The 133572-nt window shown below is 36.0% G+C and overlaps 11 protein-coding genes across 17 annotated transcripts; 6 read left to right on the top strand and 5 right to left on the bottom strand.

Moving 5' to 3' along the window:
- Positions 1 to 2913: 2913 nt before the first annotated feature.
- Positions 2914 to 17060, bottom strand: MAD1 (mitotic checkpoint family protein). 2 transcript variants are annotated; one of them, XM_011089320.3, is made up of 16 exons: positions 16696 to 17060; positions 14867 to 14966; positions 12876 to 13036; positions 11188 to 11385; positions 11012 to 11104; positions 10263 to 10376; positions 9477 to 9724; positions 8967 to 9138; positions 8466 to 8576; positions 8179 to 8382; positions 7347 to 7509; positions 6600 to 6690; positions 6448 to 6517; positions 4648 to 4776; positions 3807 to 3845; positions 2914 to 3218 (listed from the first exon to the last, which is right to left on the bottom strand). In XM_011089320.3, the coding sequence occupies exons 1-16, from the start codon at positions 16897 to 16899 to the stop codon at positions 3129 to 3131; spliced, it is 2187 nt and encodes a 728-aa protein (XP_011087622.1). In that variant the 5' UTR covers positions 16900 to 17060; the 3' UTR covers positions 2914 to 3128. The 2 variants fall into 2 exon arrangements, with proteins under 2 accessions (XP_011087622.1, XP_088740169.1); XM_088884043.1 differs by lacking the exons at positions 2914 to 3218; positions 3807 to 3845 and adding an exon at positions 3852 to 4086.
- Positions 17061 to 20236: 3176 nt separating this feature from the next.
- Positions 20237 to 28473, top strand: LOC105169057 (auxin response factor 1). Its single transcript, XM_011089324.3, has 15 exons — positions 20237 to 20648; positions 21533 to 21663; positions 22325 to 22440; positions 22858 to 22953; positions 23078 to 23134; positions 23679 to 23831; positions 23920 to 24004; positions 24889 to 24979; positions 25065 to 25229; positions 25633 to 25752; positions 25856 to 25931; positions 26190 to 26355; positions 26436 to 26902; positions 27159 to 27349; positions 27881 to 28473. Exons 2-15 carry the CDS (start codon positions 21618 to 21620, stop codon positions 28047 to 28049), a joined length of 1998 nt encoding a protein of 665 aa, XP_011087626.1. The 5' UTR covers positions 20237 to 20648; positions 21533 to 21617; the 3' UTR covers positions 28050 to 28473.
- A 1111-nt stretch (positions 28474 to 29584) lies between these two features.
- Positions 29585 to 42847, top strand: LOC105169058 (uncharacterized). Of its 2 annotated transcripts, none has more exons than XM_088883282.1 (12): positions 29585 to 30181; positions 30303 to 30399; positions 30512 to 30587; positions 31505 to 31601; positions 32151 to 32253; positions 33250 to 33383; positions 34712 to 34889; positions 36194 to 36348; positions 37224 to 37433; positions 37631 to 37978; positions 38084 to 38210; positions 42777 to 42847. In XM_088883282.1, exons 1-12 carry the CDS (start codon positions 30026 to 30028, stop codon positions 42830 to 42832), a joined length of 1737 nt encoding a protein of 578 aa, XP_088739408.1. In that variant the 5' UTR covers positions 29585 to 30025; the 3' UTR covers positions 42833 to 42847. The 2 variants fall into 2 exon arrangements, with proteins under 2 accessions (XP_088739408.1, XP_011087627.2); XM_011089325.3 differs by lacking the exon at positions 42777 to 42847 and adding an exon at positions 38527 to 38942 and having other exon boundaries at positions 29588 to 30181.
- Positions 39763 to 51986, bottom strand: LOC105169059 (Zinc finger C-x8-C-x5-C-x3-H type family protein). The gene is made up of 9 exons (XM_011089326.3): positions 51476 to 51986; positions 50163 to 50312; positions 49943 to 50080; positions 49243 to 49401; positions 46367 to 46459; positions 45834 to 45950; positions 43245 to 43319; positions 42877 to 43100; positions 39763 to 41305 (listed from the first exon to the last, which is right to left on the bottom strand). Exons 1-9 carry the CDS (start codon positions 51896 to 51898, stop codon positions 40273 to 40275), a joined length of 2412 nt encoding a protein of 803 aa, XP_011087628.1. The 5' UTR covers positions 51899 to 51986; the 3' UTR covers positions 39763 to 40272.
- Positions 51987 to 53492: 1506 nt separating this feature from the next.
- On the top strand, positions 53493 to 57481 carry LOC105169060 (NAD(P)-binding Rossmann-fold superfamily protein). Of its 2 annotated transcripts, XM_011089328.3 has the most exons (5): positions 53495 to 53838; positions 53938 to 54007; positions 55144 to 55337; positions 55780 to 55952; positions 57088 to 57481. In XM_011089328.3, the coding sequence occupies exons 1-5, from the start codon at positions 53593 to 53595 to the stop codon at positions 57155 to 57157; spliced, it is 753 nt and encodes a 250-aa protein (XP_011087630.1). In that variant the 5' UTR covers positions 53495 to 53592; the 3' UTR covers positions 57158 to 57481. The 2 variants fall into 2 exon arrangements, with proteins under 2 accessions (XP_088739136.1, XP_011087630.1); XM_088883010.1 differs by lacking the exons at positions 55780 to 55952; positions 57088 to 57481 and adding an exon at positions 55502 to 55773 and having other exon boundaries at positions 53493 to 53838.
- A 953-nt stretch (positions 57482 to 58434) lies between these two features.
- Positions 58435 to 65884, top strand: LOC105169061 (acyl-CoA). Its single transcript, XM_011089329.3, has 12 exons — positions 58435 to 58594; positions 59968 to 60114; positions 60207 to 60389; positions 62217 to 62299; positions 62493 to 62691; positions 63352 to 63473; positions 63587 to 63653; positions 64138 to 64188; positions 64281 to 64333; positions 64466 to 64676; positions 64995 to 65165; positions 65513 to 65884. The coding sequence occupies exons 1-12, from the start codon at positions 58535 to 58537 to the stop codon at positions 65570 to 65572; spliced, it is 1407 nt and encodes a 468-aa protein (XP_011087631.1). The 5' UTR covers positions 58435 to 58534; the 3' UTR covers positions 65573 to 65884.
- A 298-nt stretch (positions 65885 to 66182) lies between these two features.
- CLC-C (chloride channel C) lies at positions 66183 to 73338 on the bottom strand. Of its 2 annotated transcripts, XR_848378.3 has the most exons (8): positions 72797 to 73338; positions 71531 to 71731; positions 70396 to 70573; positions 69379 to 69641; positions 68450 to 68719; positions 66804 to 67932; positions 66413 to 66668; positions 66183 to 66312 (listed from the first exon to the last, which is right to left on the bottom strand). XR_848378.3 is itself a non-coding variant. In XM_088883348.1 (7 exons), the coding sequence occupies exons 1-7, from the start codon at positions 73024 to 73026 to the stop codon at positions 66570 to 66572; spliced, it is 2370 nt and encodes a 789-aa protein (XP_088739474.1). In that variant the 5' UTR covers positions 73027 to 73338; the 3' UTR covers positions 66183 to 66569. The 2 variants fall into 2 exon arrangements, 1 of the variants encoding a protein (XP_088739474.1); XM_088883348.1 differs by having other exon boundaries at positions 66183 to 66668.
- A 6895-nt stretch (positions 73339 to 80233) lies between these two features.
- On the bottom strand, positions 80234 to 85594 carry LOC105169064 (uncharacterized). Its single transcript, XM_011089331.3, has 16 exons — positions 85212 to 85594; positions 84421 to 84540; positions 84021 to 84080; positions 83773 to 83838; positions 83578 to 83679; positions 83301 to 83384; positions 83098 to 83216; positions 82897 to 82998; positions 82619 to 82735; positions 82403 to 82474; positions 82142 to 82208; positions 81870 to 81923; positions 81696 to 81788; positions 81488 to 81550; positions 81362 to 81400; positions 80234 to 80742 (listed from the first exon to the last, which is right to left on the bottom strand). The coding sequence occupies exons 1-16, from the start codon at positions 85227 to 85229 to the stop codon at positions 80620 to 80622; spliced, it is 1299 nt and encodes a 432-aa protein (XP_011087633.1). The 5' UTR covers positions 85230 to 85594; the 3' UTR covers positions 80234 to 80619.
- Positions 85595 to 90198: 4604 nt separating this feature from the next.
- FRS11 (FAR1-related sequence 11) lies at positions 90199 to 94355 on the top strand. The gene is made up of 4 exons (XM_011089332.3): positions 90199 to 90406; positions 91350 to 92380; positions 92685 to 93128; positions 93536 to 94355. The coding sequence occupies exons 2-4, from the start codon at positions 91403 to 91405 to the stop codon at positions 94154 to 94156; spliced, it is 2043 nt and encodes a 680-aa protein (XP_011087634.1). The 5' UTR covers positions 90199 to 90406; positions 91350 to 91402; the 3' UTR covers positions 94157 to 94355.
- A 577-nt stretch (positions 94356 to 94932) lies between these two features.
- LOC105169066 (Cytochrome c oxidase biogenesis protein Cmc1-like protein) lies at positions 94933 to 97658 on the top strand. 3 transcript variants are annotated; one of them, XM_011089334.2, is made up of 5 exons: positions 94933 to 95092; positions 95838 to 95973; positions 96138 to 96219; positions 96915 to 97019; positions 97101 to 97658. In XM_011089334.2, the coding sequence occupies exons 3-5, from the start codon at positions 96175 to 96177 to the stop codon at positions 97215 to 97217; spliced, it is 267 nt and encodes an 88-aa protein (XP_011087636.1). In that variant the 5' UTR covers positions 94933 to 95092; positions 95838 to 95973; positions 96138 to 96174; the 3' UTR covers positions 97218 to 97658. The 3 variants fall into 3 exon arrangements, with proteins under 3 accessions (XP_011087636.1, XP_011087637.1, XP_011087638.1); XM_011089335.3 differs by having other exon boundaries at positions 95838 to 95967; XM_011089336.3 differs by lacking the exon at positions 95838 to 95973 and having other exon boundaries at positions 94935 to 95092.
- A 2652-nt stretch (positions 97659 to 100310) lies between these two features.
- Positions 100311 to 110043, bottom strand: LOC105169067 (zinc ion binding / DNA binding protein). Its single transcript, XM_088884303.1, has 10 exons — positions 109409 to 110043; positions 108177 to 108256; positions 106724 to 106911; positions 104405 to 105284; positions 103775 to 103884; positions 103620 to 103679; positions 103235 to 103285; positions 102519 to 102590; positions 101773 to 101992; positions 100311 to 101119 (listed from the first exon to the last, which is right to left on the bottom strand). Exons 1-10 carry the CDS (start codon positions 109513 to 109515, stop codon positions 100545 to 100547), a joined length of 2343 nt encoding a protein of 780 aa, XP_088740429.1. The 5' UTR covers positions 109516 to 110043; the 3' UTR covers positions 100311 to 100544.
- Between the last annotated feature and the right edge of the window lie 23529 nt (positions 110044 to 133572).

A 133572-nucleotide genomic window follows, 5' to 3' on the forward strand; every position in this document is an offset into this window, starting at 1 on the left:
TATATACTCTTGGAATTTTCTTATATGTATTAGTATAAAATGAATAAAGACAAATTCTGATATCTAAATACTTAATTTATACAACAAAAAGATTCATAAATCGTCAAATTGGAAAAAGAAAAAGCAATTTTTTAATTGTGCACTAGCAATTAGCAATGCTTTAGGACTTAGTCTTGTGTTCCTCATCATCATCATATAGGTCAGAATTTTAAATGTTATATTAAAAAAGGGGGGTGGGGGTGTTACATTACATGTGTGCATATTTGATTCCAAGTCATTTTCACTTTTGTTGTGCACTTATATGCTATATATGCATATGTATGTGTAGTAGTTGCTCACTTTTGCCGACAGCTTCAATTGCCGCCAAGCAACCCCTTTATTTTTATCTTCTTTTTTTGTTTTTGGGTTTATGATGTGGTCGAGGTTTTTTTGCTAAAGGATAAAATCGGGATTTTTACCACGACGCAATTGCACACCAGGTGAAATGCAATTTCCGAAAAGTGGGTGTTGTTTTCAAAAGAATCAATGAATAGTCACTTCCCTTAAAAAATTAGTATTTTGGTATTTATAACAGTGTTGGAAATTATATGGTGTGGTGGGTTGTATATGTTTAGTGTATGCCTCATACATATCAAATTACTTACTTATCCTTACAAATTAATATTTTTTATTAATGCCGTCAGTTTAACTAATAAATACATTGCTAAGGTACATATGTACTATGTTGTAGCATATTTATTACAAGAATTATAATTTTTTTTGTTTGTGTTTGTGGTCAATAAGGTTCTTAAAGTTGGTATTTCTATACATATTATATTTATATTGGAATTTGGGCACAAAAGCTTTTTGCTTTTTGATCAAAAATAATTTCCATTTCCCTAATTGTGAAGCTTCTTGGAAACGCATGCAATCTCCATATGTATAAATGCTCAATCTCAATCCCTCACTTCATCCCTTCTTTCCTCCACCTTTAATAAATAAATCACATTAATTTCACACTTCAAATCCAACAAAATCTATCTATACATAGTGCTGCGCTCAATTTCAAAATTTGATTATTTTTATGGTTGGTCGGCGAGAAAATTGTGTCGCATCTAATTGTATATTATGATTCAGGAATCATATAACATGAATCTTAGAAAATGGCAAAAAATGAGATTAAAATACTCTTAAGATATCAAATTTGATTTATTTTAAAAATAAACTTTTTAAGTATTTGAATAAAATAATAAGAAATGAATAGTTAATATGATCAAAACCCGGAGAGCTTATTAAGAACTTGAATATGAAGTTATCATAAAAGTTCATAAGCCCCAAATAGTTTATTTCTTCCTCTTTCTTTATTAAAAAACTTATCAAACATTTTAACAATCAGAGATCGCAACAGAATCGGCATTATAAGCTAATATTCATCTGGCGTAGAAGATGGAAGGGCTCCCTCCATCATGCTGCGTACGCTTTTTCTCTTTTAATTGTTGGAAAAACATTAATGTTTGTGTATATATACTTACTTCAATTGTCAATATTTGGGGAGGAAGTTGTAGGGAGCCCCAAAACTTGTTATATATATGGTAATGGTGTGAAGGACGTGGTCTCTTAACATCCCCTTCTTTAATATGAGATGAGATAATTTCATATCAACTTAAGCAATGATGTGTGGAGAGTTGATGATAATGATGTAACATTCCCTTCCCCACTTGAAGAACCTGCATTTGCACCAAACTCCAACAATACTATTTTGAATCAACATCATTATCAACTACAAAGTCTCATTTTTTGAGAATGTATACTAGATTCTATCAAATCGTCAAATAGTTTTTTGTCTCGGGAAAAAAGCCCAAATTGTCGGGTATTGTGAATAGCAATTGCACTAAAAAGGCGCCTCCTTTTCTGCCTCATTGCCTTTTCATTTTCTTTCTTTTTGGTGGTTGTTTATGGGGGGTTGGAGGTAGATAGCCAAGTACAGTGTATATAGGTATTGGAGAAGTAGGCGATGTCAAGTTCAGTCAATTGTATCTATCAAATGAAGAAGAATTCACCATCAAAAATCATTCCCATCTCTACCCACTTATGGTGCTTTAAACGCAATATCTATACCTCTCTGTCGCCAAAGAGATCTAGTTCAAAAAAGTCAGAGATTTCTCATTTTCTTGAGGTCCAATCCCTTTTAACACAAATTGATATTTTGATATAAGTAACCTTGAATGGATGGAGCATATGATCATATGAAATAATTTATGACTATACTTGATAGTTTCATATGTAATAATTACATTGTTGGAGGGTTTTGAATACTTAGTTACCTGTGTGAAAAGAGAAGCATTTCTTTGTGAGCTGAACATTAGAGGTATCCAATGTTCTGGAAACGAGCCCACATACCGTGAATCGCAATGTGCGCAGACATAGGACCTTCTCTAATGGCTTTATGTTTCCACTTCTTCTATGCTTTTGAATTCCCTGTTTACAGTTTAAACCTCAGGCACAAGATTCGTCCTGATAATGCATACAACTTGTGGTCTGCATGAGGCTGATTTGTGCTGAAGCAATGCCGAAAAATGTGGCCTTAGGTCATTATCATTTACCTGTGCCAAACAATACATGTCTCCACTGTACCTCAGCAATGCCCATTATCATCAATTCTTACATTAACCGCACAGCACATAGACGTGCATTGCACGCTCGGGTCATATTCAGCAACTCACAGCACAATCTAAACAGCAAGATGCTTCTGAAATTGATTACAGCTTAATCTCTGAGAACATGCAAAACTTTACGCAACCAAAAACTACTTAAAACTACCATAAGGATCAAAGACTGGCGCAGAAATTGGTGGATTTGGTCCTGACTGAGAAATCCAAGACTAATCTCTGAATTAATCAGAAGAGTAAAAACCAGATTTCCATCATTATCAGATTGGTTTAGAAGTAACACTGCTTATACAAAATTGTGATTATTTTGACGAAAATGTCAAAGAAGCAGCCAAATCAGAAACACTTTTGAGTTCGTACACAAGCATTTATAATACAAGAAAATGTTGAGCGAAAATGAGAAGTAGAAACAAAAGTTTCAACTAATGAATATAATACAAGGTAATAGCTTGAGATGTGATACTGTATGGGTGCTGCACTTCAGGAGAGAGTACGCTTATTGAAAGACTCCACTGTCAGATTCGCAGTGAAGGCAGGAATTGAATTCATCTTCCGGATAAATATATCAACCTGCCAAACAGAACACTTGAGGAAAACTAAAAACTGGACATGCAACCGACAAGCGTGCAATTAACACAAGAAACCAAGAGCATTCTCATCTGATTCAAGGTAGTTTGTGCTGTTCACTTTAGAACTGCCTAGGTTAACATTGGAAATATTTGAAGAAACAATTTTTGTGGAATCTAGGTTAAGTCCGAAACCTCTTTTCTCCTTTTCTTACCCATCGCAGATGACACAAAGTTTCAAGTCTAATCTAAGAATACAATCATACAATACTATAATAGGGTGTTAAATTACAATCTTGATCTATCAATATCTTGGTATCTTTTCTACTTTAACACTCCAATAAGAGAAGGAAAAGCAGAACAAGTGAATATTCTTGCAATCCAGTTCAAAGAGCTATCCATAGAATGACACGAACCCCACTTGTAATATTATTTCTTCTTAATCCAGCATAAGTGCGTGATTAGTAAGTTATATAGTTCTGACTAGTTTGACAAAGAAGTCAGTCCAATAATTTGGAGCAAATGGCAGGCATAGGATTTGAAAAGGAGAAACAACAAAAGCAACAACTACAAAAAGATGCTTAGTTCACACCTGTCGAGATATCTCAGGCTGCAAAGTGTAGTCATTCACCTGGCATTTTGAAGAGAAACAGAAAATGCGATGTAGTTCAAGTTAAATACAAAATAAATATGCATGCAAGTGTGGAGCTCAAATTAGAGGTCTTCAAATTTCATGCATACACTTTTCAGATCATATTAAGGAAATTGCTGCACTTAATGAATATACTTATTTTGAGAGGCATAACTTCAAAGGATATATCTTCACCAGTTTGCGTCAATTCACTTCTCACTAGTTTCTGATATGGACCTCCCTTATAAAAACAAAATCGTACATCAGTTACAGGTACATCCGTCTTCCTACCAATCTTTCAAATACACTCTTAACACGCAAGCTGCCACGATGGTGCCATTGAAATACAACTCGATTTTTTCCCTGAAAGAAGTGTTTGTATTTCCACTTCCCCACAACAGTTGACACATGACAAAGGATCAAAGTGCCATATAAATTGGAACCAGATCTTAAAACTCTCCACTGAGAGAACAAACAATGACACGCTGATACAATCCCTAAACCAGGGCCCAGGTTATTGCCAAAACAGGCATACTTTCCCTGACTCCCAGACCTCCAATCAAGAGTTCAGTGTAATTACAGAAACTGGAAGGGGTTTGGTTAAGATGTGTCCATCTAAAGGGGACATCAGTTTTATTGGCCTGAAAATCAAATGATTAAATGCATGTAGAAGGAGTAGGAAAAATCTGGTACTGATATAAATCTTCCCATTTATTCTGGACCCTCAGACCAACTACCACCCCATCACCCTCAACTACCCAAAAAAAAAAAAAAGAAAAAAGAACTACTCGTGCCAGCTTACCACAATATTCGTATTCCCAGACTCATATTCAAATTGAAGCTTCTCATCATCACTTAAGGCATAAATCGAGTGGAGAGTAAACCGCGTGACAGGTATTCCATCTGGTCGCTGGTGGTCATCCATTACAATCTGAAGCATATTGACAAGATAAAAAAGAATATGGATATCAGAATATTACTGGAAGGATACTATTGCATTGTCTCTTCATGCTAAGCATGTGAATGAAACACATCATAAAGAAAAGATTGCTAAACTTTAACCAGCTGTGGGACTTTTTGAACCCTGTAATTCAAGTACTCATTGTTCTGGAGAAGCATAATAGTATTCTATTTCATTCAAACTAATCAGGAAAAACCATTTCTTCTGTAACTAAAGTCTTTTCTGCCATCTGTAATATATGATGCAATGTTGAACAAGATTTTCGGTTCCTGTGTGATTAACCAAATATGTAGAAATCACACCAACAAAATATTGTACTAGTGGTCAAATTGTAGGAGAATCCACAAATTAAAATTTCAAAGCTTAAATTGCAATGTCTCTCTCAAGCTGGAATAAGAGTGTTATATTCAGTCCCGAAAAGTGGATAGCATTGGCATGATTCACAAGGGTGAACTTGTGAGTGCAGCCAAAGTTTTGAAAATCACATTGTAACTTTTCCTTCAAAACTCGAGCAAAATTTGAATTCTCTTTTTCACGATGTCTTGTGCGTTTAAGTGGTGGAAAGGATGGGAAATGTCCAGTATTCACAACCACCTTATTAGTTCAAACGCATAGCCAAAGCCAAAAGTCTTAAATCTCATGTAAGCTCTAAACTTTACTGGTGAAGAACTTTTACCATCTTCTGATTTTGCTAGTAAGAGGGATGAAGGAAATCAAACAGTGAAAACTTGAATATAGCCAATTCTACACCATTTTGCATCTACAAATGGTAGGATTGTCAACTAAAACAGGACAGGCTTCAGAAAGATAAGCTCACCTGTAGTGAATCTATACATTGTACATAGTGACTGAAGTAGGATGCCAATCAAGTCGATTGAAACATGACTACTTAGGCTCATGCTTGGTTTGATATCATACAAGCTTCTTTTTTCAGGTTTCAATACATTTGAGCTTATTTGCTGAAAGAACAGATGTTTTAAAAATCAATATGACCTTCAAGCCGAGCCCAAAGCAGCCCATATTGTGTGTGCTATTTTTAATTTTGACAATTAATAATGCACATTTATTTAACTAATAAAAAATTAACAATCATAAATTTTTCAAAATAATCGAAATCAAATATTATCTGTACTAAAATGATAAATCATTGGACTTAAATTTACTGAGTCAAAATACCAATATATCCCTAATAAATAAAATAAAACCTAATACATGCCAACTTATAAGCATTCCAACTCTCTTTCCTGATTGATTTGAGGACTTCTTTTTTTAATTTCTACTCTCTGTCTTCCCTGAAATTTGGGAAATCTTAAATAATATAAAGCTCATTTTGAAAAATCTCAAATCAAGCTTGTAAGACTAATTGGACTCATTGACAGTCTTAGACAGGCAGGAAAGCGCAACAGTGCAAACAAGAAATGCTTTTCACAAAAAGAAAAAGAATAAATATACACAAGTATAATAAAATAAGAGACAGTTGAAAAAGATTATTCACATCCTAATTGGGGGATACTTTTATGTAGGGTCCATTGTACGATGTCTTTATTTCCCTTTAGAAGGTACAACGAAGTAAGAAGCTAAGACATAAAATATAATCAATTGAAACTTTAGAACTAAAAGAAAATTCTGGTAGGCAAATACCTTGTAACCAAAAAGTTCACAGCATGCCCTTCGGAAAACAGAGATTCTTTCTGCAAAAACTGTCTTGTATCTGCTTTATGACATCTTCCTTAGTTTCAAGCTAAAACAATGGAAATGCTATAGAAATACTGCAAAAATTATTGCCCACTCACCTCTCCTCACGTTTTTCAAGTGTTGCAATTTGCTCTTTTAACTGCTTAATTTTCCCAGCAATATAGGAGTCAACATGTGTGCCAGCATCGGCTACAAAGAATGACAATAACAACAAGAGCATATCAAGAAAAACATGAGAGAGAAGAAATATAGTGTTCATAATATATACAAAGGAATTTGACCAGATTGTAGAGCAATATTCACAAGACAAGACATGAGACTGTGGATTTCAGTGTACAAGGAACATTAAGAGAAGGAAAAGTGTCGGGCCAATCATCATACATAGATGACCAATTGCTATGCTCAGAATTTAGGCCACTTACGGACAGGAAGGTTATTTTTTCCTAAATTTTTCATGAGAGGGAGGGAGTAGCGAGGGAAGTAGGAGGAAAATGGCTCTGGCATTTCACAATCCATGTGGTCTGGAATACAATATACATTACTTTCTAAGTTGAATTTAGAACAAATAAGTTCAAACATTTTGAGCGCATCAATTGTCATCAAATTTACCACTATTTATTCAAACGACAGTACATTACTGTTTCACCTCTTAGCTCTTGTTAGTTTAACCTGCATCATCACTTGAGGTTCAAGATGCCTTTAAATACTGCTACTGCTTCCAAGGCCACTCTCAATTTCCAATTAATTTCAGAGGTGTTCAAACTATCTGCGTACTCACAAGAACTGTAAAGCAAGAAAACAAATTGTACAGGTTCGAGTCTTTGACAATTATCCATCTTACTTACATGACTGTTTTTTAAGTTCTTCAACAGCCTGCAACTTTTCCTTTGTCTTCTGCAGCTCATTTTGCAGGGCCTCTATTGTCTGTTTTGCCTCATTGTCAACTGCTAGGGTGTTAACCATCCGCAGAACTTTTGTATTAGTCGACGAAAAATCACCATGTCCCAGCTACAAAAGAAGTATAAAACTCTTTTATCAAAACGGAGATAGAAGATGAGTGCAAAATGGAATGACCACATACAATCACTTTGTATAGGAGAAAGAATTGCTTATTCTGTCACATGCCTTGCCTCAGAAATCAACTAATGAGTGAATTGCTTCTTGATGTTACCCATAGCAGAATCATACCTACTCTGAATTGTGAGTTCAGCATTACTACTCGCCCACATCATAGTGCTTAAGGGGAAAACATACTATGAAAGGAATTATGGGTGAAACCACGCCAGAAACATAAGTGGTAAGGATTAGCAGTCCAATGATGTGAAAGCTATAATCTCTTAAATTCATGTAATTAAGGGAATACACACCATGTCTGATGAGCACCAAAATGGTTGTGCAAGCTTTTACTAACTTTTTTCATGGAAAACTTCATTTTGAGTTTTGTGATGCCAGTGCAAGGGTATCAATGAGATCCTATCCTCCCCGTCACCATTTTTTTGTGGATATCTCAATTCAACAGATCTAATTATTTTATTCTACCTCAGCTCATGAATGTTTAAATCCTCATGTCATTTGTAAAAAAGCTCTAAGATAACTGTCATGTTGAACTTGACAACCACAAGTACAGCACCAGAACTTAATTCTAAGGCACAAGTGGATTCGCCTTGGCACACAAACCTTAGACTCCAACAAAGATATCTCAGAACGGAGACGATCACCTTCTCGCTCTAACATCTTTACTCGTCTTGCTTCATTGGCTAACCTTTCGTTGAGCAACATTATCTCATTCTGCTGACGGCTATTAATTTCCTTTTTCTCTAATAAACTGTTTTCTAGTTCTGTGACGTAGTTTTCCTTCTTCGCCAATGATGCTTCAAGCTCCTGTCAACATGAGATATTAATAACCAGAGAAAAGTGAGGAAAGCTTACATGACACCAGATTATAGTTAGAATGGTACTCCAACCTGAACGATAGTTCCACTGACTGATTCAGTTCCACCTTCAAGACTTGTCCGCTCTTTTAATAACTTCAAAACATTTTTTAACCGGTCTCTTTCCTCTGTAATCAAACCGAGCTACAACAGAAAAAAAGCAGCTCAAACAAATTACATATAGGACAACTAAACAAGTTGACTTTTATAGTGTTTTACTTTTGGAGGCTTTAAGCCGAAAGGATAAAAATTAACAGAACAGGCATTTTTGTTTACAATTGTTGCAGGTTCTTACTCAGAATCGGCGATTTTTCCCAAAAATTCTATCACCAGCCAATAAACAGTCTCTTCCAAAGGAACCAATTCAAGATTCAGATTGTGCTTAAGTACTAAACAATGTAAAAAATTTAGATCAAGATTATCTACTGCTTCTAGACTATTATACAGGCGACGGAATAAGTACAACAATAATGGATAAATGATGATACATTCTCCTTGCATCAGAAAACCAAAAATCAGTTTGTTAGTGCTAACCACTGATTCCAGCTGTTTGTTTTCTGCTTTATATGATTCTGCCCTCTCTTTGGCCATTGCAGCCTCAGTTTCAGCATTTTGCTTATCAAGAATTGCTGCATCAAGAGACACTTGAATTTCTTTCATGCATGCCTGGGCATCACTCGCTCTCATCATGCTATCAACCACCTCTCTGCATGAGCTCAACAAAAGAGATCAGGAGCGCCACATAAGGATAGCACAAGTATGACTGGATAGCAATCCAAGACAAGCTACAGATAAGAAGTAAAAGAAAAGATTACAAAACTATTATATACAGTTCTTTGCCAGAAAAAGACGGTTAAAAAAGTGTTACAAACAATTACATTTGTGAGCTTAATAAAATTATATCAGGAAAAATGACTCCATATTCGAAAGGTGCAACGTGATGCAACCTGCTTTCCTTGAAACAATTAAAACAATATCACTATGTTTCTTAGCTATGGAACTCTAGTGACATCATGCTGAAGCAAAATGTGACAAGATACATACTTCTGCAAAGCTGCAAATTTTGGAAGTATATCATCTGCAGATGACACACCAGGAATTTCCCTAACCACTGATTTCCATGTAGACAACTCGCCCTCCAACCTCTTCACGTTTACTTGGAGATCAGATAATTTAAGAAGATCCAACTCTGTCCTCTCCCTCCGGCTTTTTTCTTCATATAATTTTTCTTTCAATAGTTCGATGTCTTCATGAGAAGCTTTTAGTTTTCTTGCTTCACGTACTTCAGACTCCTGGTGACATATTGAGACACGTCCATACGATATGTTATATTATATCAGAAAGATGTATAGAAAATCTCAGTCATGAATCAGAAGTATGCAAGAAAGCAAAGAATGAGATGTTCCTTATAACAGGAGATATATCCCCAATTTGCTAAAGCTCGTCTTTTAGGATATGGATGCCTGACTGAAAAAGTACCTGGTATGCAGAATGATTAATGTATTCAACAAACAATGACAAGCATCACCTCCTAACCTAATACAACCTTCCATTTCATCAATATGAGTTCCTACCTTAAGGCTACAACGAAAAGGCTTATTAACAAACCATGATCAGCTAATAATGCTTGTAAGGTCTTCATAATAACATGAATAATTAAAAGAGGGTGATCAAAGGATTTATTTCCTGTCCCTTTACTAATATCCCCCTTTTTTCTTTTCTTTTTTTTTTTTTAAATTCTCATCTTCATTCTTATACCGGTTGTGTCATTGTCTTTCACAAAGTTGCTCTCCAGATTTTAATATCTAATAATGATCATAAAATGCTTACATAGTTCCGTAATTCTTCCTGCAAATGCTTCAACAACAAATTAGAGTCCTGCGAAGGAACTTCTGGAGATCTGATAGATGACTTTTTCTCCAGTTCATATTTCTCCTGCATGCACTGGTGAAGATAGACAATCGCATTATTCCACCAGAACCAAACAATTAGAGATAATTTATCTGAAGTATATGTGTAGCAAGCAGAATTACGAGTGCATATTTAAATGATAAAAACAATATTCATTAAGTGCAAACTCATGGTTCCACTTCTGTATACTGCAGACACATGATAGACCATTGCCCGTATTTGACATATACACATTTGGTTACAGAAGAAGTAGTGGTTATTTTGAAAAAAAAAAAGAGCAATGCATCTTTCACTTGTACCATAGATTTGTCGCATTAGTGAAGTACTTTCACGAGGAAATGAGGTTTTTCTGAACTTTTTAATGTCATTTTCCAAATTAATACATATTCCGCTTTGATGGAGTATTAGAACATGGACATTGTAAATGAGGAAAACTAAAGGTCTTTGTGCCCAGCTATCCAAAACAAATGAAAGCCTTTGCCATGAGCTCATCGGAGCAACTAGTCCACTGATAATGAAGGTGCATGAACACCCCCTCCACTGATGCAACCTCTGTCACTAGATATAGAAAGTAATCTAAGGCAAAATGTTCACAAATTACTACAATATCATCAACTCGAATATGGCAAATTGACCAAAAAGAATTAAAATTACAAGTAGAATTTCACCTTATCCAATCGCTTTTTAAGTTCTTCCAATTGCTCTCTCAGTAATGCTGACTCTTTTTCTGCATTTGTAGCCTTGCATTCCATTCTCTCAAGCTGAAGAGAAAATTGTTGAAGATTTAGATAACAAAATCACCATGAACACTGTTTTTATTAATTAAAATAATTAACGTACTCACATCAGCACTTATTCTGGATACTGACAGCTTTGATTCACTTCTCATTTGGAGAAGCTCATTTTGAAGACGGTTTTTTTCCCTATCTATGCTTTCTGATAGAGTACTTAGCTTTTCCTCTAAAAGACTTGCTTTTTCTTCAGCTTTAGCTGCTGAAGACTCTGCTTTTTGGCGAAGATCCATCTCCTTCTGAAACTTTACCTACAAGACAAAAGGGGCAAGATTTTGGACACACCTGACAAAACATTGAAGATAACACTACCAGAGAACAAAATAGTCTTTAAAAACTATATCTAAAAAAGTAAATAGAAAAATATAATTGAAACAAGGAGTACTCTAACTGCAGCACAAACTAACTAAGATGGAGAATTCTCACACTGAGTCACTGACAGATACACATGCATAATTTGTTAAGAAGAATGATATTACAGGCAGCAAGCAAATTCCGAACATTATACAAGGGTTGGCCTTAGATCTTCAATTCGCAAAGTTGACTCAAAAATTATCAGACATGTAAGCCATAAAATCATTAAACCACCCATGTGAGATGCAATGGTCGTATGTAGTGCTGCACAGCAAAAAGGCAAGTAAAATATGCATAATGATGCAAATTACTCAATGTATTTCAACTCCCAATGACCAACAAAAAAGCACCAACTCATTAAGAATTCTTCATATGATTTTAACTCCATGAAAGCAGAAGTGCTGACAACACATGCTCAGTCCATGTTTATGCTCCAGATTTCAACAGAACTTCATAGTGATATGTTTCTAATCATCTGGACACATGCAAGAAGGGTTCAGTCAAGGCAATTTGTAAGGTTTGGTAATGGAAATATCAGGTATTAATCTCTTGTACTAAACTGAACTAATAATATCGAAACAACAAAGTGAAATGATTCATTTGGTTTTGTTTTGGGTTCTTCCATTGGCTTTGAGTATTAACTCATGCCCAAAAATGATTTCAGACGTAATTTAAGTTTAAAATCTAGTGTGTGGGCACGGAGTGAACAAAAATTCTGATCCTCCAAATAGAAACCTACTTCAAAAAGTGGATAAAGTGGTTTGCAAAGTTCCAACTTGAACTGAAAGCAAAACTCTGCAGGTTATCCATAGAGCACTTAGATGAAACTAAGAGGTACAACTCCAGTTCTATAAAGAATATGATGGAAGTGAAAGGCGGCAAAAAGGATCACTTTAAACTTGATAAACTGAGAGAATTTGCCACAAAAAATTACTACAACAGAGGAGGGGAGTGGACACAAGAAGGGGAGCCCCCAAGCCCTGATGTACATGTTTTTCACTATTTATGGCCTGGAAACTAGAGTATGAAGCCATGGATATGTTTTTCCAAAAGAATCTCCATCTCATAAACAATGTCCACTAAACTTAAGGTTTCAAGATTGGTTCCTGGTGGTCCATATCTAAAAAACAGATCAATTTTACGAAATTCTATGAGGTTCACTCAAACCCTCCTGACCACCATTTTTTACAATCTTATGATTTATCAAGCATGATTATATCAATTGAATTTCCAAAAAGTTCAAGTTCATGCCCACCCTATCTAGACATGCCATGCATGCCGCGTTAAACAAGCTTCATAACATGAGACCATATGCTACATTACTGTACCCATATCAAATGCCCCAGATAAAGAAAATCCAAATAATAGACGAAGAAAAATTACTGACCTCAAGTTCACTAAAGGAATGTATTTGTTTTCTGAGTTGTTCCTGCGAAAAATCAACCTCCTTTCTTAGTTGCTCTTGCAACATCTGTTCACGTCCTTTAGCCGCAGCCAATTCTTGCTCTGCATTGAAGAATTTTTCTCGAAATTTCTTGCGCTCAGCTTCTGTCGAAGTAACAGTTATGTTATGCTACAGCTTAGTATCAAGTTATAATCTTTGGAAAACTGCAATGTAAGGGTACACACTTCTCTTTGAAATGCAAAGATTAAATAAAGGTGTGGGAAGGGGCAATTTGAGTCCAGAGATTTGTCTATCTATTCATCTGTATTTATCATCTAAGAAGTAGCAACAAATGAGTGATTTTCATGAAAGCACTCCTTAGTCCAGAAAAAAAAATATCATAATAAAAGACAAAAATAAAGTAACTAAAAAAAGTTGACAATTCCTAATGTTTAAAGAAAGTACTGCAGGTACAAAAGCTTGTGAAGGAACAAGGAATTTGCATGGCAGAGGAAAGTGCAACGCCACACTCCTCCAACTATGGAGGATTTGGGACAGGTAAAATTTCGAGCTTTTGTAAGCCCATTGACAAGGAAAACACAAACAAATTGCCTGCACTAATCGGCAGCTTTCCAACAAGAATCTCAAGGAGCACTATCGAGTATCAGGTACTACTTGAAGCATTCTGATCCCCCCCGGCCTTCCCCCCAAAAGAAAAGGATGGACTATATTAATAGAGATCAACATTTGGAAGACACTGGAGAATAGAAGAGCTAAAGACATAAAGAGAGCTGGAGAAGCAAATTCACTGTAGGATATTTGCATAGCTTAGTTATTATTGACATTTGCAATAGCATAGCTCTTTTATAGAAATTCCACGTCATGGAGTTTGGCTAATAAGATCAATTGATTAACTCAAAGCTCAAATGACTATCTCCTCAGCAACCTGAATAATACAAGGCCATGGACTGTAACCATAAGATATGAACTTATTAAATCAGAAGAGTAAGATATTGCCTACCTAAAACCAGAATATACAACGGGTTCCTTTGATCCTTGGTGTCAATATAGTAGAGGTGACAAGATATTCACACCCATAAACTACTACAGAAGCTTTGGCAGAATAAGTCAAGATGCTGCATGAACATTTAGCTTAGCTAGTCACACTATCAGTTCTAGCACACCCAAAATCCTAACAATGGCAGATCATAACTAGACCGTATAAGACAAGCTAAGTATACAAACACCACATTTCTCCCCGCTCTAAGTTAATGGCAACTCAATGCAGAGAGCCAAAGACCAATTGTTGATCATAAACATGACAATGAGGAGCAGAATCTAGAAAGTTGCTCCTCCTTAGAGAAACCTAAGCGACAAACCTACTACAAGTTCTATTTATTTCAAACCGCTCTTGGTTTTGACTTAAGTGTCAAAGCCCCTTTGCAGTTTGCTACTAACTAAAAGGACTCCTGATTAGTAATCATAATTTCTCTTCTTACCTCTGGAAAGGTTACTCTGTTCTTTGTTTTTGATAATGCAGAATGTTGAAAGAAAACCCATGCTCCTCCTTACAGAAACCCAAGCGACAAACCTACTACAACTTCTATTTATTTCAAACCGGCTCTTGGTTTTGACTTAAGTGTCAAAGCCCCTTTGCAGTTTGCTACTAACTAAAAGGATCCCTTATTAGTAATCATAATTTCTCCTGCAGCATAATCCACCTATACTCTTTCTACTACATTCTGCATTATCAAAAACAAAGAACAGAGTAACTTTTCCAAAGGTAAGAAGAAACTAAGTAATGTCTTGATTAAAAGTTACAAGTAACCAACTGAGCCATAAGGTCACAATGACTCTCCTGCAGTTGAATGTCATTGAACAATTAGTAACATAGTTTGTTGGGAAAAAGTAGAGAAAGGTTAATTAAAAACTCGAGTACTCTTATACGTGCTTTGAATGTCTCCATGGCATCATAATCATTAGCAAAATCTTACCAGCATTAGATAAATCTTCATTCAGTGCTCCAAATTTAGATTGGTAATCATGAACTTGCTTTTCTGCACTGCTTAGAGCATCAAAGAACTCTGATTTCACCTACAAAAGCAAGTTTTTTATCAGCCATGGAAATGTTGACCAAAGTTTGGAGATTACAAGCATCAAGAAGAGAACATAGAAGAACCACACTAGGAAATATATGATGATCACTGGAACATATCATACAACTAAAACAACCTCAACGATGAAGTCAATCAATTTGTTTCCATTTTCTAGGGAAAATTGATAGCGGATGTTGAAATTGAGGAAAACTTAAAATTTTCGTAGGATGGATATTACAAAATCAGAAACCATTCTGCAGGACAAACCATAGAAATCTGCCACAACTTGTATCTTTTTCTTTAAGTCACGAACTCAAATAAAAAAAAATTCTCTGGACACAAAGTTGTCTGACACTGACTCACATGCATGTACCCTACTCCATGTGACGAGTTGATAGTAGATTAAATTTGTATCAGAACAGTCGCGCATAGTACCTGAGACCAAATTCTATAAGAGACGACGAACTATTTGGCATATGTTAGATCCCTCGATCAGGGGGGTTAAATCAATAGGCTTTACTTCATATTATAATAGTTCAGCAAAATTATAATTCACAGAATCGTTCCATATATTTGGAATCATCATTGTGATATTCTACTACCAATCCAGAAGTGATTACTCTCTTAAATTGGAGAAATTATAATTCAGAATCATGTCATGCTTCCATTGGATGATAAAACCCCTTCGTGATCACAGTGGATTACTGCTGTATTTAAGCTTATGTAGAACTAATGTCAGGTGTAACATAAGAATGAAACACGTCCAGCAATACTGCATAAAATATAGAAATCTGTAGTTAATGAATTAGTAGACAGCCTGCAGCATTGCCAAACATCCTTATGGCATATACTCAAGCCTTCTTTTACATTTTAGGCATGGTCAATTTGTTAAAAAGTACATGGCCATCAGAAGGTAAGATTTGAAAATATGATTTGAAGCGACAATTAGAAATGTGAACAGCATACTGTAAAGTGCTCTAAGCACTAGAAATGTCAACTAAGATACTTTAAAGTGACTCGGTGGTAGCAAAAGTATGAACTAAGACACTCTAAAGCGGTCAAGTGGCACTACCAATGTCAACTGAGGTGATCTAAAGAGACAGGTATCACTAGAAATGTCAAAGAGGATACTCTGAAGTAGCCAGTTCCCTGCAACTAACTCTCTGCTTTAGAATCGAGTGTAGGTCAGCATGAAGCTGATTAACAGACGAAATCTCAAAACTTGATCTTAAACTAAGCTAATTTTACTAGCCCATGGATGTTCCAAGCTAAACTCATGAAGTATTAGATGGAGCAACCCATTTGGTTATAAACCATGATACATTTATATCTCAACTGATGTGAGAGGAAGCTTCATAACATCAAACAGAAGACAGGGGCAGGGGCAGAAGAGGACCAAAGCGCAACCAACAACAGCTACAAGAGATTAGACTCTAACCAGGACTAGCGTGTTACTTAGCTCTAACATCAGCTAAAGGAAAACATTTTACTTAACCCTTCCAAAACTTTTTAATCACCTTTATAGTATTGATCAAGGTTCATGTTCTAAAGTTCCCTTCCACCTGACTCGCACCATCAATGAGCTCTAAAGCAATTAGTGAATTCATTCCCAGAACAAAAAAGGAACAATAGATTCATCAGCAGACATCCAAAAGACCAGGAAATGAAGAAGTGTTCAATAAATCAAAAAGTGAGCAATTGAAGTGGAAAATGCAACTAAAGCACACCATCTGACGGCATTGGTAAGTGCAGAGCATTTGGTCAGAGGTGATGGGAATTGAATGGTCATGAGAATATTCCGGCACCGGCAGATCCTCGTAAACCAGTAGCTCTCTATTGGAACTTGGGCTCTGCGCATTATTGTTGTTAATATCTTCCGGCGGCTGCGAATCCGCCCTTCTCTTCCTCGGCGGCGGTGTTCGTAGAATCATCTTTACCTTTTCTTCTTAATTTGTCAACCTCTTCCTGTATCTAATTAAGAGAGAGCACATGGAAAAGCTAGGGTTTCAATTTGTTCGGTGGAAGAAAGAGGGATGAAGAAGTTTTTGAAAAGGAACGCGCCAAGAAGTATTTGTCTACCATCTGCCTTCTTCCAATCTTTCCAATATTTTATAATATTTATCGTTAAAAAAATACTTATAATATAATTTCTTTACAAAAACATATAATAAATAATAATAATTATTATTATTATTATTTATTCCCAATAATATAAAACAAAAATCTATTTCTTTTCATATACTAAATTTAGAAATTACTAATCACCAAATTTCTTTTTCTTGTAAACGGTTCTTTTATTTTTTTCAACTTTTCATATTGTGCACATTCCACGTGAATTTTATTTTTCTAACAATACATATATATATAAGTTTAATATTTATTTTAATGATTATTAATTTTTAATTCGCAAAAATGAACAATGGCACATAAAAAATGGACAGTTTATTAGCAAGTAAGAATCTGGTACAAAATGCCAACGATAATTTGATTTGAAAATATACACTACATTAATTTCAATCGTGATGTATATCAATAATTACATAATTGAAATTTTAATATTGTACAAACATAAATTTAAGTACATATGTGCTTGAATTACATTATTTTGAATTTACAGTTTAAAAATAAAAGAAATCCTAACTTTTATTAGTGTTTTTTTTATATATATACTAACAATCGAGACACATTGTACTTATGTGCGTATAATAGATAAAGATAAAATATATAAATCAATACATCATATTTAAATAAAATAAAAAAATAAACTTATAAGAGATATTACCGACAGTAGAAAAATTAGGTATCGCAGTGTCACGAACCACTTTCTATAAATGAAAAATGCGTTTTCTTTTGTATATTAGTATATATAATCATATACACATTCATGAAAAATTATAATCTATACTAATATAAAAAAAAAGGGCTTCATATTCACAAATGAGAGTTAATGACACTGCCGCATCAATTTTTTATAAAGTCAATAATGCCCTTCAACTAATAAAATAACTAAAAATTAGTTTTTTTAATATAATATAATGATTTATATATTTTGCTTTTATTTATTATATATTTTAAAATATAAAAAATTATTTAGTATATGCATGCAAAAACAACTTATCGCGATGATAAATTGAAATAAAAAATAAACTCATGTGATAAAATAAATACCCTATACTATAATTTATGTTTTTTATTTAAATTTTGGAACAACTACTTGAGACTATAATTGACATGTTGAATATCACATCACAAGCAACAATCTGCCCCAAGTTGCACTACTCAAATATAGCTGAAAAAGGGCCAAATCAGGCCAAGCATGTACGCCTCACTTGCTTTTAATTAATATGTATATTTTAATATTCATTATAAGACAATATTTGGAACTCTTAATTACATACATTATATTAAATTTCATTTAAACTAGATTATTTTTTCATGCAATTTAAAAAAAAAAAACAAAAAGTTACAAAACGGGTTAGAAGCGAAAATTTCAAACTACAAGCGACGCATGATTCAACATTAGGACGTCACAAGTTACATAACTGAAAACATAAATCAGATAGATATCAATTTAAATTGATTGATACAAAATTTTTACGACTTTATTTATATTTAAAATATTAATCAGTCAAATTTAAATGTTGTTTTTTTATCTCAACAAGTCTTGAAATCAAATTGATCCTATCAAGGTGGGAAATGTTGTAAATTGATAAATTTTTAATAGTTAACTTGACAGTAATTTGTTTTGATATATCAATGATGCGTACAATGAATAAAGAAAAAATAAATAGCACAAAGGCCAAAGGGGGAAATTGCAATTCCCCAAGCGTTGAAATTAACTAATCGCTTTCCGCGCGTGGACGCTGGACGGCAAACCTGTACCCATTTCAGGGCACGCTTTTCACCCCTGTCCACCCCACACCACCTCATTACTATTTTGTAATTATATTAATATTTTAATAAATTTCACTGAAATACGAAAGATAATAATAAAATAATAAATTGTAATATAAATAAAAATAAATAATCATACATCTGATGTGCCTTAAATATATTATCTCGTCTTTGTTCATAAAATATCAATATTAACATTTAAAATAAGACATCGATATTGGTGTTGGAATTTTTCTGTTACCGTATTTTTCTCACAGTATTTCATTTACAATGGTAAGAAATATATATTAGAAAAGCACAATAAATAATAAAATACAATAATTGCTAGTTACAAAAAATAAATAATTATCATCCTTAATAAACTTTCACAGAAGAATGAAATTGGAATATTTTGAGAATAGGTTTAAATAATAAATGCAAGTATTCATGATTTTCAGATTTATTGCTGTATTATGTTTTCTAAAGTATATTATTTGGGACATGAAAAAATAAATTATTTATTTAAACTAGTCATACTGTTTTACAAACAATATTATAAAAAGTTACATAAAAAATTTACTCAAAAATTTCGTATTGAATCAAATTAAATGAATATATTGATAATCTAAACTAATATAAAAAAATAATATTTTTCATTCATAAACGAGGTTTTGTGATATTGGCCCCCAACTTTTGTGTGTCTGACAATAATACCCCATAATTAATATTTTTTTTTAGATATGAAGTATTGATTTATATACATGTAGGAAGGCTCATGCCACGATGACTGCAGTCACACTATTATAAAATAAAATCTTTTGTTATATTAATTTTTGCATACTCAAATTTATCATTTATTTTATTTTTTCCTTAAACAAATTTGATCAAAATAGTAATTTATATTTTTTAATAATATTATAATTATATTTTTTTTATTTCACACACTATTCCACATTTTTTTTCACCTTACTTATTTTTTCCTCACAAGCTTTCATATTTTTAACAAATTCCATAATTATAATTTATTTTTTATGTCTTTTACATCACTCTATATATATATATATTTTAATGGTCTTTTTATTTATTGTTCCTTTACACCATCATTATTCTTTTAATATATTTTTATTTCACAACTCAATTAATTTTTATAAAATCGTCGAGATCGCGTGCGGCATAACTATTTGAGTGAAAGAAAATATAATAGAAATTTAATATAAATGAAACAGTGTATGTCATTAGCATTATATGATTGTGGGAATCACGAAAAAAAAAAAAGAAATTAAAAATAAATGGGCGTAGGGTGTGCCCATTAGCGGGCACGCTATAAAGGTATGTCTACACAAACACGACCATTAATTCTCCCATACTCACTTGGACTTCATATATTCATTATTCTCTATATTAGACTCCAACATTTCTCCAAAAAGTCCATAAAATCAAATGAATTGGATATATATATAATAATTCTAGAGAGAGAAAATGGGGAACCTCTGTCGGCTTCAACCAGGCATAGAACATCCATCTATCCATCCCCATCTTTTCTCTCTCTCTTCTCCATAGTATTTTCACCTTTTTTTTTTTGTAAATTGTTTTTCGCTTGGAAGGAAAATCAGTGATTTATTTGTAGTAGGGGAAATAGCTGGTAATCCGGAGCTGAGATTTGGGTTTGAGCTGATTGCTGGACAGCAAGTGTAGTGGTGGAGAAGCTTGTGGCTGTGATTGGAGGTTGAGTATGGGAACGCCGGTTTTTTCTAGGGTTTGGATTGTGCGTATCAAAATCGCGGTGGAGAACGCGGTGTTTTGTTTGGTATGTGCTTGGATTCTTTGTTTAGTGTTGGATTTTGGTTTTCTTTGGTTTAATTTTGTCCGTACACTCGGCTCCGTACCGTATACATACTTAAAATAAATGAAGTATCTAAGAGCATGCTTGGAAATGTTCCCGCGGTATAAAATGAGCGTTAAGAGGTCCGTACCGTTTGCAGTACTGCTTTGGATCTCTTTATAGTATGTTTTTTTAGTTTGATCTATGAATTTCTGCGGTGTTAGTCATAATTATTGGACTGATTTTGACCTGCTTAAGTGAAGAGTTTGATGGTTCTTTCTGTTGTCGTAGTGAAGAAGTAGATTTTATCTGTTGTGGTGGAGTACCCATCATGTACCTTTCTTATGTGTTTTTTGTTGAAGCGTTCAGAAAAGAGGTAGTCTATGTACTTTTGCACCTACATCCGCTAATTATTTTGGTGTGGACTTGCATGTGATATCTCTAGATTGATGCATCTGCTGGTTAAGAATTATTCTTCCCCGGTGATTTCATTTGTCTCTAGCATTATTCTTCTTCAGGGTCCAGTATCGCTTACGTTCTACTTGGGTTAATCGTGTGATTAGTTTATGAGGTTAGTTTGGAATCATTAGGAAAAAGTTGGCTGATTTTACTTTAGAAAGCTATCCAGAACTTAGGGGTACAAAAACAAGCTGTGTATAACCCGTTTGAAAGGTTCACTCCTTACATGTGATTTTTGTGTGACAAAGTGTGGCTACAGACAACTTTTTTGCTGTATTCCAGACCAAAAGCATGAGGGTGGTGTTGTACCCAAGAGCTTTGTTATTTGAATTTTGGATTACTTTCTGTTTATAATTTTCAAGAACAGAGATAATGTCAGATTTATTAACTAACATACTCATATCATTCAGCATTAGCGAGTTTAGCATCAGTGAGCGGGAGAAGGCACCGAAAGCTGGACATTGGTGTTGCAGTGGAGTTTGAGTTGGGTTTCTCATGGCACACCTTGCTGCAAATCATTTTGGTGGTGGTCCACCCCCAGGTACCACTAATTGATTTTGAGACTTTCTATTCATTGTGAAATTGACTCATGTAGGTGGTAGTTTTTCTATCCATGTTATGCCACAAAAGAAGGTTCTATTTGCTTTGTTGTATATACAAGCATACAACCACGTCTTTCTGGTTGACTTTATTCTTTTATTTTCAACCTGCTTCTTGGTGTATAAAAGTCCAAACTTGGTGCTGGCTTTTCCTATCAGGAATTGTGGTGAAGCTGATTATTGATTCCTCATAAATCGTTCTTATGCTGAAATCTACATTTTTGTCAGGAAGAGCTTCACTGTTCTTTTATTGCCTGTAAGTGGTATGATGGTCATATCAATTGAGGGTAGTGTAGTTGCTCATAAATATGAACCAAGTGCTGTTCCAGGGACTATGTTTGTGAGGATAGGGGTGGAAGACTTCAAATTGTCTGTAAACTGTAGAAATCTACTAGTGGATATATTATTTTGACTTTGATATATGCTGTTCCCCTATCGATGGAAAGACGTTCTCCTCAAATTTCCTTAGAAAGAAATTTAGCCATAAGAATAAACTCTTTGTTTCTAACAATTTGTTAATGTATCTAAACTTTTTTGCTGTTGCTTATTCTTGATCGTTTGGATCTACCATGGGTGTATTATTTGCCTGGGTTTTTGTCACAGGGGCCTTGAATGATGCTTTGTATAAAGAACTTTGGCATGCTTGTGCTGGGCCCCTTGTTACTGTTCCACGTGAAGGGGAACGAGTTTATTACTTTCCGCAAGGTCACATGGAACAGGTTTGACCATTTCTCTTCATATTTATCACTTTATTCTTTGAATGAAATACTTCAGTTTTCACTATAAATACATAGATGGGGTTCCAAAATATCTCTTCTTTTCCTGATACTTTGGTTTCTTCTCATATTTTACCTTTTCTCCCCCAATTTCTATTTCTTCCTTGCTCAGGGGAATTTTATCAACTGCATAGAAGAGATGATTTTTGAGACACTTTTTATATAAAATATATGTATATATATATATATATTTGTTACTTCATTATTTTCAAGTTCTTAGCGGATTTCATGGATGTTTAGTGCTCTTTCTACATTGGATGTTATTTTTGTAACTTCAAGATCATCTGATCTGTATATTGCGATCTTACTTTTGGTGTAGCCAATTCTAAATTTTAACTTATTATGTTACCTGCCTTCTAGCTCGAAGCATCTACACATCAGGGATTAGATCAGCAACTCCCTTCATTTAACTTACCCAGTAAAATACTTTGCAACGTGATGCATGTTCATCTTCGGGTAAGGTTCCTTTAAACTTTTATCCAAGCAAGTGACTTTGTTTTTTAGGTGGCTTTATCATGCCGGAAACTTCAACATATTCCACATTGTAAATTTTCATTAACTTGGTCATTTTATATTTCAGGCGGAACCAGACACGGATGAGGTGTATGCACAAATAACATTGATTCCTGAACAAGACGTAAATTCCGTTCTCTAATCTACCACCTGTAAACTTGTTAGGTATTCATTTGGTCTGAACAGTGGGCAATCTTGAAGCAAGTTCTGTTGTGTCCTTCTCCCATAATGGTCTTATTGGTGGTATTTTGGCGAGCATATTTCTTGATTTAGTGGGGAATTAGACATATCCGAGTTTGTAACAGTATGTATGGAATAAGTTCTGGGTGTTATCAATTTCAAATTGAGTTCCGCCGAGGCTAGAGGTGGGGCAAATGGATTTTGTTCTGTTTTTCTCTGAAGACAGGACATTTAAATTATTTAGTTATTGTGTTAATCTGCATATTCTCTTTCTCATGAGGGCCATATGAATGTCAGAACCCTTTCGTAATTCAAGTTTGTTGTGATCCAACGAAGATAAACCAGGAGTAATAAACAACTTATTATGTTGTTTGTGATCACGACATGTTAGGTTGGGTTGGTTCCTTCTAGCATGAGCTGTAATCTTAATTGTGAATCCTTGATTATTAACACTGAGGCTCATTATTCTTATCTATTTGTTGGATTAGCAAAGTGAGGTCACAAGTCCGGATCCTCCTCTGCCAGAGCCTGAAAGGTGCACTGTCCATTCATTTTGCAAGACTCTTACTGCTTCTGATACCAGCACCCATGGGGGGTTCTCGGTTTTACGAAGGCATGCTGATGATTGTCTACCTCCATTGGTAAGAGTCTTGGGATCTTTGTGTGCTTTCCTGCCACTTTCCGCTTTCTCTCTACTCATCATGGTTTAACCTTATTGACATGTTGCAGGACATGTCTCAACAACCACCCTGGCAGGAATTGGTAGCGTCTGACCTTCATGGCAATGAATGGCACTTCCGCCACATTTTCCGAGGTTTGGAGTACTGGTCAAGACATGGCCCTGATACTGCAATCACGAAATATAGGATAAATCTGTGCTACTCCTCCCCCCCCCCCCCCCCCCCGGGGCTCCAAAAAAAAAATTAAAATAAATCCCCCAAGATAAAAAAGAAAAAATAAGAAAGACATAGAAAATGGCGATGACATGTCAGCCTCAGGAAAATAACGGTCCTGGTGAGTGAATCATGAATATTCTAGTACAAGGTACACTATGGCCCTTTAACTTAACGGCATTTGCTTGCCCAGTTGCTTCTGATTTGACTTCTTCTTTTGGCGATAGACCATATCCACACCCTTAGGGGAGGAATTCTTCTCCCACTTGTCACCCTTCCTTGTTGTGGGCGGCATTGCGCGAGGGCGTTTGACGCGCTGCACCAGCTTTTCTTTACCCACCCTCTGACCCGTGAATCTCCCCTTCAGATCTTACCACTGAACTCCCTCTTCGAAACCTTTTCCGATTCGACGGAATGGTAGTTTTCAATATCGTTTGAGTAGGTGAGAAGTATCAGGCTTTCACCCGATTTGTTATGGATTGGATGATGGAAAGACCAGCAAGTAGAGTCTTGCCTAGATTGAACATGCAACTTATGCTCCTCTTGCTGATGCTCACATTAACCATTGAAGAGTCTTTGAGCTGCATGTAGATATTTTCTTTAAGTAATCTACGCTTTTATGGCTGAAACATCTTCAGATATGTGCTTCTTTTTGGGATGAATGGTTTTTCAAACGAAAACAGCACTTCCTTCTGGTTACTAAGCTGTTGAATTATAGTGCTGGTCATTATTATGCCTTTATTGCGTTAGATGCCTTTGGCATGAATCCTATTTCACATCGATGCTGATCGACATCATTGTTCAGGCCAACCAAGGCGCCACTTACTGACCACTGGCTGGAGTGTGTTTGTTAGTGCCAAAAAGTTAGTTGCAGGAGATGCTTTTATTTTCCTAAGGTAAGTTTATATGAACCTAATACCCGCCAACTTTTTCATACTTTGTACTGCCCAAAGTCACAATCTTTTTCCTTTGTTTTGGCAGAGGAGAAAATGGGGAACTTCGAGTTGGTGTGCGGAGGCTCATGAGACAACTAAATAATATGCCATCTTCTGTCATTTCGAGTCACAGCATGCATCTGGGGGTCCTGGCTACTGCATCACATGCCATCTCCACTAGGACCCTGTTTTCAGTTTTTTATAAACCACGGTTGTTTGCTCTTACTTCTGTGTATTTTATAACTATTGAATGATTAACACAGCCATTCTTCCTGTTACCATTGGTATAATAAGTACAATCTACTTTTTCTGTTATAAGTCTGACTTGGTGATAGATTGAACCAACTTCTGTGCACGGATAGTGTGTTACTCCATATGCTTTCTATTTCTGGTGGATATTATAGTGTTCAGCCTTATTTTGCCTTATGAGTGGAAGTTTAGAGAAGATTGTATGGTGTGCTTGACAAATGTCCTTTTCCCTTTGCCACCCAGCTTGTCGGCTTTTTACCAATATTTTGCGCCCTGAATCTGGCTTTTCTATTGTATGCTTATACCACTCTTATGGTTGTTGCTTGGCGTAATTAGTTTATTAAACTGCAACCATTTACCCACAGAACTAGTCGATCGGAATTCATTGTAAGTCTGAACAAGTATCTTGAAGCTCAAAATCACAAGCTTTCAGTTGGGATGAGGTTTAAGATGAGATTTGAAGGTGAAGAGGTTCCTGAAAGAAGGTATATGCATTATCAACATTCTTCTTGTATGACGAGAATATTTAGAAGTAATTTCTTTGGAAAGGATTTCAGCAAAAGTAATCATTATTACATGCTAATACAGGTTCAGTGGGACGATTGTTGGTTTTGTGAATAATGCTTCCTCTCGGTGGCCTGATTCTGAATGGAGATCTTTGAAGGTAATTATGCCACGTTCATTGCTTGTTGGTATGTCCATGCTTGATTCTGACCCTTGCAAGCTGAAGATAGCATCTTGTTTGAAGATGATGATCAAATTTTCTTTTCGCTTTACATGTGGAAATACAAATGAAATTTTGTTGGCCACAAAGGAAATTTTGTATGTGGAGAAGCACAAAAATGAACTCATGACGAAGAAGTACTCCATTTGAGTGATCATAATCATCTTAGCTTATCACTCATTCAATGTGTCCTTCCAGGTCCAGTGGGATGAACCTTCCCCAATATTGCGTCCTGATACTGTTTCACCATGGGAAATAGAACCACTAGTTGCAGCAACTCCTCCAAACTCACAGAATCAACAAAGGAATAAGCGGGCACGGCCACCTGCTCTGCCTTCGCCAATGCAGGATCTATCTTCACTTGGTATTGCCCTATTCTCTGATGATGTTCATCAGCTATCCATTTTGCCTAGCTTTTTATAAATATGTACTTGGTCATGCTAGGTATGTGGAAATCACCTGCTGACTCCCCTTCAGCATTCCCCTATCACGATCCATCACGTGTTCGTGACCTATATCAATCACCTAAGCTCAGTTCCGGCACCAGAGTCAGCTCTATGAGTTATAACGAGAATTTGTTGCCTGTTTCAAGCAATTCCGTGTACCAGCCTAATCAAATAGAAACTGCTGCAGAGTCATTTACCCCTGTCAGTGAAAAGAGACAAGCAAATGGCTGCAGGCTGTTTGGAATCGAGTTGCTTGACCACTCAACAGTTGAGGACACCTCACCGGTGGTACACCCCGGCGCAGCTATTGAGGATTCTCATATTCCTCTAGATGCTGAATCTGAACATTCTGAGCCATCGAATCGTAATCCATCTGATGTTCCCTCAGTCAGTTGTGGTCCTGATAAGTCGTGCCTGAGATCCCCCCATGAGCCACACAGCAGGCAAATCCGGAGCTGCACCAAGGTAATTTCAGCATAGTACTGCTTTCGTAAAAAAATTCTAGATGCAAGAACGAAAATGGGATCTAACTTAGAATGCAAATTTAAGTGAGTATTTAATTCAATGCCACCCGTGTGAGAGGTGGTATCAGACTGGGGACTGTTGCGCTTATTGGTATTGTGAATCCCTGCTGGGATCTTTATGAGAGATTCGTTCCACCAAAAACAATTTGTTTGGTTTTGTTTGCTGTTATCCTTATCTGTCAACTTTATTCATTTAGGTTCACATGCAAGGCATTGCTGTTGGGAGAGCAGTAGATCTGACCAGGTTTGATTGCTATGAGGATCTACTCAGGAAGCTGGAAGAGATGTTTGAAATTGTGGGGGAACTCTCTGGGTCAACAAAGAAATGGCAGGTTGTCTACACCGATGATGAGGATGACATGATGATGGTTGGAGATGATCCATGGCAGTTAAGTCGAATCTACTGATTATTGTGTCTTTCTATTAATGTAGCTTTACTTCCTAGATCTGTATTTGTTTTGCATAAGGTATTAATACTCGCTGTGCAATTGCAGTAGGTTATGAAAAGTTCCAGTTGTTAGGATCTTTTTTGCTGTTTTGAGTTACTTTACTCTATTCCTTCACCTCAAAGATTTTTTCTGTGGAAGAAACCATGCTGAATACATACTTGGCCTATTACTTCTCCAGATAGGCTGTGCTTTTAGCATTACTCAGCCTTCTCAGGCTTTTAGAGCTACGCATATCATTTGCTGATATCCATTCTTGTTTAAACTCCAATTGTTGCTCCTTTGTATGACTTAAGTTTAGGAAAAAGTTTGATCTCAATGCATGGGCTCTGACTTTTTGTTACCTCATCTGCTAGTCATTGCTTTTGCTTGGCGTAGATGACAATGATATTTTCTTTTCCTGTGTGAGTGACTATATGGATATGCTTCTAAAATTTTCATATTTGTCATGTGATTTTGATCAATATTTTCAGTGAATTTTGCACCATGGTGAAGAAGATATACATCTATACAGCAGAGGAAGCTAAGATGCTCTCGCCCAAGATAAAGCTTCCTCTGGCAGAAGTCAAATCTGGCAAGCTTCTTTCAGAAGCTGCTGTTGGTACCGAAGAACTATCCTCGACTGTGGGGTCTGGCTACTGATGCAGTCCTGCTTATATATTTAAGCTGCAATATATTCAACGTGCTCCGGGAAAGTCTATGAGGAATGAAGAGGAAGCCAACAATTCGACAATTGACTTCCTATTTTGTTTTTAGCAACCAAGAGATGCCTTGCGTGTGACGTATTGCCCATGCTGGCAACGATATTCTGGCGAGACAAATGGCGGTTTATGTTCACGTGCAACATCTGAGAGCGGTGCCAGAAGGATAAGGATTCCGTTGTAGATGGTGTAGCATTATCCTTACTATTTGTGCTTGTGGGGGGCAATTTATGATGCTTTCTTGTTTGAATGCCAGTTAGGCTGAAGAGAGATGTTATGTTGCGTTTTTGTTTTTGGGTACAAAAGTTTATTAATGTAATGAAGGTTTTTGTATATAAAGTTATATGGCCTTTGTTCCGTGCTCATCATACTTGTAGACTCTCTTTAGTGTGTGGATGATGAGTTCTGATTGATCACTCACTCTGGTGTGCGGGATTTTTCGCTCAACGTATTGGGGTAAAATAGTTTTGCATTATTGAATCAACATAAATTCTGCATAAGGTCATTATTATCTGAAGATATTAAAGGCCCTTTTATTGTGTTGTGTGATGTGTGGTGTGTGTGAAGATATTGAAGGCCCTTTATTATTGTAAGTCCTTCCGTTAGGTAACATTTCTACTCTTATTTATTAAGGATAATTACATTATCCTAACGTGAAGTTCGGTGCAATTATACGTATGTTTCTTATAATTTATTTTCGTCTAATAAATAAATTCTCTGAGTTTATTAATATTATATAAAAAAAATTGAATAAAAATTAATATTTACTTGTGATCGACTTATTAAAAGTCAAATAATTTTTCTGAATTAAATTATTTTTATAACGGTGAAGATATATGTATTTACATGCATTAATACGTAAAGATATATGATGGTAATTTTTATGATAAGTCAGTTGAGGATAAATATAATTTTTTTTAATTTTTTATTATATCATTGAATTGGGTGAATTGTAAGTAATGAATGAATTTGTTTGTTAGATTGGAGTAAATTTTAAGTATGCCAGATGTAATTCTCAAATCATAGGGATTGACGTGTAATTACAGCAAATTTTAGAAGATGGGAGTGTAATTATTTTTATTTATTATTAACTGGGTCTACGAGTTAGACCTCGCCCCGTCCAGGTACAAAACCCGTCGGGGCGGGTCTAACCCGTAGACACAGTTATATTTTTATTTATTATTTGTTGTACAAATGTACAAAAAAGTTCAACATATTATAAATAAATACGATATTATTATTCATCTTCTTCCTCGTTAAGAATTGTTGAACAATTTTTTAATTCTTCAATTATTGAACAAGTATGTAACAATAAACAAACAAAAAATATAATATTTTTATTAATGTTTGTTCTATCAAAATAAAATTAAAAAAATATAATTAAAAATTTATTTATCATTTATCTTATTCTACAACAGATGACAAAAATATACCAATACCTACAAAGTAAAATATATTATATACATGTACGGGTCTAATTGCCACCTCTAGCGTTGATACGCCTCTCATCAGCCCGTGCGGACAGCGGCAACACCTCGGCCGGCGGCTTGCGTCACGGGCCAAACGTACAGAACAATTTGAGGTAGGCAATGGTGCGGGTTTTTGCGGCCGGGCGACTTGGTCCTGGAGGGGAAGGAAGGGAAGAAAAAAATTGGGGAAGGGGATAGTGAGGATAAGAGAGAGAAAAAAAAACGAGGAGAGAGTCATAGAAACATGTAAACAAACACCTAAAAAACAGTGAAGAAAACGTAAGGGTGAGGACTTGAATATACATTATAAAACATTGGAGGGGCAAAGCACAAGTCTTCCACTTTTAACATAAAGATTAAAGCAGCGGTTTAGAGAGTAGACGTAGAAGCCGCACCCGCACCCACCTGTGACCTCACTCAAATAAAGCCAATCTTGGAAACATAAAGAATGCTGGCTTTTGGAGCTGCCGCCGCTTCCACCGCCACCGCTTCCGCTATTGCTGCCTCACTCGCCACCGACCCCCCTTGCTCGACGCACGCCTTCATTCCCTGCACCACCTCCTCTGCTCTTCACCCTGGAACTGTCTCTCTGTTCAACCAATTGGTATTCATTTATATGATTATTTATTCTATTCAAGGTTACAACCAACTTGTTCCTTTTTATTTTTTGCGTCATTTCTGGGCGTTGTTTCATGGGTTTCTTTTCGAAATCGTCTGGTGTTTAGCCGGTGAGGACGTCGTATAACTTAACGGCGTTTCGAGTTAAAGCCATGGCGGAAGCTCTTTCCACTGCGAAGCTCGACTCTAAGTCTAAAGTTTCTGGTATTTATTCTTACTCTTATAAGTTGTTTCTTTGATGGAGTGTTTTGAAGCGTGAAGGTTTTATTTTTCGGGTGCAATGTAGAGTAGATTTAATTTGTTTGTATTTTATTAGGGAAGAGACAAGCGTTGATTTCATTGTCAGATAAGACGGACTTGGCTTTGCTTGGCAATGGGCTGCAGGAATTGGGGTGAGCTTTCTTACGCGCATATGATAGTTTTGCTAGGATGTTCAGGGGCCATGAAGTGCTGGGTTTCTTAGACGACTAATAGTCTAAAGCTGATGTTGAAATCTTTGGGGACTCCTTGTGGAGATTCTGAGCTCATGTATGTTTAAGGAGTCAAATATCACTGTGAAGAAGATGATAATTAAGTTTGGCTCCTCGTACTTTGCAAATTATTTGTCCGCTGGATACTTTTGCCTTCACTTTGTTTGAAAAGATTGGCATTATTGGTATTAATTGATAAACTTGGTTGTTGACGTAATGAGTTTAATGTGCAGTATCTGACATTCTCATGAAATGTGTTGAACTAAGTCATACTGGATGCTGAAGTTGAAGATTAGAGCTTTGCAATTTTTTTTGTTCTCTCTGGGGAGTAACTGATAGAAATCTATAACATATCGACTAGATGATGCTGAAGCATGTTTATGGATGAATTAATTCATGATTTTTGTCAATAGGCTATAAAGGAGTTTTGTCAATCAGATTCTTCCATGGAGTCCTCATGAAAAAGATCAATCAATAATATCTAAGAGATGATGCACTGGAAAGGGTGATTGGTCATATTTCTATTGATATGATTCGAGTTGATTAGTAAATCTTTGTGTTGAGTATTTTTGCATGCATATATGTTCCATGCATACATGTCTCTTAATGATAACTTGTAGACTTCTCTGAGTGATGTTACTAATGTAAAATTGTCTGTAACATTTTGTCATACTGAGTTGAGGAGTTTATAATTGAAGCAAAGTTAGTGTCCTGCAAAGCATGAAGGGTTTATGCTCTGGGGTCATAGTTGGTTTGGCTACTTTGCAATATACTATCTGTATTATATGTAAAAAGTGGGGCCCTGATTCTAACTTTTGACATAATCTCTTATCTTTAAGATTTACAATTGTTTCCACGGGAGGAACAGCATCTGCTTTGGAAAATTCTGGTGTCACTGTCACCAAAGTGGAAGAACTTACCTCTTTCCCTGAAATGGTAAACCTTCTCTCCTGTTCTATGCAAGGGTGATTTTCTTTTGAATATTTCGGTCTTTTCAGGCAATTTGTACAAGCAATGCAGTATTCTCTTACCTGTTCTTTTGAATTGAAAGAAAAAAGAGAATCTGTTGCACCTAAAACGGGAAATAGCCTAATTCTATTCCCTCTCTTTTCTGTCAGGCCAAGATAAATTCGTTATTGTGAATATAATATTTTTGTTGTTTTTTCTCTTACTATGAGTCATTCAGTATGTTGACAGCTAGGGAAGCTGTTATAAGCATCTGATGCGAAACTTGTATTAATGCATTATGTATGTCGTGAAAGTTATGAATTATATGTCCCTTAGATATTTATGCTGTTGTCCAAAGGAGCATTCTGTATCATCATTGAGCTTAAGTCACTTGAGAATTCGTACTTGTCCCTACCAATGAGGTGTTGTTGCAAATGCTTTATTATAGAATATCACCACTTGACTTACTTCATTGTCTGATGTTGAATCAATCTAACTGGAATCATCTCCTACAATTTTTTTTTACATCATTTACAGCTTGATGGTCGTGTAAAAACTTTACATCCTAATATACATGGAGGTATTCTTGCGAGAAGAGATCAGGAGCATCACATGGAAGCCCTCGATAGTCATGGAATTGGTGGGTTAATAATTTTCGTGGCGAAAACTGTTAGTGAAAACTTACACTCTTGCTTTCCTGATCCATGTCTGCTTTCAGTTTTCTTGTGATCTGTATTCAAAGATGATTCATCTGGGTCTATCCCACAGATCCTCTTTCCCATTACTTCTTCAAATACAAAAACATTTTGGAATTCTTCAATTGGATTTACCAATTTCTACTTGTGTTCTATTGCATATTGTTCTGTCTTACATTTATGTATTAATTTTGTTTATTGGTTCTTGCAAAAGCCATTCTATTCAAGAGTCTAAGATCTTTTTAGCCAACTTACACCATTCTCTACCGTATTATTCTAACTTCGGTTAGGAATGAGCCAAAAATGATTCATACATGTATGGCTTTTGACAATTAATCAATTTGTTCCATCATGATGCTCTCTTTGGGTCCTTCAGTTTTATTGAAGAACATTTAAATTTTACTTCGTTTTAGAACTTTTTATTGGTACTTATAACGCTAGTTGAGCTTGCCTAGTTTTTTTGTTAAAAGTCTTCATCTTCAATAGAATTTCTGTTTTTCTTTTGTGTGATTGAAAGATGTTCTCGCTTGGGATTTACAATGGATGAAAATACGTATAAATGAGCTTTGTTAGTATTGGTTGTAGTGGGTGATCAAGTCTAATCATATAAGGTACATTATTTTGCATCAAGAACTGTTGAGTTGAGAAAACTAATGGATTTAATGGTTGTATGAAGGCAATGTTGTTTTACTAAGGATATTATAAGATAAAGAGGATATATAATCGTGCATAATCTAAACAAGAACACTGCTGCGCGATATGTGTTATAGAAGAAATAAATTTCAGGCATTAAGATAATAATTTCATAATTGAGTTACCCTAACAAGTTATATAAGCAACTTGTTAGGAAAAAGAATACATGTTAGTGTTTCAATTATGCGTTGAATTTGTATCTCTTTCTGGTCCTTTTCAGTAAGATATCTGGATTTGTTCCTCTGCAGGTACATTTGATGTAGTAGTGGTGAACTTGTATCCCTTCTACGACAAGGTTTCCTCTTCTAGTGGAATTTCTTTTGAGGATGGAATTGAGAACATAGATATTGGTGGGCCTGCCATGATCAGAGCTGCCGCAAAGGTTGGTAGGCTGGACTGTTGTTTACGTTGTAGTCAATTACACTGATCATTTCCCTCATGGTCAGGAACTGAGGAGGGTATTGTCTTGCCAATTCCTGTAGAGTTAAAAATTGACTGGTTTCTTCACTGAATCACCCTGACAATTAACTTTGCAGATGCAAAGAATGACGTGTCTCTATTTATATCCATAACCAACTGGTGCAACAATAGATACAACATCCATTGATGTGAGAAATGACCTGTCCACAATCAAGCATGCAAACATAGTGCCTTCGGAACATTCTTCTGTCTATAGTCATTACCTCTATAGCTATAGAACAAGATATTATTCTATCTCCCTCCTGCAAAGGCTCTCTCCGGACTGAATTTTAAACATGTCATGCTAGTTTCATTTCCTCTGGCAGTCACAAAATCCTTAATCTTCTTTTAGTACATCTATCTTCCTGATCACCTCCATGGTTGAAACTGGGTAATAAAACCTTTAAAATTTGCATGTCATAAAATAGCATTTAAGGGAACATATGAGTTATGGAAAGCAGTTGTTTGAATATCAATTTAGCTCTGCATATGATGATTTAGAAATGCTATTCAATGTTTCAAGTTGTATAAAGCACATAACTTTTGATGTGTAGAATTGGATAAACATATATGAGGGCAGACAATGTTCTTGATGTTTTTTCCAATATAATGAGACTATATCATATGAAAAATAGTCTAACAATACTCTTGAGGTTCTATTCAATATGATGAGAACTGTGTCATATAAAATTGAAAAAGCTCTATCATTGTATTTGTTACATTTTTAGAGAAGTGTGCAAGAAAACCCCAGTTTTTGAGGGAAAAAAAGTAGTTCCTTTTGTCTCAAAGACCAAACTTTATGGACAACATTAAACATAGTAATTGTTTTCACATGGACACGTATGAGAATAATGAGCTACCATTGGTGAAAATGCAATAATGTGCTATATGATGTAGTCCATTCTAAAACCCATTACTTATGCCATATGCCTGTAGAAGATCCAACCGTGGTGTTCAGTAGCTAAAGCCATCATTGTGAAAATCCTTGAAGGAAGATGATAGATTGAAATAGAGAGACTACACCAAAATTAGACGCATTTATCTAGGAAATATAGAATGACAAGAACATTTGAATAAGTTTGAAAGTTCACTGGAGAATCACCTTGAAGGGAGTCTATGATCAAGACGAGTTCCAGCAAATTTCACTGGCACCATGAGTATCAAGACTGGTTACTAGTGTATAATTGTCTTAGAGTAGTCCTGCTTATCTTTCTCAAATATAGTTCTAACTGAAATTTCTCATTTGGACAGAACCATAAGGATGTTTTGGTTGTAGTTGACTCCAAAGATTATCCAGCACTTATAGACTATCTCAAAGGAGCATCGGATGACCAGCAGTTTCGGAGGAGGCTGGCTTGGAAGGCCTTTCAGCATGTTGCTGCTTATGACTCCGCAGTTTCAGAATGGCTGTGGAAACAAACTGGGGGAGGTACTGTTCTAAGATTTAGTTCTTTCTAGAGCTAGAACAGTCAAACTGACTCTCAGAATTTTATAGATAAGTGAAGAGAGAGACAAAAGACCAACATTTACGTGGTTTGGTCATATGACCTACGTCCATGAGACAATGCCTAAAGCGCTTAATCATATTATTCTCTCTTGGTTTGATGATATAACCTCCACCTGTATAGGTAAATTACATGTGTATAACATATAAAAAAAAAGGAAATATCTCCAAAATCAAAATAATATAGATATCACAAGAATCATTAAGATTTTGTTGTAATTCTCTTGTGATTTTACAATTATTTGGAGATTCAATTCATGATTTTCAACACTCTCCCCTTCAAGTTGGACATGGAGATCTTGATTGTAATGTTCAACTTGGACAACAGAAGTCAGTGTGACGCCGGGGTAGGTCACTGGAGGTCAAGGCATCGTCATGCCATGCATACACATTATAGTAGCATAAATAGAGACATCATGTCAGACAGCCAGTTTTAGGTGCAAAACACCAGTGGAAAGGCAATTAGCCTATAGAAGCAAAGGTCGATCAGACAAGAGAGAGAGAGACTGACAGACAGACAGGTGTAGAACACTATCAGTAGTGAAAGGGACTCAACCCATCAGAAGTAGAAAGGTCGGTTAGAGAATGATACTGACAAGCAAACAGTTTAGGTGTAGAACACCCACAGTAAAGGGTCGGTGGAGCCAGTGTTGCCAACATAGCACAAGCAGTGTTGGCGCAGTAGTTAGGGTTTCAGGCGGCAGCGCGCAGCTAGGGTTTCAGGCTCTGGCCATGTCAGAGTTTTAGATAAGTGAAGAGAGGAATAGAAGACCAACATTTACGTGGTTCGGTAATATGACCTACGTCCATGAGACAAATACCCAAATGGCTAAATAATATTATTCTCTCTTAGTTTGATGATATAACTTCCACATATTTATATAGTTACAATTACATATGCGTATAACATAAAAATAAGGAAATATCTCCAAAACCAAATCATATAGATATCACAAGAATCACTAAGATTTTGTTTCGATTCTCATGTGATTTTACAATTATTTTCATGATTCTCAACACTGATGATTGCCGAAGAACAGTATCAGCTTTCAGAAAACCAAAATAAACATCTATGAAATGTAGAACAAATCTTTTTGAAACTAAAACTAAATTTAGATTAATCATGAAATAGTCCTCACATCACATTTTTTGTCTCGTAAATTAATGGTTCTAAATGTTTCATACAGATCTAACACGTGTGTGTGTTTATTAACTTATTTTCTTTGTAGATAAGTTTCCTGCCGGCCTGACGGTTCCTTTGTCCCTCAAGAGTTCGCTTCGGTATGGTGAAAATCCTCACCAGAAGGCTGCATTTTATGTTGACAAGTCTCTTGCGGAGGTCAATGCGGGTGGAATTGCAACCGCAGTTCAACACCATGGGAAGGTATGAATTTGAAGTGGCTGAGAATTATCATTTCAGTACAAATATCTTTGTGCTTGTATCTTATGTGCGCATATACTCATATCTTAGATGTTTGTAAGTTTTACTGATTGAACTTGTTTAATAGTCTGCTGTGTACTTGTTTATGTTTAACTCTCACATTAAGCATCTACACTTTGACCTGGCAGTTGAATTAAGATGGTTTTAGTGTGTCTTCCCACTATTTTCCAACAATGTATGACATGGGATGTACAGGAGCATGTGTTTGATAATAGTAGTGTGCCTGATCTGATTAAGTTTAGTTGAACAGGAAGTGGATAAAGCAGACTGGAATTGGAACATCTTGGAAAGAAAATTAATGAGACTTCCACTTTTTGCGAATAGATGGTAGATAAATGTCTATTGGTTTTCCCATTTCTTTGGTCAACTTTCTGTCGTTGGGTTGTCATATCCACTTCTGAATTTGTTACAAAGAGATAAGTGGACCGCTGGCTACATGATGGTAACAAACGAAGGCTTTTGCTGAATGCATTGCCATTCTCCGTGGCATTTTCTTGCCATGTCTGTTTAATGCTAAATGGTATATGGATAGAGCGGCAGCAAGATAACTTGAGTATTTGTTCTGGGAGAAATCTTACAGGTTCCTGGATCATTATGAAGTTAGCAAATTAACATGATTTCTTTAAGACCGCCATTTTTGTGGTTACGGCTGAGTCATTCTAAAACTAAATGCAAACTTTCGTCTTTCAAATGCTTTTCAGCTTGTGGAGTTATATCATTTAAAGATTGTTATCATTTCTTTGCATTATTTTACAATGTTCGTCTCATATCGTGTGAAGTAGTTTTCTAAAATAAAAATCGTTACCTCTTTCCTGCAGGAGATGTCCTACAATAATTATTTAGATGCAGATGCAGCTTGGAATTGTGTGTGTGAGTTTAGTAAGCCAACCTGTGTGATTGTGAAGCACACAAATCCTTGTGGGGTAGCATCACGTGATGATATTATTGAAGCATACAGGCTGGCTGTGAATGCGGATCCAGTTAGTGCTTTTGGTGGCATTGTTGCCTTCAATGTTGAAGTTGATGAGGTAAGATCAGTTTTTGGATATAGCATTTTCGCTATTGGAAGGCTAATCTTCTGTGGCTATGAGCTCCAGAGCAGGTCTTTCCAAACTCTTGTGCCTACAAATTATTGCAGATCTGTTGTTATTACCTGTTGTTACTATTCTTTGTTGTGAAGTCTTAGAGAAGCAATAAAAAGCTCTTCTGTTCTATGCGATTATAGGCTCTCGCAAAAGATATTAGAGAGTTTAGAAGCCCAATGGATGGTGAAACTCGTATGTTTTATGAGATTGTTGTCGCTCCCAAGTATTCAAAGAAAGGGCTTGAGGTACTTCGTGGAAAGTCCAAAACTTTGAGAATCCTCGAGGCAAGTAAAAATAATAGAGGAAAACTCTCGTTGAGACAAGTGGGTGGGGGTTGGCTAGCTCAGGAAGCAGATGATCTGACCCCAGAAGATATTCAGTTCAATGTTGTTTCAGAGAAGGCTCCAGAAGAAAATGAGCTTCGTGATGCCCAATTTGCATGGCTTTGTGTGAAGCATGTTAAGAGTAATGCCATTGTTATTGCAAAGGTGACCTACCTTTTTTCTCTCTCTCAGATCATCTGTTACAATCCCATGCTTGGAATTGTTCGATCCCCAAGGGAGTTTAACTGCCATATTATCGATGTTCTGCAGAATAATTGTATGTTAGGTATGGGAAGTGGGCAGCCAAACCGTCTTGAGAGTTTGAGGATAGCAATGAGGAAAGCAGGGGATGAAGTGAAGGGTGCTGCATTGGCTAGTGATGCTTTCTTCCCTTTTGGTAAGTTGCAACATTTGCTTTGATTTCTTTCGTTGGGGTAGAAGTATTAGTAATATTCTGTTGCAACATAGCATTAGATTGTAAATAGGAAAACATTCTAAAGAAAAGAACTATTGATATGATGAAAAACTTAAAAAAAGAGGAAAAAAGGTTCAATAGATTAATGAGTTGAGGACAATGTGAACGCCCAAGGAGAATATATGGGCCCAAAAGAATAGAAAATTGTTTGGATTTATCATAGGGACTTGGGCTATGACTAGAGTGAAAAAGTATTACAGAAGCTACTCAATTTAAACTTGAGTTGTTGGTATGACAGCCTGGAGTGATGCTGTCGAAGAAGCTTGTAAAAGTGGGGTGGGCATTATTGCTGAGCCTGGGGGAAGCATTAGGGATGCTGATGCAATCGACTGCTGTAACACGTATGGAGTTTCGCTTCTATTTACCAATGTGAGGCACTTTAGGCATTGATAGCTTAGGGTAATATTTTCTCGTTTTGTTTCGAGACCTCTTGTTTTTATCAGTTTGTGTTTCTATTTTTTTTCCTTTTTTGGGTTTTGGGGAGAGGGAATGAAGGGTGGCATAAATTTGGGAGTTCTTGACAGTAACAGTGTTGTACTTCATTCACTAATTTGTTCATTATAGGTATTATATGTAGTCGGATAAGCACGCAACATTATCAGATGTGTCGATTCTGGCTTTAATAGTTCTTACTGGTTGGCCACTTGTTTTCAATCATCAAGTACATGAAAATAAACTTTTTTCCTGAAGCCTTCTCCGATGCATAATATCTAATTCTCATTTTACTTAGAATTTGAAAGATGAAAAATAATATAATGATTTGAAGGTCATGCATTCTGTCCTATGAAAAATTTACAGTTGCGGCCATAGTTTCCCTTGAAAACAAACATGAGTTATCAAACTGGACCATCAAATGCTCAAGCATCTTAGCTGCTTCTTTCACCTCTAAAAACCACCCCAAGGGGTGTAGGGAGTTTTTCAGTGTCCTCATCTCTTCTATATTAAATCATCAATATATCTCTTCTATATTAAATCATCAATATATCTAAATGTACAACGGGGAGGACTACCAATCCATAAATTCATCAATTTAAATATGGCCTTAGCATACCTAAAAACCCTCCTTCATCTGTACCGAGATAGTTAAAAACACCCTCAATAAATTTGTCACTATAGATATTTTCAAGGAAAAATGCTTAGACAGCGCAGGCCAATGAAGTTCACTCTCTAGGCAGAAAAAAGCTCCCAAGTTTGTGTAATACAAGTAGGTTAGGAGCCCGAAGGAAGCTGACAGAATATCATCCAACTAATGTGTATTACCTCTATCCCACTCCCAAGTTTGTGTAATACAAGTAGGTTAGGAGCCCGAAGGAAGCTGACAGAATATCATCCAACTAATGTGTATTACCTCTATCCCACTCCCAATAATTTTACACCTCCATTGTTCCTAATTACCAGATCATCATCATAGCATGCGAAAGAGAATATTGAGAATAGAGAAAAATTGCAAAGGATCTGTGTCTCTTCTGTGAGATGATTGATAAAGTGGTTGTTACTTTCGTAAATGAAGAAAATAATAAATGACTTCAAAATAGTACAACTTTCTGCGTTTTTATCCAGAGTACAGAACCCTTTCCCACAGCTTCTGCACATAAGCTATTCAGACGAATTGAGATCAAGCAACCAGAAACATGCATTTTTTGCTGGGGGTTACACACCATTTGACTCCAAAATTTTCACAGCTGCAGTTGCAGGAACAATAGAGGCTGACAAATAGTCCTGCATTCCTCCACACCCAATGGTATCAAGGATTCATCTCCCTGTGTCATGCCTTTTGCCTCAAATTCTTTTAGCTTCTAGACAGAGAACCTTGCCTCAGGAAGAACCAGACTTTATCCCTTGCTCGACTTACGTCTCTTCACCTACAACTATTGTCACAGAATTATAACCATTAGCATACATTATTTATATCATCTAAGATACTAGTGGGGGGGGGGGGGGGGGGGTTCCAGCAGGCCTCTTTGGCAGTAGCTTGATCAAGTTGTTAGTCAAAATCTTGGTGCTCTGCAGAATCAGTTATCCTGGGTTCCCAGCGGCCTCTTTCCATAGTAGCCTCATCAATTCGGTAGTCAGCAGCATGAGATCTTTTTGCCACATGGTGCTGAATTCGATTTTCAGAATCAAATTTCTTATCAGTATCTCTCTTTCTTTTTGATTCACCGTGTTCCAATTCACCAGTATCCATACTAGAGTAGTATTTTGAATTAGAATCAGTAGATCTATAGCTTCGACCACAATCTCTAGGGCTTTCCCTATCCTGCCCATCTTTTCCATCCCCTTTACCCGAGTGGTTCCTGATTCTTGAGTGCTTTAGTTCATGAGCAGTTTGTCTCTTAGACCTTTTATCTTCAAAATCTTCGTTACTGTCAGACACTGGGGATCGATCAGTGTAAATATGTGCAGTATCCCGGTCTTCATCAGACCAATCACCACTGCAGGAACTGCCTCTGACATCCCAGCGATCACCTGGAGATGTAGACACGTACTGTTGTCTCGCACGTGTAGATTTGCCACTCATAGTTTTAACTCCATCCTCGTCTGACAAGTACCATCTTGAACCAGCATGACGACTTCCATCTACAGTCTCATGCCTTTTTTCCTGGTGTCTTGTGTTCGTCCTTGCATGTCCATGGTGATTATCCTCATCTCTGTCACCATCATGCATATTTTCAACATGATCAATTTCATGTATGCTCCCACTGCTTTTGTTACCTTGAGGTTTCAATTTCCTGACCCTCCGAGCTTGAGAGCATTTTCTTGAGCTGTCATAGCTGCTGTCCCTACCTCTGTCTCTGTAATTCCTATCAGAATCACTATTACTGGCTACATACTTATTATGGTGCTTCTTTCTAGAAACTGATGTATCACCACATTCTTTGTCATCAAGAACTTCTGACTGCTTTTTATCAGCAACATCACGCAACCGATGCGCACTTATTCGAGTATCATCCTCAGAGTAATTTCTTGTGCTTCCTGAATAATGGATTTCTCTTGATTGAGATCTGTGACAGTGGTACCTGTCATAGAAAATTTGCACGGAACAAGAAAAATTTAAACTCTCTCAGATAATCAAATAGTGGCCTCACAAAGGCAATTATGGTCCGCCATATGAGAAACACAGCAATCATATAACCTCCACGACCACATAAAAGAACACCACAAGTAGCAATAAATAGATGTTTGCCAACCTCCTTTTAGAAGAATGCAAAAGCTAAGTTGGGGAAGGGAAGATTGTTAATTAAGCATTGGATTCAAGCAGAATCAACTAAGGCTTTATTCCTTTCTTGTAGAATGATCTGCTGTATTTAGCTACATAACACATCTCTCATCAAAGATTATACCTAGACCACCAAGTATTTCAAGTTCTATTAATCAATCAGCATATTAAAATTACATTTCAGAACCATAAATAAAGTAAAAATGAAAATCAAGCACATAATTCCAAGGCTATAGTTTGCCTGGAAGCATCAAAATCAGTGAACTCTATAAAGGATAATAAACTCTGCAAAAGCCCCCTTTCTTAAGGAGATAAAACCTTGCATCTGTGTAAAAATCATAGTAAGGTAAAATTTCAGTCTTCATCATGAGATTTTAATCTGATTCATCCAAGATAAATAAGCAAAAGACAAAAGGCCCCAAAGTAATGCTGCCACAATAAGGCGCAGGCTATAGCACTATGGGTAACGGTGAATAAAATCTGGCTATAGTAACTATTATTGCAACGTAATATCAACTAATAAAAAGAAATGAACTAACTTATAAGCTCAGCTTGCATCACGTCCTCAGACATGGCACTAAAATGATTCATAATATTTGCTTGATAATTGTCACATGGGATAAGTAGCATCATTCAAAGAAACGTTCCGATCTACTTCACCTGGAAAGTACTGTGCAGATTTTCAGGCCTATTGTGGCCCAAGGTCCCTCCAAGAAATGAATAGGCTTGCAATCAGAAATTATTTCTTGTGCTTTGATTTGTTAAAGTTGTAAGTTAGGAAGAAACATGGATGGTAACTTCTTGCACCATCAATACTATAAACAGCAATTGCTGGTCACATCTGGAGAGATGCTCAAAGATAAATGTAGCAACCTCTCTTGCTTTGTCTTTCCACAAGCAGAAATTATATTCATCAACGGAAAAGAATAGCCCCTATTTGCGCATCATGTATGACTTGATCACCCACAACTTGGGTGATCAAAGAAATCTTCTACAAGTCCGCTAGCTAAAAGTTCCCCAAAACATCATCTAATGCCAAACGGCAATGCCATCAATCCAAAAACAACTTTTTGATGTGGAGAATCCACGACTAATTAATTAAAAGCTTGTATGTTTCTTCCCAAAGTATTTGAATTTGTAAGAAATGGTTCCGCCATTAAAACTACGGACCTCAGACTATATCCCTAAAGGTTAAGTTGTTAATTAAAAATCTCTTGCATGTCAGACTACCAGAGAGCAATTACAGATATATCCCTGATTTACTATTGCAGATTCCGGTGCATGGTGGCAGGACACCCATCATTGTCAACGTTTTAAGCGCAGATGATCCATAGTAGCATGGCACAAGTCAATGTCAACATTTAAGTTTACCTGTACGCATCATGTGTCGAAGTTCTGCTGGAATGCCTGAAAGATCTTGGGCTTCCTCGCTCTTCCTGTTTTTCATATCCAGATTCATCAGAATAACCAAACAAAGCGGCCATCTTCTTCAGCCAGTATCTTGGAGGAGGTTTATCCCAATCGGCCCATTCATAGTCTCCTCCAGGATTCCGGAAACAGTGAATGAAGTTGCAGGCAGTTCCACGAGAACATGTCTAGGAAGAAAGACGCATATTATATAAAATCAGGACAATACAAGTGAGATCAGCAAAAACAGGAAAGATAACTGAAGACTTTGCAGGGAAGGACAAATGACAATACAAGAAAAAACAGATTCAAAAATAATGTTGCAACTTTACCTGAAGCTTTGATTTCATAAACTCTCCGCATATAGCAACCTTCCATCTTGTTACCCCGACAAACTCACATTGCACCTGCCAATAGCAACAAGGAAATCATCATCAAAACATGAAGCAGCAATTCAACAACTGATTGTGTATGCTGCAAATAATTTAGAGCACACAGCATATTATAGCAGCCACAACCACTAAGATAGGCAAAACTTCAATATCTCACAAAGTTCACATTAACATGATTTTAGGCATGTGATAACTCAAGAAAAATTGTAGCAAATGATTGGCCAAAAGAATATGTATTGATTACTAAATGCAGTAAGTATTTCAGTAATCAACTTCAATCATAAGATTGTCGCTTGAACAAAATATACAAGTTCTTTTGACCCAAAAATGTGATCAATTGAACATAATATTTTATGAAGTGTATTAATTGCATCAGCCTTGTCAGGACAGGTAACTCAATGACACTATAAAATACTGATTTGCAATAAGACAGCATATATCATGTTACAAACTAAGCATTCTTGGTTAGCCTTAGAAAATATCCTTAGTAAGAAAGAGGTTGTGCATTAAGTTCAGAATTTAAGCATTTTACATAAGACAAATATTAGGGGACTAGGGCTGCAAGATGAGCTCGCGAGCCGGCTCGCATTCGAGCTTGATTCGTTACGTTCGTGAGCTTGCAAGCTGGCTCGCGAGCTCACATCTTTTTTTTTTTAGTTTTTTATTTATAAATATTGTTCAAGTACATGTTCAATATTATATCAAGTTTATATTCAAAAGTCGCTATATATTAAAATTATTTGTCAATATATCTCACATTTTAATTTTATATAATAATAAAATACTGTATTTTTATTTATATTGTTTAAAAACGAGCTTAAGCAACAATTTAGTAAGTTTTGATACTTTTTTTTGTAAATAAATATTTATAATTCAGCATAAATTAGAATTATTAGTTAATATCTCATGTTTTAGTTTTATGTGATACTGAATATGGTATTTTAGTTTGTATTATCTAAAAACAAGCTTAATCAATAATTTAGTACATTTTGATAATTTTTTCATAAATAAGTATTTAATATAATAAATGTGAATTTTTTATCGTTATAATTTCAATATCCACTACAACAAAATGCATTTATTTCAACATTCACCATATATTAGAATTGTTAGTCAATATATCATATTTTAGTTTTAGATTGAATTAAAATATAGTATTTTGGTTTATATTATCTTAAAGCAAGCTTAATCAATAATTTAGTACATTTTGATAATTTTTCTGTAAATAAATATTTAATATAATGCATATGAAATTTATTGTTACACTTACAATATCCATTACAATAAAATGCAATTATTCACTATATATTAGAATTATTAGTCAATATCTCAGGTTTTAGTTTTAGATGATATTAAACTATGGCATTTTAGTTTATATTATCTAAAATCAGTAATTTAGTACATTAATTATTTTGTAAATAAATATTTAAATATAATTTAGTAATAGTTTAGTACTTTTTCCGGCTTGCCAAGCTCCAGCTCGAGCTCAGATTTTTGGCCGAGCTCGGCTTGTTTGCACCTCTAATTAAGAGGGACTTAGATAATGCTTCTACTTTGAAAGATGCATAGTAATAGTTTTATGCTGAACTCATTCATTTCAACTACCAACTCTGCTTCTGCAACATGCCTTTACGGAATTACCGCCAAGAAAACTCGGTTTTCACAAAATTGACCTCAACTCTTTAGACTAATCTCCTCTTCGACACATAACACGGGTTAACTCATGCAACTAATTTTCCATTTACATGATTTTTTCAAGATCGTTCTTCCTCTGGTTGGGAAAAATCATTCACATGGCATTAGCTTTGTGGAACGATCAACACAAAGGATATGAGCTACAAGGATAAACTTCACTACACATTATTGTGTTTTAACTTGCAAAGACAGTGATATACACTGGCCTTCTAGTCCACTGTCGTTTCACAAGAAAGATAATGATCACGTTACAAGGTATTTTAGGCAAAAAATCTAGCACTTGTCAAACTCTTGGCTTAATCAATTACTCATCAAATTTAGTTTCTGGTGACACAAGAGGAGGCAAAAGAATTTGGGATGTTAACCTGTCGTGATCATTACCTGGATTCCTTGATATTGGAGGATTACTTAGTTCACAAAGCTAGTACAGGCCAAATTGATCGCATTTCCTGTGCTTCTTGCCAGCTAAAGTTACGAGGAGTGCCTGATAATTATGTTCAAGTAAATATATAGTCGCTAGTTTTTACATAGATTTGCTGTATGTAGCTAGTTCAATTTGGCTGGTCTTATTTTTTAATTGGATAAAGAGGGCAAATTCTGTACTTCGAGTTTCCCAAGTGTATTTTCCATTGCTCACTACATTCTCCCCAGAACTAACGTTTCAAGACCCTCAGTCTCCGACAGCAGAAAGCAAATATATCATAAAACCCAGATTATTGATATATGATCATCAATGGGAAATGCCAAAAACATATTGAACAGAAACGTGCTATGCATCAAAATAGCAATCCATATACGACAGATTTGATTTGGTTTGCATGAAATGAAGAATACCTGTTTTCCTGCAAAGTAACGACCATTTGCTGATTGATAAGCCAGCACAGCAGAATCCAAAGACTTATAGTGGACATACACATTTCCCCGCAAATGAGATGAACCGTTTCTGCACACCTGAAACATCGTTACTTAATAGTTACCTCTGAAAATGGAGATGAGTAGGGTGGTAGAGGGATCATTCACTTCACTACAATTTCTACTTTCCAAATTATGGTTCTAGACAAAGAGCGTAGGAAAATGACCTCGTGCTCTATATCAGTTTAAGAACAGAGCAGTGAAGTGAAAGGAAAGGAAACAAACAATGTTCTTTAGTTGAGCATTCTATGTTCTCATCTGGAACAGATAATGACGACACCTAAAATAATCACTTGGAACAGTTAATTTATAACATTAACTGGAACTGTATATTGCTAAAATCTAATACCTACCCTCTGTTGTGTATTGCACCTGAAACCCAAAATGATGAGAGTAGGGCCACTGCAGAAAAAATTAACTTACAACCTAAGCCTCTATCAAGGACAAACAGCTACCTTGAAATTTACAATCTCTCCAAATTTCAAGAATTCTGTATGTACGTCCTCGTAGAACTCTTCGTAAGCACGTTCAACCTCTTCATCTGTGTACTGGCATAAGGAAATGAACAGAAAAGGGCTGATTGTAAACATATGTGCATAAAAATGAAGAACGAGCAGAAGCAGGGCCAGATAAAAACGTGTCCACAATGTACAAAACCCCTAAAAATATAATGGACATGCTATAACATTTCTACATCAAAAGGTACCCATATTATCTCATACACATTGCATTCTCCAGCAACAACACAGATGGACATAAATTTCTAAATTTGTGTTCCATGCTAAGAACAAAATCATCAGCAGACAAACTCATTTTCGTGATTCATGATTACAAACTGGGATCATTGATGCAGAAACATAGCAAAATGAATATCTCCAGAATTTCTATGAACATGCAAGTGTGTCTGTGTGTGGGCATGGCATGCATGTATGTGAGAAAGAGAGTTCAATAACATGCAAACTAAATTAGTCTTCTTCTACCATGTAGCAGCATCTATTATTCTTAGGATTATATCCTATCTGTCCACCTCTACCATAAAGGACTAATCTTACATACCTAACAAAATCTACACCATTGAAGAGAAGGTTGTTCATCCATTAAGTAAATATGGGAATAGTATATGTATTGCCCACAATGGCTTAAGACTATATTTCAGATTCAAATGATGGTGTATGGATGGCAGGAGTGCATCTTATTCCTATATTTAGCTTTCATTTGCACAGTTGATAAAGCTAAGAACATGAAATACAGAAGAATTCTTTTATGTACTCAATAATAGACAGGATTCTAATTCTAAGAGCAATAAAAGGCTAATATGCCCTGGACAGAACATCTCCTCTCTCCTTAATTGTCATTCATTGTCCTTTAAATAATCCATTTTGTTTTTAACTTCCTCATCTGCATTATCTGTCAGTCATCATAAGATACTTGCGTAGTATAATAATGACCATGAGCGTGCTAGTTGTCCTAAGAAATATACATATACACTTGTCAAGAGTGACGAAACATGGGACAGCAACTCAAGTAACTCATGCCTACAGGAAATATGGGACACTTGTCCTAAGTACCTCTTTTGTTGCATATAGATGATGTATGCTGTGAGATATAAGTGCATTGGCGATATATGTAGATGTTTAACTACAAAGGAAGGAACCTAAACTTGAGTATACAAGTCTACCATATCCATCCTCCAGAAGAATTTTTTGTAGCATATCCAGGTAAACAACTTCTGCACACCAATGCATAATGGATACAAATAGAGCCAGAACATTAGGGACAAACTCTCTTGAACATCAACCAACATTAAGATCAAGTGCTCTACCCATCTTGTGAATTTGGCGACACAACCAGACAAAAGAAAGAAAAAAGTAGATGCATGGGAGACCAAAAAAATATCAAACAATCATAAACAAACTTCTTAGATAAATAAAAGAACCACCATATTGCATCATTACAACATTGAGCATACAGCTAATGAAAACCAAATGGTTTAAAGGCAAAGGAGGCCCTACATCTATCCAACCTGCCTTTATAGTTAAAACTTATCACAGTGGTTCCTATATAAAATACAACCCAAGCAAAGTTTTGAGCACCATCCCTTTAACCATTGTTTAACATTCTAACTCTTTCAGCAAAAAAGCACACAGGAAGATAGAAGCCATTCACAAACCATGTCATTCGAATACTTGTTAAAAAATTACTTTGGATAGAATACTTGGGTTTTGTTTATAGAGAAAGCCTACATTTAAATATTGATGAGAAACAATTTATTATTATTATAATATACATAAAATGTCCTAGTCGATGTACAAAATGCAACTGTTTTATGTATGCACTTACACTTATTGGCAGGATGATGTAACTCCTCTCTAAGGCATACATATAAGACAAGAACCTGAAGTTTCCAAAATACCAAACCTTAAGAGGTAACATCTATTGGCAGGAGATCTCCAACATCCAGGAAATACAAGCTCCCCATTATACTAGTGGTAGTTAAGGAACTCAACGGGTTAGTGTAAAAAAGCTATGTAATAAGAATCCAAGAGACATCAAAAAATCAACATTGATGAAACATATTCAGAAGCAAATAATGTAGTTTTCTCTTTCAAGTCACGTGGAAGTACGGATGTAAGTTCACATCAGCACAATCCACATATGATAAAATTACAAAAAGCTGAAGTGCACAAGAAGAAAGAAAGGCATAATGTGAGGGGAAAGCTGAAACAAAATAAGAGTATCTACAATGTTTTTGTCCACCAAGCATCAATCATCATTGCAGCATGTTGTGTACAAAACACATCTGTATGCTTTATAGTGAAACTCCACTGAGGCCAGTACCATGCAAATTAGTTTATTGTTCAGAAAGTTATTTTGCTTTAACAAAATAACTAAATTTTCTCTGTCGTACTTGCTGTATGCATTTCCTGGTATCACCATAATTCTACTTGCATAGCTTAGCAGTGTTTCAATACAAATAAACCATTCAGAATCCATGATAGTTAGCTTGAACATCAATTCTTTACCACGAAGACAATAGAACATTGGGACAAGCAAGGAATTGTCTAGGTATTTGTCTCACATTTAAGAACTTCGAATACCTATGAAATCTTCCGTCATGGAGTTAAATGACAAATGAAACTACAAATTCTTTTGTTTTACTTCCAATCAAACAAAAAACTTCATTGAATTTCATTCAAGGATAGGTCAAGAAAGAGGTTCCAACTACTGCTGCAATGTATCAGAAGCACAAAACAACAGAGAGCGTGATTGTGTGCAAAAATAAATGATGTAGAGATCAGGATACTAGAGTCACATGGAGACCTCAACAGACCTCAAGACCTTCATCGTGCTCCCAAACTAGGCCAGGGCCATTGTACATGTTCTTTATAAGCAAAGTGCAGGATTTATCAGGGTAGAAGTGAATTCTGCTACAACGTGAACCAAATCGACAAGCCCCTGTTTTGAGGTGGAAAGGACAATGAGCTTTATCCTGCCAAGCATATAACCAAGAGATAAGATGTAGCTTTCCCAAGGAAGTAGGTGGTGGCGAGGAAGAGATGAAAATTCAATTTTGTTTGGTTCTATTTTTGCTTAAGTTTTGTTCTTTCTCAAAAACAAAAACAAACATATTTTTATTTCAAATCTCTTTCTCCACAAATATTATTAAAAAATTCTAATCATTATTATATAAATACAACTATATATTTCAATTACAGTAGATTTTTATCTATAACTTTACGCATGTTTTAATCATTATATAATAAAAAATATATATTATCGCATCTTTCAATCATCAAAAGTTTGATGTGACACTCCAAACTTTAAAAGATTATTCTTCAGACCAATCTAAAAACAAATCGAAACATACATCCCTTTGTCCAATACACTTTCTGAAAACCTTCATCTTCAAGCTCACTTTTTTAATCTTTCCTAAATCCCTCCAAATACAACCCTACTTTCTCAAGGTACAAGTTATTGTCTTTACATATGTGCTAAATGACTGCCACAAGAGAGAGGATAGCGAGTTCTACCTGCTCAGTCCCAAAGTTTGGAGTCTCTTGAGCAACATTTTCTAGTAGCTGTTGAGCTGAAAGAGTAGACGCATTCTTATAATCGGCAAAAGCTTCTGATTGTGGAGGTAGAGGGTTTGACGTGGGTCTGTTAGGATCCTACATAACTAAAAAAAAATTAAATGCCTGCGGGAATAACTATGATATAAGTTGGACAATGAAGTGCAAACAATAGTAAAACCTCTTCCTTAATCTGTTGCACTGCATCTATTTTCTTCACCCTAATTCTTTTCTTCTTCACAATAATCTCATTGCCCTTCCAAATAATTTCAGGAGGCCCTTCTTCCACATACTCCCAACCATCTTCATCTGCTTCATTTTCACATCCAACCTGTACGAGTGACCAATATAAATATCAAGAAAGTTCGCTTACTAAATTCATAAAAGCAGGCAAACAAATGCATGTAGAACAGATGCCTCAGCAAAGCACTATTAGCAGCTATGAAGCATGATGCTTGCTAAACTGTGTGGCTAGAGCAGCCAGTGAGGATGCAGATCAATAAATCCATGTAAAAAGTACACGAGGTAACAAGAATCATCCTCCAGCAACAGATTATCATGGCATTTTAAGTATGTTATGGTTGACTATTAAACAACAGCTCCACAAGAACAAAGAAAAGGAATAAAATCAAGTTTGTTGGATTGTCGATCCATGTAAAGAAATTAAATACTCCACAGGTACCCACAAACAAAGAGAAAAGAATAAAATCAATGTCTCCAAAACTTTATAATCTCCACCTAAAGATAATCCAATTAAAAAATTTTAGGATCAAAAGCAAAGTTGATGTGGCATACGAGTCATAGCATTCTGTATTAGCATACTTTCATAAATCTATTTACACCAAGTATCAGATAATACTAGATCCCATGGAACCATAGACATTTTAGGATTAATAATAAAAGGTTGTTTCGACAACTAAAAGGTCAGCTCACAAAATCCTATTTCATCATTCTCTGCGCCTCTCTGTAAGCTCTATCAGGCACACATGTAACATCACCTTCCTTTCTTACTGGATTGTATCGCTATCCACCTCATATGTTACTTCATTAGACCCCCTTTCCTGTTTAACCAAACTGGAATCAATCCACCCTCCTAACTGTAACAACAGTTTGTAACACAATAAATTTACTGATACCCACATCTATGGCCCAAAAATCATTCAAAAGAATTAGAACTATCAACTATCAGCCAATCTACCCCTTTCATTAGTTAAATAATTCTTCCTCATTTTTATCCCAAGTAGCAATACTCGTTCTAAATCCTACATATTGCACGGGTATCACTAATAAACCAAAAGGTTCGCATGTCATTATCTCATCTCACGCATGTACTCTTAACAAGAGGAGTAGTCTGGTAAAACCAGAATCATCAAAAGTCGCATCCAACGGAATCTCAATGAGAATCGGAGTCATGCATTTTTTAGTCAGGTTATTTATTTCACCTCAAATATGCTAGTAAAGAGCACATGAACAGACACTGTGTAACATACGTACCCAGTTTTGTTCCGATTGTTCTTCTTCTTCTTGAGCTCGTCTTCTTCTCTCCTCCTCCTCCTCCCTTAGTTCTTGAGCTCTTCTCTTCTCCCATTCTTCCAGAATCTTCCTCTCCCTCTCCTCGAACTCCCTCCTTTCTTTCTCGGCTCTCAACTTTTCCTCCTCCTCCTCGGCTTGAAGCCGCCGCAGCTCCTCAGGATCATTGAGCCTCGCTTCCTCCTCTCGCCGCGCCAACTCAGCCATTTCTTTCCTCTTTTTCTTCCTCTTCTCCTTCTTCGCAGCTTTCCGCCTCTCCTTCCGACTCTGCCCCGCGCACTCCATCACCTCTGTATTCATATTGGTATTATTATTGTTGTTGCTCTCTTCTTCTTCTTCTTCTTCTTCTTCTTCCATCTCATTGATCCCGAATTGCTCTTTAGACATCGTTAGGGTTTTCGAATTTGAGGAATTCTCCTGGGTTTTGCGAATGAGACGAAATATTTACAGCTCAGATCAACATATTGAGCAATTAAATTTATAAAAAAAATTATAAACCTAAGTATCCATTAAGAAACAAGACATTATTTTAAACTATATTCATTGTATTTTTGTATCTAATAATATTTTGGAAGTTATATTAACCGTCATCCCTAATAACATATGACAGTTGGCATATTTTATGAGTATGCATATTATTATAATACTAAATACCTTAATACGTAGTATTTGCGCTCATAATCGAACAGTTACTACACAAATTCTACAACCAATAATAGTATATCATTAAAAATAGATTAAGTGATTAACATGAGTGAAAATGAATGATAGTATTTCTACGATTAAAAGATGTCGTGAATCGTTTAAATAAATAAATAATTATATTGGTACAAATATTTAAGAATTGGGATAGTTATAAGCACTTCTCGTTATTTGAAATACTATAAATACTCATCTCATATGGAAAATAATTATGTAATTCTTAGATGCTGAGATGAAAATTACTCCTTTACCCTTACTTTTTTTTTTATAAATAAGATATTTAAAAATATTTGAGGTTAGGTAAAGTAAATAATCTATTAAGAATATTAGTTCATAAAAATATTTTATAAAATTATAAGAAGTATATAAAAAAATTTAATTCAAAAGGGTATTTTGGGCATTCACTACAAAATTTGGATAAAAACCCATTGAAATTAGCTTATTATTTAGACGGACATTGAAAATAATTGTATATTTCTAAGTTTTCAAACAACGAGAAGGTATTTATAATTATGCCAAAATTTCGAAAAGTTGATTGTAATTTATATGGTTGGTAGTTTAAATCCAGTGGTGCGATATCACAAATAATTAGTAGTGAATGAGAAGTCAGTTTTTCTTAATTTTTGTATACATGAAGTATAGATTACACTTTATTTTCAATCAATCACATTTTTTTTTAAAAAAAAAAATACATTGCAACGAAATTCATCTAATAACATGGAAGGCAAAAAATTAATCATAGTATTTAGTTTCATTTTTGGCCCATCTCGGATATGGGTCAAAACATGGTAAATATTTGTCTTGATTTGTTTTGGAAGTTTTAGTGATGTTTTGAAATATTTTAAAATATTGCTTCATTTGTTTTTTGTCAAAATAAGTTTACATTAATTATATGCCCTACAACTAAAAAAGTTATATACATAGTCATGCATATATATAAATATATATAAAAGAAACATGATTTGATAATAAACAATAGTTTTTGTCTCCCGCTTAACAATATCAACATACTTAATTTATATTATCTCAAAAAATAATCCAAATATACACAATATACCTAACACATATTTATTTATTTTTAGTTTTCTCTCTTTATGTCCACAGAACACACCAAAACAAGTTAAAAATGAAACTAAATATAGTGAATGATTTTTATGGTGCAAAGTGTTATTTTTAATTTGTGAGGGTGGAAGGTGAAAATTGTCTTATTTTTGGGGTGAAAGTACAATTTACTCACATACACTCAGTGCCCCCAAAACCCGATTTGAATAAAACGTTGATAACAACATTTCGGACAAACACTGTTCTTTATCGAGAACACAAATCCCTCGTAAAGCGTAAAAGAGTGTAGAGACGGTGTGTGGAGAAGTGAAGAGGACATGACCGCACCGGCAACACCGACGGCGACGAACACCATGGCAGCCCCTCATCTCAAGACGGTGCTGATAACGGGGATCAGCCGTGGGCTCGGCAAAGCCCTAGCATTGGAGCTGGCCAAGCGCGGCCACACCGTAATCGGCTGCTCCCGCTCGTCGGATAAGATTTCATCTCTTCAGTCGGAGCTCGCTTCAGCCTCCGAGAGCAAGAGCAACGCTAACAAGCACCTGTGCATGACTGTTGACGTGGTAACTCATTGTATAGTGCTCCTCGGTCTCTGGAATTTCTTTTGCCTGATTCTTCTTGTGCTCTGTGATAATGGATTTTTGTTGTTGGTATTAAACTAGAGGTCGGATAGCAGCGTTGCGGAGTTGGCGCGTGCAGTAGTGGAAAAGAAGGCCGTTCCTGATGTTATAGGTTTGTCAACTTATTGATATTTTGGTCTATGCCAATATATTTTGTTCGTTGAGTACTGTCTGATGTTTACTGAACAATGGTTGTGGAGGAGATGGATTCTTTGTTGTTGTCGATCTAGTTGTTTTTTCTGATCTTTTTTCTTAGTTTTAAAACTGGTACGCTTATTTGTGTGATTAGTTTGAAATAATCAACGGTGGTGGTTGTTGCTTAGTGTCTATAGAGCTGGTGCTATCTTTGAGCAGTCTTATCTTAGAATAAAGATGACCTTTGTGAAATGTTAATGACCAAGTGTTGGAGTGGTTGTAGAAATGAAAATGAGATAATTAGTACCTTAGGCATATTGAGGAGAGCAAGTTGTAAGCGCAATCTCAGGTTTAACATTTGAGAGGAGATTAGAACATTGTTAATTATCCAATGGACCATTTGGGCGGTTGGGCCACCAGCCATGTCTGCAAAGCACGCATAGAATACTAGGTGCCAGTTTTTGCAAAATTTTATCATCCCGTTGACCTTGTAAGGATTGACTTCATTTTTGTCTTCGACAAAGTTAATTTTTGAAAATTCTCTCTTGGTCTGCATTATGGGGTTTAGGCATGCTTCGTTGGAAACTATGCTCTAAATGGCAATATGAAACACTTAGGCTGGCGTCAAAATTGTATAGTTCCCAATTATTTAAGCTAGATCTTGGTCCTTGCAACAAATTTCTAGTGTTAGTCAAAGGAGAAAAACATATAAGACAGATGCAAGAACTAATTTTCTTAGTTTTTCTCCATTGTTCTTTCTCTAACTGGGAACCAATTCTTTTATGCTTTTTAACCTAGCACTTGATGTGTTTGAACAATACAATAATTCTCCATTCGCACCTTTCTATTGACTACTTGATAGTATTATTTTGATAGTCTCTGATGATTATTCTGACATTAGAAATTCTGTTCACTTTTGGACAGAATTATATCCGTCTGGGACATGTTTAATTCCTTATGACATCTGTGTTGTATATATGATATGCAATAAGACAACTTTGCTTTACGTGTTTACAAGCACTGGTTTGTACTCAACTTTACTTTAATTATTGCGAGTTATTAATTTTGTGGTCATTTAGCAAATATGTGAAATGATGCATGAAAATTTTCCAGTAAACAATGCTGGGACGATAAATAGGAACAATAACATATGGGAGGTTCCAGTAGATGAATTTGATGCAGTCATTGACACTAATATCAAGGGGATAGCAAATGTATTGCGCCATTTCATTCCAATTATGATAGAGAACAAGCATGGGATAATTGTTAACATGTCATCTGGATGGGGAAGATCTGCTGCTGCACAGGTAAACTTTAGAGTTTTTAGATGTGTATATTTTCCTCATGATCCACTTTTGGGCAATAGTCTATCATCTGATGTAAATATCAATCTGCTATATTATGTTAGTTTCACTATGTTCTAGCCATTCTAGCAGTTAACTGTCATGGCTAACTACATAACTAATTGAAGGATGAATACTGCCGTAATGTTACTCCACCACAATATGGTTATCTTTTACTAGATGAAAGAACTCCATCAACAAAACCAATGGAAGGTAAGTTTTAAAAGATTAGTTCGGTGAATACCTCTCTTGATGTCTTTTATGAACAGTTTATAGTTTTAATATTCAACTTTATCAAGTAACTGTGCCAGACATATGTGACCAAGATTTACATTCTGAAACTCCCCAAGCCTAACTGTTTTGGACTTTGTTATTTATGGCTGAGACTTAATTGCAATAACGATAGGTAGCACCTTATTGTGCTTCCAAATGGGCAGTGGAGGGTATGACAAGGGCAGTTGCAAAGGAGTTGCCTCCTGGATTGGCTGCTGTTGCACTCAGTCCTGGTGTGATTAATACGGAGTTGCTTCAGTCATGTTTTGGAAATTCAGCTGCTTTATATCCAACCCCCGAATCATGGTTCTCTCTCTCTCTCTGCACGTGTGTGTGTTTTAGCCATGTATGGCACATGCCTGTCTATAATTGTCTCTGTAAACGTGCCATGTGAAATTCCTAGAAATGCCTCTATCATAATTAAATTGTTATAGCTCTCTTTTGTGGTAATAACTGAACTTATATGCATGGAGAACAGGTAATCCATTTACTTATGACCTAATATTACAAAGTTTCAGATTGATTAGTTGACGGGATTATGTAACACAAAGATGGTCTCTTAACTATGTAGTTGATGGTGTGAAGTATAATTTTGTTTCGCTGTCATTTCTTTCTACATTCAATTGCTAAATATAAGTGGAGTAGTGAACGGTCACTGTAGTATCCCACAACTGATGATAGTGTTTCTAGCTCGTTCATCTTCCCATTCTAGAAGAGTTCCATGTTCAAAATGCACACACAACTTTCTAAAATACTTCTTATTAGTTTTAACTGCACCATTTAGATAACAAAATCTTCTCGTGGCATAAAGTAATGATAGAACCGACTATTTTCTCTATTTAGGAGAATACTTGACATATGAGCATTTCCTTCTCTTATCATAAGAGATTTTGTAGGCAGCAGCGGACCCCTTAATGAAGACAGTAGAATGTTTTCCTCTAATACTAGACACTTAATTTGATGTCACTGGGTGACCAGTCTCATATTTTGATTCATGCAACTTGTATAGTATCGTTATCCCTGCATGTATACTGGAAGAAACTTTACTCTATATGTAAACAACCTGAGAAGCCTCCATTGCATATCCTGGATCAGAAGTTTGATGAACACCACAACGAGCCATGATGATTTCTGGGAGTAGGCAAGTGAGAAGTTCATCTGTTTAATATTATTAAGGGTCTTTAGTGAAAATACTGTTTGCGCTTTCAGAACATTAACTAATCATTGTTGAACAAAGTTGTCAGTTGGGTGTCAAACTCCATTTTACGTATCATAGTCCTTAAATATTTTGAAATGTGTGTTTATTTCATTTGATTTTTATTTTCTTAACTGGACAACTATAACTCAATGGAGCTGAAGAAAGTTGGGATTTCCCTAAAATTTCCATGTGGTTTTGGATATTTATCTATTCTATTTAGTTGTTCCGTCTTTCTTTTAACAGGGCTCCCAAGGCAGCTACTTTAATTCTTCATTTGTCAGCAGCAGACAATGGTGCATCTCTCAATGTGTGATACTCGTGAATATTCATTACACCAAAGAGCCTTTTGCATCAAACAAGAATTCTTTCCTCTGCCGCCCTTGTGAACGTGGAAAGATGCAATGTTGAATTTCTGCAGCGTCCTAGAACACTTATTTGCGACAGAGTGTTCGAGTACCTCCACTACTTCAGAGAATTACTTGTAGACCTGTAGCGTCTCAAGTCCCTCCTTGTGAAATTTATACTCTTAACAGTGAGGAAGATGAGGTGACTGAAATAGTTACATGCTAAATGTGAAAAATTCATTGTTATTTATTATTTTTGTCCATTAAAATTACACACTTCTTTTTCCCTTGAAGTTTGTTCAGACTACGAAAGGATCTTCATTAAGGTTTGCTTCGTATGTAAAATGTTCTCAAAATTTGGCACTTTGGGTTCATGCCTTCTTTGAGAAATATTTCGCCAGCAAATGGCCAATGCATTTAAAAATTTAAAATAATTTATTTTAAATATTTCAATCCAAATGCAACATAAATTATTTCTCTCACCAATTGAGCAGTGTGTGCAGTATTTGCACATCATTCTACATGATAAGCTAATAGTATATCATAAAATTCAATAAACACAAACCAGTTTATCATACTAACCACTTTATTGCAAAAACAAAATAAATTGTTTCTAAGGGTCCTTGTAAATAAATATTCTGCCAACCAAGCTAGTTACTTTAGCGTCTCATTTTTAATGAATCGTATAGATATAGTATATAAACAAGTCAAATATATACTTATTATTTATAAATCATATAAGTATATAAAAAATAAATCATTGTTTTAGCCCATCTAATGTTTTATATATAACATCACGAATATCCTCTTCATTAAATATGTGGAATATATTTTGATATTACATCATATATTAATATATTATACAAAATGTTGGAAATTGGTAAAATTAAAACAAATGAGGCATAGAAAACTAATTTGCCTCACACTATTTTTGAACGAAATAAAAACCACATTCATAAAAATCTATTTCAAACATAAATTGACATTAAAAAAATAATTAAAAAGATATGGTAGATTATATCACTTGATATCTTCTTGAAAATGTCTTCTTTCATTCTTTTTTTCTCTAATTTGAAATTATATTGAAATGTTCCTTAAAATATAAATTCCAAGGTCTAACTACATTATTTTGTCCTTCATCATTCAATTATTTGAATGTATTAATTATTCCCAAAAAAAAAAAGAAATAAAAAGAGTTGAAAAATGTAAGAACATAGGAAAAAGATAGCCAAGAAAAGCAATAACATGTACATGGCTGTAATTTTTCTCTCCATTTAATGTGGCACTCAGAGAATTAAACAAAATACAGAGGGAAAAGAAGGGAAAAATCTCATCTTGATATTGCGATGGCTGTTGCCGTGGCTGCTCCTCCTTCTCCATTTCTGGGCAACACCTCATTCCACTCTGTAAGCCGCTCCCACTTTCAATTTCACTCGTTCGACCACGTTCATGCTTTCTGTTGTTTGGTTTTCAGTTTGATCATCTAAAGTTAAGAGGGATGTGATTGCGTGGTTTTGGGTCGCGAGAATCTTGTCTTGCATAATCACTTTCTTTGTGTTAGTGATTTTATTACATGGGTTTACTGGCTTGAAATTGTATGTGTGGTTGGTTTCAAATTTGATTATGAGGGGAAAACCTAGAAAAGAATTATTTTTTAATTTGTAGTTGGTTAAAGATGGCTAAGTAACATGCATGGTCTCCTCCATTTTACCAGGTAAATTTTCATGGCTTTAGGATTAGTAATTATGATGAAATCTCTATCTACTAGTTTGGGCTGCATGCGAACTGTCATATTTGCTGTTCCAGTTGAACACATTTGTTTTCCCGTCTCATATTATTTGACATGAATCATATGTTTGTAACAATCGGGACAGAATTTTCTCAATTCTAAAGATTAGGCGTATTATGCCGGTTCTTTTGAGTAATATATCTGGAGATGCCCGTTGATAACCTCTTACCACTATTTCGGATACAACTGGTACATTCCAAAATCACCATTACTCGCACATCTTTCCTCTTGGCAGCAGCATTGAGCAACAGGTTTAAGAAGGTTTTCTTGAATAGGAGTCGCATAGGTTGTGCATGGGTTAATCAGGAAATTGTCCGAAGAATATCCATAGGTCATACTCATCAGAGATTCTGGCTTCATATAAGATTTGATCTATGTTAGATCTCATAACTACAGTACTATTCATTCATTGCATTTCTCCTCTGAAGTTTTACCAATGTGTTCTTTTCAGCTCATTGACACATTTAAGATAAATTATTGTGAAATATCCTTTACGTTCCACCGTGGTTTCTGTGCTCTCTTAGGTGCTTATTGTCATTTCCCTTCTAGAGAACAGAAGAGTGTAAAAGAACTGTCACATGAATGTAACTGAAGTTTTTCCTTGTTGATTTCGGTGTTACTTTCAACGTCTATGAGACATTGAAATATCTGAGGAAAAGCCATATTATTACTTTCAAGTTACAAGAATGCCATCTTGCCATGATCTTAATAAATGATTACATTAGTAATTTTCCGTTGAGGGTTTGACTAGGCATCTATCTGTCATGGTCCAGGGAATATGAGTATGCATTTTTTCTATGCGTTCAATTTCATAGTTTTCAAGATGATGCTTTGGTTAGGTCCCAGGAAACTGTACTATGCCTTACAGTTGGATGTGCTATTCATATACTAGACCTTTTAGCTAATTGTTTCGTCATAAGAGATACAAGCATGTTTAGTATTTCTGGCCTTTCTGCTTAAAATGATGCGTATCCAATTCTCTGATTACAGAGGAAAACAACGTTTAGAAGATACATCCAGAATTCAGATGGGCGGTTTTCCATAAAATCCATATTTTGGGGGCCAAGGAAGGCTGTGGAGCCTGCCAAACTGGAGCTGTCCCTTGGAGACTTCAGTTTGTCGGAGTTAGGTTCTGAGGTGTCTACTTTGCGGTCCTTTAATATTTTTGGTGTTTGGGTTGTCAAAATCTTGATCTGATGTTAACTCGGCGCTATCTTAATCTATAATAGGGAGACAAAACTAATTCTGGTAAACAGAGAAAGCTATCAGTTTCTGTGGTTTCATCTATCTCAGAGGTATCACCGGACGAGTGGGATGCTTGCAGTCTTGATTCTGCAGGTCCAGAGAAATTTAATCCGTTTCTCACCCATGGTTTTCTCTCAAGCCTGGAGGAGTCAGGTTCATCAGTGAAGGTTAGCAATTTCAACTTCTGTGCCATTGTCTCATGTTGTTCTTTTCATTTTTTAGGAGCTAGATGCATGCACATGGCTTGCATCGTGTTTTTCTAGGTCACTTGCATGTGATACCTTGTTATTTATGCTTAACTGTTTATTTTAAGAATGATTTTTATATGCTAGAAATGAGAGCTTTCCGTTTGAATGATGCGACTTATATATACTTATATACTGCAAGTCCACTTTTAACAGTCACAAAGTTGGAATTAGAATAGACAGTAGATGCTCTTGCATTTCTTGGATTAGAAAATGCGGCTAAGGACCCAGGTCTTTTGACGCTAGGAAAGGATGAAAGGTTATAGGAACGGAATCCTGATCCTGACTCTGAGTGGGAGATCTTTTATCCAGATCAGCATGATTTTGGCACCTAGTATGCTTAAGGAAAAGGCATGAAACTAACAGCCAAGGACCCATGGCCCTCACAGATAAAAGTTTCCACGTATATCATGTAATCTGATTGTCATATGGCTTTCACAAACCATTACCTAGGGGTAGGCTTGAAGCCCTTTGGAGACAGAGGCCATGAGATAAAGGGATTTAAGACTGTTGTGTTTTACTTTCTCTTTAGTATTTCCCTCTTGGCTTTTCATAGTAGCAAGTGAACTGATACTCTTTGCTCTGTACTGCATCGAGTTTTCAGTATTACGATACTTGTTTTAGTTTGCATCTGCTCTTTTAGGGACTGTTTGGAACAAATGAATTGACGTTCTCATTAATGCTTTGAGCATGCCTAGTGTCACAAAAAATCTACAAATTTATGTTTTCCTTCTGACCTCCTTAAAAGAAAAGCACTATGATTTATGAGTTCTCTTGACCATAAGAAAATATCCAACCAAGAAGGTCCAAATCCTTCACATCGCCTATTCTCTTGTAAATTAGCTTGACCACTCCCCGTAGGTTTACCATTAATGTTGAATGCGTTGCCGCGGAATATGGAATAGGAAAGAAAGATGTATAATAGTTTACCATGTACTTGTCATTTCTAGAGATGCCTAATATAAATGGAGTCCACATACACATTAAAAGAAAGAAAAAGGAGAAAAGGAAAGCAACCAAGATATCCTTAGTGACTGAATCCTGAAAATCCGATCCTGGTGCTGTTTCACTGTTCATTCACACAGTGCTGTTTCTGGGTAATAATCAAACAGGCATCCGTAGCCTTCCAAAATTGTGCACCTTTTCTGCTAAAACAAAATGATGAAACCTATATCGAGCTACACTTTGTTATGCCTTTGCACAGCTTAGTGGCAATTTGGAAGAAAAGTTTGTTATTAGTGTCAAATGGTTCGAGACCACATGGATAACTAAATTTTAGACAATAAACCGCTTACCGCCTTCCTTCCAGTTTGATATCTTTGTATGCTTTAGATTTTAGAGAAATGCAACATGCGATGACCTGGATTCCCCATCTGATTAAGTGAAGTGGATTAGAGTAGAGTATAATGCCAAGATAAAAAAATCTCAAATAGAAACTGATTTTTTCCATATATGAAAGCAGTTAACTTTCATCCCTAAATTTCATTCTATTCTTTTTTGGTTGGTGATGAGCTGGAGAATGAAACAGGTATAAATTAGTACTACGACTTATATCTATTTAATGCTAAACAGTTGCTATGATTGATAGAATCCACATGCATTGGGTGTGGTAGGATATGCTCATGTCTTGAAAATGGAAAAGAAAATCATGAGGCATTATCTCCTGTATAATCTGCACATCTGCTTCTTTTTGGACGATAAGGTGTTTGCGTGAATCATTGGATAGTAATTATTAATACTCGCTTCCAGGAAACAGGATGGGTTCCACAGCATATCATTGCTAGGGATGACTGCAATAAGGTTCTAGGAGTTATCCCTCTCTACCTGAAAAGGTTTGATTTATTTCCACACATAGTTTTTTGATTAATTGAAAAAAGAAAAAGATAGCAATTCTCTTTTCTTTAGTATTCATATTCACAACTGACGTGCACACTACAAACAGGCTGCACATACCTTGCATATATAACTGGATGATACATTTTCCTTACATGTTTGTGCATGGACATCCTTTATTCAATTTTGCAGCCATTCTTATGGTGAATATGTGTTCGATCATTCATGGGCTGACGCCTACCACACTTATGGATCAAGATATTACCCAAAATTGCAATGTTGTGTACCTTTCACTCCAGTTACCGGCCCAAGGATCTTGGTCCTTAATACCAATTACAGAGATCAGGTCTTTGATATTTTAGTCTCTGCATTGTTGGCGCTGACAATTAAGGTAGTTGTTAAGTCTAATTAATCCTTCTCATTGTAGCCTCTAGTATCATGTTAGATTCTTGTAATGCTCCTAATTGTTTCCCTATCTTTATTTCACCAGCATGCTTCTTTTCTATTACACTATAAAATGGAGGTGCCTTTGCAAATATAAAATTTTGTGACCTTTACACGTACTGAGTTTTGCAGTCCACATATATGTATGGATGCTTTTCTATGAATGAATGTCCTGTTGTCTACCATCCAGTGATTTGAGCTATGACCATCTAAACCTGTTAATACAAGGTACCACTTGTTCCAGATAGAATTTTTACTATCCACAGTTTTTAGGTGAAGAACTCATCACAAATTAATTGTTTAACCTTGAATGATACAACGGCATAACCTTGATGCCAGCTTTAATGAGATATTCCTAGTTTTTCCCTCTGTTCTCATATAATGTTATGATGCTACCACCAGACATATAGCAATCAACATTGACTCTGACAAAATCTGGAAAGGCATAACTCCCTGCAGTTGTCGGACCAAATACTTATAAATTATAACCATATGGACTACTATTAAAATGTCATATTTGTATGTTGTCTTTTTAAATTTTACCGTACATGAAATGATTCTTTTCTGATTTCTAGTCATCTGTAGTAACACACCTGTGTTTTCCCAGTTTCAGGTGTCATCTCTACACATCACCTTCCCTTCTGCAAACGAGTGGGGGAAGTTGAAGGAGAAGGGTTTTCTGCAGAGAATTGGAATGCAGTATCACTGGAAAAATCGTAATTATAGGAGGTAAGTAAGTTTTACTATTTCCTGAATTTCAGAACTATTAAACAACATCACCAGTTCTGTTATTTGATCGCGACAGCACTTTTTCTTTTGTATTATGTTGCTACTGCAAACAGTTTTGATGAGTTCTTGATGGACATGAAGCAAAGTAAGAGGAAAAATATTCGCCAAGAGCGAAAGAAGGTATGCTTTGGGCTTGATTTTTAGTTCTTTTGTTTCATTATTGAAGACAGAGAATCGATGGAGAATGTGTGAGAAATTTCCTTGAATGATGAAATGGCATGAAAGTTGACAGAAGCTTTTGACTAAATCAAGTCTTGGAAGCTCTTCTAAACACACTTTTGTATGTTTCTAGGTCGTCCAATACATTTTTCACTTTTTTTCTTGCTACTTATGTTGAGGCAATATGGTGTTGACATGGGTCATAGACACCGTTACGAATATATTCATTGATGGTGGGAAAAAAGACAAATTTATTCTGATGTTAATAGTTATTGACCTTGAATTTATGTTTCTTGGCTTCTTGTTTTGTCTCTTCTTGAATCCAAAACTCTTAGATGATTTACTGTTTGCATGGCCCTTTGCAAGGTGCAATACAACAAGGTTTAGGATAGCTTGTTTCTTTGCAAACTTTGCTAGTAAAATACGTATTAATTCCTTTTTGCAGATATCTGCTCAGAATTTGACAATGAAACGCCTAAGAGGATATGAAATTAAGGTATGTATATGGGATTATCTGCTAGTCAGAGTTTTCTCAACTAATTTTTTATGTTCTTAATTCTCAACTTTCTTTGTCTATTATATTGGCAGGCTAAGCACTGGGATATATTCTATAAGTTCTACAGAAATACCACCGACAATAAGTTTGTTTGCTGAACCTCTAGTTCCTAGTTGAACTTGTTCAGTCAGCATATCATGTATTATGTTTCCTGACTCTGAAAAATCTAGAATATCCTTGGAATCCTTTGTGAATTATGCCAGTAATACGTCTTCAGGTGGGGTACTGCTTATCTAACAAGAGACTTCTTCCACAATATGGCTTCAAAGATGGGTGATCGAGTACTACTTGTCACTGCAGAAGACGGGGATGAACTTGTGGCTGGAGCCCTTAATCTTATTGGAGGAGATACTTTATATGGACGCTTATGGGGATGCCTCCCTCGTGCATACTATCCAAGCTTACATTTCGAAGCCTGCTATTATCAGGTTTTCCCTATTCTTTTGTTTTACTCGGTTGCCTATACCATTTCGCATCACTTGTGTGATAATAACATTAGATCAATTGGAAATGTTTCATCTTCAAATGTTTCTGTTGGGTAATGTGTTGTGTTGTGTTGTGTTTTTTTTTTTCTTCTGTTTCCGTAAATTTGGTCTAGTACTTGGACAACAAAAATACTTGATCTTGGATCTAAGGTTGCTCCAGAATTCCACTAATTTAGGCAACATCGCTTATAAACTATCCACCCTAAAAGGTTGAAATAAAACTTCTTGATACCCGACTCTTCTTCCTACTTTAATGTGCAGGCTATAGAAGCAGCAATTGAATTTAATCTCGACAAGGTTGAGGCAGGCGCCCAAGGTGAGCACAAAATTCAGAGGGGTTATATGCCCGTGACCACCTACAGCTGCCACTATATTCTGGACGAAGGCTTCCGGGAAGTCATTTCAGATTTCTTGGTACGAGAAAGAGCTCAGGTAATTCATTTACAGTCTAGAATGTCATCGTGGCATGTCATTCCTTGTTGCTAAACATGTTTCTTTTTGCTTTTCCGTAATGCAAAACCATTTTCCGTTTGCTTGCCATGATGTGCAAATAACTGATTCCATGCTGGTGGGCCATGTAATCTTTATTTCAAAATAATAGTTTACATGGTGATTCTTATTCTGAAATGAGAGAGGATAGAATGTGTTTGTTGTCTCTGTCAATCTTTTTCCTACGTAGGCATTTGTATCCTTCTAGCATGGAGTTTCAAACTCTTTCCGAAATTTTAATGTGCTTACTCTTTTCCATGATTAACACTCGTCTGTTGAATTTTTCACAGCTTGAACTTGTTATGAAATTATTACAAGAATCTGGTCCATTTAAGGACAACATCACTTGAAGTGCTAAAGCCGGAATCATCATTGACTGAAGAAACGACAACATTAAAAAGCATTTGTACTCTATTCAGATTGATAACATTGAGAAGTGGATAGCAGCAGGTCAAGTTAGGTCTTATTCATACTGTATTGCCTCCCCCATAATAGAATCAGGTGGATGTGGATGAGCTTTTTGTGTACTGTACATATATTGTAGTAAACCCCATCGCACAAATTTGTAAATAACTCGATATAGACATCACGCATGTATAAACTCAAAACAGTATCTGGACAAGATAATTGGACACTTTCTGCCACTTAGCATGGTACGCAAATATTGGTGAACCTGGGTCAACAAGTCATCCCTCTGTTCTTATGCATTGTGTTCTATTTTCACATTGGAAGTTAAAAATGGTCGAATCAGTCAAGCTGGTGAACCTACAATCTTGAATCATCGAACCAGTGCGTAGGCACGACATGAAGGAGAGCAGGTGAAGTAAGAAATACTTGCTGATGATGCCTGTGATTAATTGTCTTTTTATCAAACTTTATTCTCCTTGAACATTCCATAAACGACAGGCAATAACCAATAACCAGTAAGAGTATGAACTTGCACATGGGACAGAACAAGAATGTGGGAATTTATGCATCTTATAACTGATGACGGTAACAAAGCTTAATTCTCGCAATATTGATAATTGATACAAACGTTAAAATTTTGTAACGTTGATTCCAGTTGACTTTATCCATGGGGCAATGGACCCTGTGAAAGTTCAAACAAAGTCCATATGAATGGACATCCATTATTATGTTGACTCCAATATGAAATGGCTATATTCCGAATAAATTGCAGGTATACATACATGTTGGAACCGGACACTCGAATCTTGCAGGCCAGCCAGGAAGCAATTGTCGACAACCAGTAGAGAAGACAAGAGTGGCTTCGTCTTCAGGCAGTCAGCAGTCTCTTGTACACAATCATTGTAAGCCCCTAATGATTTTGGCATCCAGCCAGTCTGATTAGGCTGGCCCCTTGTGGCGGATGAACTCTGGATAGAGTCCCAATATATGCTCCGGCATAAAGTCGTGTCTTGTCAAGATTCCAACAATGGGAGGCCGCTGCAAATTACAAAATAGAATATATGTTAAGATTCGTAGATCTTAATTTCCATGTATTGGTCGTTGCATCATAATATCATCTTGAGCAGAATCTGAATATATCATAGAAGTAAAGTAATTTGGCTTTTTTCTTACCCCAGGTGTTTTTGGGACGACACACAAGTGTCTGAGGCCAAGTTCTCGAAAAAGGACAGCAGCTTTGGCAAGAGACATGGTCTCCACCACCATGTATGGCGAGGTGTTTGTAATTGGATGGAGATCAACATACATCTCCATTTCCTCTACGCTTAGATCCAAGTCCTCCACCTTAAGCCCCTTTCCTGATCCAGGCTTAGCAAAGTCGAATGCATGAAAAAACCTTAAAAGTTCTGATCCAGACAACACCCTGTTCTTGGTGAATTTTTTCCCCTTGAGCAAAACAAGCAAATGAGACCTCAAAACTAGGCCACACAGTTCTGGTGCCTCTGAGAATGGGGGCTCATCGATTACTGGAAAACCATTATGTCGAGTCATCCGTAAAGCATGTAATATATCTCCCACTTTCTGAACGCCTGAAAATGTAATCAAGGGACCAGAACAAACATCGCCTGCAGTCAGATTTCTCATGTATGCTTTGGCATGGGCTTCCATGTAAGGCAAACCCTTCATCTCCACTATTTGGTCATACACACCTTTATTGAAACTGTCGGCCACAGTTTTTGAAATAAGAAGAACAAGCATCACCAGGGGAAGCATTAATAGGTCATTAGTAAGTTCCAGGAGTATGACACAAAGCGACACTGTCATTCTCATGGTGCCACCAAGAAACGAAGCAGCTCCAAGAAGGGCAAAGAGACCAACATCAAGATTGGAAATAGGGCCAACGAGTCTTCCAACAAGGCGCCCATATGATGATCCAGCAAGTATAACAGGAATGAAGAGCCCAGATGGGATAGCAATTCCATAAGTAATAACACCAAGGAAGTAGGTTCCAACAAAAAAAATTAATAGTGTAGAAATTTGAAATTGTTTTCTGTGTCTAGGACTGAATAGATTGCGAATGGCATCATCATTTGTGTTAAAGAAAAGGGAGGCAAGATCATTGTAGTGACCTGGCTGACATTGGAAGTTTTTGTAGTTGCCAGAGCGACCAATTGTAGGACACTCGTTCTCGAAGCCACTTGGGCATGGTGTGCACTGTACTAACCAAGGAAGGCCAAAGGCACAACAAGATGTAAGAAGGGAAATAGTGATGACAAGCAGGATCTTGAAAGCAGGCCCTCTCCTGCAGGTAATTGTTGAATAAAAATCAGAAGAAGAGGAAAGGGAAGCATACAAGTATATGATACTAAGAAATTGGACTAATTGTGGTATGAATTAGTGAATCCAAGAAATATGTTCTTCATAAACTTAATATGGAGAGAGCCTAACGTAGAATTACAAGTAAATGACTCTATATCAAAATAAAGCATAGCTAGCAGGTAATGCATTAAATTGACTAGTATGAAATTGCAACAATGCAAACGCAATTGTCTTGCAGGGAGAGAACAGCTGTCTATCAGCTAAATAGTGCAGTATAAATAACTAAGCAGGAAGCAAAAATTAAAAAATGAAAATGATTGTTACAAAGCATGTAATTGGCAAAAAGTACAATTTGTTCAATCATATAAGAAGCATCTAGCATGCTCTAGGATATGTGCACATCTTCTCCTGAATTAATATTATGTACCAATCCCTTTAATATTCAAAAGGTTATAAGCAAACCAAACTGTATTAGAACAGGATAAGGGTGTGAAGCATACTCGTTGATGATGCTATATGTTCTCAGGACCTTGTCCACAAGATAATTGTAAAGGCAGCCAAAAAGGCCTCCAAGAACCCCAATCAGTAAAACGGCAAGCAGATCTACAGTGTTATAAGCAGGGATTGCTGAATTCACATCAAACATGATTAGACCTCCTTGTCCGAACAGTCCACAATTACCACTGCGGCAAAATTGAATGAAAGATCTTAATACCACAGCTACAACAGCAGTTGTGAAGAAAGTCCTCCAAAGAAGAGCACTCCGCCACCTGAAATATAAAATATAAATTCCTCAAAGATGACAGGCTTGAAAAAATCAATTTATCAAGTTGACGTGCTATGATTACATTTATGGAGCTCGAGAAAGCATTCGTGCATACAATCAGAGGCTTGAACATGCCCCACTCAACATAGGCAAGAGATTGAGTCCTATTTACACACATTTCCAAAATGAAGACCATAACATAACAATCGAAGTGAAAAATACTGTTACTGTTCTACTACATAAGTGGGGATTCTCCAGAAAAGAAATGCTGAGCTGATTACTTTATATTTTCTTCTTGTATTTGATATAAAATAACTTTCTTGAGCAAATCTCCTTCCATTCAAACCTAAGTGAGCAGGCTGGAGGAGAGACACAAAGTGAAATATTCATATGTTCCGTAAAACCCATCATAACATGAAAAGACTCGGTGCCTGTCACCAAACTTCAATATTCTACATGGATTTTCTTAACTTGAGATAGTCTTAGGTCACCACAGCAAAATATATAAATCACTAATTTCCATACTCTGAAAGATCCGTGTGTGTTATGTATAACAATTCAATAGACTATATTTCTGTGTTAATTTCAAGTATTCTCCCAGAACATAATTGAAGAATAACAACAGGCATGGAGAGAGAGGAAGGAGATAGGAGGGCAAGATACCATGAAGCTGCTTCTTCAAGAGCAAAAAGAACACCCCCAACTGGGGCACGGAAAGCAGCAGCCACACCAGCAGCAGCCCCACAAGTAATCAAATCCCTTCTATCTCGATCATTTTTAAAATATCTGAGCCATTTCCAAGTCAAATGATACTTGCGAGAGCCTCCCTGTCCTAGTAAGTTTGCTATACATGCACCAGTATGCACCATTGGTCCTTCCTTACCAACAACAAATCCAGCAGAAACTCCAAAAATAGAACCAAAAATCTACAGAATTCACATGTGTATTAGTGGATTACTGAAAATATAAAGTTAATAAAAGTAAGGATCATCCAGTTCCTTGAATCATAATTTGTATCAAATGAAATGTAAAAGAACTATTTGAATCATAAGACATTCCAGAAAGACCTTAGTATTGACAAAGACGCCAAAAGCAATTCACCAGATGCTAAAATTCCTCTACAATAAGAGAGAAGAAGGATGAACAATATTAAAGAAATGTGAAATTTAATGTAGTGGTCAATGTCAGCCCATTAAAAAGTGAAACCATCAGATGAAATTGTGAACTTTTCTGATTGTTTAAAAAGCAATTGGAACTGATCTTGATCTCAGCCACTAATAAGAGTAAACAGACTTAGATTAGCTCGGATCAACAAGTCAATAGTCTTAGGAGATGCAACCAATAACTTTGACCAATTGATTCATAGGGGATCGCCTAGACATATAGCTCAAAAACATGAACTCTCTCACAAGGATCTCATGCATACTTCTGATGCTTGCTTACTGACCTGGTGCATTGCTATTCTAAAGTATCTTCAGAAGGCATGCCAGTAAAGTTGCAATGCATCATAAACAACGTTCAGAAGATGGATAAGAATCACATACTATGTGCTAAACAGCAAATGCCTATAAATTGTTCTCAATCGGAAATACACAGTTTTTCTCCTTGCAGTCAGCGACTATTACAACATAGAAATCTGAGAATGTATTAGTGGGGAAATTCCCGCAAAATCCAACGCACCTTGACAAATAAGGTACTCGGGGCCAAAATGGAATGAGCATCTACACCATTAAGATATGCTTTCACCTCAGGTATGCCAGACCCAGCTGCTGCAGGGGCAATAAATGCACATAGTGCTGCAGCAGAAAATGCCAGTATCACATTAATACCAGCATACGCTGCAAATGCCTGAAAGTACCTGCACTGAAATAAATTATTTCATCCTTATTCTGAAAATTAAATGATTAATAAAGCACGAATATTTTTCAATAGATATACATTTGTTGCTAAGTGCAAGGAAATCCTTCCTGCATGGTAATAAAGATGGGAAATTTGTAAGAAGCCTGTCCAGCAATTTTTTTGACAGTTCAAATAAATATTCATCCTTGTTTTGATAGTTAAATGATTAATCAAGCTTAAATATTTTCCAGGAGATATAGGTTTATTCCAAAGCAAGCATCCTTCTGCAGTATCACAAGGATAAATGTATAAAGAAGCCTTCCAGTAGTATTTTTGACAATTCAAAAACAAGCTGAATATTTCTAAAGAACTGCACCAAGTACAACTCAAGTCAGAGATATATATACAATCGGGTAGTCAAATTCCTTTTGTGGCTTCCAAAATTTTATCTCCCTAATTTAGATGGTCCTTTTCCAGTTAAACTGACAAACCGTAGGCATATCTGATTAATAACATTGAAGATTGAGTTCAAGCTCACAACTGCTATTTGCTACCGTTCTCCATGTTAATGTATATTATTACCACAAAGAGCAACCAGCAACACTGGTAGAAAACAAAGAGGTAGTCCATCAAATTCATTGTAAGAGTGATAAGGAATATATTACATGAAACCAGACAAGAGTTGGCAGCAGCCAGGACAGTACAGTAAGGTGGCATATTTTGGTAATAAATCCAACATCCAGGGGTAAACTTTGGAAGTTGTGTAGACGCAATAAAGATGATGTGATAACAACCCTTAAGAACAGTAGAGCTTGGTCAAACCAAGCCATCCTATTCTATTACCAGACATATTGAGAGAAGCTCATCCGAAAAATGTCAATTTTGCCTAAACAAACAAATGCCCTTATGACAACGCATAATATATATTCAGTTATGAACCCAGAATAATTTGTCTGTACTACAAAGTTGCACTTACTTAGCATTAAGCATCAAATTGCTAGTGAGCAGAAGCTTGAAACCAGCAATGTTTTCAACCGCGATGTTATTGAAAAATCCAACAAGACCTGTGAATAATCCAATGCAGAGAGCAAGTGTCCATTTGAGAAAAATGTACTGAAAAATTTCAACCCTTTTCCTAGATCTCCAGTCCTGCTTAATGAGTTCGTTTTCAAAAATCCTGGAAAACAAAACAGCGATGAAGTGAATCAGATTTTGACTACGACATGGTTCTGCATAATAGAAAGAGTGTAACAGAAGGAAATGGGACCACAAGAATAAAGCATTACGAATTGCAGTGCATACATAATTAACCATGCCTTACTGAATGGAAGGTATTAGATGAAATACTAATGCTGCGAAAGAAGAAAAGATAAGTTAGATGCATTTAGATTTTCATGTTCAGTCACTGATAATACCAGATGACTTAGTTGATGAGGGAAAAATATGTTTGGTGTCTCATCAGCAAGAGCCATACCCATACTACTACGGACTACCCAGTTCAAGTCACTGCAAGCCACAAAGACACTATTTATAATTTTTAGTTCACCAAAGTAACTAATCCACAATGACAACCAAATTATCCTAACTCAAATATGATCACTGCAACGAGATTCTCTCTCAACAAACCAACGGAAGTCATAAAACCAGCAGAGGACCAAGAGAAGGAATGAAGAGGACTTCGTATGCGATAATGCATCCGGCATCAGATAGTATCATAATTTAATATTACTGGAAGGAGATGTTACTTGCATCAATACCTATATAATATGTGTAATTTCCTCTAAATACAGGTGAATACTGAAGTCAAAAAGTGATAGAGAATTAATACATTATTATCCTATTGGCATTTTTAACATTTTCTTTTCTTTTCTTTTTCTTTTTTTTTTGAAAAAGTTGTGCATGATCAGCTATGTGCATTCTTTTGTTCCTCTCAACTCCAACAAAGTTCATCATGCCCACAGTCAAACACCAGGAAGGCTAACAAGCAGAAAACATACTTAACCAAGTGAAAAAAATGAAGCCACGACGACAAGCTGAGTCAAACAACATGCAGATAAAAAGTAAAATCAATCCAAAAGCTGAGATCAACTAAATTTTAGGCAATATGAAAGCAAAGTCCTAAAGAATCCCTGATTAAGAAGACTCAAGTAACCAGTAACCACCAAATAAGGCAATCAGGAAAACTGCCACAATTCTAGACTGAAACTAAGTTGCTCGGAGAATATATAGAAAGAATTCATACTCGTAATCTAGGCTTTCGATGGGATAAACCTTGGAGCCAACAATGGCAATCTGAGAAGTGGTGTTGACTCTGCTCTTGAGATGCAACAGCGGCTCTCTCGCAGACTCCGAAAACGAGGACATGCCACTCTCTCTTCTTTCCATGAAACCACCCCTTCCTCTTCCGCCACTCTCTACATCCCCTCCTTCTCCTCCTTGAATGCTATAATCATCATCATCAGAATGATCCATCGATCACCACTGTCACCCAAAAAACTATATAATTTGCTGCAAAATTCTCAGCAAAATACCCAAAAACAGCAGACCACAGTTCAGAACCGGAATTCCTTACGTTGATTTCTTAGTTTCTACACATTGCATACAAAATCATCACACACACACCCCAATATGGAGAGAGAAGCAAATATGAAGTGAATATGGATCGCTTCGTGATGTGTGTGAAAAAGAAAGGAGATAAGGGCTGTGACTAAATAAGGAGAGCAGTGTCTACAGCTCGAAGCTTCTTCAATTGCGACCATGGAAACCGTTGGCCCTCCTGCTTTAATACCCAGAAGAGCTCACTAATACCCCACCCCCCAAAGAAAATATATTTTTTAATTCTTAAACAAAATTAACAAGTTTCTTAAATTAATTTAATTTGGAATCCCAAAAGTTTAAGTATTTATTTTTTTGACTCCTCAATTTCTTAGTTGTACCAAATATTAAATATTTTTATCTATTGGAAAATATAGTTATCCATTATTGGAAAATAATTTATAGAGATAAAGTTATTTTTAAAAAGTTTATAATTTAATCATACTCAATAAACGTAACGCCCTATCTGTTCCAAACTCAATTAACTTTAAGGTCATGGATTCAAAATTCACCAATGTGTGGGATGTTATTCTACTTTAATAGTATGTATTGATTAGATGTAGTTATATGATATTGATAATGATTATTATAGTTGTTAAATGCAAATATTTGATATTAATGACTGTAGTCGATTTATTCAATAAGTAATAGTTCATCGTTTTTATTATTTCAAAAAAAAAAAAAAGTCCAAATGCACCCTAATAGATTTCAGATTATTTTGATACAAAAGCTCTGTTTAGTTTGATGTATAAGTCTGTATAAGAAAATTAGCATAGATTATTGTATGGGCGCTCGGCATCAAATCAAAGCCCTATACTAATTACTGATACAGCCAAATAACTAATACTGTCTTGAGAGGTGGTACAAAATTAGTCCCAATATTGCACCAAATGAAAATGACCATTGTATTCTTGAAATTTGATTTAAATTTTTGTAAATAAAGACTCAAATGTTATTTTTCTAGTAAAAGCACGTGAATACATTAAAGTAAGTATCTGATAGAATATATCCTGTTACTATAATACATATAAGTAAATACTTAACTACTTATACAAGATTTTTTTATTATTTATTTAGTAAAAAATAATTATATCATTTATTTAATACGATCGTCAGAGTAAACGAGGCCAAAAAATCATTTAAAATTCTTTATTTAAATCCGTGAATTCAATTATAATTTAACCTATATCTAAAATTATTTAATTAATATATAATATTATCAATAATCTACTAATATTATAATGGAGCTAATATAATACGATGTTAAAAGTCAAGGGCTGCCAATTATGGGGGGCACAAGCCATATGACCATTCAAGCAACATTATATTCTTGGTCCTATACAATAGGACGTGCTGGACTTATTTATTATTTATTTATTTTTACAATTAAAAGTAAATTATTTATAATTGTATTTACTTATTTTTTAAAAAAAATATAATTATGTCGTGCCTTGACACAATGTACTAACTAATATTGTAGTAATTGTTAATACTTAAATTTATAATATAATTACAATCAATTCACTAAATAAATTTATAGTATAATTAGAAAAAAAACTAATTATCTTATTATTTATGGATAATTATATTTACACCTCCTAACTTATAGTCTATTTGTACAAATCACTCATATTTTTTGCATAATTACAGAAACTACCAATCACGGCCAAAAAAAAATAATAATTTATGTAATGATGTTAATATTTTTATGAATGATTCTTGTAAGTGATAATAATATTTTAATCAGTATATATAATTATTTAAAATTAAATATAATTTATGTAAACAGATTATAAGAATTGTTTGTCAAACTAGTATTGAAAAGACGTGTTAAAAATGATTGAAAATTGGGAGGAATATAGGCCACAGGATTGTCCAGCGTTGTGGGGGATACCTGCCTACACCATATCCAATCAGATCTTCATAATGACTAGCTTTGGTTTGTCAATTCAATCATCACCGTTCATCTTGATCCTGTTTCTCTTTTGGTTATTAGTCGTTTGCATGGTTTGATTGAGTACTATCCATCCAACGCCGCATCTGCGTTTTATGACCTCTTTGTTCTTCAAAAGTCATTTTATCCATCTTTTCAAATAAGCCCTACATTTTTTGTTTTTCTCATATCAAGGCTAACCGGGTAAGGATATGAGGATGCGGGTCGGGTTTTTTCCCCGGATCGTGTATCTGATTAATTAAATAAAATGTTTTGTATTTAATTAATTGACTATGCGTTTAAAGTTACATACTCGAACTTCTTTTTCTTTTTAATTTAAATGTAAAGAAAATGTAGGAGCAACAAAAAAAATGTTTAAAGACCATTTTTTTTTGTTAATTTTGTTCATATAAATTGTAATTTGTATTCATGAGGCGTTATTATTTTTATTTAAAAAATATTATATAATTTTTTTTATAAATATTTAGGTACCAAAACGTCATTTAATGGAAAATTTTGATTACCAAAATATAACTCCAAAAATAATTATTAATGACATCTTGTAAGTTTCATAATTTTATTTTATCAAAATATTTCAATAATTTAATTTTAAAATAATTTAAAAAAATCTCATTTAATGTATGAGTTCATAAAATATTTTAAATAAGTTTAATCAAACGCCCTCTAAATATAATTTCATATTAAAAACTTGCATTTGTCAGAATTGATTTTTTAATAGTAATTGATATTAAATAATTGATTTTCTAAATAGCCCATCATAGTATTCTTTCAATTATTTTTAATTTATCATATTAAATTTAAATAATATTTTTTTAAAACGTGACAAATAATTTTCTCCCTCAAATAACGTCACCATAATTTTTTTTTTTATTATAGTAAGACCGAAATTATTTAAATAGGTATATAGGTCAATATATATATATTTATATATAAAAGTTGAAGTAAAAAAAATTGATGTGAAATGTGCAATAAAATTGCCCATTTTAATAAAATGGCCTGTGGCCGACTGGCCGGTGCCCCTTAAACTTTCTAATTATTATTAATTATAAGAGATAATTTGATTTCTCTTATACGTAAACTCTCTATAATTCAAAAAATTATATATAATACTCATAAGGTTAGCATCGATCTATGAATTGTTGATATTGACAAATATTACTGATTTACTATTGGTCCAACAAATTTTGTCTAACTAAACTATCCTTATAACGGTGAAAATATACCTCGTCACATGCATTAATGTGTGAGGATGCAAAAGGGTAAATTGATCATAAAAAAATTTATTTGACCTGTAATGAATCAATCGAGAATAAATATGAATTTTTATCCCATTTTTTTGTTGATAACAACGAATTCGATGAACTTTGACTAATGGAGGGACTTATTTGTTAGACGAAAACAAACCTCAGGGCTATTAGACATAATTTTTCATGCCACAAGAAATCTATATGTAATTATACCAAACTACGAGAGAGGTGAGTCTGATGATCCCTAATTATAATAACATTTATTATTTCTTTTTTAAACAAATAAGGTCGGTTAGTTTCCAACACAACAAGCAAAAAAAAAAAAAATTAAATCATTAAATTGTTTAATTATAATCACTATTTTTCTTGACATACATATAGAGAAGTTGGGAATTAATAAATGTTAAAGATTAGATAATTTTGTTTAATTAGATAGCATTTAATATGAAGTTGACAATATCTAATTTTATTAAAAAAAAATTGACACTCAATTTCTGATTGATGTGGTCATAAAATTTAATTAGTTACGAATATTTGAGGTCGACTATTAAAAATTTGATTGTTATAATTATTAAGGGTTGAGATTTATAATAAAATGATAATTGATTAAATAAAAAATAATAATCTCTATAGAGGGAAGCTGGCAATTAATTAGTTTTAGTATTTTGGGATCCACAAATATTATAGATGACGTATGTAATATGGCAAGTTCACGTGAGACAACCATTCTTTTCCTTTTGGGGTAGGTAAAATGTGCTTATCAAATTTATATAATAAGGTTGAGTTCCCTTTTATTTTATGTGTTCATATTTATGTATTTTTTCTAATAATTTTTATTTATTTAATATATATATTGATATTTAACTATCAAATTATCTTATATATTATTCTCATTTATATACGACATTATTGTGGTCGTGTTATATCTACACTTCACAACTAGCCACGTGGACCGTACCTATAAATACCCGCATTTTCTATCAGTTTACGATTTTGATTGACTATGTTAAATCAAATGCAAAAACTTAATCGAGAGTAATTTTGATGTGGGAATCATACCTAAGTATATTGAATTTCAAAATTACCCATACTTATGTTCTTTATACATTAAGTCAATGTTTAAACCCAGTCCGGCTCGGATGGTCCGACCGTCCAAACCGCCACCCCGCCCCCAAAATGGGTTGGTTGAAATCAGAAAATCGAAGGAGCCCAAGAACTGTGAAAACCATATTGGTTCAATCGGTGAATCGTGTGACCCGGTATTGGGTTGATTGATTCAGTCGAATCAACAATCAAGTGTAGATACATGATAGAATTTTTAAAATTTTCTTTTAAAATATGTATTATTTTTGTTAAGTACCGTAATTTTATGTTATTCCTGAAAAGATAATAAATTATTTCTAAAAATATGCATTATTTCTGTTATGTTTTTTTAACTATTTTATGTTATTTCTAAATATAAAATTCTGATTTCTACTTAGATTGAAACGTGAGCACTCACCGCCCATATATAAATGAAAAGTTGACTGGAAATTATTAAAATCACGGTGGAGTTAGGTACATATTTTGCATTGCCACGTGGATTAAATTTAATTTTCAAACTTGGGTGCTGGCACCAGACCTATATCCATATTTTTAAATAAAATTAAAATTTATGTATATATGTGACGTAAAGGGCATACACATGAATTGTTTTACAAGATCACTACTACTTCCACTTTTCCACCATTTAATTTATTTTAAATTGATGGTTTAAACTATACTCGACACGTCTATATAATTAAATCATTACTATATTATTAAGAAAATAATGATCGGAATTAATAATAAATGAATTTTAATTGATTATAAATGAGAAATTATTAATAAAATGAATTCATAAAAAGAATATAATTATATTACATATATTACGCAAGTATGTATTTTGGGTGATAATTCAATAATTAAATTAAATGAAAGCCGATACGATGAGAATAATATATAGTTAGGAATAAAGATGAAAAATACAAAATAAAGTAGAGAAAGATAAGAAAGAAAGGCAAGGAAGGAAGGATGAGTGTAAGATTCTAAACATTTTTGGGTTGTCTTTATTGATTCTTTGTCCACTAGCTTTCATGTCATAACACGCAACTATATATATATATATATAGATATATATGAACTATGTACTTCACCCTCATCCACATCCTAAACTATTCTTATTTAATGCTAATCATCAATTCTATAATTTGATTACCACTATAATTCTTGAGTGCTTCGACTCATTCCAGATATATAAAAATTTATCTCATTTTGTATAAATTTACGATAATTTATTTAATTATTCTCAATTTTATAGACAGGTCAACAACATTTTGATGTACTACTCAATTTATTAAAATATTAATATAATTATTTGATTTATATATATATATATATGTGTGTGTGTGTGTGTGTGTGTGTGGGGTGGTGTGTGTCTTGAAAAGAAAACAGTACGAGGTTGCTTGAATTGTGGACTTAAACATAATGGGGTTGATTTATTCAAGTTGTAAAGTCATATGCATAGGTTGGTTTGCTTCTGTAATAGTTATGCAATTAGTATTAAATGTTCTTGTTTTTCTTTTTCTTTTTCTTTTAAATATCAAGTGGTATTTATATTACCTACCAACTTTTTATTAATAAAATGTTATTTATTACACTGTCCAATGCGGTTTAAATATTAAAAATTAATTCAATACATCCATGTTTCAAACCAACAAATACATTCAAATAAAACAAAGAATTTAACAACAAACTACTATTACAGAAGTAGATATGACGTACACACACATTCGTGGGACCCGAACTCACAAATTTATGATTTGTGAGGCATCAACCTTATTAATTGAGCAGAGCTTGATTTGCAGTATTAAATGTTCTACAATAATTTGATTATTTATAGAGTTATATATGATTCATTAATTATTTCTTGGTAATTTTTTAATCGGTTAAGGTTAATTCGTGGAACAGAGAATAATATAAAATTATAGTAAAATATAGAATCAGATCAAATTAAATAAAATCAAGCGGATGATAATGCAGTGAATTCGTTTGTCTGAGAAAGCACATGTTGGCATCTCTCCTTGTCAAGGAATAATAAAATATGGTTCCTAAATTATTGTTATTGAATAAACAAATTACTTGTTGATGCAGAAAAAACCTAATTATGTTCTCAATAATTGATATAGAATATTTAATGAGGCGTAAAATTAAAAGTTTATGTAATTTTTTTGTTGACGTCAATATTTTATATCTAAATTCTAATGGACAGGTACAATTGTAAATGGAAGTTTCGAAAGGGGTGTAAGTGTAATTTTTAAAAAAAAATTGTAACATTGTAGTAATTTTTTAAGGAATTTAAGTGTAATTAACTCTAAATAGTATAGACAGGTAACCTTCCATGCCACGTTTGGTGCTCTTTGAATCTCTTTCTCATTCATAACACAATCCATACATAGGTAACAGTCGGGGATTTCTGGTCTCCACCTTGAATGGAGTAGGTTCGGGTCTAAAAAATGAAGTTATAAGGTGGATTCGAGTCTAAAAATCAAGTAACGGGCACAACTAGTAGGTCTTAACAAATTGGACCAGCCCGGAGCCACCCCTATCCGTACATTTTTTAAATTGAAGTTGGTCAATCACTCCAAATATTATGATAATATATAACGTTAAAAAAAGGAAAACTATGGATCAAACGGGTTACACCCGCTCGGATAAGCTTTGTAGTAGTTGGCGAGACGGGTCTTGAATCTACCCCAACTGACCCGTCTCGTCGCCACCCTTATCATCGACACATCACAATTTTTCACAACACGTAAAAAAACAAGATTATAGTCATCAAAACATACAATATAAGAAAAATAAATAAATTAGAAAAAAATAATTTCATTTCTTTGAGAATTTGGTCACATTTGAGCACCAACGCAGTGCCAAAGGCCCAAAACAGTACTCAACACTATATATTTTTCCAATTTCCTAGGGAGAAAATCAATTTCAAGGATTAAAAAAAAAAATACAAAAGATTGAAATCGCGCAACTCCCCATATTTTGAAAACTACCATCAATGCAGGCCGAGGTAGTTAGCTTGGAGTTGAAGCTCTTGTGCTTTATCACAATGTTGTCTGGAAAAAAAGAATGTACGTATAGACAGTGTATTGTCTTCGTATCTGTGTTTCTATACACGGTATCGTCGATGATCCCATCACTTTCTTGCTTATTCGATGAGGATCTTGAAAAGTCGACAGACGTCTGCTAACGAGTACTCTGCGGTGCTGCAGATTGTTCAAACGGGTCGACCCAACACTGGTCCTCCTTCACCGCCTTGTTCCATCTATTCCTAAACTCCCTCATTTCAGCGTAAGATCGTGTCCGAATCTGCATGCAAATAATATAACGTAAATGTATAAGTAGAAGACTGGGACGCATGGTTAAGACATCGGCCATTAATTCTTGGTATATGGTACATACTTTTATGTGATGACTATATTGACCCTTGTTGAGGTTCGACCCAAGGATACAAACATTCTCTGTTCCTTGAAAAAATTACAGGCATGTACTAAGTATACTGTATTTTAGGAGGTGTTTTTGTAAACTTTTGTACTGATAAGAGATGTAGTTGTAATTACAATTACACAAGCAAGGGGTGTTCTTGTAATTTTGCTAATAAGAGGAAGTGTTTGTTTACCATATTAGTAAGTGACAGTTATATATGTTTTCTTTGAGGTTTGCATGTAATGCGTAAAACCTCATCGATTTTGGAGAACTTCGTTGGAGTTCCCTGCAACCATCTTTTTATGTTACTACATTTCCCTCTGGCCGTTCAGTCTTCCGATGGGAGGGGTTTTTTTCTAATATAGTAAAATCAAGGGGTCTTTTATGCAATCATCTGTCATAACAAGTAACTGAAGGGGGTGCATACAAATTTTAGAATAGCGGGTCGTTTTGTAATATAGTAAAGTCAAGGGGTCTCTTTTTGTAATATGGGGAAACTTACGGCATATCTGCTGTTAGGATTGTGCAACTCTGAACTAGCCTGCAAAATTTGAAACCAGAGTTATTAACACTAACGTTTGTGGGGGGAAGAGGTACCAACGCAACAATATGCTGCTTAAAATCATACCGATGGTCCTGAATCGGACAAGTTCCTTGAACTTGAAGATTGGCTAGACAATTCGGCAGTCGTCTGCATTTAAATGGAATAGATGATGCAATAGGATTTGAAATAGACATTCAAGCGTTGCATGTGTTTTCCTCTTTAACACACGTTTGATTGTGCATTTTTGTTATTTCTCGATGTAAGGAAAGAGAAGGGGGCAACGATCAAGTACCTGATTTTTGTCTGAATGGCCACCAAGGGTAGGAAGACCGAGATGAAGTATATATTCCTCGTCAACGACACCAACCTTAACCGTTCGATCACCCTATGAATAAGGACATGGTTTTCGTTACATATAAAAACACAAAACCAGACCACATAGAATAAAACTCTAGACAAAACATGCCTGTGCACAATAGCCGAGCTGCATGTCGAGGCCCCAAGCATGGATCAAGTCGTTCTGTAGATGGTAGCCGTTAGACAACCGGCTCATTAGATAAACTAATTTGTAAAAAGAACAATCAAAAGTTGTTGAAACTTCATCCCCTGCTACATCCAGACACAAGTTTTATACAGTCTATGTATATGTCAGAGAGGTCAGTTTATTGTGTAAATACGAGGAGCAATTGAGCCTGTTATGAGGTTGTCGACAACTGCAAGAGGGAAAGGATCGAGTACCTGAATCATGTACCAAACACAACGCCACGCTGCTCTTGAGAACACAGGAGCCATCATTTCCACCCAACTGCACCACATTTTGATTCACAATGTCAGCAAATAATCCATTTGTGTTTAACCAAGATTCTTAGTGTGTTCTTACTAAGAATGAGTACACCCCGATGAGACAGAAGTTATACGATTTCAGGCATGATATGTTTTTTAAGGAAATCAAAGTAAGAACAGCGTCAAAGTTTGTTCTTCATTTGGGCTTAGACTTACCCTACACAGGGGGGAGCGGTACTGTTTCCATCACACCTTCCAGATGCACCACCTCTGAGCTTGTAGTACCTCCTAGTTTATGACATAAACAAGAGTTTTAGCATAATGATTGATAACAGAGTTGTCTGAAGCAGTTTTTCGTCTTATCAAAGACTATGACTTTGGAAGTTCCTACATTCTCGTGCTTCCACCTTAACACATGGTTTTCTTACTAACCTGTGCACCCTTGATCTCCGGTTTCGCACAGTGATTTGATGGTGTACCTCTGATTTTCCAGCGTCGAGAGCCGGCTGTGAGATTTCCAGACCTTCTTCCTTGATAATAGACAGATACCTAATAAAAGTTGTACAACGAACATTCTGACTGAGGTTCTCTTACAAACAAATAATCAACTAATCGCCTAACTCATGAAAACCACTCAAATTTATGTTCTTTCGAGAAAGACAGTGTCGTTTACAAATTCTACGAGAAAATAAATTGCAAATAACTCGTACCTTTGTGGATGAAAATTTTCAACTCCGAGGTCTTCATCCCACAGAAAAACATACTCGTATTCAGCAACAATATCAGGATGTAGAAAACGCTTGGCAAACCACCTAGGGAATTCAGAAGACAACGTCCAAGACGAAAGTGAAGATCATACATGCAACGAAAGAAGTAACGATCTTCGTTAAGAGAAACTCTTAGAGACGTACCATTTCGTTTGGTTTGTGGCCGAGACATGAATGACTCTGTCGCTCCATTCAAAATCGTGCCATTCGTCAACGACACCATCGTAATGGAACAGCATCACAATGAAATCGTCGCCTAGAAACTGAAGTGAATGAAAGTCATGGGAAAAGAAGTGAAATTAGAAAGAGTACGTAAGTAAGAATCGAGAAGTAAGACGAATATATACCTTCTTAACAATTTCGTTCGCCAGTTGTTTTTGCTTAATCCCGACTGCTACGGCCAACAAACTCGTTCTGCGTTTTGGATTGTTCTGATACACAGACACTAAACATAGTAAACAAAAGCTGCACAAAATGTCTGAAAAAGAACTTCACAAGAAGGATTGTATAGGTGACTGTTAAGAACTTAAGGGAGAGAACATAAATAAGTCGTTCGTTCAATGAGGTCAAGGTTTTGGAAAGTTAATAAGTTGTTCAACTTCAGACAGCATTACTCAGACATACATCCTCTGAAATACGACCGGACAAATGTTGCATTTCGAGGTTTGAAGTTCTGGAAAGAATCCCTTTTGGCAGAGACTCACTCCCAACAGGCCTGCATTTGTCCTAGAAGGAAAATCAATGTCTTTTAAGTTAGAAACAGTAAGTGTAAAAACATACTCCAGATTACGAACAACGTGTTGTGTAGATATCACTAACATTGCATTTCTCAACTTGTGTATTTTCTCTGACATCATTCACTTCAACGTCCAGCGCTGGCGACTCCTACAGAACGAGGTTCGAGAATTGTGCATAATAAGGTAACAAGACAGAAATGTACTAGCAAAATACTCCAAAATTCATAATTGACCAACTTTTGTAGGGATTTTGACATTGTTTCATAAAGTTTTAATCACAGTTGTCAAAATTTGGGATCGAACAAAACAACATATTGTTACAAAACTTACCTCGCATTTGACAGAGGCTGAATATTGCTCTGTAGTGTTGAGTAAGAGTCCAGGTGATAACTGCAAGATGAATACAGTATCATAAGCTGGAATGAATTTTTTGTTCAAGAATGTTGTTTTGCGAATTTCGAGAATGCAAAAATGAAGTGAAGCAACAAGCAAAAAAGGATTGACTGCCTCATTTACAAAGTCAGAGGATGTAATAGAACTGTTCAACACTTCTCTCTTTAGCATAAGATTGAGCTCGAGGACATGGTGAAGCCATTGTCCTACTTTGGAAAGGTTGTCCTAATAACTATGTTTCAGAACCAAAATCACACGACGTTCTTGCGCACGAGAAATAACTCCAGACGCTCCGAGAATGTAATGTAAACAAGTAAATGTTAGGACAAACATGTACCGTATAAGAATCCTTCCCCAGCCATGCACTGCCGACGAAGTAAGCACCACAAACCAACGACATGGTAACAAAGAGACTGCAGAGACATGAGCTCCTCTTAGGATCTGCTAACAGACAAACCTGAAAATGACAAATGAATACTAGATTTATACACACATATGTTCCCTTACACTGTAGAATAATTTCAAGATATTTCATACAGTGAAGAGATTGTACAACAAAAAAGAAACAGATAATCTCTATAAAAAGAAGCATTTATTTCTGAGGAAAGAACTGCAGACGCGTAATTAACTATCGACAGCGACAAACTTAGCTTCATATATTCAAGAATGTCTCATCCCAGAAAAGGGAATGTCTGTCTTGAGTAACTCTTAACAATAACAATTCAAATATATCAATCAACATTTATCAAATGCATCAAATTATTTCTCTATCAAATTAACTATATAAATATATAAAGAAATTCAAATATTAACAATTTACAACCAAATTCAGTGATTATGAAAAGTCAATCATATAAGGTCTGCACAAATTCTAGCTCTGTTTCTCAGGAAGCAAACAGATTCCACTCCCCCCCCAACCCCCACCCCACCCCGCCCACCTGATTAAATTGAGCCTCAAACACCCAACCTGATAAAATTGACCATAATCCCATATAGAAAGTAAATTCAACCTGAAAACTATACGCAACCAGTAACACCTCTACACACACATGCACATACATATATACATATACATACATATATATATGTATAGAGAGAGAGAGAGAGAGAGAGAGCATAGATACTTACAGAATTGTATGGCTTCATGGTGCATGGAAAAGCTCATCAAAACATCGCAAAAACGAGTCTTGCAGACAAGGCAGAAGAACCAAAAAAGGGCCTTTTTTTTTTCTCTCTCTTTTTGTTGGAACTTTTAACTAATCGCAAGAAAGTCTAATAGTCCATCCAAAAAAGCAAAGAATCCCAACCCAACTCAAATTCTAACTTCTTCCTTCTTCTATAACAACCCCTTCAACGGTTCAAATACACACACATATATATAGAGAGAGAGAGATGTATAGATACAGGAGACATGTATGTATAGTTTTGTACAGTACTAAGAAGACAGGAGTTCTGTTCCAACTCTGTCACAGGAACCCGAAAACATTAGTGCGCAGCCAAGCCAGATTTGCAGCAGCGTGGAATGTATTGGTCAATTGGTCGTGCCGGGACGTGTGCGTCGAAACTCTTGGTACTCGCTTGTGGGTTGGTGCCACGTGGACAGGCGCGGGGCCCTTCGATGGTCGTGGATAGTGATGGATTAATTATTTCATTAATATTATAATCTTGTGTTAGTAAATAAAAAGGTATTAAAATCTTGGAGGTATTATTGTAAATTATTAGTGGGCACACACTATTGTGACATGTCTGCCCAAAGTTGCATTATTGAGAGATATAGACACCTGATTTTGGAAATTGGGATGACAAATTGGAATTTTTTTTGAAATTTGAAATAATTTAATTTCTTTTTTTTGTCGAATTTTATTCCAAAATTCTAATATCATGAAGTCGAAAAAAAAACATAAACGCATTATCATATTTCTTCTTATTCAATTATGATATTTGTTAACAGTCGTCTGAACGTCATATGAGATTCTCGTTTGTTGAATTTCATATGAAATTGATGACTTTTTTCTTTCTTGCAAACATGCACAAAAAGAAATATGTCTTTTTGTGAAAATTAATTATTATAATTAATAATAAAAAAATATTAGCAAATGCTAATTAATCACAATTGGCGCAATGACTATTATCTATTATTTACGCAAGCGATATTAAAATATTAGCCATAACTAAATATTTTGACCACAACTAATTAAGTCCATTGTAAATGTTAATTAAACATAATTAGTACTTAAATTTCTACATTAATTTTATTTAGTCATAATAGAAAATATTGATTTATCATAACTTTTAAGTCGTATAATTTATAATGTAGAAGAATATTGATCGATGGCATTATTTGATTATTGGAATATTCAATATTTTGAAAAAAAAAAGAAAAAAAGAAAAAACTCCAATGATTAGCAATAAGCAAGAAGAGAATAATCCAAGCTTAAGACAACTCAAATATAATAAATAATATTCTTGGGTTAAAATTAAATATATTTTCTGGTTTCTTGTGTGGTAGGCGTGTTTATAAAAAATATCATGGTATTTGCTTTTTTAGTCCTTTGAAAATGATCAAATTCTGAAAATGAAAGTGACAGGACGATTCCAACTCCTCTTCTTCCTTTAAAGTCAAATTACGTATATGAATTCCAACATAATATAATAATGTTTTCATTTAAAAAAAAAAGATGATATGTACGTAACTGTAATTAATTAAATTATATGTGAGTAAAATCAATAATAAAGTAAACTCTAATTTTTTATTTACTTGATCGAAAAATCGGATTATTTTAATATGGGAAACCAAAATATTAGTTATATTTCAAAAAATTATAACGAATATTAAATAATTATGATTAAAAAAAATAAGTAATCACATTAATTTTCTTATCGTCGTTGATAGTATCAGTTTATCATAATTTTTTTTTTAAATTTATGTCGTACTCATAACTTATTTGTAATATAGGGAATGGTTCATTTTTTGTATATATATATATATAATTAAATAAAAGAATAACAAATAAATAGAATTAAAATTTTAGAGTATGTTTGGATGGAATAATTTGGATTTGAGAAATGAATTTCAATGACTTCTTATTACATGAATTTGAAATCCATCATCATATTATAGAATATATTGAAATTCTTTACATTATTGAATTATCCAAACAAATTCTTAGGGTAATTAAATTGAAGGAGTTTTATTACAAAAAGATTACCTAACTATGAGAATAAATGTTGCTTAATCAGATATACTACCATGTTAGGCAAGTTGTATTGATGACCTATTTATTTGCTTATTACAGCTCATATATGATGTAATTAAAGTTCGTTTCAATTCAATTATATCAAGAAATAAATCAAATTCGAACGCAATTTTTGAAGCTAGACAATAATTCAAACAAACTTGAACACGGGCTCGACTTAATCATTTACAACGTTGTTTTCGTGTTGAGCAAGTTGTATTGGCGAGTATGTATCTGGTAAATTGTGAAGACAAAAGATTCCTCTGATCTAATTGAGTTTGATGCAGTTTACCTCCCTGTGATATTACAAATAAGTAAATTACCCATATATGAAAAAATAATAATAATTTTATTCCCCGTATTGCTTTATTTTGAAAAACACAAGAGGACACATTTTTTTTTAAAATACAGATAAGTAAATTATTATTTTTTTTAATAAAAAAATAATTTATTTATTTGCAGTATCACAACGAGGTTGCTTGCGTTTTTCCCAATCTAAAATGGTAAACGCACTCAAACATCAAATGTGCAATGACGTGATACAAAGGAATATTTGTACGATTAAATAACAATAATTAATGATTAAATATCATAATTTATATTAATATATTTTGAGTATGAGCATCATCTCATGATTGATTGCAGTACGACCGCGTTTTATTATATATTTTTATTTAAATATGAATGATGCACATTGTCAACATTCCAGTACATCCCCTTCCTAACCATTACCAAAAGGCTATCCACTTGCACCTCATTAACTTAGAGGAATTTCTGCTATTTCTCCTGAGATTCTCATTTTTTATCTCGTAATTTTAAAAATATAATATTTTTTTATCGCATGACATTTTTTTATTAGATATTTAGCAGTTGAGTTTTTACATTTTTTGTATCATCAGTTATGGAATTCTCACTTTTAATCCATAATTTTAAATAAAAATTCAATTTCATTTCTTGTCCGAGATTCTTAAATTTGATTGATAACATTTTAAGACTTGAGGGGACATAAATGTAATGTGCATAATAAAAATGGAGCTGAATTTATTTAAATATTATTATAAAATTATTGCAATTATCCTTCTCAAAAAAGAAAAAAAAAATTATTGCAATTATCACATAAAAACATTTTTGTTCAACCACTTGTTTTAGTAGGACTGTTCCACGAATCTGAACTATTAGTTATTTGCATAAAAATTAAATCAGAACGTGTTTTCTCAGGTTTGGTATAATTATAAATAGATATAATTATACTTTTTTTAAAATAAAAGTTTGGTATAATTATATTTAGTTTCTCTATGGTTTGAAATGTTGCATCTAGTACTCGTGATATTTGCTTCAATCTGACAATAAGTTCCTTTGTTAGTCAAATTTTTTTGAATTTACTGATAATAAAAAAAAAACCATATAAAAATTCATATTTAGCCCCCAGTTGACTTATTATTAATTTGCATGTTAAATAAATTTTTTTATGATGAGATTACCGTTATACATCTTCACGTGTTAATGCATACGAGTGAGGGTATCTTCACTGTTGTAAATGTACTTTAGTCAAAGAAAATTTGTTTGTCATGCAATAAATCAGTAATAAGTTAATTGGGATGAATATCAATTTTTATTTGTTAATATTGACAAATTTCGTGAGTTTTGATTAACAGAAGTACCTATTCGTTGGACGGATGCAAACTCCAGGGGTACTATATATAATTTTATAAAAGATAGAGGGTCTACATAAAATTACACCAAACCTTAGCGAAGGAGAGTGTAATTAATATCCTCTTGTTATTTTGAAAATTACCAATACTTTCTCGATTTGAATGATCGTTCAACAATTAACCCAATTCATTAGTGTCCGTTAGGTTTTCATCTATTTTTTATATTGAATTGTCAAAATACCTTTATAAACTATAAATTATAATTTTAATTATTTTTTAAAATTTTTTAAATCTTTTTTATATGGACTAAGTGGTCAATTTTTTGTTTCAATTTTAAAATTTTTTCATCCAATTCGTTCAATTTTTTTATACATAATTCTTTTAACTTAAAAAAAAAAAGGATAAAGTTGATAATTCTAACTAGGACTCCATTCAAAGATTATATAATTTCATCAAATCTTAGAAAAGTATTGATAATTTTTTAAATAATAAAAAAATATTTATTATTATGCTAAATTTTAAGAGAACTCGTTGTAATTTTAGAACATTCAGTAATTTTACCTAAAAAAAATCAATCTTATTTAGTTGGAAAAAGTTAAATATTTTTATTTATCTCAATTTTTTCCTCTTTGTAATTGAATTATAAATAATTTAATTTGTTAGCTGCAAAAAGCTCGACCTTTCAATATCTATTTTATTTTATTTTAATGTAAGCGAGTAGAGACGATATTTAAATTAATTTTTTTGTCGATGTATGGTGAGAAAACTCACATTATTCGAGTCACATCGGAATAAATTGATTTATTTAATAATTTAATTTAATTATTTTTATTAAAATTGAAATAACTGCAACGTGGTCGTGGTCGGATCTTAATTTTTTTTTATATTATTTAGCAATTTATTCAAGTATATTTGAAAAAGTATTTAAGTAAATAAGCTTTTCATTTGAAAAAAAAAATAATTTAAGTTCACTAGTTAACTAAATAAAGAAATATTTATTTTGATGGCCCAAATAAATAAAAAATTCAAAAAATAGAAAATAAAAAAATAATTTAAGAAATTAATGCATATTTGGAGTATCCAAAATAGAAAAAGAGGCAAAAAGTGAAAATGAAAATTCAGAACAAAGCTGTTTGGTTACAGAAGTGATCCAATCCTTGAACCTGTTTGGACACGGACAAACTGGTGGCGCCAGATAGCAGCGTGCGCCACCCATATAAATAAGTCTCATTACATTCCTGCGCAATTTAGGGTTCCTCTTCGCTCCAAAGTCCAACCTCCTTCCTTCTTACCAACGGATCAATTCTGTGCTAACGCACAATTCCGGTTCTTATATTTCTATAATCCATTTGGATTTCTACGCGTATATGTGTTCGTATAAATGTACGATTTATCACTTGAAGATCGATTGGTGCCACGATTAATCGAAACAGAGGTGCCTGAATTTTTATTATATTTTTCAGTTTCCTTTAGTATTTCTCTTAAATGCGGCTAGTTTCAGATGTAATCTTGTTCATGGATTTGCTAAGTCTCGTGCGAATTTAGAAATTTGTGTTAATGGTGCCGTTTTTTGGGAGTTTGCGAGAAAAAAGAACTGTTCTTAGAGTGCATTTGTGAGTTCGAATTACATAGGTTGGTTAATGCGTGTTGGATACTGGGATTTGATGTTTTTGTTGTATGATTCGTATTAGCAATATCACTGTGTAAAATCTGCTGTTTCTAAATTTATGCATTTTTTGTATTTGTTGCTATTTCATTCATTTTTATGTTTCCAAGAGAGTGGAAGTTAAGTTTAGAGTGAACTGCTGTGGCCTGGAAACGAGTGCGCAAGTATATGTCACATGTGATGTAGATAAGTGGATTTCTTTAAGTTTAGGGGGATTCTTTAGCTCATTCCAATTGCTACTGTTTCTTTTTTATATGCTTATTGTGGATTTTTAAGGCGTTTATGGTCGATGGAGGGACTCATGGCAGTTCCGAACTATGCCTGTCAATAATGTTTTCACATGTGTGGTTCATGCCATGCAAGTGGTAGATACTTAACTGGAGTCGTTGGATGAGAACCACCATATGTGATCTAACAGTATACCATCCATTAGGTATCTACCGAGTTGGGTGGCATGAGTTGGGCCTATTTGGGCCACTTGAGTTTTCAATTTAACTGGTCGTTATGCTACTCGTGCTCTGTATATCTTCTATTTAATGTAGAAAGTATGATGTTCTTGGGGTCAATGCGATTATAGTTACTGCAGTCAGATGTGTAATTCAATGTGTGATTGTCACACATTCTTTCTAATGTTGACTTTTATATCTATTTCTCTGATGATGTTGCTTACCATTTCGGCTTTTACTTATCATGGACTTCCACGTAACATTAGGTTTAGGAATGGGCCAATAATAGCATTGATGAAAACATCTTGAGAAGGCTACGATGTCAGAAGACGCTGGACAGATGATGCTGGTGTATGATGACCCCTCAGACCAAAGATCCATGTCTATGGATGATACGAGCAGCGCTGAGGAATCACCAGATGGCACCAGACTATCATTGGAGACTACAAATGATGCTATTCCATATATTGGGCAACGATTTGCAACTCATGATGCTGCTTATGAATTCTACAGTGAATTCGCAAAACGTTGTGGGTTTTCAATCAGGCGTCATCGAACAGAGGGTAAAGATGGTGTTGGGAAAGGTCTCACAAGGCGTTACTTTGTCTGCCATCGTGCAGGAAATACTCCTGTGAAAACATCAAATGAAAATAAACCACAGAGAAACAGAAAATCTTCACGGTGTGGATGTCAAGCATACATGCGTATAAGCAAGTCAACTGAATTAGGAGTACCGGAATGGCGAGTTACTGGCTTTGCAAACCACCACAATCATGAACTTCTGGAACCGAATCAAGTGCGTTTTCTCCCTGCATATCGCACCATATCAGAATCTGACAAGAACCGAATCCTCATGTTTGCCAAGACTGGAATTTCGGTGCAACAAATGATGAGGCTACTCGAACTTGAAAAATGTGTGGAGCCTGGATATTTGCCATTCACTGAGAAAGATGTTAGGAATTTGCTTCAGTCTTTCAGGAAAATAGATCCGGAGGATGAGAGCATAGATTTACTTAGAATGTGCAGAAATATTAAGGATAAAGATCCCAATTTTAGATTTGAGTTTACGCTTGATTCTAATGGTAGATTGGAGAATATAGCTTGGTCTTATGCCTCATCTATTCAGTCATATGAGATTTTTGGTGACGCAGTGGTCTTTGATACAACACATCGGTTGACTGCTTTTGACATGCCTCTTGGAATATGGGTAGGAATGAACAATTATGGCATGCCCTGCTTTTTCGGCTGTGTGCTTCTTCGCGAGGAAAACTTGAGGTCATTTTCCTGGGCTTTGAAGGTAAAAACTGATAATAGCATGTTTCTAATACTAAGGGGCAGTCCTTTGTGTTAATGTGTTAGTTTGTACCCCGAGAAATTAATGTATCTGCTGAATTTGTTATCTTTTAATCATCTACCACATTCAAGAAATGAATATGGTGCCTCTTCTTAGAGCCTGACCCTTAAAACACGATAGAGAACTCAATTCCCTTACCCAACATGGAAAAGGAAGAGATTGAGAAGTGTGTGTGCGTGTGTGTGTAAAAACCTACATGCTTATTAATACAACTGTGCTAACTTTGGAGTTCTGTTTGAACTGTAAGGCTTTCTCAGGATTCATGAATGGGAAAGCTCCACAAACAATATTGACTGACCAAAATATGTGTCTCAAAGAAGCAATAGGAATGGAGATGCCAACCACCAAACATGCACTTTGCATATGGCTTATTGTGGCAAAATTCCCCTCATGGTTCAATGCTGTTTTGGGAGAACGCTACAATGAGTGGAAGGCTGAGTTCTATCGGCTCTATAATCTGGAAACAATTGAGGATTTTGAATTGGGTTGGAGAGATATGGTCCATTCTTTTGGTTTGCACACAAACAGGCATATTGCTAGCTTGTATGCACTACGAACTCTTTGGGCGCTGCCATACTTGAGAAGCCATTTTTTTGCAGGGATGACCACTCCTGGCCAGTCAAAATCAATTAATGCTTTTATTCAACGGTTTTTGAGTGCTCAAACCCGGCTTGCGCATTTTGTGGAACAAGTAAGCTCTCTGACTCTTGCTTCTAGTCATATCAAATTCTTTTAGTAAGTTTTCTTTCTCGTCCTCATTTATGATGACTTCTTCAAGAAAGAATTGAGGTGTGAACAATATAATTTCTTGCGGGTAACAGTATTGTGCTGGTTCAGGGAAAGGTTTTCGGGGGTTGCAGTTAGGGTCTGTTATGGGGTCTGGTTTTGTGAAATTCTTTATCATTCGTCTCCCAAACAAGTTTTGATAATGTTGTTATGTGAAGCCATGCAACAGCATCACCAAGTATTTGAAGTCTTGTGTGAAGGCTGACAGATACGATACCCGAAGAACATGTTCCATTCGAGATTGACAATTAATTCTAGTAGTCTCAGATTTCCTCATGGTATCCTTCTTTCTAACCATTGCTTTACGATCAGGTAGCTGTAGCAGTAGATTTCAAGGATCAAGCTGGAGAACAACAAACAATGCAGCAAAATCTCCAAAACATTAGCCTAAAAACAGGGGCTCCAATGGAGTCTCATGCCGCCTCAGTTCTCACACCATTTGCCTTCTCAAAACTCCAAGAACAACTCGTTATGGCGGCCCATTATGCATCATATCAGATGGAAGACGGTTTTCTCGTTAGACACCACACCAAGCTTGAGGGAGGCCGGAAAGTTTACTGGGTTCCACGGGAAGGCATCATCAGCTGCAGCTGCCACCAATTCGAGTTCTCCGGTATACTCTGCAGGCATGCTCTTCGAGTTCTCTCGACTGGAAATTGCTTCCAAATCCCAGAAAGGTATCTGCCTCTGCGGTGGCGCAGAATCAGCACGCCGTCCAACCGACATCTCCACACTCCTCGGAACGACCACATGGAGAGGATTCAGCTGTTGCAGAGCATGGTGTCAACTCTTGTAACAGAATCCGCAAAATCAAAAGAACGGCTAGATTTAGCAACCGAGCAAATCTCCGTTCTTCTCTCCCGAATCAGGGAACAACCCGTTCCAGCACTTGGGTTGAGAGAAATGTCTTCCACACACAGGAATCTTGCCTGATAGAAGAGTGCCGGATCGATATGGAGAGGTACAGAGGTCCAGTACAGGGGAACTTTTGTAGAACACAGGTGAAAATATATTAGCTATACAAGGACTTCTGTCTGTAAAGTGCTTAGAACTGCCATTTAGGCAGATGTTGTCTCATGACATTTTTATAATTGTTCTTTAATTAAAATCATATACGCCCTTCCCTTGTCCATTTTTTATATTATTTGTACATATAAAATTAAAATGTCTATCTTTCAAAGTATTATTTTTAATATTTACAATAAATTATCAAAAGATTATGCCAGCTATATTTTAATTAGTTTCCAGTGTTTTTCAATCATTATCAAAATATGATTTTACATTTGTGCTACTTTTTTTTTAAAAAAAAATAATATCAGACTCCCGTCACATTATTCAATAAGTGTATTCAGACTCTCCAGAATTCAAAAATTATCACAAAGTAATTAAAAAATAACTCGAAAAAATATTAAAAATTCTATACTTATCAACATTACACTTTTATGTAACGTGATAATTTTTTTTATATCAATCAATCTTGTTTCATCTTATTTTTTTCAGACAAAATAAAATAAAATGATATAAATCACGAACAATTACAATCCAATCAATCATTTTTCATACTTTTAGATTCACATAAAAAGTTGTATACCACTCCAAGTAGAGTACAAAAATAGGAGTGAATTAAAGAAAAGAAGAAGGGACACTGGGTTTAATTCAGTTTTTAAATTTTAATTAAGCATATTTAAGCCCTATTTTTGAAGGTGAAAAGGAAGACAAATGGCGGCACGTTTTCTCGTTTTCCACGCGATTACTTGAAAGCGCATCTCCCATTCAACCAAGTCTGTGGTTAAAACATAAGCACGTCTAACACTCCCAGTACTGCTATTTGCGACGGTGCACCGGCGGGCGGGCCGCCTTCTCTCTCTGGTGAGTTTGCTCTTTCCATCAATCTTCAATTTTTCGATTCTGGTGGCTGTGCAGTCATTAACTGTATAGTATCGATCAAATTTAGATTTTAACGTAGTTATGTAGAGGATATTTGCTGAATGTCTCGCTGAAGCTAAATGTGGAGTACGTCTGAAGAAATTAGATAGTTTGGGGTTTCTTTTGTGAACTTTGAATCTTTGTTATGATTTTATCGACTGGATCTTCGTATGTTTTATGTAGAATTTCTGACTCTGTAGCAATTTTCTTTTCCTTCTTATCATTTCTCTTTTATCGAGCTAGCAAGGAAACCGGGAGCGTCTTGGAGTGGATGGATGTATGAATATCTTCTTATTTGTTAATTTTCTCTTCATGGAATCTGTGTAATATATCTTATTTGTTTATTTTCTTTTCATGAAATCTGTGTAACAGTGCGGTAGAATTGCTTGTGATTCTTTTCTTATTTCTACTCAGCTAGTGCTGATTTGACTTTCCCTCAATTTAATTTTCAGCTGTTTTGAATTGTGCTCTTGGGTTTTCTTCTTTGCTGGTGATTGTTAACATTGCAACCAAACATTGGAATTGAGCCAAAATCAAAGAATATAGGAGGGATCAAATCAGACGTTGTGTCTGCACAAATAGTTATTGGCCACAATAATGTAGTGTGTTCACAGCACTTAGAACAGTTGTACTCTGAGTATCGGAAGAGTTTTCTCCCCTTTGACGATATTCTCTTTGATGATGTCAGGGAGAACAGTTTTTGGTTGAAATCTTATGCTGTTCTGCTATATTGTGCTGCTGTGCAACTGATGTTTCAAGCTAAAGGCTTAGCTCAGAGAATTGTAGGGACAGAAAGAAAGAAAACCGACATTTCTAGAGTAAATGTCAGAGACTCATGTTGTTCCCTTTCATTTGTTTTGTCAGTAATGAGGGAGTTAAATATTGCTAGAATTAACGCAAGAATGTCCAACAGTCATAGTACAGGGGCTGACCTGGCATTTATTAATCACTGAAGAACCATGACCAGACGTTTTCTGCATGTTTTTAGGTCTTCTGCAAGCTGTGAATAAAGAACAAGGAACAGAATGCATCCTCCTTTAACAATCCACAGGCACCCAATGTGTGCTGAAGTAAGTTCTTTTGGTCACATATAGGAAGTTACTTCTGTAAATAATGTTGCTTGGATATAGTTTTTTTATACCGAACTATTACTTGAATGAATTTGGTTTTTCTGATATACACAAATTTCTGGTATATAACGCATGAGAATTTTCTGAGTGTTCTATATTAAAAATAGCAGATTCTGAAGACTGTTGAGAAAAAGATTATTTTCTGTTTTCAAACTGTGAAATGATAACCTGTTCCTGGAAAGTGAAAACCCATTGAATTTCTTTGCTAATTGAGTTTATTCCGGAAAATGTGGCTCAAGCCTGTTAAGATGCAAATATAGGAGTTGGCTATTATTTTTACCTGTGTTACTGTGTATGCATATTTCCTCCCTGTGCTGTAACTCCAGTTGTTGAAACTTCGAAATGAAAGAATCATATTGAAAATACAGTCTGTTACCTGTTAGTTGAGTCTCCTTCACGAAACTGGCATAACTAAGTTGTTTTCCTTGTATTGAACTCACCACCTCGTGGCAGCTGGCTGGAGTCTTAAATGACCTTGTTTTGAGTTAAGATTACCATTTCTTGACAATTGACGGATAACTAATTATTTCCCATGTGAATGAGCAAGAATTTAGTGAACCTCTTTTTTGCTTTTCTCAATTGGCTAACTGCAGTAGGTTAGTCTTTGCCACTTGCAACTTATATGATTGGTGCAGATTATCGAAGAATTCCAGAAGTGCCATATAGACCATCCTCTTGGGAAGTTTTTTGGTCAATGCACAGATTTAAAAATTAAGCTTGACAAGTGTTTCCGTCAAGAAGTAAGTTTCCACCATAACATATTTTTAATTGTGACAGTCATTTAATCCTCTAGTGATAATTCACACCTCTTCCTTGTGCAGAAAGCTGTGAAACGGAAGGCGAACTTTGAAGAGAGCAAAAAGTTGAAAGAGCGATTGAGGGCATACAGGAAGGAAAATGCCGAGATGAAAGATGAGAAGAATTTTGCACAAGCTTAATCTAGAACTTTGTTACGATTATCAGAAATACGACTTAAACGCTTGTGCTTGGAAAAGAAGAATCTGGTGATACAGGTGCAAAGGAATTTACACTATACATTCTACAGCTTGGACGGAGACGTATAGTTCCTGCCAAGCTCATGACCTTTCTTTTACTGTTCTCACCATATTTTACTGTGTTTAGCAGCCCAAAGAAATTTTCTTGTCTTCCATTTTCTCTTTATCGTGCTTGTTGCTACAGGCATAGATTTTTATTTAGATATCAATAAAGCACACTAGAAGTCTAGTCGATTCAATTATAACCATTGGATCTCTTCAGTAGGCGGTCCTTTTTGCTACCCTGGATGAAGTTGAAAGCTGCCTTGTTCTAATACTGGGGAAACCTGGTTGTCACCTGAATAACTTTGGAATTGCTTCAATTGCATTTCCTAGTTTCATTTCTGTTGTGCTGGATTCACTGTTCCGGTCTTGTCATTTCTCATTCCAGGCAAAAGGTAAATCACTGTATAACATATAATTGTGTTATTTTTCCATTTCTGAAATCACAATGTATACGTTCAACAGTTCATAGAGTCGGTGTCACATTTCATCAGTCAATTCTGGAGGTGCAAATGAGTCTAGCTTAAAGAATTTAATCTTATTGATGAAGCTTATACTCGAACTCAACTTGATTTTGAATAAGTTGCAGGCCTTGGTCTCAATCGAGTAATTTGATTTATTTTTCAGGCTTAATGACTAAAATTTTTGTTGGATCAAATTGTTTGTTAGTTGGGTTAACAGTCGGTACAAAAGCAATCTCCTAGAGTGCAAAACTTGTCCTTGAAGCGCCTGGGGCAATTGCAATCAGCATCGCTGGTGCAATTACCCACCAGAATCTCACGCCGCATTTCGTCCATGCAAAAGCACTGCCCTGGAGTGCACTTCTTGCTCTTGCACCGCCGTGGACACAGGCAGTCGCTCAACCCCCGGCACTTCCCTACCATCACGTCATCCAGCCGCCGTGGTGGCCCTTGCGCCGTTGCCAACGACCTATCTGTAAATCATACAAATTAAGATTTTGTCATTTTCCAGAACGATATCATTCAAGCAAAATTTCAGAAATATGAAATTTTGAGACATCACAATCTCTAATCTATATGGGATTCACCTGCAGATTCCATGCACGAAGGTGGTGATCATCTCAGCACTTCAGAAGAATTTTCTAATATAAATATTTCCATCAAAATTATTTTAATCCCACCACAATTATTTTTTAATTCCTTCATTCACTGTAAAGAATGAGGTTAGTTTTAAAGTTTAGCTTAAATCTATATTTACATAATCAATTATAATAATATGAACCTAAAATCACATTTGTTCTAAAATTAGTTATTCAAAAATAAAGGCAAAAATGTAATTTTAGTCGTATAACTTATGGGGATGGTAATTTTGGTCCTGCACAAATTGATTTTTTGCAATTTAGTCCTGCAACTTAAGATTTGGCAATTTTCATCCAATTTGGCAGGAGAAAATTGTATGTGACTTATACATAGCTCAATTAAATTGCAATTTTAGTCCTGTAATTTAGAAAGCGTTGGCATATTTAGTCCTATAACTTGAAAGAGTTGGTATTTTTTTGTCCTTTATCAATTTATTTACAGGACTAAAATTGCAAGTAATTGCAACTTCCAGTCAAATTGGTGGAAAAAGGACTAGAATTGCGAAAAATAATTTATACAGGACTAGAAATGCCATCCCCAAATTACAGGACTAAAATTACAATTTTTCGAAAAATAAATTCTTATCATAATCAATTATAAAATCAACGCAAACTGGCCTAAATTAAAGGTTATGTTAGAGAAAGAGTTGGCTATGGGCCTATGAATATGATGAGAAGAGATTGTAGAAGTACAGTACTAACCAACTCCAATTAGCAGAACTGTGACAACAAGAAGCAGCCTTTGCAACGAAACCATCTTCTCTGATTATAATCTAAAAACTAAGTTATTTATTTATTTGGTAAACTTTAGCATTTATACAAAACCAAAAATTTATTAGTTACAGATTAAGCAAATAATTCAAAATATTTGAACTTAATGGAAAGTATTATTGACTGATTGAATTCTATGTTTGATATACTTAATTGAATTTTAGTAAAAGAGTAGTGATAATTAGAGATCTTATTATGTATCTGAAATATGAAACCAAAATACAAAATTTAATATGATATTTTGTGGATACATATCTGTATAATTTGAATATGTTGATTCAATGCATCGATATTTTTAAATTAATAAATATGTTAAAAAAACAACAAAATAAGAAATTTACTATAAAAGTAAACTATATACCTATATTTATGAGACACAGACTCACAACTTTTGGTTGTAAGCCTCAACCATGTTATCCTAAAATATAGGATGAGTCGAACACTATTATTGCGTCTATGTCATGTTCAAGTACTTCATCTAATACGCTAACGTCATCCCATATATATGAAGTAAAAAGGACTTCATTTTCTTTTGTCATCGGCTAATTTTCAGTCAACAATTATGATTTGAGAATAATATTTTATTACAATTACATCCTTTTGATTTTATATATATTATATTTACTCCCTCACAAGTATAAAATTATTACTAGTGGATGTTGAACGAGAGGTACAATTGAAAACCTTAATAGAAGGGGGCCAGTTGTAAGTAGATAATTTTTTGGAATGGGACAATATGTGTAATTTTGTAATTTTGGAGAGAGATTAAGTGTGAAATACCCTAAAACTAAACCTAAACTCTCTTTCATAAAAGGAAGAAGAGATGATAACAATTCAATCAATTCATTTAACTGAGAAGTACTCCCCTTTGTACATTTATTTTGATTTGTTTAATGTACAAGGGACGGAGAACTCGAAAAGCTCTCCTCATCTTCGGGTGGTTCTCTAAAAAAAAAAAAAGAAAACAAAAATTCAATCAATTGATTGTTACCTAAAATGCAACAATTTAGATGTCCAATTGGGCCTTGTATTTTAGATGAAACTATCAATTTTAAAGTTTACCCCATAATCTATTTTTGTTCGTTAGTATTATGACAGATTTTAAATAATTTATTCGTATTACATAGCTTGTCAGCACATTATTATTCTACGAAAGGCAACCTCAGATCATAAGTAACAAACAAAAGGGATATATGTTCTGAAAGCACTGATTCCCCTTCTATACCTTAGCTGCAAAACAGGTTGCTATATACAAAAACTGCACCCAGGCAAAGATACTATGAACACTGCTGTTTCATCCATGATGTTTTTAGGCCTCTAAAACTAAAGGGATGTAGTTCTTTAGGTACAAAAATGCACTAGTTTTCAGCTTCCTGCTTTGCACTGTTTTTCTGGGAACATGACGCGGAGTTAATAGCTTCCGGCAACCAAACTGCGTCCTCTTCACTCTCATCTTCCTTCCAGACTTTGAACTTGGACGCATATGAGCTGGTCTCGCTCCAACGTTTCAGCACTGACAGAGTACACTTGTCCTGTTCGCCACAGGGTCCTTGAATGCACCATTTTTGTCTTTCCGGGTCGTTGGTTTCTTGATTATCTAGAACAGAGGTAACCTTACTGCTGTTGGCATTGTCGTTGTCGCTGAGCAATTCAATCACCTCAGTCTTTGAAGCACCTTGGCCTGTCTTTCTTGTTGCCTTCTCATTGTGCATGTCCTGAGACTTCAGGGAAGACTGTTCAGCTTCTGATTTGTTTGTTTTTTCTTCAGAAGTAAGTTGCACAAGGTCTCGGTGGGTAAGATTGCCATGCTTGAGCTCAGAGTTTGGTGCGCCACCGTGTAGAAGTTGTGTCGAGGCCGATCTTTCAGAAACAGGAAGGGGTTGCTTTCGTTCTGGATGAGATGCATGACCATGATGAGCCTTAGCCTTCTCTTCTGTTTACATGAAATATTAGAGAAGTGATGCATTTTTTAGAATAGTTGAACGGGCAAAGATAAAATACATGACATTGTGGCAACTTATCATGGAGTTTAGAGAAGACGGCAAACTGAGTACTAATCAACATATCACATGCAACATAATTAGTATCTACGTTATTTACTTGCATGACACATGATGGCAATAAACATGTTCCTCTAACAAGGCTCGCCTCTATCTCCAGAAACATTACTGTTCTCCTCGATTAGTTAACAAAAACTAAATCCTTGATGAATGCCTAGCAATGCAAATTCCCATCAAGTATCCATCCACGTCCCTGTTGCCATGGTATATGAATATCAACTTAAGTACACATAATTTCGTTGAAAGTCTTAATAGTTTGGTTAGCCTGCACATTGGCAGGTAAACTTCATCCTACCATGGTCAATTTCCAAGAAACTAGTCCCACAGGTAAGATTTGAAACTCACAGTTTGACTTATCTCATCAGGCGATTCAGCATTGTGGGCATTAGTTAGAGGTATGAACAGCATCATAACACCAGGACTATCACAGTTACTTCTACTCATAATACTAGGAGCAGAAGAACCAATTCAAAATAGGCAAATACAGAAAAGCACAAGCAATTAAATGGAGCCTCATCGCGCACACCTGTTGTTCTGTTGTTCTGCAATCTATCACTCGGAATAGTAGAATTACATTGGAGGATTGATTTAGGAGCGTTTTCATCCGTCTTCATGTCGTTCATAATGTCTTCAGCATTTGAATCAAGCTCAGATAAGTCTGGAATTACTGTAGGAACATTCTCAAGCAACCGTAGTTGTTCTGACGGAGTTTGTAGTTTCTTTTTCTTCTCCAAATACTCAAACAGTGTACGAACAATATAAGTTAAGTCCACAGACCAGAAAGTTCATCTCACGTTCACTAACCAAAAAACTGGTTGCATGTGATTTCTAAGAATGCAGAACCAACTCTTAAGGAGGAAAATATTGAAAAAGTATATTCATTTGGGAATGACTTGTTTACAGTGTAGAAACTGGTAGTCAAAATATCACATATCCATCAGCATTAATATGCAGGTTTTAATTCTATTAACTATAAAAAGAAAACTCTTCAGTCGTAGCGTGAATTCACTTTACTACTATTTGCAGGTAAAAAATCTAGCTTGAGATTTCATGGGGTGTCACTTCATTCAAATTTTGTTCAAATTTATTATCCTCTTTATCTTTTTAAACTAGGAGTCCAGGTCCAGTTTATTAAAACTAGTAACTTACTTCAGCAATATGCACTTTTCAGCAGTAGAGCGGATGTAGTAAATGAATGTGAAAACCTATTGCATGATAGTAATGAAATGAATGTAACCTAGTGTGCCATAATGTAGTTACTCATAAAGGATATTCGCGTCTCCATCCTTTCTCATTGGCTCGATCAATTAGGTTTTGCAACAAGGCCAGCTCTTTCCTGATCCGCTGCATAAGTTCAATTAGATCACATTAAAGAATGAGTAATGAGATGCTTTAATGCAGTTTTGACAAAGTAATAATTCTTTCTATCAATTGAAACTTAAGTATTGGAGAGGACAAGATTATTAACATGATATGGCCTATTCAAATAAGGAAATTTATCTGCTCTGCAGCCGATACCCAGTAATAAATTTTTTAAGCACACATCATTTGAGGCTAGATGTTCCTGTTAACCTGTTGTGATGGAGAAGCTTGGCAGTTAATAACACATGCCGGAGAATCAAGGAAATAAAAACAATGTACCACTGAATCTGCTGCAACCATTGGGTACTTCTTTTTAGAATACGATATATGGCAACTTATGGCATAGATATCCAGAAGTGGAATTACCATTCTAGAAGATAAAATGTGATAGGGAATTACAGAAGTGCAAACTTATTTATTTGAGGCCGAAAATGGATGGGACTAGTTAAATGTTTCAACCGTTATTCAGACATCCAAGCAATTATATCAGTAGAAAACATGGTGAGTTTTACTTTCCCAGATTTTGGGAATACCATACTTATGAAAGTTGAAATCCCATAGTACACACCCAATAAAGCAAGGTAGAATCACAGAACTCAGAAAGCGAGATAAAGGCATAAGCATACATGCATAGTTATATCCTTGTGAAGAATTTTGGCCTTCTGTTCAAGTTCCCCCTGTAAAAGAAGAGAACAAGGTTATTGGTCTCGAAAATTCCCACCTCAACAATAGAGCATCAAATAAAATGCCATATTACGTTTATACATCAACTTTTGTGTTCACTTTGATATAAGGAAGAACTGAAACTTAAAAGAGGCAAAGGGAGAAGCCATGATGTGTTCCCAATAATCTACAGGCAGACTCTTTAGTTGATTGGCCTCGAAGAATTGCACATACTTGAAGATTCTAAAGTGCCTCCTGAGTCTTGCATTTAGAATAATATGATAAAATATCCAACAATCTATAAGTGAAATGGCAGTAGATCTGCGTGCTGAAGTCAGTAGCACTCACCACAGTAGGCCTCTCGAGCAAACCAGCAGCCACTTTTTGTCTCAAATCCGAACATTCATCCTGCAAAAGGCAGATTAGATGTTTCATCCTTTACACTGTCAGCAACTTGCAACAACTGGGGGAAGAAAAGGTTTTTTCCACACCAACTTAATTACCTCAGAGAAATCATCATCTGAAAGCAAATTCATGTGGATTTCTTTAGGCACAGATGAAAATAGAAGGATAATTTCTGTATTGTTTTCACCGTTCTGAACTGTTTTAACACCTGAAAGTACAAATTAACAGCAAAAGTAAAAAAGAGGTCAGTAAATTGTGAAAAGAAGTTGATAACCAAGGATCCACGTGATCCGGTGAAATGATATGGTTGACTCTCAGGGTCATCCACCCATTAAATGTTCCAAGTCCGACAGTGAAACTGGTGTAGCAGAGTGATGGAACACTATCAATTATATTCAGTTCCTTTGCAGATGAAATGCCAAAGAGGAATGAGATCCATACATGCTTCATGAAAGCCTACGGGGTTCAGATTAGAATGGCTTCTAAAAGTTAAGAGTTCTTGCCCGATGTGGGTGAATGTAACCTAATACTCTTCCACACAATTTGAGCAACACAACTTAAGACGTTCAAGCTTATCTCGACAAGAAACCAAACTTCCCTTACTTGAAAGATCCTTAATCTAGGTCTTAAAATCAATAAACTAGAGCCACATGAGCAGGTGTGATGTAGAATAAAGGAGCAATATCTACCAGAGATAATTGATTCATCAAATGTATTTCAAGACTAACCTTTTACTTGCATGAGCTGATATGAGTTTCTTGAAAGATAATCATATGGATCAGATTTGACTCGAACAAAGCATCCAATCACCTTTTCTTCAAATGATTCAGGTTCCTTAAGTAGTTCATGTAGCAAGCTTCTCTTCAAGTAAACAAGTTTGACATTTTCAACTACAACAGATGCAAAACAACTTTTAGGAACATTATTTTCCAGCTCTTGTTTCTTGGACTTTTCCCCCATATCCAGCCTCTTTTGCTTTTTACATTCATTTGGTTTGCCTCCATTACTGTCTTCTGAATCATACTCCGGATCGCTGTCCTCTGATTCATCATGGTTCTCAGCAAAATGGGCCTCCAGAAGGTCATATACTCTATGTTTACTTATTATTTTTCTCTTGAAAAGAGGTTGTAGTCGTGCATCACATGTTATCATCTTCTTTTTCTCGGGATGAAATAATTTATTTTCTTTAACATACTCATTTACAATGCAAGTCACATCACGCTGCGACATTTCCTCACTAGTGCTTTTACCAATTGAAGCAAGAAACTCAATAAGGGGTCTTGATGCCCACCCAATAAAGTAGTTTCTAGTTGACTTTGCAGGGGTTTGCACTACAGACTTCTTTCTCTGGTATCTCTTTCCCTTAGACTTTCTCCTGCATCTCCTCTTATAGTCCAGATCATCAGAATCAGATACCTGCTCTTCTTCTTCTTCTTTTCCATCAAATTCTTCGGAACCAGAACCGGATTGATGTTTCTCTTTCATCTTAACCAAGTCTTGGGCAGCATAGATATCCCGTGACTCAAATCCTCCCTCTCTTTTTATGGTCATATAATATTCCATGAATAAACCCTCATATGTCTCATGATCCGTAAAATCCACCCTTTCCTGGAAAGAACTCAAACATTCAGGTCAGCGCCTCATTTCCTTGACGCAAACAAAAAGCAAAGAGAAGCAGACAACAAGGCGCTGAGGAACAATTTGTCTAATTAAATTGACTAACTTAGCAGAAGTTAAAGAGTAAAAAAACCAAAATGAGGTTTTCACATGGAGTCAAATAAATTTATAAAGAAGACTCAGTTGATGGGAGAGGGGTTAAATTTACTTCTTTATTTGCACAGCTATTGACATTGTATTAAGTCGCATGGAAAGGATTTTTATGTAGTAGGAATACCTGCTTCAGGTGTATAGCAACCATAAAATCTGAATTCCAAGTAACAGAAAGTGAAGCTATAAACATGTAAACAATGGATGTGAATTAATTTAGATGCCTCTACACTATGCTTTCTCAGCCTCATTAATCTTGTAGGAAGCTACAGATATAACCACATTATGTAAATCAATAAGGATAAAGAAATTATAGATTGAAGGAAATTGAGAAATTAGAAACTACAAAATTATATTTGTTAACATTGGCCATTCATTGAGTAGAAGGGCAAATCTTGCTGTTATGTATAGCACATTCTTTATTTTCAGGGTTAGGTGGTTCAAAGAGCCAATCCTAGTCCCTGCATAACTGACAAAAGACAACAAAAATTGACTTGAAGGATAATAGTCTGAAGGGAAGTGTTGTCCATGTTCAGGTTCCATATATCTACTCATTCCTAGCAAGTCATCACGCTATTTTGTACATGTGTATAACTGCAATAAGTTGACATCACAGAAGGTAAGGTTTGGCTCAGTTGAGCTCTTTTTACTGTAACGTTTTAACTTTCAACACATAATGGCGGGTGAGATCTAAACCAGGCTGCATAGAGCCAGAATTGGTGGTCACAAGAAAATCAATCTGTCTAGTCCAGTTTGTCTATGTGGATGAGATTAGAAAACTATTATCATACAAGACCAGATGCCTCAAGTTCTGGTCCAAAACTTTACAGGTAGGAATCTGGAATAGAAGTACCACTACACTTGCCAATCCAATTAAACTGTTGTCCTTAAGACTACAAGACAAGATATTATCCATCCTCTAGGGATCAACTAGTTGGCTTGTCCAATGAAACCGGAGGCTAAAGTTCACGGATTACAGAATACACCTTTATACCTATCTAGAACATCCCCATCACGTTAGTTGGAAAAATGTGGATCTCACCATGCAATTTGTTATTCTATCAAAATTTCCTCCTCTATGATCCACAAAGTACAGTGAAGACACTGAGTTATACACAAATTTGGAAGTGGCTCCAGAAATGGTTTTACACTAAATCCTACCTCGTTGGCTGTCAAGTAAGCTGAACAAAAGACATAAGATCACAGTTTTGGCAAAAGATTACTTTTTCACATTGTGAACAAGAGATTCATTTTCAGTTTACTGCCTATAGTAATCATACCCCATCTGAGTCATGATCCTTGTTTTCTTCGATGAGTAACACAAGCTTTAGGCAGGATTTGCAGAATCCACGTTCACCTTTAACTTGCAAAAAATCAGCAGCAGGAAGGCAGCGACGGCATACAGCATTTTTACAAGTGTAACAATGAAGATAGGAAGATCTACGGCAAAGGAAGCAAGTATGCCAAGCTGAAAAATTTATTTACACACACATTATGTTATGCGTGAGAATATGATTTGTGAAGTGAATGATGTAATAAAATATTTGACCAGTTATGCTACATGAAAGATATAGAGTATAACAAAATTGGCAGCCTGATCTTTTGAAGATTGAGATGGCATAAATGATGTTTGTATCATAGCATATGTGCGTGCACCCATAACACAGATCTGTTATAAAGCACAGACATTTAAAACTTGTGCTGTACCCATGTCCTAGTCCGACAATGAGAGACCCTCATGTCGATCGCAAACAACTCCGTGAATACAAAGATACGTTTGATGTATTAATAGAATATTAAATAGCTGATACACATGTCTGACATTCTCGGAGTATATATTATTATTTGTTGATGATTTATCTAATTCATTTTATTGTTATGCTATATTCACTTTAAAGATATAATTTACCACACATTTGTTACACATCAATTACTTTTTATATGTTTTCTTTCATTAGGATGGTAATAATAAATTGCTGAATTGGACAAGTTCTCAAAATCCTTTTTCTAAAAACAACATACTGTAGTCTAGTTGTGTCCTGTATTTTATGGACATCTTTTGTTCCTATATGAAGTAGTGCACATGTTACTATGTCCATCTCCATGCAACATAGGACATCAGTACTGCATATTTAGAAGCTTAATGGAAAATATATTCAGAAAATAATAAAAGAATATAGTTTTCAGCAAACCAAATTAGATGCAACCAAAGATTCTGAAATTGCTGTTCAGTTGTACATTGTTTAGTAGCTTATTAGTCATTCTCCACAAAATAGGTTATCAAACATGGTTGTTGAGCGACATTGAGGTGTTCGGTGAAAAAAAGTGTTATTTTTAACGACTTATTGGTCAGCAGAATACAGGTCAACTATTTCTATTTTTTGGCTTTGACTACAAAGTGTAAAGGCTCAGTTGAACTACATGAAAGGTTTCACATCTTTTTAGACATAATTTAATATCCAAAATTCCCCAAAGTCTACTCACCTTGATATAGCCAGAAAATAAGAAGAAAGGCATGTGTATCTTGAATGTCACAAATATTTCATGAACTTTAATCCTAGAAAAAAAATAAAAAGTGCTTGATTAGCCCTATGTTTTCTACGTCAAAGGCCAATGGCAAGAATTACTAGATATCATATTCAGACAGATGAGTCATCATGCGTGCATATCACCTTCTGCACTGGGTTCTTTCTGCATGAGGGGTGTGGGTGCAAGTGATGGATGTTGACTTACCACAAGCCCAGTAGTTTTCACTGTTTAAGAATGAGTCGTCCTTCCGCACACAGTGAGGATGATAAGATTTTAGACATTGCCTGGCGAAAAAAATCAGCATTGTTTAGTCATACATCGGTAGCACAAAGAAAATGCCAAAAGAACAATTCTGTTGCCATTTAAAGCACTTCATACAAATGAATGGAGAAATAGATTTCTGGAAACATATTGTCTGTGGACACGAAGACAAACATCTACAAGTACTTTCTTTCATGATATATGCACACAATAATTGACACAACTGTGTTAGACATGTAATGTGCATGTAAATGTAGATGCTCCATAAAATGTTATAGATATGAAGCATCAGCTACACCATCCGGTGACTTTCTAATATTAGTATCAAAATTCTTCTGATCTTCACAGATAGGTAATTCAAACTAAACCATGTTCAGCTCTAGGCCCACATCCCTATTTCCTGCATTTATTACAGGGTTCCAACTATTGAAGCATGTATGAAGTCGCGCAACATAAACTTAGCGTTATCACAACAAGACCCACTTGGGCTATGATTCTAGGTGAACATCACAGGAAACTTTCATGGTACAATGGAGTACACTCATGCCCCAACATCTTGCTGTCATGTGATCAAAATCCCACAGTCAAGCACATTAATTGGCTGTTAAAATCAGCATTCTGAGACTTGGTTCTTCAGTTCAGCCCTTGCATGTTCCATCCTTAATAGGTGTAAAACTCATCAAGCAGTACTAACTTTGTGGTCTTTACTCAAACTATTAACCTTGTAAACTGCCATGCAGTTCACTATTATTCCATTCACGTTCAATTTCTAAAGCTGGAATTGCATCCATAGACCATAGTTAAGTTTGTCAACATCATTAATTCTGTCAAAAGGGCCGGACAGAAGTTGGCTTTCAGAGGCATGGCAGCATTTTCTTCCAGGGAAAGAAAAAGAAAAAAAAAAAAAGAAAGAAAAGCCCAAGAAAATACAAAGGAAAATCCTAATTAATATAAGGACCACAACCAACAAGAGCAGAAGACTTTTGCCTCCAAAATAGGCAAAAGCCTGTCTCTTTCTTTCTCCTACGTCAGAACGCAAAAAATGTTGGGTCCGGAGACCCTGTTCTCCACATCTCGATCACAGCACTACGTTTCACATTCAACACAACCTCTGACTTTAATGGCAGATAAATTTGGAAAAAAAGACACATAAATAAAGAAAAAGGAAAACGCACTTATAATCACATATCCGAATATCACCGCCGTCTTTGCAAACAAAGCACCAGTTTTCGGCAGCTTCTTCCTTGTTTATAACCACCTTCTTCTTGTTTTTGTTCGTCATCACCACATTCAAATACTAAACCGCAAACTTTCAACTTTCCGGTGTTTTCTAAAAAACCCAGTAAAACTTTTTCCTTTAAATCTTCCCGAATTTTAGCAGAAGCCCTCTGCTTTTGTTGGAAAGTAGAAACAGGACGAAATGAAGAGCGGCTACAATCAAGTTTCAGCAGAGACCCATTTCAAGATTAATGCTAAAAAGATCCAAAAACTGGAGTTCTGGTTAAGATTCTGCAAAATTGGGACTAACCCATTTCAAGAAACAGAGAAAAAGATCCAGCTTTTTGTGCTTTCGGATGTCATGTAAAATGAAAATGTGGATGGTTTTGATCATGCATGAGTCTTTCAGTGTGCCTGTCTGTGTCAGAGAGAGAGAGAGAGAGAGAGAGAGAGAGAGAGAGAGTGAGAGAGGACAGTGAGAGCGAATGTAGCTTCAAAACCAATGATGCTGGCAAAAAACGCAGTGCAGAATCAAGGGAATTAATTTAAACCAAGAACACAAGATTGGCCCACGGGCTTCAATTCATGTATGGTATGGCTGCTGGTCTGTATTCTGCTAATTATTACCTGATTTGGCCCTCTTGCACTATAGCAGTATGCACTTTACACTTCATTTCGCCTTGGACTACATAAATGCTATGTATACCTTGAAGGTACACTTCATTTTGAATTTTGGTTTACTTTATAATCTCTGGTTGCTTTTGACCAGTATGGGTAATTGGAATGTCTTAAAGGTACTTTTATATTTCTTTTGTATTTTTCTTTTCAAGGAATTGAAAGAATTTTTTTGAATTAGGTAAATTGCAAGTATAAATTGCAAGAATTGAAGCGCAAGCAGAAAAAGAGGAAGAGTAGGAAGGAGAGGAGGAGGAGGAGAATTCACCATCATTCAGATGATGATTCTTCTGATGATTCTGCTGATATGCGGCATAAAAGGAGAAGCAGGAAGACATATTCAGATTATGATTCCGACGTCAGTGCTTCAGATGATTCGTGAGTGGGTAAGGGGCAAGAAGCGGTCTGAGAAGAAGAGCAGGAAATATCGCCATGAAGAGGACTAGCTTCTATAGTGGGTGATATGTCATGTGCTTTTAAGGTTTCTCTAAACTGCTGCTAAGTGTGCCTTATTCAATCTTTAATCTGGTGGTTGATGAGCTTCTTGATGAAAACCACTTTAGCTTAGTGGACAATGCATTAGTTTGGTGCATTTGCTCTTTTCAGTTTGATGTAATATATTATTTTTAATTGCTTTGTTCTTCTGGTTGTAAGAATTCTGATATTTACTGAGTATGCTATATGTGATTCCGACATGTGACCGATCCTATTAGTTGAAATATTGCTGTAATGCTTTGAAATTTTATTGAGTAAAGTTGTTTTACTTGTTGGTTGCTATTCGATGCTTTGGGGGAAGCCTGCTTGTGGGCATCAAGAAGAGCTTAACTATTGCTGCTCTATTGAACCCAATGCTATTATTGGAGTAAAGAAGGTTGCAGTATTTTTCAGTGTGTTTTATATATGTAATTATATTAGAGTAATGATTTGTCATTAATATTATCCAATTTCTGGATCAACCTCTCTAAAAATCATGATCTAGTGTAGTAGGTTTCAGTTGAGATCATGATGTCAATAAATATATTTTTATATGTTCTAATGAGCTACTGCATTACTTTTTCAATTTTATCGACCACAAACTTGAGAAGTTTTGTTGAATAATGCCCCTCCTTGTTTTGGCTTTTCCATTTCCTTGTCTGTGCGTCTATTTTTTTTTTGCATGTGTGTGTGTGTGTGCGTGTGTCACGGTATAACATGTTTTACTTTCATTTTAAACATAGAAGAAGTGAGGTGTTGTTTTAATCTTCTGCGCCAACGAATGCCATCTGCGTTTTCTTACATTTGTTGTTGTACTTCAATTTCTAAGTCTTCATTTCTATCTACACATTCCTTTTTCTCGTATAGGATGTCACCTTAGTTTTGCCACATTTTATGTTCATTACGGGCATTGTGTGTCTTTGTGGTCTATTTATATCCTTTGTAATATTTTTTAGTGTTTGCATAGATGTGTATTCTCATTTTTATTTACCTGATATGAAAGTGTATTTATTGAAACGAGAGCAATAACAGGACAGGATAGAGTGCATTGTCCCTCTTCTTTTTTTCCTTTAAATATATCTCGTTAGCAAGAGTGGTCTTGGATTGATTTACTTTACTAGAAGGGATATAGTGAGAGAAAATGAGTGGAGGATTGATGAAATATGATAAATGCCTTGGGTGGTTATGATTTGCTAACCAATTCTTGAATTGGTTGCCAGCGACTACTATAAAATGTTGTAGTTTTGAGCCCTCACGTTAGTGTGCTTAGTCATTTTGATTTTCTTCCTGTTAATAGTGGTGTCTATAATTTTCACCCATGAATCACATGTTAGTTTCTGTAGCATCACCTTGATTTTTGAAAACTCGCATGGAAGAGGGATAATGGTCCTTTTGCTCAGGAACAATTAATCAGTTATATATGATGTAGCTGATACTTGACTCATGCTTGTGCTTACATGTGGCTTACTGTTTATTAGGTTGACAACTAATCATTCACCTGCCCAAGTTTCTATTATTTTTCTGCCTCAGGTACTTATGGGCAGTTTCATACATATTTGAGTGGTAACAGTTTTCTAGTAATGTGTGTGTGGGTGAGGGTGTGGGGTGTGTGTGCGTGTCACGGTGTGTGTGTGTGTGCATGTTTTTTTTTGGTGTGTGTATGTGTGTGTGTGCGTGTGGGCTGTGTGTGGGGGGAGGGGTGTGGGTATGTGTGTGTGTGTGCGCGCGCGTGTGGGGTGTGTATGGGGGGGGGGGGAGGAGAGTGTGGGTATATGTTTGTGTGTGTGTCACGGTATAACATGTTTTACTTCCATTTTGAACATAGAAGAAGTGAGGTGTTGCATTTATCTTCTGCGCCAACGAATGCAATCTGCATTTTGTTACATTTGTCGTTGTACTTCAGTTTCTAAGACTTCATTTCTATCTACACAACTCTTTTTCTCGTGCAGGATGTCACCTTAGTTTTGCCACATTTTATGTTCATTACGGGCATTGTGTGTTTTTGTTGTCTATTTATGTCTCTTGTAACATTTTTTGGTGTTTGCATATATGTGTATTCTCATTTTTGTTTACCAGATATGAAAGTGTATTTATTAAAACGAAAGCAATAACAGGACAAGATAGAGTGCATTGTCCCTCTTCTTTTTTTCCTTTAAATATATCTCATTAACAAGAGTGGTCTTGGATTAATTTACTTTACTAGAGGGGATATAGTGAGAGAAAATGAGTGGAGGATTGATTAAATATGATAAATGCCTTGGGTGGCTATGATCTGCTAACCAATTCTTCAATTGGTTGCCAGCGACTACTATAAAATATTGTAGTTTTGAACCCTGACGTAAGTGTGCTTAGTCATTTTGATTTCCTTCCTGCTAATAGCGGTGTCTATAATTTTCACCCTTGAACCACATGGTAGTTTCTGTAGCATCACCTTGATTTTTGGGTACTCGCATCGAAGAGGGAGAATGGTCATTTTGCTGAGGAACAATTAAGCAGTTATATATGATGTAGCTGATGCTTGACTCATGCTTGTGCTTACATGTGGCTTACTATTTAACAGGTTGAAAACTAATCATTAAGTTGCCCAAGTTTCTATTATTTTTCTGTCTTCAGGTACTTATGGGCAGTTTCATACATATTTGAGTGGTAATAGTTTCCTAATAATATGTGTGTGGGTGTGGGGTGTGTGTGTGTGTCACGGCGTGTGTGTGTCTGTATGTGCGTGTGATGTGTGTGTTTTTTTTTGTGTGTGTTTTTTTTATGTGTGTATGTGTGTGTGCGTGTGGTGTGTGTTTTTTTATGTGTGTGTGTGTTTGTGCGTGTGGGGTGTGTGTGTGGGGGGGGGGGGTGTGGGTATGTGTGTATGTGTGCGCGCGTGTGGGGTGTGTGGGTATATGTATGTCTGTGTGTGTTACAGTAGAACATGTTTTACTTCTATTTTGAACATAGAAGAAGTGAGGTGTTGCTTTTATCTTTTGCGCCAACGAATGCGATCTGCATTTTGTTACATTTATCGTTGTACCTCAATTTCTAAGTCTTCATTTCTATCTACACAACCCTTTTTCGCATGCAGGATGTCACCTTAGTTTTGCCACATTTTATGTTCATTACGGGCATCGTGTGTCTTTGTGGTCTATTTATGTCCTATGTAATATTTTTTGGTGTTTGCATAGATGTGTATTATCATTTTTGTTTACCTGATATGAAAGTGTATTTATTGAAACGAGAGCAATAACAGGATAGGATAGAGTGCATTGCCCCTCTTCTTTTTTTTGTTTAAATATATCTTGTTAGCAAGAGTGGTCTTGGATTGATTTACTTTACTAGAGGGGATATAGTTAGAGAAAATGAGTGGAGGATTGATTAAATATGATAAATGCCTTGGGTGGTTATGATCTGATAACCAATTCTTGAATTGGTTGCCAGCGATTACTATAAAATGTTGTAGTTTTGAACCCTGACGTAAGTGTGCTTAGTAATTTTGGTTTCCTTCCTGCTAATAGCGGACTCTATAATTTTCACCCTTGAATCACATGGTAGTTTCTGTAGCATCAACTTGATTTTTGGGTACTCACATGGAAGAGGGAGAATGGTCATTTTGCGTAGGAACAATTAAGCAGTTATATATGATGTAGCTGATGCTTGACTCATGCTTGTGCTTACATGTGGCTTACTGTTTAACAAGTTACACAACTAATCATTCACCTGCCCAAGTTTATGTTATTTTTCTGCCTTCAGATACTTATGGGTAGTTTCATACATATTTGAGTGGTAATGTGTGTGTGGGTGTGGGTGTGTGGTGTGTGTGTATGGTGACTATGTGTGTCACGGTGTGTGTGTGTGTGTGCATGTGGTGTGTGTATGTGTGTGTGTGTGGTGTGTGTTTTTGTTTGTGTGTGTATGTGGTGTGTGTTTTTTTTTTGTGTGTGTGTGTGTGCATGTGGGGTGTGTGTGGGTATGTGCGTGTGTGTGTTTGCGCGTGTCGGGTGTGTGTGGGGGGGGGCAGGGGTGTGTGGGTATATGTGTGTTTGTGTGTCACGGTAGAACATATTTTACTTCCATTTTGAACATAGAAGGAGTGATGTGTTGCTTTTATCTTCTGCGCCAACGAATACGATCTGCATTTTGTTAAATTTGTTGTTATACTTCAATTTCTAAGTCTTCATTTCTATCTACACAACCCTTTTTCAAGTGCAGGATGTCACCTTAGTTTTGCCATATTTTATGTTCATTACGGGCATTGTGTGTCTTTGTGGTCTATTTATGTCATTTATAACATTTTTTGTGTTTGCATAGATGTGTATTCTTATTTTTATTTACCTGATATGAAAGTGTATTTATTGAAACGAGAGCAATAACAGAATAGGATAAAGTGCATTGTCCCTCTTCCTTTTTTCCTTTAAATATATCTCGTTAGCAAGAGTGGTCTTGGATTGATTTACTTTACTACAGGGGATATAGTGAGAGAAAATGAGTGGAGGATTGATGATATATGATAAATGCCTTGGGTAGGTTATGATATGTTAACCAATTCTTGAATTGGTTGCCAGCGACTACTATAAAATGTTGTAGTTTTGAACCCTGACGTAAGTGTGCTTAGTCATTTTGATTTCCTTCCTGCTAATAGCGGTCTCTATAATTTTCACCCTTGAATCACAAGGTAGTTTATGTAGCATCAACTTGATTTTTGGGTCTCGCATGGAAGAGGGAGAATGGTCATTTTGTGTGGGAACTATTAAGCAGTTATATATGATGTAGCTGATGCTTGACTCATGCTTGTGCTTACATGTGGCTTACTGTTTAACAGGTTACACAACTAATCATTCACCTGCCCAAGCTTCTGTTATTTTTCTGCCTTCAGGTACTTATGGGTAGTACATACATATTTGAGTGGTAATGTGTTTGTGGGTGTGGGTGTGTGGTGTGTGTGTGTGGTGACTATGTGTGTCACTGTGTGTGTGTGTGTGTGCGTGTGGTGTGTGTTTTTTTGTGTGTGTGCGTGTGGTGTGTGTTTTTGTTTGTGTGTGTATGTGTGTGTGTGTGGTGTGTGTTTTTGTGTGTGTGTGTGTGTGTGTGTGCATGTGGGGTGTGTGTGTTTGCGCGCATATGGGGTGTGTGGGGGGGGGGGGCAGGGGTGTGTGCGTATATGTGTGTTTGTGTGTCACGGTAGAACATATTTTACTTCCATTTTGAACATCGAAGGAGTGAGGTGTTGCTTTTATCTTCTGCGCCAACGATACGATCTGCATTTTGTTAAATTTATCGTTGTACTTCAATTTCTAAGTCTTAATTTCTATCTACACAACCCTTTTTCTGGTGCAGGATGTAACCTTAGTTTTGCCACATTTTATGTTCATTACGGACATTGTGTGTCTTTGTGGTCTATTTATGTCCTTTATAATATTTTTTGGTGTTTGCATAGATGTGTATTCTCATTTTTATTTACATGATATGAAAGTGTATTTATTGAAACGAGAGCAATAACAGAACAGGATAAACTGCATTGTCCCTTTTCGTTTTTTCCTTTAAATATATCTCGTTAGCAAGAGTGGTCTTGGATTGATTTACTTTACTAGAGGGGATATAGTGAGAGAAAATGAGTGGAGGATTGATGAAATATGATAAATGCCTTGGGTGGTTATGATCTGCTAACCAATTCTTGAATTGGTTGCCAGCGACTACTATAAAATGTTGTAGTTTTGAACCCTGTCGTAAGTGTGCTTAGTCATTTTAATTTCCTTCCTGCTAATAGCGGTCTCTATAATTTTCAACATTGAATCCAATGGTAGTTTATGTAGCATCAACTTGATTTTTGGGTACTCGCATGGAAGAGGGAGAATGGTCATTTTGCGCAGGAACAATTAAGCAGTTATATATGATTAGCTGATGCTTGACTCATACTTGTGCTTACATGTGACTTACTGTTTAACAGGTTGACAACTAATCATTCACCTGCCCAAGTTTCTGCTATTTTTCTGCCTTCAGGTACTTATGGGTAGTTTCATATATATTTGAGTGGTAATGTGTGTGTGGGTGTGAGGTGTGTGTGTGTGTGGTGACTATGTGTGTCACGATGTGTGTGTGTGTGTGTGGTGTGTGTGTGTGTGTGCATGTGGGTATGTGCGTCTGTGTGTGCATGTGGTGTGTGTGTGTGGTGACTATGTGTGTCATGGTGTGTGTGTGTGTGTGCGTGTGGTGTGTGTTTTTGTGTGTGTGTGTGTGTGTAGTGTGTGTTTTTGTTTGTGTGTGTGTTGTTTTGTGTGTGTATGTGTATGTGTGTGTGTGGTGTGTGTTCTTTTTTTGTGTGTGTATGTGTGTGCGTGTGGTGTGTGTTTTTGTGTGTGTGTGTGTGTGGGTATGTGCGTGTGTGTGTTTGCGCGCGTGTGGGGTGTGTGTGTGGGGGGTGGGGCAGAGGTGTGTGGGTATATGTGTGTTTGTGTGTCACGGTAGAACATATTTTACTTCCATTTTGAACATAGAAGGAGTGATGTGTTGCTTTTATCTTCTGCACCAACGAAAACGATCTGCATTTTGTTAAATTTGTCGTTATACTTCAATTTATAAGTCTTCATTTCTATCTACACAACCCTTTTTCTCGTTCAGGATGTCACCTTAGTTTTGACATATTTTATGTTCATTACGGGCATTGTGTGTCTTTGTGGTCTATTTATGTCCTTTGTAACATTTTTTGGTGTTTGTATAGATGTGTATTCTTATTTTTATTTACCTGATATGAAAGTGTATTTATTGAAACGAGAGCAATAACAGAATAGGATAAAGTGCATTGTCCCTCTTCCTTTTTTCCTTTAAATATATCTCGTTAGCAAGAGTGGTCTTGGATTGATTTACTTTACTATAGGGGATAGTGTGAGAGAAAATGAGTGGAGGATTGATGAAATATGATAAATGCCTTGGGTAGGTTATGATATGTTAACCAATTCTTGAATTGGTTGCCAGCGACTACTATAAAATGTTGTAGTTTTGAACCCTAACGTAAGTGTGCTTAGTCATTTTGATTTCCTTCCTGCTAATAGCGGTCTCTATAATTTTCACCCTTGAATCACAAGGTAGTTTCTGTAGCATCAACTTGATTTTTGTGTACTCGCATGGAAGAGGGAGAATGGTCATTTTGCACGGGAACAATTAAGCAGTTATATATGATGTAGCTGATGCTTGACTCATGCTTGTGCTTACATGTGGCTTACTGTTTAACAGGTTACACAACTAATGATTCACCTGCCCAAGTTTATGCTATTTTTCTGCCTTCATGTACTTATGGGTAGTTTCATATATATTTGAGTGGTAATGTGTGTGTGGGTGTGAGGTGTGTGTGTGTGTGTGGTGACTATGTGTGTGTGTGTGTGTGCATGTGGTGTGTGTTTTTTTGTGTGATGTGTGTGGTGTGTGTTTTTATTTGTGTGTATATGTGTGTGTGTGTGGTGTATGTTTTTGTTTGTGTGTGTATGTGTGTGTGTGTGGTGTGTGTATGTGTGTGTGTGTGGTGTATGTTTTTGTTTGTGTGTATGTGTGTGTGTGTGGTGTGTGTATGTGTGTGTGTGTGGTGTATGTTTTTGTTTGTGTGTGTATGTGTGTGTGTGTGTGTGTGCATGTGGGGTGTGTCTGGGTATGTGCGTGTGTGTGTGTGGTGACTATGGGTGTCATGGTGTGTGTGTGTGTGTGTGCGTGTGGTGTGTGTTCTTGTGTGTGTGTGTGTGTGCGTGTGGTGTGTGTTCTTGTGTGTGTGTGTGTGTGTGGTGTGTGTTTTTGTTTGTGTGTGTATGTGTGTGTGTGGTGTGTGTGTTGTTTTGTGTGTGTATGTGTGTGCGTGTGGTGTGTGTTTTTGTGTGTGTGTGTGTGTGTGCATGTGGGGTGTGTGTGTGGGTATGTGCGTGTGTGTGTTTGCGTGCGTGTGGGGTGTGTGTGTGGAGGGTGGGGCAGGGGTGTGTGGGTATATGTGTGTTTGTTTGTCACGGTAGAACATATTTTACTTCCATTTTGAACATAGAAAGAGTGATGTGTTGCTTTTATCTTCTGCGCCAACGAATACGATCTGCATTTTGTTAAATTTGTCGTTATACTTCAATTTCTAAATCTTCATTTCTATCTACACAACCTTTTTTCTCGTACAGGATATCACCTTAGTTTTGCCATATTTTATGTTCATTACGGGCATTGTGTGTCTTTGTGGTCTATTTATGTCCTTTGTAACATTTTTTGGTGTTTGAATAGATGTGTATTCTTATTTTTATTTACCTGATATGAAAGTGTATTTATTGAAACGAGAGCAATAACAGAATAGGATAAGTGCATTGTCCCTCGAATCACATGGTAGTTTATGTAGCTTCAACTTGATTTTTGGGTACTCGCATGGAAGAGGGAGAATGGTCATTTTGCGCAGGAACAATTAAGCAGTTAGATATGATGTAGCTGATGTTTAACTCATGTTTGTGCTTACATGTGGCTTACTGTTTAACAGATTGACAACTAAACATTCACCTGCCCAAGTTTCTGTTATTTTTCTGCCTTCAGGTACTTATGTGTAGTTTCACACATATTCAAGTGGTAATGTGTGTGTGGGTGTGTGGTGTGTGTGTGTGGTGACTATGTGTGTCACGGGGTGTGTGTGTGTGTGTGTGTGTGCATGTGGTGTGTTTTTTTGTGTGTGTATGTGTGTGTGTGTGTGGTGTGTGTTTTTGTTTGTGTGTGTATGTGTGTGTGCGTGGTGTGTGTTTTTTTGTGTGTGTATGTGTGTGTGTGCGTGTGGTGTGTGTTTTCTTTGTGTGTTTGTGTGGGTATGTGCGTGTGTGTGTTTGCGTAATCAGGTTGACAACTAATCATTCACCTGCCCAAATTTATGTTATTTTTCTGCCTTCAGATACTAATGGGTAGTTTCATACATATTTGAGTGGTAATGTGTGTGTGGGTGTGGGTGTGTGGTGTGCGTGTGTGTGGTGACTATGTGTCATGGTGTGTGTGTGTGTGTGCGTGTGGTGTGTGTTTTTTTGTGTTTGTATATGTGTGTGTGTGCGTGTGGTGTGTGTGTTTTTTGTGTGTGTGTGCGTGTGTGTGCGTGTGGTGTGTGTTTTTGTGTGTGTGTGTGTGTTTGTGTGCATGTGGGGTGTGTGTGGGTATGTGCGTCTGTGTGTGCATGTGGTGTGTGTGTGTGGTGACTATGTGTGTCATGGTGTGTGTGTGTGTGTGGTGTGTGTTTTTGTGTGTGTGTGTAGTGTGTGTTTTTGTTTGTGTGTGTATGTGTGTGTGTGTTGTTTTGTGTGTGTATGTGTGTGTGTGGTGTGTGTTTTTTTTTTGTGTGTGTATGTGTGTGCGTGTGGTGTGTGTTTTTGTGTGTGTATGTGTGTGGGTATGTGCGTGTGTGTGTTTGCGCGCGTGTGGGGTGTGTGTGTGGGGGGTGGGGCAGGGGTGTGTGGGTATATGTGTGTTTGTGTGTCACGGTAGAACATATTTTACTTCCATTTTGAACATAAAAGGAGTGATGTGTTGGTTTTATCTTCTGCGCCAACGAATACGATCTGCATTTTATTTACCTAATATGAAAGTATATTTATTGAATCGAGAGCAATAACAGAACAGGATAAACTGCATTGTCCCTTTTCGTTTTTTCCTTTAAATATATCTCGTTAGCAAGAGTGGTCATGGATTGATTTACTTTACTAGAGGGGATATAGTGAGAGAAAATCAGTGGAGGATTGATGAAATATGATAAATGTCTTGGGTGGTTATGATCTGCTAACCAATTCTTGAATTGGTTGCCAGCGACTACTATAAAATGTTGTAGTTTTGAACCCTGACGTAAGTGTGCTTAGTCATTTTAATTTCCTTCCTGCTAATAGCGGTCTCTATAATTTTCACCATTGAATCAAATGGTAGTTTATGTAGCATCAACTTGATTTTTGGGTACTCGCATGGAAGAGGGAGAATGGTCATTTTGCGCAGGAACAATTAAGCAGTTATATATGATTAGCTGATGCTTGACTCATACTTGTGCTTACATGTGACTTACTGTTTAACAGGTTGACAACTAATCATTCACCTGCCCAAGTTTCTGCTATTTTTCTGCCTTCAGGTACTTATGGGTAATTTCATATATATTTGAGTGGTGATGTGCGTGTGGGTGTGGGTGTGAGGTGTGTGTGTGTGTGGTGACTATGTGTGTCACGATGTGTGTGTGTGTGCGTGGTGTGTGTTTCTTGTGTGTGTGTGTGCATGTGGGGTGTGTGTGGGTATGTGCGTCTGTGTGTGCATGTGGTGTGTGTGTGTGGTGACTATGTGTGTCAGTGTGTGTGTGTGTGTGGTGTGTGTTTTTGTGTGTGTGTGTGTAGTGTGTGTTTTTGTTTGTGTGTGTATGTGTGTGTGTGTGGTGTGTGTGTTGTTTTGTGTGTGTATGTGTATGTGTGTGTGTGGTGTGTGTTTTTTTTTTGTGTGTGTATGTGTGTGCGTGTGGTGTGTGTTTTTGTGTGTGTGTGTGTGGGTATGTGCGTGTGTGTGTTTGCGCACGTGTGGGGTGTGTGTGTGGGGGGTGGGGCAGGGGTGTGTGGGTATATGTGTGTTTGTGTGTCACGGTAGAACATATTTTACTTCCATTTTGAACATAGAAGGAGTGATGTGTTGCTTTTATCTTCTGCGCCAACGAATACGATCTGCATTTTGTTAAATTTGTCGTTATACTTCAATTTCTAAGTCTTCATTTCTATCTACACAACCCTTTTTCTTGTTCAGGATGTCACCTTAGTTTTGCCATATTTTATGTTCATTACGGGCATTGTGTGTCTTTGTGGTCTATTTATGTCCTTTGTAACATTTTTTGGTGTTTGTATAGATGTGTATTCTTATTTTATTTACCAAATATGAAAGTGTATTTATTGAATCGAGAGGAATAACAGAACAGGATAAACTGCATTGTCCCTTTTCGTTTTTTCCTTTAAATATATCTCGTTAGCAAGAGTGGTCTTGGATTGATTTACTTTACTAGAGGGGATACAGTGAGAGAAAATGAGTGGAGGATTGATGAAATATGATAAATGCCTTGGGTGGTTATGATCTGCTAACCAATTCTTGAATTGGTTGCCAGCGACTACTATAAAATGTTGTAGTTTTGAACCCTGACGTAAGTGTGCTTAGTCATTTTAATTTCCTTCCTGCTAATAGCGGTCTCTATAATTTTCACCATTGAATCAAATGGTAGTTTATGTAGCATCAACTTGATTTTTGGGTACTCGCATGGAAGAGGGAGAATGGTCATTTTGCGCAAGAACAATTAAGCAGTTATATATGATTAGCTGATGCTTGACTCATACTTGTGCTTACATGTGACTTACTGTTTAACAGGTTGACAACTAATCATTCACCTGCCCAAGTTTCTGCTATTTTTCTGCCTTCAGGTACTTATGGGTAATTTCATATATATTTGAGTGGTAATGTGTGTGTGGGTGTGGGTGTGAGGTGTGTGTGTGTGTGGTGACTATGTGTGTCACGATGTGTGTGTGTGTGTGTGGTGTGTGTTTCTTGTGTGTGTGTGTGCATGTGGGGTGTGTGTGGGTATGTGCGTCTGTGTGTGCATGTGGTGTGTGTGTGTGGTGACTATGTGTGTCAGTGTGTGTGTGTGTGTGTGGTGTGTGTTTTTGTGTGTGTGTGTGTAGTGTGTGTTTTTGTTTGTGTGTGTATGTGTTTGTGTGTGGTATGTGTGTTGTTTTGTGTGTGTATGTGTATGTGTGTGTGTGGTGTGTGTTTTTTTTTTGTGTGTGTATGTGTGTGCGTGTGGTGTGTGTTTGTGTGTGTGTGTGTGTGGGTATGTGCGTGTGTGTGTTTGCGCACATGTGGGGTGTGTGTGTGGGGGGTGGGGCAGGGGTGTGTGGGTATATGTGTGTTTGTGTGTCACGGTAGAACATATTTTACTTCCATTTTGAACATAGAAGGAGTGATGTGTTGCTTTTATCTTCTGCGCCAACGAATACGATCTGCATTTTGTTAAATTTGTCGTTATACTTCAATTTCTAAGTCTTCATTTCTATCTACACAACCCTTTTTCTCGTTCAGGATGTCACCTTAGTTTTGCCATATTTTATGTTCATTACGGGCATTGTGTGTCTTTGTGGTCTATTTATGTCCTTTGTAACATTTTTTGGTGTTTGTATAGATGTGTATTCTTATTTTATTTACCAAATATGAAAGTGTATTTATTGAATCGAGAGGAATAACAGAACAGGATAAACTGCATTGTCCCTTTTCGTTTTTTCCTTTAAATATATCTCGTTAGCAAGAGTGGTCTTGGATTGATTTACTTTACTAGAGGGGATAGAGTGAGAGAAAATGAGTGGAGGATTGATGAAATATGATAAATGCCTTGGGTGGTTATGATCTGCTAACCAATTCTTGAATTGGTTGCCAGCGACTACTATAAAATGTTGTAGTTTTGAACCCTGACGTAAGTGTGCTTAGTCATTTTAATTTCCTTCCTGCTAATAGCGGTCTCTATAATTTTCACCATTGAATCAAATGGTAGTTTATGTAGCATCAACTTGATTTTTGGTTACTCGCATGGAAGAGGGAGAATGGTCATTTTGCGCAGGAACAATTAAGCAGTTATATATGATTAGCTGATGCTTGACTCATACTTGTGCTTACATGTGACTTACTGTTTAACAGGTTGACAACTAATCATTCACTTGCCCAAGTTTCTGCTATTTTTCTGCCTTCAGGTACTTATGGGTAATTTCATATATATTTGAGTGGTAATGTGTGTGTGGGTGTGGGTGTGAGGTGTGTGTGTGTGTGGTGACTATGTGTGTCACGATGTGTGTGTGTGTGTGTGGTGTGTGTTTCTTGTGTGTGTGTGTGCATGTGGGGTGTGTGTGGGTATGTGCGTCTGTGTGTGCATGTGGTATGTGTGTGTGGTGACTATATGTGTCATGGTGTGTGTGTGTGTGTGGTGTGTGTTTTTGTGTGTGTGTGTGTAGTGTGTGTTTTTGTTTGTGTGTGTATGTGTGTGTGTGTGGTGTGTGTGTTGTCTTGTGTGTGTATGTGTATGTGTGTGTGTGGTGTGTGTTTTTTTTTTGTGTGTGTATGTGTGTGCGTGTGGTGTGTGTTTTTGTGTGTGTGTGTGTGTGGGTATGTGCGTGTGTGTGTTTGCGCGCGTGTGGGGTGTGTGTGTGGGGGGTGGGGCAGGGGTGTGTGGGTATATGTGTGTTTGTGTGTCACGGTAGAACATATTTTACTTCCATTTTGAATATAGAAGGAGTGAAGTGTTGCTTTTATCTTCTGCGCCAACGAATACGATCTGCCTTTTGTTAAATTTGTCGTTATACTTCAATTTCTAAGTCTTCATTTCTATCTACACAACCCTTTTTCTCGTACAGGATGTCAACTTAGTTTTGCCATATTTTATGTTCATTACGGGCATTGTGTGTCTTTGTGGTCTATTTATGTACTTTGTAACATTTTTTGGTGTTTGTATAGATGTGTATTCTTATTTTTATTTACCTAATATGAAAGTGTATTTACTGAAACGAGAGCAATAACAGAACAGGATAAACTGCATTGTCCCTTTTCGTTTTTTCCTTTAAATATATCTCGTTAGCAAGAGTGGCCTTGGATTGATTTACTTTACTAGAGGGGATATAGTGAGAGAAAATGAGTGGAGGATTGATGAAATATGATAAATGCCTTGGGTGGTTATGATCTGCTAACCAATTCTTGAATTGGTTGCCAGCGACTACTATAAAATGTTGTAGTTTTGAACCCTGACGTAAGTGTGCTTAGTCATTTTAATTTCCTTCCTGCTAATAGCGGTCTCTATAATTTTCACCATTGAATCAAATGGTAGTTTATGTAGCATCAACTTGATTTTTGGTTACTCGCATGGAAGAGGGAGAATGGTCATTTTGCGCAGGAACAATTAAGCAGTTATATATGATTAGCTGATGCTTGACTCGTGCTTACATGTGACTTACTGTTTAACAGGTTGACAACTAATCATTCACCTGCCCAAATTTCTGCTATTTTTCTGCCTTCAGGTACTTATGGGTAGTTTCATATATATTTGAGTGGTAATGTGTGTGTGGGTGTGGGTGTGAGGTGTGTGTGTGTGTGGTGACTATGTGTGTCACGATGTGTGTGTGTGTGTGGTGTGTGTTTCTTGTGTGTGTGTGTGTGTGTGCATGTGGGGTGTGTGTGGGTATGTGCGTCTGTGTGTGCATGTGGTATGTGTGTGTGGTGACTATGTGTGTCATGGTGTGTGTGTGTGTGTGTGTGTGTGGTGTGTTTTCATGTGTGTGTGTGTGTAGTGTGTGTTTTTGTTTGTGTGTGTATGTGTGTGTGTGTGGTGTGTGTGTTGTTTTGTGTGTGTATGTGTATGTGTGTGTGTGGTGTGTGTTTTTTTTTGTGTGTGTATGTGTGTGCGTGTGGTGTGTGTTTTTGTGTGTGTGTGTGGGTATGTGCGTGTGTGTGTTTGCGCGCGTGTGGGGTGTGTGTGTGGGGGGTGGGGCAGGGGTGTGTGGGTATATGTGTGTTTGTGTGTCACGGTAGAATATATTTTACTTCCATTTTGAACATAGAAGGAGTGATGTGTTGCTTTTATCTTTTGCGCCAACGAATACGATCTGCATTTTGTTAAATTTGTCGTTATACTTCAATTTCTATGTCTTCATTTCTATCTACACAACCCTTTTTCTCGTACAGAATGTCACCTTAGTTTTGCCATATTTTATGTTCATTACGGGCATTGTGTGTCTTTGTGGTCTATTTATGTCCTTTGTAACATTTTTTGGTGTTTGCATAGATGTGTATTCTTATTTTTATTTACCTGATATGAAAGTGTATTTATTGAAACGAGAGCAATAACAGAATAGGATAAAGTGCATTGTCCCTTGAATCACATGGTAGTTTATGTAGCTTCAACTTGATTTTTGGTTACTCGCATGGAAGAGGGAGAATGATCATTTTGCGCAGGAACAATAAAGCAGTTAGATATGATGTAGCTGATGCTTGACTCATTCTTGTGCTTACATGTGGCTTACTGTTTAACAGATTGACAACTAAACATTCACCTGCCCAAGTTTCTGTTATTTTTTTGCCTTCAGGTACTTATGGATAGTTTAATACATATTTAAGTGGTAATGTGTGTGTGGATGTGTGGTGTGTGTGTGTGGTGACTATGTGTGTCACGGGGTGTGTGTGTGTGTGTGTGTGTGTGTGTGTGTGTGTGCATGTGGTGTGTTTTTTTTGTGTGTGTATGTGTGTGTGTGTGTGGTGTGTGTTTTTGTTTGTGTGTGTATGTGTGTGTGCGTGGTGTGTGTTTTTTTGTGTGTATGTGTGTGTGTGCGTGTGGTGTGTGTTTTCTTTGTGTGTTTGTGTGGGTATGTGCGTGTGTGTGTTTGCGTAATCAGGTTGACAACTAATCATTCACCTGCCCAAGTTTCTGCTATTTTTCTGCCTTCAGGTACTTATGGGTAATTTCATATATATTTGAGTGGTAATGTGTGTGTGGGTGTGGGTGTGAGGTGTGTGTGTGTGTGGTGACTATGTGTGTCACGATGTGTGTGTGTTTCTTGTGTGTGTTTGTGTGTGTGTGCATGTGGGGTGTGTGTGGGTATGTGCGTCTGTGTGTGCATGTGGTATGTGTGTGTGGTGACTATGTGTGTCAGTGTGTGTGTGTGTGTGTGGTGTGTGTTTTTGTGTGTGTGTGTAGTGTGTGTTTTTGTTTGTGTGTGTATGTGTGTGTGTGTGGTGTGCGTGTTGTTTTGTGTGTGTATGTGTATGTGTGTGTGTGGTGTGTGTTTTTTTTTGTGTGTGTGTATGTGTGTGCGTGTGGTGTGTGTTTTTGTGTGTGTGTGTGTGTGTGGGTATGTGCGTGTGTGTGTTTGCGCGCGTGTGGGGTGTGTGTGTGGGGGGTGGGGCAGGGGTGTGTGGATATATGTGTGTTTGTGTGTCACGGTAGAACATATTTTACTTCCATTTTGAACATAGAAGGAGTGATGTGTTGCTTTTATCTTCTGCGCCAACGAATACGATCTGAATTTTGTTAAATTTGTCGTTATACTTCAATTTCTAAGTCTTCATTTCTATCTACACAACCCTTTTTCTCGTACAGGATGTCACCTTAGTTTTACCATATTTTATGTTCATTACGGGCATTGTGTGTCTTTGTGGTCTATTTATGTCCTTTGTAACATTTTTTGGTGTTTGTATAGATGTGTATTCTTATTTTTATTTACCTAATATGAAAGTGTATTTATTGAAACGAGAGCAATAACAGAACAGGATAAACTGCATTGTCCCTTTTCGTTTTTTCCTTTAAATATATCTCGTTAGCAAGAGTGGTCTTGGATTGATTTACTTTACTAGAGGGGATATAGTGAGAGAAAATGAGTGGAGGATTGATGAAATATGATAAATGCCTTGGGTGGTTATGATCTGCTAACCAATTCTTAAATTGGTTGCCAGCGACTACTATAAAATATCGTAGTTTTGAACCCTGACGTAAGTGTGCTTAGTCATTTTAATTTTCTTCCTGCTAATAGCGGTCTCTATAATTTTCACCATAGAATCAAATGGTAGTTTATGTAGCATCAACTTGATTTTTGGGTACTCGCATGGAAGAGGGAGAATGGTCATTTTGCGCAGGAACAATTAAGCAGTTATATATGATTAGCTGATGCTTGACTCATACTTGTGCATACATGTGACTTATTGTTTAAGAGGTTGACAACTAATCATTCACCTGCCCAAGTTTCTGCTATTTTTCTACCTTCAGGTACTTATGGGTAGTTTCATATATATTTGAGTGGTAATGTGTGTGTGGGTGTGGGTGTGAGGTGTGTGTGTGTGGTGACTATGTGTGTCACGATGTGTGTGTGTGTGTGTGGTGTGTGTTTCTTGTGTGTGTGTGTGTGTGTGCATGTGGGGTGTGTGTGGGTATGTGCGTCTGTGTGTGCATGTGGTGTGTGTGTGTGGTGACTATGTGTGTCATGGTGTGTGTGTGTGTGTGGTGTGTGTTTGTGTGTGTGTGTGTAGTGTGTGTTTTTGTTTGTGTGTGTATGTGTGTATGTGTGTGTGTGTGGTGTGTGTGTTGTTTTGTGTGTGTATGGTGTGTGTTTTTTTTTGTGTGTGTATGTGTGTGCGTGTGGTGTGTGTTTTTGTGTGTGTGTGTGTGTGTGTGGGTATGTGCGTGTATGTGTTTGCGCGCGGGTGGGGTGTGTGTGTGGGGGGTGGGGCAGGGGTGTGTGGGTATATGTGCGTTTGTGTGTCACGGTAGAACATATTTTACTTCCATTTTGAACATAGAAGGAGTGATGTGTTGCTTTTATCTTTTGCGCCAACGAATACGATCTGCATTTTGTTAAATTTGTCGTTATACTTCAATTTCTAAGTCTTCATTTCTATCTACACAACCCTTTTTCTCGTACAGAATGTCACCTTAGTTTTGCCATATTTTATGTTCATTACGGGCATTGTGTGTCTTTGTGGTCTATTTATGTCCTTTGTAACATTTTTTGGTGTTTGCATAGATGTGTATTCTTATTTTTATTTACCTGATATGAAAGTGTATTTATTGAAACGAGAGCAATAACAGAATAGGATAAAGTGCATTGTCCCTTGAATCACATGGTAGTTTATGTAGCTTCAACTTGATTTTTGGGTACTCGCATGGAAGAGGGAGAATGGTCATTTTGCGCAGGCAATAAAGCAGTTAGATATGATGTAGCTGACGCTTCACTCATGCTTGTGCTTACATGTGGCTTACTGTTTAACAGATTGACAAATAAACATTCACCTGCCCAAGTTTCTGTTATTTTTCTGCCTTCAGTTACTTATGGATAGTTTCATACATATTTAAGTGGTAATGTGTGTGTGGGTGTGTGGTGTGTGTGGGTGTGTGGTGTGTGTGTGTGGTGACTATGTGTGTCACGGGGTGTGTGTGTGTGTGTGTGCATGTGGTGTGTTTTTTTGTGTGTGTATGTGTGTGTGTGTGTGGTGTGTGTTTTTGTTTGTGTGTGTATGTGTGTGTGCGTGGTGTGTGTTTTTTTGTGTGTGTATGTGTGTGTGTGCGTGTGGTGTGTGTTTTCTTTGTGTGTTTGTGTGGGTATGTGCGTGTGTGTGTTTGCGTAATCAGGTTGACAACTAATCATTCACCTGCCCAAATTTATGTTATTTTTCTGCCTTCAGGTACTAATGGGTAGTTTCATACATATTTGAGTGGTAATGTGTGTGTGGGTGTGGGTGTGTGGTGTGTGTGTGTGTGGTGACTATGTGTCATGGTGTGTGTGTGTGTGTGCGTGTGGTGTGTGTTTTTTTGTGTGTGTATATGTGTGTGTGCGTGTGGTGTGTGTTTTTTTTTGTGTGTGTATGTGTGTGTGTGTGCGTGTGGTGTGTGTTTTTGTGTGTGTGTGTGTGTCTGTGTGCATGTGGGGTGTGTGTGGGTATGTGCGTGTGTGTGTTTGCGCGCGTATGGGGTGTGTGGGGGGGGGCAGGGGTGTGTGGGTATATGTGTGTTTGTGTGTCACGGTAGAACATATTTTTCTTCCATTTTGAACATCGAAGGAGTGAGGTGTTGCTTTTATCTTCTGCGCCAACGATACGATCTGCATTTTGTTAAATTTATCGTTGTACTTCAATTTCTAAGTCTTCATTTCTATCTACACAACCCTTTTTCTGGTGCAGGATGTAACCTTAGTTTTGCCACATTTTATGTTCATTACGGGCATTGTGTGTCTTTGTGGTCTATTTATGTCCTTTGTAATATTTTTTGGTGTTTGCATAGATGTGTATTCTCATTTTTATTTACCTGATATGAAAGTGTATTTATTAAAACGAGAGCAATAACAGAACAGGATAAAGTGCATTGTCCCTCTTCTTTTTTTCGTTTAAATATATCTCGTTAGCAAGAGTGGTATTGGATTGATTTACTTTACTAGAGGGGATATAGTGAGAGAAAATGAGTGGAGGATTGATGAAATATGATAAATGCCTTGGGTGGTTATGATCTGCTAACCAATTCTTGAATTGGTTGCCAGCGACTACTATAAAATGTTGTAGTTTTGAACCTGACGTAAGTGAGCTTAGTCATTTTGATTTCCATCCTGCTAATAGCGGTCTCTATAATTTTCACCCTTGAATCACACAGTAGTTTCTGTAGCATCAACTTAATTTTTGGGTACTCGCATGGAAGAGGGAAAATGGTCATTTTGCGCAGGAACAATTAAGCAGTTATATATGATGTAGCTAATGCTTGACTCATGCTTGAGCTTACATGTGGGTTACTGTTTAACATGTTGACAACTAATCATTCACCTGCCCAAGTTTCTGTTATTTTTCTGCCTTCAGGTAAGTGGTAATGTGTGTGTGGGTGTGGGTGTGTGGTGTGTGTGTGTGTGGTGACTATGTGTGTCACGGTGTGTGGTGTGTGTTTTTGTTTGTGTGTGTATGTGTGTGTGTGTGTGCATGCATGTGGGGTGTGTGTGGGTATGTGCGTGTGTGTTTGCGCGCGTGTGGGGTGTGTGGGGGGGGGGGGGGGCAGGGGTGTTTGGGTATATGTAAGTGTGCTTAGTCATTTTGATTTTCTTTCTGCTAATAGCGGTCTCTATAATTTTCACCCTTGAATCACATGGTAGTTTCTGTAGCATCAACGTGATTTTTGGTACTCGCATGGAAGAGGGAGAATGGTCATTTTGCTCAGAAACAATTAAGCAGTTATATGTGATGTAGCTGATGCTTGACTCATGCTTGTGCTTACATGTGGCTTACTGTTTAACAGGTTGACAACTAATCGTTTACCTGCCCAAGTTTCTGTTATTTTTCTGCCTTCAGGTACTTATGGGCAGTTTCATCCATATTTGAGTGGTAATGTGTGTATGGGTGTGGGTGTGGGTGTGTGGTGTGTGAGTGTGGTGACTGTGTGTGTCACGGTGTGTGTGTGTGTTTGTTTTGTGTGTGTATGTGTGTGTTTGTGGTGTGTGTTTTTGTTTATGTGTGTATGTGTATATATGTGTGGTGTCTGTTTTTGTTTGTGTGTGTGTGTGTGTGCGTGTGGTGTGTGTTTTTTTGTGTGTGTGTGTGTGTGTGCGTGTGGGGTGTGTGTGGGTATGTCCGTGTGTGTGTGTGCGTGCGTGTGGGGTGTGTGGTGGGGGGAGGGGTGTGGGGGTATATGTGTGTTTGTGTGTGTGTCACGGTAGCACATGTTTTACTTTCATTTTGAACAAAGAAGAAGTAAGGTGTTGCTTTTATCTTCTGCGCCAACGAATACGATCTGCATTTTATTACATTTATCGTTGTACTTCAATTTCTAAGTCTTTATTTCTATCTACACAATCCTTTTTCTCGTGCGGGATGTCACCTTAGTTTTGCCACATTTTATGTTTATTATGGATATTGTGTGTCTTTGTGGTCTATTTATGTCCTTTGTAATATTTTTTTGTGTTTGCATAGATGTGTATTCTCATTTTTGTTTACCTGATATGAAAGTGTATTTATTGAAACGAGAGCAGTAACAGGACAGGATAGAGTGCATTGTCCCTCTTCTTTTTTTTCTTTAAATATATCTCGTTAGCAAGAGTGGTCTTGGATTGATTTACTTTACTAGAGGGGATATAGTGAGAGAAAATGAGTGGAGGATTGATGAAATATGATAAATGCCTTGGGTGGTTATGATTTGCTAACCAATTCTTAAACTGGTTGCTAGCGACTACTATAAAATGTTGTAGTTTTGAACCCTGACGTTGGTGTGCTTAGTCATTTTGATTTCCTTCCTGCTAATAGCGGTCTCTATAATTTTCACCATTGAATCACATGGTAGTTTCTGTAGCATCAACTTGATTTTTGGGTACTCGCATGGAAGAGGGAGAATAGTCATTTTTCTCAGGAACAATTAAGCAGTTATATATGATGTAGCTGATGCTTGACTCATGCTTGTGCTTACAAGTGGGTTACTGTTTAACAGGTTGACAACTAATCATTCACCTGCCCAAGTTTCTGTAATTTTTCTGTCTTCAGGTACTTATGGGCAGTTGCATACATATTTGAGTGGTAACAGTTTCCTAGTAATGCATGTGTGTGTGTGGGTGTGGGTGTGGGGGGTGTGTGTGTCTGTGCCTGTGGTGTGTGTTTTTTTTTTGTGTGTCTATGTGTGTGTGTGTGCGTGTGGTGTGTGTGTGCGTATGGGATGTGTGTGTGGGGGGAGGGGTGTGGGTATGTGTGTGTGTGTGTGGGTGTGGGGTGTGTGTGTATGTGGTGTGTGTGTGTGTGCGTGTGGTGTATGTTTTTTTTTGTGTGGTGTGGTGTGTGCGTGTGTGCTTTGTGTGCGTGTGGTGTATGTTTTTTTTTGTGTGTGTGTGCGCGTCTGGGGTTTGTGGGGGGGGGGGGGGTGTGGCTATGTGTGTGTGTGTGCGCGCGCGTATGGGGTGTGTGGGGGTGAGGGGTGTGTGGGTATATGTGTGTGTGTGTGTGTGTCACGGTAGAACATGTTTTACTTCCATTTTAAACATAGCAGAAGTGAGGTGTTGCTTTTATCTTCTGCGCCAACGAATGCGATCTGCATTTTGTTACATTTGTCATTGTACTTCAATTTCTAAGTCTTCATTTCTATCTACACAATTCTTTTTTTTGTGTAGGATGTCACCTTAGTTTTGCCACATTTTATGCTTATTACGGGTATTGTGTATTTTTGTGGTCTATTTATGTCCTTTGTAACATTTTTGTCTGCTGGCATAGATGTATATTCTCATTTTTATTTACCTGATATGAAAGAGTATTTACTAAAACGATGAGCAATAACAGGACAGGAGAGAGTGCATTGTACCTCTTCTTTTTTTCTTTCAATATATCTCGTTTGCAAGAGTGGTCTTGGATTGATTTACTTTACTAGAGGGGATATAGTGAGAGAAAATGAGTGGAGGATTGATGAAATCTGATAAATGCCTTGGGTGGTTATGATCTGCTAACCAATTCTTAAATTGGTTGCCAGCGACCACTACAAAATATTGTAGTTTTGAACCCTAATGTTTGTGTGTTTATCCTTTTTTATTTTCTTCTTGCATTTGCTCTTTTTCAGTTTGATGTAATGTATTATTTTAATTGCTTTGTTCTTCTGGTTGTAAGAATTCTGATATTTACTGAGTATGCTATGTGTGATTCCGACATGTGACCGGTCCTGTTAGTTGAAATATTGCTGTAATACTTTGGAATTTTATTGAGATTAAGGTTGTTTTAGTTGTTGGTTGTTATTCGATGCTTTGGGGGAAGCCTGTCTGTGGGCATCAAGAAGAGTTTAACTATTGCTGCTCTTTTGAACCCAGTGCTATTATTGGAATAAAGAAGGTTGCAGTATTTTTCAGTGTGTTTTATATATGTAATTATATTAGAATAATGATTTTGTCATTAATATTATCCAATTTCTGGATCAACTTCTCTTAAAATCATGATCTGGTGTAGTAGGTTTCTGTTGAGATCATGATGTCAACGAATATATTTTTATATGTTCTAATCAGCTATTGCATTTTTTTTTTAATTTTATCGACCACAAATTTGAGAAGTTTTATTGAATGATGCCCCCTTCTTGTTCTGGCTTTTTCATTTCCTTGTCTGTGCGTCTTTTTTTTTTTGTATGTGTGTGTGGTGTGTGTGGGTGTGGGGTGTGTGTGGGGTGTGTGTGTGTGGGGTGGGTGGGTGGGTGTGTGTGTGTGTGTCACGGTAGAACAGTTTTACTTCCATTTTGAACATAGAAGAAGTGAGGTGTTGCTTTTATCTTCTGCGCCAACGAATGTCATCTGTGTCTTGTTACATTTGCCATTCTCCTTCAATTTCTAAGTCTTCAATCTATCTACACAACCCGTTTTCTCGTGCAGGATGTCACCTTAATTTCGTCATATTTTATGCTCATTACGGGTACTGTGTGTCTTTGTGGTCTATTTATATCCTTTGTAATATTTTTGTGTGCTTGCATAGATGTGTATTCTTATTTTTG

Source organism: Sesamum indicum, linkage group LG8 (genome assembly GCF_026168435.1).
Source record: "Sesamum indicum cultivar Baizhima isolate 11 linkage group LG8, ASM2616843v1, whole genome shotgun sequence".
Lineage (NCBI taxonomy): Eukaryota > Viridiplantae > Streptophyta > Magnoliopsida > Lamiales > Pedaliaceae > Sesamum > Sesamum indicum.

Coding starts and splice junctions, on each gene's coding strand:
- MAD1 (XM_011089320.3), bottom strand. CDS start 16,899: ATGATTCTACGAACACCGCCGCCGAGGAAGAGAAGGGCGGATTCGCAG. Junction 11,386..12,875: donor ATTCCTTTAGTGAACTTGAG/GTCAGTAATTTT, acceptor TTTGTCTTGTAG/GTAAAGTTTCAGAAGGAGAT. Junction 9,139..9,476: donor AAATTTGCAGCTTTGCAGAA/GTATGTATCTTG, acceptor GAGCTCATGCAG/AGAGGTGGTTGATAGCATGA.
- LOC105169057 (XM_011089324.3), top strand. CDS start 21,618: ATGGCACACCTTGCTGCAAATCATTTTGGTGGTGGTCCACCCCCAG. Junction 22,954..23,077: donor TGATGCATGTTCATCTTCGG/GTAAGGTTCCTT, acceptor TTTATATTTCAG/GCGGAACCAGACACGGATGA. Junction 23,832..23,919: donor ATGATTGTCTACCTCCATTG/GTAAGAGTCTTG, acceptor GACATGTTGCAG/GACATGTCTCAACAACCACC.
- LOC105169058 (XM_011089325.3), top strand. CDS start 30,026: ATGCTGGCTTTTGGAGCTGCCGCCGCTTCCACCGCCACCGCTTCCGCT. Junction 33,384..34,711: donor TGATCAGAGCTGCCGCAAAG/GTTGGTAGGCTG, acceptor TCATTTGGACAG/AACCATAAGGATGTTTTGGT. Junction 37,434..37,630: donor TCAATGTTGAAGTTGATGAG/GTAAGATCAGTT, acceptor ATGCGATTATAG/GCTCTCGCAAAAGATATTAG.
- LOC105169059 (XM_011089326.3), bottom strand. CDS start 51,898: ATGTCTAAAGAGCAATTCGGGATCAATGAGATGGAAGAAGAAGAAGAA. Junction 49,402..49,942: donor CAAACTTTGGGACTGAGCAG/GTAGAACTCGCT, acceptor TATGCTTGGCAG/GATAAAGCTCATTGTCCTTT. Junction 45,951..46,366: donor GAGAGATTGTAAATTTCAAG/GTAGCTGTTTGT, acceptor ACGATGTTTCAG/GTGTGCAGAAACGGTTCATC.
- LOC105169060 (XM_011089328.3), top strand. CDS start 53,593: ATGACCGCACCGGCAACACCGACGGCGACGAACACCATGGCAGCCCCT. Junction 55,338..55,779: donor GAAGATCTGCTGCTGCACAG/GTAAACTTTAGA, acceptor CAATAACGATAG/GTAGCACCTTATTGTGCTTC. Junction 55,953..57,087: donor TATCCAACCCCCGAATCATG/GTTCTCTCTCTC, acceptor TTCTTTTAACAG/GGCTCCCAAGGCAGCTACTT.
- LOC105169061 (XM_011089329.3), top strand. CDS start 58,535: ATGGCTGTTGCCGTGGCTGCTCCTCCTTCTCCATTTCTGGGCAACACC. Junction 60,390..62,216: donor AGTCAGGTTCATCAGTGAAG/GTTAGCAATTTC, acceptor ACTCGCTTCCAG/GAAACAGGATGGGTTCCACA. Junction 62,692..63,351: donor TGTTGGCGCTGACAATTAAG/GTAGTTGTTAAG, acceptor GTGTTTTCCCAG/TTTCAGGTGTCATCTCTACA.
- CLC-C (XM_088883348.1), bottom strand. CDS start 73,026: ATGGATCATTCTGATGATGATGATTATAGCATTCAAGGAGGAGAAGGA. Junction 71,732..72,796: donor ATCGAAAGCCTAGATTACGA/GTATGAATTCTT, acceptor TTTGTTTTCCAG/GATTTTTGAAAACGAACTCA. Junction 66,669..66,803: donor TCGTCCCAAAAACACCTGGG/GTAAGAAAAAAG, acceptor TGTAATTTGCAG/CGGCCTCCCATTGTTGGAAT.
- LOC105169064 (XM_011089331.3), bottom strand. Junction 83,839..84,020: donor CAGCCTCTGTCAAATGCGAG/GTAAGTTTTGTA, acceptor CTCGTTCTGTAG/GAGTCGCCAGCGCTGGACGT. Junction 82,475..82,618: donor CGGAGATCAAGGGTGCACAG/GTTAGTAAGAAA, acceptor GTCATAAACTAG/GAGGTACTACAAGCTCAGAG.
- FRS11 (XM_011089332.3), top strand. CDS start 91,403: ATGTCAGAAGACGCTGGACAGATGATGCTGGTGTATGATGACCCCTCA. Junction 92,381..92,684: donor CATTTTCCTGGGCTTTGAAG/GTAAAAACTGAT, acceptor TTGAACTGTAAG/GCTTTCTCAGGATTCATGAA. Junction 93,129..93,535: donor TTGCGCATTTTGTGGAACAA/GTAAGCTCTCTG, acceptor CTTTACGATCAG/GTAGCTGTAGCAGTAGATTT.
- LOC105169066 (XM_011089334.2), top strand. CDS start 96,175: ATGCATCCTCCTTTAACAATCCACAGGCACCCAATGTGTGCTGAA. Junction 96,220..96,914: donor GGCACCCAATGTGTGCTGAA/GTAAGTTCTTTT, acceptor TGATTGGTGCAG/ATTATCGAAGAATTCCAGAA. Junction 97,020..97,100: donor ACAAGTGTTTCCGTCAAGAA/GTAAGTTTCCAC, acceptor TTCCTTGTGCAG/AAAGCTGTGAAACGGAAGGC.
- LOC105169067 (XM_088884303.1), bottom strand. CDS start 109,515: ATGACGAACAAAAACAAGAAGAAGGTGGTTATAAACAAGGAAGAAGCT. Junction 103,680..103,774: donor CAGATGATGATTTCTCTGAG/GTAATTAAGTTG, acceptor TGCCTTTTGCAG/GATGAATGTTCGGATTTGAG. Junction 102,591..103,234: donor ACAAGGATATAACTATGCAT/GTATGCTTATGC, acceptor GAACTTATGCAG/CGGATCAGGAAAGAGCTGGC.